This window comes from Xenopus laevis, chromosome 1S (assembly GCF_017654675.1).
Source record: "Xenopus laevis strain J_2021 chromosome 1S, Xenopus_laevis_v10.1, whole genome shotgun sequence".
In the NCBI taxonomy this organism is placed as follows: Eukaryota; Metazoa; Chordata; class Amphibia; order Anura; family Pipidae; genus Xenopus; species Xenopus laevis.
In genome coordinates, this window is record NC_054372.1 from 13059161 (window position 1) to 13203339 (window position 144179).

The 144179-nt window shown below is 41.0% G+C and overlaps 3 protein-coding genes across 7 annotated transcripts in view; 2 read left to right on the forward strand and 1 right to left on the reverse strand.

Annotated features, from left to right (window-relative positions):
• Window positions 1-214: 214 nt before the first annotated feature.
• On the forward strand, window positions 215-17471 carry rnf4.S (ring finger protein 4 S homeolog; the record flags this gene model as incomplete). Its single annotated transcript, NM_001095212.1, is given in 6 exon segments — window positions 215-274; window positions 8913-9005; window positions 11689-11698; window positions 15034-15178; window positions 16679-16730; window positions 17041-17471. Coding segments are annotated over 6 exon segments (459 nt in total), but the record flags the coding sequence as incomplete, so codon positions are not given.
• Window positions 17472-32560: 15089 nt separating this feature from the next.
• Window positions 32561-88939, forward strand: fam193a.S (family with sequence similarity 193 member A S homeolog). 5 transcript variants are annotated; one of them, XM_018243012.2, is made up of 23 exons: window positions 32562-33026; window positions 47134-47199; window positions 49728-49970; window positions 54819-54988; window positions 57324-57491; window positions 61198-61426; window positions 61530-61654; window positions 62986-63133; window positions 64471-64548; window positions 67110-67216; window positions 69577-69819; window positions 69982-70135; window positions 70223-70402; window positions 71080-71328; window positions 75719-75917; window positions 76051-76323; window positions 76474-76756; window positions 77990-78176; window positions 79434-79670; window positions 80271-80420; window positions 85012-85837; window positions 85940-86021; window positions 88083-88939. In XM_018243012.2, exons 1-23 carry the CDS (start codon window positions 32826-32828, stop codon window positions 88174-88176), a joined length of 4692 nt encoding a protein of 1563 aa, XP_018098501.1. In that variant the 5' UTR covers window positions 32562-32825; the 3' UTR covers window positions 88177-88939. The 5 variants fall into 5 exon arrangements, with proteins under 5 accessions (XP_018098502.1, XP_018098503.1, XP_018098501.1 ...); XM_041579375.1 differs by lacking the exon at window positions 32562-33026 and adding an exon at window positions 47461-47666; XM_018243013.2 differs by lacking the exon at window positions 80271-80420 and having other exon boundaries at window positions 32561-33026.
• A 51376-nt stretch (window positions 88940-140315) lies between these two features.
• tnip2.S (TNFAIP3 interacting protein 2 S homeolog) overlaps window positions 140316-144179 on the reverse strand; it is a 10853-nt gene continuing 6989 nt past the window's right edge. The window contains exons 3-6 of the mRNA XM_018243015.2: window positions 143657-143740; window positions 143104-143382; window positions 141849-141965; window positions 140316-140830 (exon numbers count right to left, since the gene is read on the reverse strand). Coding sequence (XP_018098504.1) covers window positions 140549-140830; window positions 141849-141965; window positions 143104-143382; window positions 143657-143740 — 762 coding nt within the window. The 3' untranslated portion in view covers window positions 140316-140548. The remainder of the gene's footprint in view (window positions 140831-141848; window positions 141966-143103; window positions 143383-143656; window positions 143741-144179) is intronic.

The window sequence follows — 144179 nt, forward strand, 5'->3', positions numbered from 1 at the left end:
TTGTATGAAATCAAGTCTGACTTGTACCTGTGTCTCTTTCAGTTGTATTCCATTTATTAAATTACCTTTTTGCTGTTTTGGGTATGGACTATGATCTGAGAGTGTATAGTGCATAAAGCAATAGCATCATCATTTTTCTTTTTTCTTCCTATTTTTTTTAGATTTATGTATTTCCCAAGTCATGGGAAACTTTAAAAGATAACGAGCTGAACTCCATTCTTCCAGCTAATCACTCGTACATACAACTTGGTGTTCAAGAATAGTCATGAGCACGGTAAGTAAAAGGCTTGATCGATCCAGCTCAGGCAGCAGTACTGCTCTGCAAGGTACACTTAAAGGGATGGTTCACCTTCAAATTAACTTTTAGTATGTTATAGAATGGCCAGTTCTAAGCAGCTTTTCAATTGGTCTTCATATTCCAGTCTCTTATTCAAATCAATGCATGGTTATTAGGGTAATTTGGCCTCTAGCAACCATATTGCTAAAATTGCAAACTGGAGAGTTGCCAAATAAAAAGCTAACAAATAATAAAAAATTAAAACCAATTGCAAATTGTCTCAAAATGTCACTCTCTACATCATAGGAAAAGATCATTTAAAAGTGAACAACCCCTTTAATATTACCATAATTACTGTTGGTTGCACTTCACACCCTTATTATGGTTAACCGAGACATAACACATTTTGTTGAGTGGTGAGTCTCACTGGGGGATGACTATAGGCACAGCTACTTGATTTTAAAGTGCCTGCACTCCTGCCACCTGTCAAGCACAATTCTGGTAACTTCCGATTTTGTTGTTGTTTTTATTGTGGGTATCGGCTTTCCTTACATCTTTAATAATTCCACTTTAGGTAAAAGGTATTTTAGCACCTGAAAAGTGTCGCTTAAAAAATAAGGGTTTCTCCAAATGCTGATTTTATAATAAAAAAAAAAAATATATATATATATATATATATATATATATATATATATATATATATATATATATATATATATATATATTTAAACTCTGCTTTTCAAATTTGGTTTTATAGGAACAGTTCAGTGCACAAATAAAAACTGGGTAAATAGATTGTATGTGCAAAATAAAAAATGTATCTAATATAGTTAGCCAAAAATGTAATATATAAAGGCTGGAGTGACTAGATCTGTAACATAATAGCCAAAACACTACTTCCTGCTTTTCAGCTCTCTAACTCTGAGTTAGTCAGTGACTTGAAGGAGGTCCACATGGGACATAACTGTTCAGTGAGTTTGTAATTGATCCTTAGCATTCAGCTCAGATTCAAAAGCAACACTTATGTCCCATGTGGCCTCCCCTCAAGTCACCGACTCGGCTTTCCGCTAGATCTTGGAACATTGTTCCTGTGATTTACTTCCATTCAGCCATAAGAGCATCAGTAAGTTTGGGCGCTGATTTTTGGGAGATCAGACCTGGCTTTGCAGTTGGTGTTCTAGTTTCATCTCACAGGTATTTCATTAGGTTGTGGTCAGAGCTCTGAGTAGGCAAGTCAAGTTCTTGTACTCTCATCTCTGCAAATCCATTATATACAGTATACACCTCACTGTGCTTGGTGCATTATTGTGCTGAAACTGGAAAGAACCTTCCCAAGCTGTTGCCACAATGTAGGAAGCACAGAATATATTGCAGCGTAATGAAATACAAATCACTTATGCAGGTTCCAATTGAGGGAGAATAAAATTCTGTTTAAAGAGATTCTCCCCTACAGCCCCTTCTGACTTGGATGGATTCTGTTCTCAAGCCTTGGTCACTACTACTCTGGCCTTGAGGTCAGAGCCGCCTGTTTGGCTGTAGGAGCAGGTTATAAAATATAGAAATAAACTTTATTTGCTTCAGATTATCTTCTAAAGGTCCTTTAAGGTAGCAACCCAGAAATGGCATTGGTGTTTGAGAAGCTCTTATTTACAGGCGATACTTTACTTTAAAGGCAATTTTTTCAATATTTTCTTTTTTGGGGGAAGCAAGTGATTTTTGGTTTTGTTTTACTTTAGTGACTTTGCATAGAAAAGTAGAAGATCATAATTCTGAATAATAAAACGAGTAGAGGAGAATCGTGCTTATCCAAGGTAACTGAGATGAAAGCATATTTTCTAAACAGCCACCGACCAATGAACATTAAGGGGCAGATTTATCAAGGGTCAAATTTCAAGTTCATAGGAGTTTGTAAAAACTCCCATAAACTCCCATAAACTTGAAATCTGGGAAAAAAAACCTAAGCAATCAAACTCGGGTGAATGGGATTGACCTGCAAACTCCAGATTGATCCCAGGAAGTCCCCCATAGGCTAAAGCAGCAATTCAACAGGTTTAAGGTGGCAAATAGTCGAATTTTAATTCTTAAATTTATATTTTTATATATATATATATATATATATATATATATATATATATATATTTATATATATATATATTTATATATATATAGTATATATATATATATATAGTATATGATAAATTTTGAAATTCTATTTTTTCTAAAAACGAGAATCAAATTTTAACTATTCCCTAGTCGAATTCCACTAAAACAAAAACTCGAAAATTTGAATTTGAATTTCTAATTTGAATATTCGAATTTTCACTTCAACTATTGATAAATCTGTCCATAAGTGATTTTAAAATGAAAAAAAGACACGAGCATATGCAATAAGGTGTATGGAAAAGTTGATACTTTATATTATGTTATGTAGCTGTGTGCATTGCCGCACATGAAAAATGTAAAACTTTCTACCAGGGTTACCTACACACAGGTGCACAGAAGTATTTACACCTGATTTTTATTGTGGTAAATACGCACACACTGTATCCTTATTTGCACACAACTTTTGGAGACTTCATCCACATTGTAAAGTAGCTATCACTTAATTGGGGGGGGTAGCCATGCAGGATGAACTACTTGCCCATGAGTATACATAACTAGTGCAAACTCACTGTTCAAGAAAAGGGGACACAGACCAATATCTATGTGCTAATCTTAGGAAGAATGTGCATTTTCTGGCTGAAAGTCCTGCCTTCAGTTATAACAGGCAGATCCCATTTACACAAATGATAGGATTTAGGCACTTCTTCACCTATTTCTTATAGGACATGGGTCTTAAAGGATAACTAAAGCTTAAGTAAAGAAGTAGGTAGAAATGTTGTACATGATGTTTTGTGCTTCTGTACCAGCCCAAGGCAACCACAGCCCTTTAGCAGTAAAGATCTGTGGTTCCAAAGATGCCCCAGTAGCTCCCCATCTTCTTTTCTGCTGATTCACTGCACATGCTCTGTGCTGCTGTCACTTACTGAGCTTAGGGACCCACTCACAATATACAGTACACATAGAATAGAAATGTCACAATATAAGGCTGATTAGTAATTAATACAGATAATTACTACATGGCAGCAAGAAAACCAGTGCAATTAGCATCAGAATTTAATAATCAGCAAACTTGTAGCATCAGCTTATATTACAGCCAGGGAAGCTCATTTTCTGCTGGATAATTAGTGACGATCCCTAAGCTTAGCTTCTCAACAGCCAATCAGAGCCCACTGAGCATGTGAGTGTCACAGACACTTTCCAAGATGGTGACCCCCTGTGACAAGTTTGAAGTCCTGGATCATTGCTGCTATTGACAAGCTCAAACTTTAGGCTGGTGCAGTAAGCTCAGTATATAAAGTATGGCATTTTAGCCATATTCATTTTTAGGGTTTAGTTCTCCTTTAAGAATGCTCCAGCCTTTGGGCTTGAGCATTCAGGTACTAAAACCACACAAGTTCCTAAATTCTTGTGTGGTTTCTTAATTCCAATACCTCAGCTTCCTGTCGTTGGGGTTTTCCCCCCTCTAAGCAGATTTGTTTAAAAAAAAAAAAAGGTTGGCACCTAAAACCTGCCAACCTTTTTATTTATTTTTTGTCATGGGAAAATAAACCCAGTCAGCAGTAGGCCGAGGTATACAAATGAAGCAGTAACCTGAGAATTTAAGAAATCCTAAATGTTTTTTAGTACCCCCTTAGTATATGTTGCCATGAAATAACACAGATAAGGGGTCACAACATGACTCGTGAGAGGGATTGCTGACAATACTCATGCTCCAGACTTTATAAAAAAGTGGTTTTCCTGATTTGGTTAAAAATTCAATCTCTGTGACTTTTTAAAGGGGTGCTTTATCTTTAAGTTAACTTTTACTATTTCATAGAATGGACTAATCTAAGCAATTTTTCAATTGTTCTTCGTTTTTTTAAAAATAGTTTTTGAAATATTTGTCTCCTCCTGACACTTCAGTTTTTAAATGGGGGTCACTGACCCCATCTAAAAAAACAAATGTGCTATAAGGCTACATATTTATTGTTATTGCTACTTTTTATTATTCCTCTTTCTATTTAGGCCCTCTTCTATTCATATTCCAGTTTTTCATTCAAATCAATGCATGGTTGCTAGGGTCATTTGGAGTTTAGCAACCAGACTGCTGAAACTGGAAAGCTGCTAAATAAAAAGCCAAATAACTCAAAGACCATAAAAAATGAAAACCAATTGCAAATTGTCTCTTGATACCACTCTCTACATCATACTATAAGAAAGGTAAGCTGTCCCTTTAAGTTGTATAAATGCCAGTGTCTAATATTTTTTTAAAAGGTTACACCATAAATGTAATCACCTTGGATTACCTCCATTTATGCTATGTGACCAGTTGTTTGAGGACACCCCCTTCTAATGACTAAAATTGATTTTTTTTAAGTCATACCCATCATTGTTGATACAGGTGCCATTATCATACAGTGAAATCCTTAAATGCGGTTTTTCACCTTTAAATGAACTTTTATCATGATGTAAAGAGTGATATTCTGAGACAATTTGCAATTGGTTGTCATTTAATTTTTTTTTTGTGGTTTTTGAGTATTTAGCTTTTTATTCAGCGGCTCCAGTAGTCGAGTGAGTCAGATAGTGGAATACCAAGCACTGTTATGATCAGATACTACGATGACAAGATTAGGAGGAGGTATGCATGATGATATCATGAGCAGGCAGCAGTATTGATTCTAGCATGGAAGTATGTCTGTGTGAGGACGTCGGGAAGAGAGCCGTAGGTAGAATTGCGATGGGTGGTAGGAGTCGAGGTGTGTGAGGGCATGGTGGAGTTAAGAGTGAAAATGCTAATAATGAGCAAGATGATGAAATAAAAAATATGTGGAACGAGCATGGTTGTTATATTTTCATGATAATATGGGTTTAATGTGACGCTCTGGGAGATTCGCGAAGTGAGTGCCATACGCGATAGATGGGAAGCATATAGTGAAGAGTATGGATTAAGAAGAGTCGAAGGTCCGATTGAGCACTTAGATTAAAAAGTGAGACATATATAGAAAAAATATCGAAGAGCCAATTTGAAAGCTGCTTAGAATTAGCCATTCTTATAACAATGGACTATATAGTCCTGTGACCCGTAAACCCTGCCCTGTTCTAACAATGTCTGGAGTGCTAATCACCTACGTTGTGTGGGTCCTTTAGGGTGCTGTATTAGAGACAGGTCGTGTGTGTGTGTGACGTGGTGCAGTAGCCATGATTTTCTCCATTGCTTTCGAGCAAGTAGCGTGGGTCGATGAGACGAGTGGTTTGCCTCATACGCAGGGAGACTACTCGGGCAGCATAGGCTCTCAAAGAGTGAAAGCAGTGAAAGCGAGCTGAGCGCCTGTGTCTCGTCGAAAATGCACGCTGATAGGAGAAGAGCTCAATGTTGATTCGCTAGGCAGTAGAGGTTGCTGCAGGTCGAGTAGTCGGTGTTGTAGAGGTGAGTGAACGTTGGATGGTGTCTACGCGACGGACTTGCTCAGGTTCGCAGAGGACAATGGAATGGTACAGAGAGGAGCATGCGGTCGATTGAACTGAAGCGTATGTTTTGTTGTCGAGGTGGTTGTTAAATTTAGGTAATGTTATATCGTCCTCGCTAATCCGGCTGAAGCGCCTGTGAAGAGTAGACAGTGTTGCGACGCGCGCTCGACGAGGGCGTAGTACTTGAGATAGCGGTGATTAGGGGAAGTGCTCAGAATGCTAGCTGCACGGGTGTTCTGGTGCGGAAGGTGGGGAGGAGGCTGTGAGTCGTATATGAGGGTGTCAAAGCATGTGCAAAGGACGTAGGGTAGCCATAGCGATGTCGAAGTGGTCCTGGCTTAATTGCTCCGTTACAGATGATGAAGTGTGAAGAATATAACTGGTGTAATCAGGGCTGTGACATCACAGTAGTCACTCTCAGCTTACGTAGCGCTGAGGTAGAATAGGGAGGAGGGGTCTCTATGTAGAAAGTGAAGAGAGTTGGCTGTGGGGGAGGTTGGGTATACCGCAGTAATGTGATGCTAATGTGGCTCAGTGTGCGCTGATCCAGACTGGTGGCGAAACGCCACTAACGAACACAGGAAAGGTGTATTGATAGGTAAGACGTAGATTCTGAACTATGTGCATTCAAGTTATCTGACTCTATGAGTCACGAGACGTGGCGACATGTTTCGTTATCCAGTCGGATGATGACAGGGCGTCTACGGATTAGATTTTCAGGACGAACGGTAGAAACAACTTCGTAGGAGCTCATGAGTCTGCGGTGCTGAGTAGCGTCGATCAGAGATGGAGTAGTCATGATTAGTCAGTTGATTGCTTAGTCAGTAGAATGTTTAGGCGGTAAGTGACGTGGAAGTTGCGAGGGGTACGAAGGAGGTGTGGAGTGTGAGAAGCGACAGCTGAGCGCAGATAGGTGGGGTGAGGCCTTGCGTGCTCGGACATACGCAGGTGTTAGTAGTAGTAGAGAAGACGAGATGTAGCAATGAGCTGAGTGGCGCACGCGACGTCATTAGCTAGTGTGAGTCTCAAAGTTTGTCAATTAGCCCAAATCTGCTATTGACCAAGTCGACAGATAAACTAAGGACGAGTAAGGCAAATCATTGTGGGAATTGGAATCTTGGCAGTCTTGACTAGTGATGAGTGAATGTATTGGCCAGCCATGGATTCGCAGCGAAATTCTGAATTTCACCATGTGCGAATTCTTTTAGCGAAACTGTGGTGAAAATTTGCCGCAGAGAAAGTTGCTCCGAAAAAACGCCCATAAGAAAGCACACACATTGGGGCAGATTCACTAAAGGGTGAAGTGACTTTCGCCAGCGTGAAGTCATTTCTCAACTTCGCAAATTTACTATCAGTCACCCTGGCGAAAATTCGCCAGCGATGATGATAGCCTAGCGCAACTTCACACCCTAACGCTGGCGAAGTTGCACTCTGGCGAAGGGGGAGAAAATACGCAAATTTACTAACATTGGTCTTTTTCTGAACGTGACCTCCTTCGCCAGAGTTTACTTTGCCAGGTTAGAGCAGGCGAAGTGCAATAGAGTAGATTGGAGTTTTAAAAAAAAAAAAAGTTGAAAAAAAGTCCCAAAAAGAAACGCTGGCGTCTTTACCTTTTTAAGGGTGATAGGCTGAAAAAAAATCATAAATTTTTTTTGGGGGTACCCTCCTTCCCCCCTACATTTCCTAACATATGGCACCGAAACTATACAGTGGGCACATGTATAGGGCAAAATAACAACTCTATTTTATTTTATGAAGCTTTCCCAGGCTTGTGTAGTGTAATGTATTTGCTGCTACACATACTTCCATTGTACTTTAACTTAGTGCCATATGCAAATTTGGCATCGCTAGCGTAACTTCGTTATGCTTGACGAATTAACGCTAGCGCAACTTCGCATAGTGAATTTGCGTAGCGCTGGCGAAGTGCGGCGGAGTGTGGCGAAGCTATCGCCTGCGCAGCTTCGGATCTTAGTGAATCTGCCCCATAGACGTTAATGCATTTGGAGAAAAAGTCACCATAAGAAAAAACGCCCATTGACTTTAATGCATTAGGACAAAAAAAGACGCCATAAGAAAAAACGCCCATTGACTTTAATGCATTAGGACAAAAAAAGACGCCATAAGAAAAACGCCCATTGACTTTAATGCATTAGGACAAAAAAAGACGCCATAAGAAAAACGCCCATTGACTTTAATGCATTAGGACAAAAAAAGACGCCATAAGAAAAACGCCCATTGACTTTAATGCATTAGGACAAAAAAAGACGCCATAAGAAAAACGCCCATTGACTTTAATGCATTAGGACAAAAAAAGACGCCATAAGAAAAACGCCCATTGACTTTAATGCATTTGGAGAAAAAAAAAAGTCACCTTAAGAAAAAACGGGTATTGAAATGCATTTGGATAAAAAAGTTGCCATAAGAAAAAACGCCCATTGACTTAAATGCATTTGGAATGCGAAAAATTGCCGCATGTATAAATAGTTGCACGTAAAAACGCCCATTGGCCAACAAGTTTCTCAAAATCTCACCATTTCGCAAATCTTTTTTGCAGTTTCGCAAAATATACCGCAAAACTAAACGGGACAGATTCGCTCATCACTAGTCTTGACCAGCAGTGCAGAGCATAGCAAAGGGCAGACAGATACTGATTTAAGTAGAAAAAAAACATTATCGCTGTTCCTACTCAAACGATTAATATGTGAACTGTGGGTTTCGTTGCTTGTGATATATCTGCAGAATGGTAATTGGCTGTTTGTCTGCTGGTGCATCTATGCTGGAAACAAACCCATTATGCAGAAATATTTTCTAAGTGTGTGCACTAAACTAAAACTGCCTGCTGCGGCTGAATTAACATACTGCGCATAAAAAGCATCAATTTATATTGTTTATACATCCTTCGTATTTTTACGGGCAACGCTGTACTGAGATTTCAGATGATCAGTAGCAGTTTTAGCTGGTTGACCGATTTCTTTATAGCTGTTTGTTGCTATTTCATATATTCCAGCTTGTACAGAAATGGCTGAGAAATATTATTAATATCATGTATTTTTTGCCCAGTTATGACGGTGCTTATGTTTTTGCAGGGGAAGAAGTTGTGGATCTTACATGCGAATCCACGGAACCAGTGGTTGTCGATTTGACGAACAATGACTTGAGCATCAATGACTCTGTTGTTGTAAGTATTGTGTGCGTTGCATTTCATTTGTTTGTGTAATTAAACACTTTAATCTAAAATCGATTAGGGAGCAGGAAAGGTTAAATAGCTGGGGGGTGCCAAATGTTAAAGGGATACTGTCATGGGAAAACATGTCAAAACATATCAGTTAATATTGCTACTCCAGCAGAATTCTGCACTGAAATCCATTTTTCAAAAGAGCAAACAGATTTTTTTTATATTTAATTTTGAAATCTGACATGGGGCTAGACATATTGTCAGTTTCCCAGCTGCCCCCAGTCATGTTACCTGTGCAAGCACTTTAAGATGGAACTACTTTCCGACGGGCTGTTTTTTCTCCTACTCAGTATAACTGATCAGTCTCAGTGGGAACTGATCACTTTCCTGATACCCTGCACTGGTGCTCCTGTTAGCAGAAAACTGAGCCAGTCCATGGTACTTCTGAGCAAGCAACACAGGGAAGCACATTCATCAAAGGTCGAATTTCGAATTCATGTGAGTTTTTTAAAACTCCCGTAAACTCAAAATTCGACCAATCAAAATTTATTAAAAAAATCGAATTTATCCTACTCGGATGAATTGTATGGACCCGTAAACTCAAAAGGAATTTGATTTGAGTTTTAAAATCTTGATTCGAGTTTTTACTCTGAAAAAAACTCGAATGTCAGTAAGGCTGTAAACAACTCAGAATTGATCCCTGGACCTCTCCCATTGACTTAAAGGAGAAGGAAAGCTAGAGAGGCATTTTATTGTCAATATATTAGCTGCAATAGTGCAAGCTAGAATGCTATAATTATTCTGCAGAGTAAAAAGCTCTAGAAGCTCTCTGTTTGTTTAGATAGCAGCTGCCATATTAGCTTGCTGTGACATTCCTTCCTGCCTGAGTCTCTCCCCGCTCACTCATAGCTCTGGGCTCAGATTACAGCAGGGAGGGAGGGGAGAGGAGCAAACTGAGCATGCTCAAGCCCTGCCCTGGAGGTTTAAGCTGAAAACAGGAAGTCTGATACAGAAGCCCATGAGTACACAATAGAAGGAAAGAAATGTGGTGTTTCTTTTGACAGAGGAGTCAGAGCAACACTACTTTGAGGGTTTACTGGTGTATTTATATAGACCTTTCTGATAAAGCTTACTTAATTTTAACCTTTTCTTCTCCATTAATCAGCAATTCGGCAGGGTTTAGGTGGCGAATAGTCGAATTCGAGTTTTTCACCTTTGAGAACTTTTAGTATGATGCAGAGACTGATATTCTGAGACAATTTGCAATTGGTTTTCATTTTTTATTGAAGGTTTTTGAGTTATTTAGCTTTTTATTCAGCAGCTCTTTAATTTGCATTTTAAGCAATCTGGTAACTAGCAATCATGCACTGATTTGAATAAGAGACTGGAATATGAATAGGAGAGAGTCTGAATAGAAGGTTCAGTAGTTATAAGTAACAATTTGTAGCCTTACAGAGCATTTGTTTTTTAGAAGGAGACAGCGACACCCATTTGAAAGTTGCAAAGAGTTAGAAGAAAAAGGCAAATAACTATAATACTATAAAAAAAAATAATGAAAACCAATTGAAAAGTTGCTTAGAATTATCTGTTCTATAACATAATAAAAGTTACCTTAAAGGTGAACCACCCCTTTGAAGGGCCAGAGTATGATCAATCTCGAAAATCAAATTCAAATTTTTTGAAAAACTCTAATTGAATTTGACTAACTCTCTAGTCGAATTTGCAAGTTTTGACCATAAAAAAGCTTGAAAATTTCGAATTTCGAAATCTGCCCCATAGTGATCATTTTCTTCTGCTTCTTGGCCAATGCAAAGGTTCAGAGAAGATAGAAAAAAGATTGTGACATGGTTCTTACTCAGAAGTACCCCAGACCAGTGAAGTTTTCTGATACAGGTGTTGGATCCGTTATCCGGAAACCCAATATCCTGAAAGCTCCGAATTATGGAAAGGCGTCTCCCATAGACTACATTTTATCTAAATAACCCAAATTTTTTTAAAAAATATTTCCTTTTTCTCTGTAATAATAAAACAGTACCTTGTACTTGATCCCAACTAAGATATAATTAATCCTTATTGGAAGCAAAACCAGCCTATTGGGTTTATTTAATGTTTACATGATTTTCTAGTAGACTTAAGGTGTGTAGATCCAAATTATGGAAAGATCCATTAGCCGGAAAACCCATGGGCCTGAGCATTCTGGATAACAAGTCCCATACCTGTACAATTAACATCCGAGATCCAGATCTGTTTCTGGAAATCCATTATTTGAAAGTTCCGAATAATGGGAAGGCCATATCTGATATATTTCATTTCAAGCAAATCGTTCTAATTTTTAAAACCGATTTACCTTTTCTTTTTAATAATAAAACAGTGCCTTGTGCTGTTTTTTTTTTTGTAATTTTGGTGGCAAAGCAATTCTATTGGGTTTATTTGATGTTTAATTGATTTTTAGCAGACTTAAGATATGGTGATCCAAATTACAGAATGATCCTTTATCTGGAAAAAACCCCAGGTCCCGAGCATTCCAAAAACAGATATAATACCTGTACAGTGTATTAACATTTTTTATTGTATTATTGCTCCTTGACAGATCAGATTTGTGTCTGTATTTACCGTAGTATTTTCCTAATAACAACAATGTAATATTAATGGCTTTCTTTTTTTTTTTTTATTTGCACAACCCAAGATTGTTGAAGGTAAGCAGCACTATTTTGTCCAATAACAACTGATTGTTCTGTTAAAGAAGAGGGGAAATGTTTTAAAAAAGAACCTAACTCCCTCTCTTTCTTGACCTCTCAACCTATCCGTGTTCACTCCTCATTTTGTGCTGATAGTATAATGAAGTTATTACAATAGTTTGGGGCTTTTTTTTTTGTTTCAATATGTTTTTATTATTTTTCAGTAACAATTGCAGTATCGTATGTTGTATTCATAAAATGATTTTGGTATTATTTCCATTTATCCATCTCAAGACAGTATATATATATATATATAACAGTATTCTATGCAAATATCAACATCCTCTATTGTCTGTTCCGGTGATGTTACTTAGTTCAGTTCCAACAAATGTATAAGCATGTTAATGGCGAAAAATAGAAAATATAGTAAACAAAAGATTAATACAAAAGAAAAGCAAACAGAAACAACAAAATAATATACTGTGAATAGTAGGGATGCACCGAATCCAGGATTCGGTTCGGCCTTTTTCGGCAGGATTCGGATTTGGCCGAATCCTTCTGCCAGGCCGAACCAAATCCGAATCCTAATTTGCATATGCAAATTAGGGGTGGGGAGGGAAATTGCGTGACTTTTTGTCACAAAACAAGGAAGTAAAAAATGTTTTCCCCTTCCCACCAAATTAGGAATCGGTTCGGTATTCGGCCAAATCTTTTGCGAAGGATTCGGGGGTTCGGCCGAATCCAAAATAGTGGATTCGGTGCATCCCTAGTGAATAGAAAGTGGATTGCCTCACTATTTATTTGCCTCTATTCATTGTCCGATTATAAAAAGCTCTCGGTTTCATTTCCGGGTAGTTAGAGTGTCAGCAAGTGTAAAGGGAGGGTCCCTCTATACCTATATTCTATCCAAGGTTGCCATACCTTTAAAAATGTGGGATATTTGTCTGATGCTGCGCAATTTTTCATTGACGAATATCCAGTCTATTTTGGGTTTAAGCAAATTGTAGTTTATATATATATATATATGGAGATTTCCAGGATCTTGCTAGGACCTGTCTGGCCACCAAAAATGATTAATTCACTTTTTCTGTGCCCCTGTTACATTTTGTGGTGGTGCTCCCATTAATGCTTCATAGGGGTTTTTATGTAAGTTCACATTTAGTACTCCAAATATCAAATGATACACCTGAATCTAATACCTGGACGCTCAGGGCCAGTTCCAACATATGTGAGTCATGTTTCCTGGAGTGTTGCACCCTCTGAAGCAGGCATTATTGAGGTTTGGGTACATAAGTGTTAGTCTATTGGGTGTAAGGTACCAACGAAAGAGAACCTTGTATCCGGATTCAAGCAATATTGTATTATTAGAGCTTCTCCTTAAATGATCCCATAGTTTACTCCACATCCGTCTTGTAGGTAGTCTATGGTAGCAGGTCCCCTGACCATAAGTAAGTCTCTCGCCCTCATAAGGTTGTGATCTTTCCACCACTGGAATAAGGGGCTTTGGAGCCCTGGGATGAATTGAGGATTATAGAAAAATGGCCTTGCTGGGGTGTGGGTAGAGTATAATGAGTAAAGATGCGCGTTGGCATCCCAGACTCTCAACATGTGTTGCAAGGTGCGGCTAACTATTGTTGGTCTATGTTTTACCTTTGTCCAGAGCAAGGAGTCTGCTGTATATGGTGTCGTACATCAGTTTTCTAGGGACAGCCACAAAGGGGCACTTTCTTGGGCGTGCATGATGGGAAGGTGGACTAACTGTGCTGCTATATAGTATTTCCAGAGATTCGGAAACCCTAGGCCACCTTCCGATATGGGTCTTTGTAATGTATTAAGTCGTACCAGGGAAGTTTTGTTATTCCAAATAAACTTTGAGATATATGATTCCAGTTTCTGTAAATCTGTCCTTATAATAGGAATGGGCAATACTCTGAACAAATATAGGATTATTGGTAGGAAGACCATTTTTTGGAGGCTTTTTGTTAATGCAATAATATTTCCCTCTTAGGGGCCCATTTACTTAGCTCGAGTGAAGGAATAGAGGAAAAAAACGTTGAATTTCGTATGGTTTTTATGGCTGCTTCGACCATCGAATGGGCTACTTCGACTTCGAATCAAACGATTCGAACTAAAAATCATTTGACTATTCGACCATTCGATAGTCGAAGTACTGTCTCTTTAAGAAAAAACTTCGACCCCCTAGTTCGCCACCTAAAAGCTACCGAAGTGCATGTTAGCCTATGGGGAAGGTCCCCATAGGCTTCTTAAACATTTTTTTTTTTTTTTTTTTTTTGAACAAAAATCGTTCAATCGATGGATTAAAATCCTTCGAATCGAACGATTTAAAGGATTTAATCGTTCGTTCGAACGATTTTTCGAATAGCGTTAAATCCTTCGACTTCAATATTCGAAGTCGAAGGATTTAACTTCGACAGTTGAATATCGAGGGTTAATTAACCCTCGATATTCGACCTTAAAGGGATACTGTCATGGGAAAAAAAAAAATTTTCAAAATGAAACAGTTAATAGTGCTGCTCCAGCAGAATTCTGCACTGAAATCCGTTTCTCAAAAGAGCAAACAGATTTTTTTATATTCAATTTTGAAATCTGACATGGGGCTAGACATATTGTCAATTTCCCAGCTGCCCCTGGTCATGTGACTTGTACTCTGATAAACTTCAATCACTCTTTACTGCTGTACTGCAAGTTGGAGTGATATCACCCCCCTCATTTTCCCCCCCAGCAGCCAAACAAAAGAACAATGGGAAGGTAACCAGATAGCAGCTCCCTAACACAAGATAACAGCTGCCTGGTAGATCTAAGAACAGCACTCAATAGTAAAAACCCATGTCCCACTGAGACACATTCAGTTACATTGAGAAGGAAAAACAGCAGCCTGCCAGAAAGCATTTCTCTCCTAAAGTGCAGGCACAAGTCACATGACCAGGGGCAGCTGGGATATCGACAAAATGTCTAGCCCCATATCGGATTTCAAAATTGAATATAAAAAAAATCTGTTTGCTTTTTAAAGAAATGGATTTCAGTGCAGAATTCTGCTGGAGCAACACTATTAACTGATTCATTTTGGGGAAAAAAAAATTTCCGATGACAGTATCCCTTTAAGTAAATTTGCCCCTTAGGCTAATATCATACCTGCCGTATTCTCTTAAACCCCACATGTGCTTGTTGTCACTGACTTCAGTTGCATGAACTGGTCACTGCTGCGTAAAATGTGCCTATGTATGCAGTAAGGATTGTACTGAAGTCACTGGCAATAAAAATGGGCATTATTGGGTAGTAGTGGCATTTCTATGTACGTACATGCACTAAATATTTTGTTGTTGTTGTACAAGATACCCCCAGGCAAAGAAGGACCGTATCCAGAACGTCACATCAAACGTCCAGCTGTGTATTAAGTAGCGATGATGAAGGCTCAAGAGACACTGAGCTATTTGCAACAAATAAAGATATTTCCTCACCAGGCTATGGTAGTTCAAGGTAGGTAGCAGTGGGTTTCCCCAAGTAGTACAAACATGCTTTCCAATGTCAACAACAAACATAATAGCAAGTTTTGTATTTTATTTATTTATTTCTGTCTTGTCCATTTGTGTAAGGTTCCTTCATCTCCTGAATGTCTCTAAAGAGATACTATCATGGTTTTTTTCAAAATGCATCAGTTAATAGTGCTGCTCCAGCAGAATTCTGAACTGAAATCCATTTCTCAAAAGAGCAAACATATTTTTTTATATTTAATTTTGAAATCTGACATAGGGCTAGACATATTGCCAGTTTCCCAGCTGCCCCCAGTCATGTGACTTGTGCTCTGATAAACTTCAGTAACTCTTTACTGCTGTACTGCAAGTTGGAGTTATATCACCCCCCCCCAGCGACCTAACAACAGAACAATGGGAAGGTAACCAGATAGCAGCTCCCTAACACAAGATAACAGCTGCCTGGTAGATCTAAGAACAACACTCAATAGTAAAATCCAGGTCCCACTGCAACACATTCAGTTACATTGAGTAGGAGAAACAACAGCCTGCCAGAAAGCAGTTCCATCCTAAAGTGTTGGCTCTTTCTGAAAGGATAAGTTAACCTTAAAAATAAGTGAATGTAAAATTGATGAGGGTGCTATAAGAAGCACTTTTGCAATGTACATTCATTATTTATTCTTTTTAAATTCCTAGTAGTCAAGGAAGTTGTCAGGAGAAAGAAAGAGGCTGCTCTGATGTTCTTCTGCTTGGGAAAGATGTGAGAAAGGTTTCTAATTTTTTCTCCTAAGCAGAAGAACATCAGAGCAGCCTCTTTCTTTCTCCTGTCAACTTTCTTGACTACTTGCTGGTCAGACTGGTTGCAAAATGACCAGCAGGTGGCGCTGTTATAAAATGTTCTCATGTTAACGGTACATGTATCCCTTTAATATCTTGGAATTAAAAAGAATAATTAATGAATGTACATTGCAAAAGTGCTTCGTATAGCACCCTAGTCAATTTTATATTCACTTATTTTTTAGGTTTACTTATCCTTTAAAGCGCATGATCAGACAAAATGACCTGAGATGGAGCCTACACACCAATATTACAACTACAAAAAAAATACACTTGCTGGTTCAGAAATTATATTTTATATTGTAGAGTGAATTATTTGCAGTGTAAACAGTGTCATTTAGAAATAAAAAACGACATCATAAAAATCACGACAGAATCCCTTTAAAATCAGTAGGAAAGAAATGCACATCCCCATCAGAAAAAAATCCAGTGCTGTGTCTCTTTGCTCTTTGTGCTACAAAACAAAACTTCATTCCATATTAACAATTTAAAGGTAATTTCTTTCTTGAATATTCGATATGTTTAAATTTTACTTATAATCTGTCTTTCTGCCATGTTTGTATTGTCTCTCTTTCTCATTATTCCAGGGCAGTTACTAATGTTGATTTTTACTTTTGACTTGCTACATAAAGCAGAGTTGTTGCTTATTTCTATTTTATTCCCTACACAGATCTTCTTCGGGAAAAGTGAGTTGTCCGATTTGCATGGATAGCTATTCAGAGGTAAGCACTATTTTTATTTCCAGGATAAATTGCTCATGCAGTCAGTGTTTCCTGAGGTTTCTCTGCTCAGTTCAATTGCTTATTATGACGGGAAGAATACAGCCAAGCACGGAAGCTTTGGGTTGTGCTTCCTACGTCAGTGCCTTAATTGTCTGTGCAGCTGAACAGAACAGGAGGGAGTACTCCTCTTGCAAATTCATGATATTAGGAGTGTAAAACTGCTAATATCATGAAAAACAAAAGTATACACCACAGAGGGAATATAGTCAATCTGTTCTCTTGTTAATATGTTCTTTTCTTTTCCATACAGATTGTACAGAGTAGGCGCCTGATTGTGTCAACCAAATGTGGCCATATCTTCTGCAGCCAGTGCCTCCGAGACGCTCTTAAAAATGCTCTTTCATGCCCGACTTGCAGGAAAAAACTTAATAACAAACAATATCACCCTATATACGTATGAAATACATGCAGTATTTCTGGAATACTTCGCTACACACTTTTTTTTTTTTACACTTCAATTCCCACGCGCATCACCGGTAATTAAGTGAACCGGCTAATGTTGAACACAATATTGCTGAAAGAAGAAGTGGACTGGTTCCCACCTCCTGGATGTGTTTTTTGGGAGTGGAGAGTTTAAAAAGATTAATTTATATATTTTTTTTTATTATAAAACAAGGGAATAAATGTAACTCGTTTCTACAATATTTAATAACATGGCTAAATAAATGCTAGTTGAATATATTGAGGGCTGTATGCAGCAATTCTATAGTTTCTTTCTGTGCTTTTTCCTCACCAGTCAATGTTTTTTATGGTTTGCTGAAGTCCTAGGTAGGTTCCATGTAAAAGTGCAATAGACTGTACCACTGAGTTTATTTTCTGCAGTTAACGAAGGTGGTACATTTTATGAAGCACTTCAAACTGCTTTTGTGGGTTGCATGTGGCACTCATCCGACTGCAATCCCTCGTTTAAACTCTTTTAAATTATACTATATCTATTCTTTTTTTTTTGCTAAATTGGATTTTATTGAAATAGTATGCATGTGTTCATACAGTTTGTATATCCACTTTTTTAAAGGACAACTGAACTCTAAAAATGAATGTGGCTAAAAATGCCATATTTTATATACTGAACTTATTGCACGAGGCTAAAGTTTCAGCTTGTCAATAGCAGCAATGATCCAGGACTTCAAACTTGTCACAGGGGGTCACCATCTTGGAAAGTGTCTGTGACACTCACATGCTCAGTGGGCTCTGATTGGCTGTTGAGAAGCTAAGCTTAGGGCTCGTCACTAATTATCCAGCAGAAAATGAGCTTCCCTGGCTGTAATATAAGCTGATGCTACAGGTTTGCTGATTATTCAATTCTGATGCTAATTGCTCTGGTTTCTGTGCTGCCATGTAATAATTATCTGTATTAATTACTAATCAGCCTTATATTGTGACATTTCTATTCTATGTGTACTGTATATTGTGAGTGGGTCCCTAAGCTCAGTAAGTGACAGCAGCACAGAGCATGTGCAGTGAATCAGCAGAAAAGAAGATGGGGAGCTACTGGGGCATCTTTGGAGACACAGATCTTTACTGCTAAAGGGCTGGGGTTGCCTTGGGCTGGTACAGAAGCACAAAACATAATGTACAACATTTCTACCTACTTCTTTAGTTAAGCTTTAGTTCTCCTTTAAGTAGCACCTGTGGTGTTTGATTGCCACAACTTGACCCGTAGTAATTTTTCCATTACTGTAATTTAAATGGGTGTGCAAAGCAATAGTTTTGGGTGCCAGGTGATTCATGGTACATTCCTTTCAAGTGAATGGAAAGGAATTGGGGGTAAATAGCCTTCTCTTTTGTAGATGAATAAAAGCTGGTGGCAGGTGGTTTCCGTTCTTCTAGATCATATCTACTTAAGAAATATCTGGCATATTAGACATGCCATTGGCACAATCCTATAGCTTACTGCATTGGTTTCTGCATATTAAAGGAGAAGTAAAGTCATCTTCCACTTGGGGGTGCCAAATGTTAGGCACCCCCACGTGAAAGTATTTATTTACCTGAAACCCCGGTTCAGTGCTCCGGCCCGGGGTTCTTCCAGTGAGCACCACGGAGCGATCCTCTTCCGGCTTCTTCTTTCTTCAAACTTTCCATGGCATGGATTTCTAACCCTGCCCGATCGAAATCTGGCTGACGATCTTTCGGCAGCTTTTATCAGGCCGTGTATGGATTGCACAATTTGCTGCTCTGCGGTGAGGTTGCATTTGTAAACACGCTTAGACATGGGCCTTATATGTACAAATGTATATATTTAATGGCATTTCTAGGAAACTGGGCCAGGGGGATGAAATACACCAGATTTTTCAGATTGTATCAGAATCCCTTTAATTTTATACATTTGATCTACTTTATCTACTGTGAGAAGGATCAGACAGTTCTTTAACAGGGTAAAATCCATTTATTGTTCATATGTACAGAGTCTGTGAGCAAACAGGCATGAAACAAAATAAAACAAAACAAAATCCTTGCCACACTTGGGCTCTAACTACTACACAAGGTGTCTCTCTACTACCAGTCCCCTACTGGGATTCCTAGCCAGAAACCACAATTCACAGCTCCCCAGAGTGACGGTACCTTCACAGAGTCTTTTCCTTTGGAGAGAAACACTCCAAACGAAACTAAAAAAAAGGTTAAATGTAGGGATGCACCGAATCCAGGATTTGGTTCGGGATTCGGCCTTTTTCATCAGGATTCGGTTTCGACCGAATCCTTCTGCCTGGCGGAACCGAATCCGAATTAGCATATGAAAATTAGGGGTGGGAGGGAAATTTCGTGACTTTTTGTCACATAACAAGGAAGTAAAGAATGTTTTCCCCTTCCCATCCCGAATTTGCATATGTAAATTAGGATTTGGTTCGGTATTTGTCTGAATCTTTTGCAAAGGATTCGGGGGTTTGGCCGAATCCAAAATAGTGGATTCGGTGCATCCCTAGTCAAATGTTTTCTCTGTTTAGATGTTAAAACCTAGGGGCACATTTACTTAGCTCGAGTGAAGGATTAGAATGAAAAATACTTCGAATTTTGAAGGTTTTTTTGGCTACTTCGACCATCGAATTGGCTACTTCGACTACGACTTCGATTCGAAATAAAAATCATTCGACCGTTCAATAGTCGAAGTACTGTCTTTTTTAAAAAAAAACTTCGACTACCTACTTCGCCACCTAAAACGTACAGAGCACCAATGTTAGCCTATGGGTACCTTCTCCATAGGCTTTCTAATTTCTGATCGAAGGAAAATCGTTTGAGCGATGCATTAAAATCCTTCGAATCGTTCGAACGAACGAAATGCGGTAAATACTTCGATATTCGAGGTCGAAGGATTTTACTTCGATGGTCGAATATTGAGGGTTAATTAACCCTTGATATTCGACCTATAGTAAATGTGCCCCCTAGTGTCTACTTCATAATATCCCAAAGGCAATGGCACTGATTTCACGTTTATTTATGCCACTGGCAAACTTCTGAACACCACAAATCAGTTCTATTAATCTCTGTGTCAATTGTTTGTTTCCCTGCTGTGCACCCATGGGTCAGGTGATTGTCACTTGAAAATGACAACATATGTTTTTGGGCCACAGTCACCTCACCCACAAGTGCACTGTACAGGTCTAAGCAATTGTCACCGAGGCAACAGAATCCGTTCTGCAAGTTTTTATGAGTAGTGAGGCACAGGCTGGCCCAATACCAGTAGGAGCTTTGGGTTTACAAGCTGAATCCATACATAGATAGTGTTCAGGTGAGGGATACTATTGACCAGCTGCACAGCACATTAACTTATAACTGTGCACTTTAAGGAGAAGGAAACCCAGTCGGCGCAAAACCCTCCCCCCCTCCCCTGTGTTGCCCACCCCCCCTCCTCCCCCCTGGCCTACCTGTCCCTCTGGGCAAATGCCCCTAACTTGTTACTTACCCTTCTGCGCAGGTCCAGTCCACGGAGTTCACAGGCACCATCTTCTTCCACGCGATCTTCCTGCTTTGACCGGCGTTTTGGCGCATGTGCAGTAGATCCGTACTGGCGAAATGCTCCTACTGCGCATGCGCCGGTCAAAGCAGGAAGAAGATCGCGAGAAAGAAGATGGTGTCTGTGAACTCCGTAGACTGGACCTGCGCAGAAGGGTAAGTAACAAGTTAGGGGCATTTGCCCACCGGGACAGGTAGGCCAGGGGGAAGGAGGGAGTGGAAGCAACACAGGGGAGGTGGGAGGGTTTTTGCGCTGACTGGGTTTCCTTGTCCTTTAAAGGGTTGGTTCATCTTTAAGTTAACTTTTAGTATGTTATGGAATGGCCAATTCTAAGGAATTTTCAATTGGTCTTCATTTTTTGTTATAGTTTTTTTAATTATTTGCCTTCTTCTGACTCTTTCCAGCTTTCAAATAGGGGGTCACTGACTCCATTTAAAAACAAATGTTCTGTAAGGTTAAAAATGTACTGTTATTGTCTTGATACTATTTATTACTCCTCTTTCTTTTCAGCCCTCTCCTATTCATATTCCAGTCTCTTATTCAAATCAATTCATGGTTGCTAGGGCCATTTGGACCCTGGCAACCAGATTGCTGAAATTGCAAACTGGAGAGCTGCTGAATTTAACGTCGAATAAAACAAAAACCACGAATAATAACAAATGAAATCCAATTGCAAATTGCCTTAAGAATATCACTGTCTGAATATTCATTAACAGGTAGCTCCAATAGGGGGGCTCCTTTTGCCTAGAAGATGTATTAGAGCTCACTCTATTAAACTCACCAGACATGATGTCTCTCTACATGCAGAATTTGTGCAAAAGGCAGTTATTTTGTTACATTTTGTTTGTACTGGAATCAGTTATTTGAGTGAGCTCTAATACATCTGCTAGGAAAGGGAGCCCCCCTATAAGATATTGGATCTAACTGTCATTGAATATCTGACACCCAACTGCTGCATGAAGAGAGAATGAAGAGAAACAGATGCTGAGAGAGGAATAGTGAAGATACACTTGATTATTTCAGAAATGGTACATAATATTTAATTGATTGTATTTAGAAAGTTTCTTATGTCTAAATTTTCATTTCTGCGATAGTTCCCCTTTAAATGTTTGGACAACAGTGGACTACATGGTCTGTTGCGTATGTGTGATTGTCTTCTGTTTAGTTTTTCTACAAGTCCTTAATTTTAAATGTAACCCTCGTTTTAATAAGAGACTTTGTTTTCTTTGCCTGTAAAATGTTGATCGCAAACCTTGTGATTCTGGGGGGGTTGTCACTGGGCAAATCGGAGACATTTTGATAAATGTGTCTGTGCATCATGAATGTGCTAAAAAATGTGAATTTATATTGCTGGAAAGCCTCCAATATCCCCATCATTTGGATATTGTCCTAAATCGGCACTGGGGCAATTTTGCTCACAGGTCATTTTATACCCCTCCCTCCATGTTATTAGGGATGATAGTTTACAGGTATGGGATCAGTTATCCGGAAACCCATTATTCAGAAAGCTCCAAATTACAGAAAAGCCGTCTCCCGTAGACTCCATTTTATCCAAATAATCCAAATATTTATAAATGATTTCCTTTTTCTGTGTAATAATAAAACAGTAGCTTGTACTTGATCCCAACTAAGATATAATTAATCCTTATTGGAGGCAAAACCAGCCTATTGGGTTTATTTAATGATTATATGATTTTCTAGTAGATTTAAGGTATGAAGATCCAAATTACAGAAATATCTGTCATACGGAAAGCCCCAGGTCCTGAGCATTCTGGATAACGGGTCCCATACCTGTATTATCTTTTCATCATTTCCTTTGCTTTTACTTCAGTGTTTGTGTCTGTGTTTTCTATCAAGTGACAACTTGCCCAGATTTAATTGCCCATGGGCAGACAAACAGATCACCTTGTTACATATGGGTAATACCAGCACTTGTGCCAACTTGTATAATATGGCTTAAATAGAGAGAACTGTATGACACTGGCAATGTAGGAAGAAGACAAATCTTTTTCCATTTGCTGGGGCTAGAGTCCTGCAGGGGGGCGGGTACCCGCGGGTTGCCCGCAAAAACCTGCGGGTTGCGGGTAGAAGTTTGGGGTGCGGGTATAGACGCGGGTTGGCGGCTTTGCAGGTCAGGCCACGGGTCTTCTCAATAGCATTTTTTACTCCTTTTTTCCCCAATAACTCCTACTTCTGATGATGTCACTTCCAGTTTACAATGACAGCACTTCCTGATTCTTGATCGTCTGCGGGTCCGAGTTGCGGATAAGGTACTTGCGGGTCGGGTAGCGGTTCCAAGCGGGTAAGAATGCAGGTTGCAGGTACGGGTCCAGTATAGGTTCCAAAAAAATGGACCGCGCAGGACTCTAGCTTGGGCCATACCTATTCAAAATGTTTCAGTCAACACCTGCAGGTTCCGTATACCATAAAAGGGTGGTTCACCTCTTAAGTTAACCTTTAGGGCTCTTACACATGGGCGGTTTTTACTGCGCTCCCCTGCATTTTGCTTTCTTCCGTTCAGCCACAGGGGAGCGCAGGAGTAGACGCACTCCATTATTGTGAAGCAGGGTCGGACTGGCGCAGTCGGGGCCCACTGGGTTGTGAACCTCGGGGGCCCCGTGCGCATGCGCAAAAACTAGTGCGCATGCGCGAACGTCAGGCCCAACGCGCGCATGTGCGAACGTCAGGCCGAACGTGCACATGTGCGATCGTCAGGCCCAATGCGCGCATGCGCAACAGCGTCAATCAACTTTAATTGCTGTTCGGGGGCCAATCTAGGAGCGGGACTGGGCCGGCGGGGGCCCAAGAGGGCCGGGACCCACCGGGTTTTTTTCCCGGTTTCCCGCCGGACCAGTCCGACACTGTTGTGAAGAGGGCTGTACTCACACAGACGTATGTATCCCAGATCCTGTGCATTCTGCATTACGGGTCTCATATCTGTATTTTCCAGGTACATATGGGTTTAAGTAAAAGAGACATTAAGTTTGCCCAGGAGCAGTAACTCATAGCAACCAACCAGCAGGTAGCTTTTACTGGTCACTTATTTTAAAGCAGGTATTGTATTGGTTGCTATGGGTTACTGCCCCTGTGCAAAATTAATGCCGGTTGCTATGGGTTACTGCCCCGTGCAAAATGAGTGCCTTTTATTACATATGGGGGTTAGTGTTTCAAGAACAAAAACTGTCAACTCCCGGAGGGGCAGAGTAATTGTTGCAGCCAATGAGGCGGCAATGCAGGTGCCAAAATGAGACATGCCTTTATCATATGGACTTTTTACATTTCATGGAATTTCATGCTAATGGGACCAGAATTAGCACTGAAACTTTACACCAATCTGACTAAAAGTATCACTGATGCCATTAAATCAGCTGGGTGAGTCAGATCATGTGCACTGCTTACATGTAATCCTCTCTCTAAACTGATTTTATTTCAACTGTTTCTTACTTTGTAACGGATACTTAGTACAATCATGATCTGCATTTGCTTTACCAGTATTCAAGTGGTATTTTAATAAACATGATTAAAACACTTGTCTGTTTCACTTTGATTCTTAGAATGAATTTTAACATATCCATAAAAAGATCAACGTTACGTTGTAGTTATCAAGGCCTGGTTTGTACATAGGACACCAATAAAGGATAAGTAAACCTTAAAAATAAGGTTTTTATATAGGATAGATTTGAGAAAGGTTTCTAATTTTTTAGCCTCTTTCTTTCTCCTGACAATTTCCTTGACTACTTGATGGTCAGACTGGTGGGAAACTGTGCTGTTCTAACAAAATGCATTCAAATTAAAAGTAAATTTATTCTTTTATATCTTGGCATTTAAAATAAATAAATAATGAATTTACATTTTAAAAGTGCTTAGAATAGCCCCTCATTTTGCCTGGTCATGTGCTTTCAGAAAGAGCCAGCACTTTAGGATGGAACTGCTTTCTAGCAGGCTGTTGTTAACTGAATGTGTCTCAGTGGGACCTGGATTTTACTATTGAGTGTTGTTCTTAGATCTACCAGGCAGCTGTTATCTTGTGTTAGGGAGCTGCTATCTGGTTACCTTCCCATTGTTCTTTTGTTTGGCTGCTGGGTGGGAAAGGGAGGTGGTGATATCACTCCAACTTGCAGAACAGCAGTAAAGAGTGACTAAAGCACAAGTCACATGACTTCATCATCTGGGAAACTAACAATATATCTAGCCCCATGTCAAAATTAAATATAAAAAAATCTGTTTACTCTTTTGAGAAATAGATTTCAGTGCAGAATTTTTCCCATGACAGTATCCCTTTAAACCTGTGTTCAACTGTGGTTGAACAATTTAAAACTGAATACAGGGGAGAGGCAGGAAGAAACACAGTCTATTCATTCAGAGGAGCCTGTACTCACAGGTGGAATGCATCTTGGAGCACCTGTGTGAGTACTGACCCCTTTGGAGGATTAGACTGTTGAACTTCCTACACTTTAAAACTGAACACAGGGGAGCGCAGGCTTAAGTGCTCGTCAGTATGAATGAACCCTAGTGCTTGTCCTCTACTGAAATGGAGTGTGCTGAAGCTTTACTTGTTTTCTTCTTTTTTTTTTAAACGCCTGAGCGTATGGCTACATTACATTCTTGCACATAATGAGTGTGCCGCTAAAAATGCCCAGAGCTCCCTCCCAGTGTGGGGTGTGGGATACCGCTCATTGATGGTATTTAAAAAAAATGGTTGTTTCCCTCTAGTGAGGGAAACTGTTTTTGGGGTGACAAGAGCTCTCCTTCCAAGATAACTTGTAGGGTGGTCCATTGCTTTATAAAAGGGCACCAGGGGGTGAGGTTCTGTTACCTTGGCTGTCACCAGCAATTTTGTGCTTGGGGGTTGCAGATCAACTAATTTTTGTGCAGAGGGGACCTGGATCCCCCCCCCACACACACACACACAGGGCAGCCCAGGCCCCCAAAATGACATCTCTGAAGGGAACTATTGGGCAACTGACATGGTATCAGGTTGATATATTCATGTATTATAGTTGTTGGTACAAAAAAGATTCTGCACTGACAGCGTCATGCCGAGGCCCTTCCTGCTAAGACTGACAGTTGCTTAGGGTGCTGGCCAGCCACATTGACAACAACCCCCCCCAGTGCACACAAACAAGTGAAGTCACAATGTAGTTGGTTGGAGGTAAATGATGAATGGACAAGGGCCTGGACAAGGTTGGTGACAGAAAAGGTACGTGACTAGCCCCCCCCCCCACTGTTTCACCAGTTGCGTAACTAGATGTTATTGGCCCCACAGCAAATTAATTTTAGGGCCCCCCTAAATATCCAGAAGTTTTAGGTTTTACCAATACATATATTGAAATGGCACATTAATTAGGGCCTTGTGGGGCCCCTCTACTTCCTTGGCCCACCTGCAGCCGCAGGGTCTGCTTCCTCTGTAGTTACACCACTGTGTTTCACTCTAGGGGGCAAATTCACTAAGATGCGAAGTTGCGCCAGGCGCAACTTCGCCGCACTTCGCCACACTTCGCCAGGCGTAGTTTCGCCAGGGCTCCGCAAATTCACTAAAATCCGAAGTTGCGCACAGGGGTAGCGTAAGGTTGCGAAGTTGCGCTAGCGTTGATTCGCTATATAAAGCGAAGTTGCGCTAGCGAAGGCTAATTTGCATACGGCGCGAAATTCAAATTTCAATGGAGGAACACGTATCTGCACTACAAATGCCTAGAAAACCTTCAAATCAGCAAATAAATTTTTTTTTTTGCCCTACACATGTGCCCACTGTCTAGGTAAGTTGCCATGAGTCAGGAAATGTAGGGGGGAGGAAGGGGAGCCCCAAAAAATTTTCGATCTTTTTCAGCCTATCAGCCATCATGTAGAAAACACGCCAGCGTTTTTTGGGACTTAGAAAAAAAATTGACTCTATCTACTCTATTGCGCTTCGCCAGGTCTGAGGTGGCGAAGGAAGTCTAGCGTAAAAGGTAGCGTTCAGTACACTGCGCAAGTTAGTGAATTTGCGTAGTTTCGTTGCTAGCGAAGATTCGCCTGGCGTAAGGTTGCGAAGTAACACTAGCGAAACTACGCCAGCGTTCGTTAGTGAATTTGCGCAGTAGCGAAAATGCCAAACGCTAGCAAATTAACGCTAGCGTTCGGCGCTTCGCGCCTTAGTGAATTTGCCCCTAGGCATCTGCCTTTTCTACCTACCTCTAGTGCCATCCCTTGTTAGTCCCAAGAATAAAGGCGAAGGGGGCACCCAAAATCACTTAAAAAACTATGCTGTATTATGGATGCTGTTTTCACATGTAAAGTCATAATGAATTTGGAGTAATTAGCTTTATAACATCCCAGAAATGCAGTTGATATCCTATCTTGCTATTGGGTGTTCTTGTTTAAAAAGGAATCACATGTTGTGTCTCTGCATTTGGAAAACAATGTGCTCCATTAACTTCTGGAACATACACTGTGAGACGCCACTGTAACGCCCCTATGTTACGCAATATGTTGGCGCTATATAAATACATGTTAATAATAATAATAACGCCCCTATGTTGTAGCACATCAAATTACCGTTCTTTCCTTTATAAAGGAGAACTAAAGCTTAACTAAAGAAGTAGCTAGAAATGTTGTACATTATGTTTTGTGCTTCTGTACCAGCCCAAGGCAACCACAGCCCTTTAGCAGTAAAGATCTGTGTCACCAAAGATGCCCCAGTAGCTCCCCATCTTCTTTTCTGCTGATTCACTGCACATACTCTGTGCTGCTGTCACTTACTGAGCTTAGGGACCCACTCACAATATACAGTACACATAGAATAGAAATGTCACAATATAAGGCTGATTAGTAATTAATACAGATAATTACTACATGGCAGCACAGAATCCAGTGCAATTAGTATCAGAATTTAATAATCAGCAAACCTGTAGCATCAGCTTATATTACAGCCAGGGAAGCTCATTTTCTGCTGGATAATTAGTGACGAGCCCTAAGTTTAGCTTCTCAACAGCCAATCAGAGCCCACTGAGCATGTGAGTGTCACAGACACTTTCCAAGATGGTGACCCCCTGTAAAATATGGCATTTTTAGCCATATTAATTTTTAAGGTTTATTTCTCCTTTAATAGTGCAAATGTAAAAGGTCAAGTAACACAAACATTGCTGGGTTTCTGCCTAAATGATGGCATCTTCCATCCATGGCAAGGATTCAGATTCAGTTTGAGGATTTGGATACCTCCCAACTGTCCCAGTTTTTCCCAGGACAGTCCTGATTTTGACAGCTCAGCCCACAGTCCATGATTGTTACTGAAATGTCCAGACTTTCTCTTTGATCTCCTGCACTGAACAGCCAGAAAAATATACAAAGTTTCTAAAACTAAGTTGACTTTTGGCAGAAAGCCCAGAATATGTGGCAGGTACACTTAGATACTTTTGTAACAATTTAAGATAAGCAAAGAAGCAATTGTAACAATTTAAGGTAAGTTGGTTTCTTAGTGAATCTGTGACTTGCAGCTTAAAGGGCAATTCACCTTCATTAGCAAAACTGCAATAACACATAAAAACCACAGAAATCTGTTCAAACTTTCATAACCTGCCACATTTTGTAAAATGGTAATTAGGGGGTGTGGCCATTAAATGGGCGTGGTCAACCATGTTCGCCAAATCTTTTTGTCCCTCTTTCTATTTCCAAAATGTTGGGAGTTATAGATTTGAGATTGAGCCAATGCCTGAATAAAAGAGTGTGGGGCATCCCTGATGTATAATCAAGTAAAGTACGGGACTCACTTTTGCATATTAAATAAACTATATTTCTTTTTTCACCATATTTTTAAAGGGGTGAATCACCTTTATGTTAACTTTTAGCATTTAACTGAATAGTCAATTAAAGCAACTTTTCAGTTGGTCTTCATTTTTTTATTTATAGCTTTTATACTTATTTGCCTTCAGCGTTCAGATGGGGTTACTGAACCCAGCAGCCAAAAAGAAAACATTGCTTTGTGAGGCTACAGCTTTATCGTTCATATTCGTATATCAGTCTCTCATTTAAACCACTCCCTGGTCGCTAAGGTAATTTGGACCCTAGCAACCAGATAGCTGCTGAAATCCCACACTGGAGAGCTGCTGAACAAAATGGGAAATAATAAAAAAAACACAAATAATAAAAAATGAAGACCAACTCCAAATTGCCGCAGAATAGCACTTTCTACATCATACTAAAAGTTAATTCAAAGGCAAAGAACCTCTTTAAATCCTGACTTGCTTTACTCAACAGTATTTATAGATATAGATAGATGCATAAATACTATTAACCCTGATGCCTTCTGTTTATGTATGTCCCATGCTGCACAATTATTACCATCTGCCCCAGTGTTCAGCAGAGTCCTGCCCAATTCCATAGGGGGACGCTATTTCTGTTACACTACAGGTGTAGCAATTAAGGCATCAACTCTAGTAGGGCCATGATTACGCACAAGTCAATTCAAACAAGGATCCCAATGAAGCATTTACAGAAATTGACCCCGTGGGAACCATTATCTTACAGTCTGAGGTCTGAGCCCCCTTTTGGTTTCTTTTGCGCAAGAAGCAGAAATGCAAATACTCTAAGGGCTCTTACATACGGGCATTTGTTTGTGAGTTGTGCTTTCTTCCGTTCAGCCGCAGGGGAGCGCAGGAGTAGAACCACTGAATTATTGTCAATGGGGCTGTACACAGACGCATGTAAGCTCAATACGCAGGTTGGGATGCAGCATGTTGCACTTTACCTGCGTTCGGCGCAGTTTATAGTGGAAGCTCATAGCATGGGGCTGCAGGGACCCCGTGAATGAGGAACAGTAAGTACTAGCCTAGCTTCTGTTATAGTGCAATCTAGGGGTGTAACATAACTTAGAGGAGGGTGGAAAGATCTACCTAAATATGGCAGGCCTGGAACTAAGTATGTTTCATACTCTAGTCTAGGCAAACCCACCAACTGGTGACCCCCCTCCTGTAAAAAAGTAATCCATTTGTTTTTTACTAGAAGCATCTTTTCTTCCAACCTGTCCATCTTCCATTATTCTTTTCATTTATCCTACTGATACTGCACCCTTTCACCTTTCTTAATATACCATTCTTTCCTTCTTCCCATCTTTTTTCATAGGGTATTTTTTCTTTCTCTATCACCACATTTTCTCCTTTTCTACACCCATGTGCCATTCTCTCCTATACATCCCTTGCACTATCCTTACCCCTGCCCACCCACGTGCCATCTCAAGCTTAGGGCGCCTGACTGGCCATCTCACCCCCTCCCCTGTGCATGTGCAAAGGAGTGTGTAAGAATAAAAACTGGGTAAATAGACAGGCTGTGCAAAAAAGTGTTTCTAATATAATTAGTTAGTCAAAAATGTAATGTATAAAGGCTGGAGTGACTGGATGTGTAACATAATAGCCAGAACACTACTTCCTGCTTTTCAGCTCTCTTGGTTTCCACTGATTGGTTACCAGGCAGTAACCAATCACAGACTTGAGGAGGGGCACATGGGTCATAACTGTTGCTTTTGAATCTGAGCTGAATGCTGAGGATCAATTGCAAACTCTCTGAACAGTTATGACCCATGTCCACCCCCTCTAAAATCACTGATTGGTTACTGCCTGGTAACCTAGTTCTGGCCCTGGAAAAGACCCCAATAGGAAGCTATGGGAAATATAGTATTTTGGAGCTTTCTGGATAATGGATCCTATACCTACTTTAAGTACTTTGGGCAGAACTGTGGGTTCTAGGAGAGTTGGATTGTGAGGTCCTGGGCCCACCGGGTTGCCACCTAAAGGGCTAGCAAACCCACTAACCAATCACCTTTCCCCCAGCTGTAACCCCCCTCCACCCCATGGGCCCCCCTACCTTATTTCATCTTGATTCGGCCTCTATCAGGGATGGTGGGGAGATAAGGGTGCGCACACCAGAGCAGGGAGCAGGTGTGGGTCGGTGGGTCCAACTATTGCCACTTTTTCTCGGTATATCACAGGCCCAGGCCAACCCTGGGGAACTGTAGGCACCAGAGTTGCCAGGCTGGCAGTTTTCCAGCCTAATTCCAGGCGGGTTTTGAAAGTACAAACTAGCCAAGGTATGGATTGGGGCCACTTTTTGGTCCTTTGGCTGGTTTGCACTTTGGAAACCAGCCAAAGTTTTTCCTTGCCCCAATGTGCCAAGCTTGTGTCTCCCAATGCAAGTTGGGTAATGTAGTTTTTGTTTAACAATTTGCCAACTGCCAAGTTTAATGTAAGACTACAATACCCAGCATGCAATGGGACTGACATGTGTAGAAGTCGGGAGTTACCAGATTTTGAGCTCTGTACCCCAGTCTCCTGTCACTTTTCTCAATTTCAGACAATTTTGGGCAAAAATTCACTGGTCATCAAAATGTCTAGAGGTTGAGCTGTTTACTGATATTTATTGAAATTGTATATGTATTAGGGCCTTATGGGGCCCCTATACCGCCTGGGCCCCCCTGTGGTTACTAGGGTTGCCACCTGGCCTAGCCAGTAAAATACCAGCCAAGGCTGGGGCCAGTATTACAAATTTACCCGTGATGTAGCAGCCAGTTAATTTGTGATCAGCATTCAAACTGCTCCTGGCCTGCCTCCAATGCACCTCCAGCCCACCACTTTCTCCGGCAGGATCACACTCGGATCCCTTTGTCTTCCGAAGTCGCCCGAAGTTTCCTTGTGAGGCAACTTTGGGCTACTTCGGAAAACTAAGTGCTCCGAGTGCCATCCCGACAGAGATTTACATTCTAGCCGGAGGGAGGGGAGATTAATCGCACCCGAAGAAGAGGAGATTTGTTGCTGAGCGACTAATCTCCCTGAATCTGAGCGTATGTCTGCCCTTAGAATACTTACCGCTTCCACGCTCCATGACTCATGACCAAGCCCATGTGACATCACAACCCTGCCACATGACTCATGACCCCGCCCATGTGACATCGCAACCCTGCCACTGTGACATCACGACCCCGCCCCAGTGACATCACAATCCTCTACCTCGTGGACCCGCCCCCTACCCTGGCCGGTAAACTTTTCTCCAAAAGGTGACAACCCTAGTAGTTACACCCCTAGTGATGGGCCAATCTGTCCCATTTTGCTTCATGGAAAAATTTGCAAAACAGTGAAAAAGGCCAATTTTCACATATAGTCATTTATTTTTGTATTGTAGACTTATTTTCACTGCTCATATTGTGCTATTTTTGGGCTCCTTTTGGTTTTGAAGCCGACTTTGCAAATGAGACCTGGAGCCCCGCTAGACTAGACACACACCTCCACTGTCTTTTCTAATCACTGACTCGTTGCTGGGGTACATTGGACCCTAGCAACCTCATAACTGCTGGACAGACAAAAGACTAAATTAAAAATGAAAGTGAAGACCAATTGCAAGCTGTCTCAACATATCCCAGTCTGCATTATACTAAAAGTCCATGTAAAAATGAAAGTACTTTCCCTGTAAAAGGAGTTTTATTAGGCACTAAGATATCCTACAACAAAACAGGCCCGGCTCTAGTAACCAACCTGGTGAAACAAGTCCTGGATTATTTATTATCTCTAAAGTAACCAGGAGCCGACAGAAATCTACTGTAACAGGACTGGAAATCCGATTAGATCATAGGGCTTTACACTAAGCATTTCCTCTGTGACTACAACTCCCATAATTCCTTTCCCATGACTTTGACTCATTATGCGTCTTGAAACGCTCAGGAGGGACGCATTGCATTTCGGGAGTAGTAGTTTCTGATGCCGGACGCGGAGCACTTTTTTTTTTTTTTTTTTTTACCTTTTGAGGACTCCAATTCTCGCCAGGCCCAGAAGGTGGCAGCAATTCTAAGTTTACGTAGGTTTGCGTAGCGTCGTCTCTGCGTCAGACAGGCTAGCTCCTCTGCCAGTGATCCGCCATATTGGAGTGTGTCAAGGCTCCGCTGGTGCTCGGTTCTCGGTTTTCTGCGCCGCCCGGGAGCGCGGGATTATTTGGTTACGTTAGTCGAGAGCCCACAAGGCGGCGGGAGGCCAAGCAGTGTTCCCTGTGGTACCACGGCCCCTCCAGGTTTCCTGCCTCCCCAAACTCGCTAGCTCGGCTGCGGCAGGTGGCTGCTTCTGTCTCTGGAGATGAGCCCCGCGGACGCGAAGAGAGGGGCCAAGCGGAGGAAGAATAAGCGGGGCGGCAGCGCGGTGTCTGCGGATGTGAAGGCTGCGGCTCTGCGGGGGCAGAACAACGCGACAAGCGGAGGATGCGCAGGAGTTGGGGGCAGCGCAGGCCTGATCCATAGCCCACCCGGGAACTGCACTCCCAGCTCCCCCAGGAACGAGGTAACTGTCAGCCCATTTATATCTCTTGCTTACCTGGGCCTCAGGCCTTTAGCAGGACTTTTATAGCCCCTGTCTAGCGTTTAACTACAACTCCCAGCATCCCCTGACAGCCAGAGCCTGCTGCAATATTAAAGTTAGGGCCCCTTTAAGGGTGGGGCAAGGATCCTGCTCTTCCTACTGAATACATTGGATTTATGTTCATTTATTTTATTATTATATTATATAGGCCTTGTGCTCTCTGCAGCCCTCCCCATTTTGTTCACCTGCAACCCCCCAGTATCTCACCTTTATTGGGCTCCCCCTATGCTGCTCCTGCCCTCCCTGAATTGCAGGGGCCCTTCATTTCTAACTGTGGCCCTTCATTTATATCTGTGGCCCTTTGTTTCTAACTGTGGCCCTTCATTTCTTACGGTGACCCTATGTTTCTAACTGTGACCCTTCGTTTCTGTGGCCCTTTGTTTCTGTGGCCCTAAGTTTCTTACGATGACCCTTCGTTTCCTTGCGGTGGCCCTTCGTTTCCTTGCGGTGGCCCTTCGTTTCTAACTGTGGCCCTATCTATCTATCTATCTATCTATCCTTCCGGTCCGTCAGCTGATGGTGAAGTTCATATCCTGCACCCCCTGTCGGGCAATGCAGTTCTGCAGCAGCTGCAACTTCCTCCTGGTTTGACATATTTGCTTTATTGCTGTGTATTGGGAATGTTTACAGAGAACATCTGGCTACCTCTGTCTTATCAGTCAGGCTTGGGCTTCGTTTTCAGGGCAGTGGGGCCAGTATCAGTGTCAGACATGCAAATGTGTTCGTAGTTGTTGTAGTTGAACAAACAATGACCATGTCCTATATTTAACCAGGATGCAGCATCCCCTTGTCATTATTTCAGCCGTAGAACTGAGAGCTTGTTGCTAACAGGCTGCTATCAGTGGCTCCATCCCTTCTCACGCTTCCAATGTGTGACCTGTTAGAAAGAAATGGATTGAGTTCACATGGGGCTGTAGTTCAGGGAGGTGAACTGATAATCACTCAGCCCGTGCCAACGCTGTAGGCAAGGATTTGCTTCCATTATATGGTTAGGCATGCTGCAAGAAATCCAGCTGCAATGTCATATAGTCAACTTGCAGATGGTCCTAGGAGCTTACACAGTTAGAATGTATACATTGTGTGTTGCACTGATATTCATGGAGTTGTCTTATGTGAATATGGATGTTGTGCCATTCAATATGCTATAATGGTAAGAAATCCAGTTACAGGTATGGGACCTGTTACCCAGAATGCTCGGGACCTGGGGTTTTCTGGGTAATGGATCTTTCTCTAATTTAGATCTTCATACCTTAAGTCTACTAGAAAATCATGTAAACATTAAAGGAGACATTTTGTGTAAAAAAATAAGTGTACCAATGCATTATACTAATTTAGATATAGAAGAATCGTGCTTAAAAAAGTAGTATTTCAGGTTGATTTATTGAATATTTCTGCAAAAACCCTAATAATTCCTCCCTTCTCTTCCACTTCCTGTTCCTGAATTCCCAGGCTGTACAGGGGAGCCGGCGGCTCTCAGCTCACTGCACTGTAGGACAGGAACCAATCAGCATCTAGCAGGACCTGATAGGGAACTGCAGGGCTGTGATTGGCTGTCCCCCTCCTACTGTGCTTCTGGCAGGGAACGTTAGGACACACCCACCCCTCATTTGAAACACAGACAGGGACCAGAGAACATCTACAGGGAGCTCTAATAAAGGGGCTATTTTTAAAGATATTAATTTTTAGCACCATGTAAAAGCAACACCATATATTACTGATAATTAGGGTTTTTTTCATTTATCCTATATGACTGGTTCTGCTTCCAATAAGGATTAATTATATCTTAGTTGGGATCATGTACAAGCTACTGTTTTATTGTTACAGAGAAAAGGGAAATGGTTTTTAAAAATTTGGATAAAATGGACTCTCTGGGAGATGGTAGTGAATTCACGGATCCACACACGCACTATTATCTGCAGTCGGGGATGTGGCCCCTCTTTTTATTGTTATACCACCAGCAAAAGTCTATGGGCGATGACCTTTCCGTGCCAAGCCTACATCTCCCAATGCATGTTGGGTAATGTAGTTTTTGTTTAACAATTTGCCAACAACCAAGTTTAATGTAAGACTACAATACCCAGCATGCAATGGGACTGACTTGTGTAGAAGTCGGGAGTTAGCAGATTTTGGGCTCTGTACCCCAGTCTCCCGTCACTCTTAAGCATTCTTGCATTTTCTGGTGACTTTCCTCAATTTCAGACAATTTTTGGGCACAAATCTGCTGGCCGTCAAGAGGTTGACCTGTTTTAGCAATATTTATTAAAATTGTATATGTATAAGGGCATTATGGGGTCCTATACCTTTCTGGGTCCCCTCTGTAGTTACATCCCTGGTGACAGGCGAATCTGTCCCATTTTGCTTCATGGAAAAATTTGCAAAACAGTAAAAATTTTAAAGTTTATTTTTCAAACTTTTTTTTCACTGCACATATTGTGCTATTTGTGGGCTACTTTTAAAGTGCCTCGTGGCCAGTTTTGGGCTGGTTTTGTAGCTGACTTTGGCTGGTTTTGAAAATTAGACCTGGCAACCCTGGTCTATTTTTACCTGTAATTTCATTAGCTCTTGGGTGGTAGGAATAAGGGATCCCAGGTAAAGTCATTTTAGGGTCTTTTACAGTAGAATGTATGGAATGCACGTCACACTGACATACTACTTATCTGTTATCTACTGTGTATCCTGTGCTTGAATGGCTGCCCCCATGGCTACACAGCAGCTTGTTTATATAAACTATAGTAGTACTTATCTGTTATCTACTGTGTATCCTGTGCTTGAATGGCTGCCCCCATGGCTACACAGCAGCTTGTTTATATAAACTATAGTTGTACTTATCTGTTATCTACTGTGTATCCTGTGCTTGAATGGCTGCCCCCATGGCTACACAACAGCTTGTTTATGTAAACTATAGTAGTACTTATCTGTCATCTACTGTGTATCCTGTGCTTGAATGGCTGCCCCCATGGCTACACAGCAGCTTGTTTATATAAACTATAGTTGTACTTATCTGTTATCTACTGTGTATCCTGTGCTTGAATGGCTGCCCCCATGGCTACACAACAGCTTGTTTATGTAAACTATAGTAGTACTACTTATCTGTTATCTACTGTGTATCCTGTGCTTGAATGGCTGCCCCCATGGCTACACAGCAGCTTGTTTATATAAACTATAGTAGTACTTATCTGTTATCTACTATGTATCCTGTGCTTGAATGGCTGCCCCCCATGGCTACACCGCAGCTTGTTTATATAAACTATAGTAGTACTTATCTGTTATCTACTGTGTATCCTGTGCTTGAATGGCTGCCCCTATGGCTACACAGCAGCTTTTTTATATAAACTATAGTAGTACTTATCTGTTATCTACTGTGTATCCTGTGCTTAAATTGCTGCCCCCATGGCTACACAGCAGCCTGTTTATATAAACTATAGTAGTTCTTATCTGTTATCTACTGTGTATCCTGTGCTTGAATGGCTGCCCCCATGGCTACACAGCAGCTTGTTTATATAAACTATAGTAGTACTTATCTGTTATCTACTATGTATCCTGTGCTTGAATGGCTGCCCCCCATGGCTACACCGCAGCTTGTTTATATAAACTATAGTAGTACTTATCTGTTATCTACTGTGTATCCTGTGCTTGAATGGCTGCCCCCATGGCTACACAGCGGCTTGTTTAGATAAACTATAGTAGTACTTATCTGTTATCTACTGTGTATCCTGTGCTTGAATGGCTGCCCCCATGGCTACACAGCAGCCTGTTTATATAAACTATAGTAGTACTTATCTGTTATCTACTGTGTATCCTGTGCTTGAATGGCTGCCCCCATGGTTACACAGCAGCTTGTTTATATAAACTAAAGTAGTACTTATCTGTTATCTACTGTGTATCCTGTGCTTGAATGGCTGCCCCCATGGTTACACAGCAGCTTGTTTATATAAACTATAGTAGTATTTATCTGTTATCTACTGTGTATCCTGTGCTTGAATGGCTCTCCCCATGGCTACACAGCAGCTTGTTTATTTAAACTTTATTTGTTTTTCTGAAGCAAACACACCAGTTTTACCAGTGCAGGGCACCAGTAGATTATACTGTATTTCCTTTAAACCACTTTTATTTTTTGATGTAACTGTTCCTTTAATATTCTGTAAATGTGTGACTTGTGTTCCCCTTGTATATGCAGTCAAGCCAGTTATGTAATATCCATGTAAATACAGACTGTTGATATCTACTGTTTTGATTGCTCAGCTGTTCGGCTGCTGTCAGAATCTCCAATTAGCCGAACATTTGGGAAACGCAGCTTGTTTACCAGGATTTGAATACTGTTTGATCATTTTTATTAACATTTTTCATCATGGCTCAACTCCAGTGGCAGTTCCTTAGGTTTTGCTCTGTGTTCTATGTAATTAGTATTTGGTTTTGGTCATAGGCACACCCAAAGGGATCTGTATTTAGTACTGGTATGGGATCTTCTATCTGGAATTGTCAGCACTTGGGGGTTTCCATAGTGTAAAGCACCATGCCTTAAAGGAACAGTAACACCAAAAAAATTAAAGTATTTTAAAGTAATAAAAATATAATTTACTGGTAAAACTGATGTTTGCTTCAGAAACACTACTATAGTTCATATAAACAAGCTGCTGTGTAGCAATGGCGGAAATTGAAAAAAGACTATGGCACAGGTCAAATAGTGGATAACAGATAACACAATTATGTTCTACAGAGCTTATCTGCTATCAGCTGTGTAACCTGAGCATTTTCTTGTTTGAATGACTGCCCCCATTGCTACACAGCAACTTGTTTATATAAACTATAGTAGTACTTATCTATTATCTACTGTGTATCCTGTGCTTGAATGGCTGCCCCCATGGCTACACAGCAGCTTGTTTATATAAACTATAGTAGTACTTATCTATTATCTACTGTGTATCCTGTGATTGAATGGCTGCCCCCATGGCTACACAGCAGCTTGTTTATATAAACTATAGTAGTACTTATCTGTTATCTACTGTGTATCCTGTGCTTGAATGGCTGCCCCCATGGCTACACAGCAGCTTGTTTATATAAACTATAGTAGTACTTATCTGTTATCTACTGTGTATCCTGTGCTTGAATGGCTGCCCCCATGGCTACACAGCAGCTTGTTAATATAAACTATAGTAGTACTTATCTGTTATCTACTGTGTATCCTGTGCTTGAATGGCTGCCCCCATGGCTACACAGCAGCTTGTTTATATAAACTATAATAGTACTTATCTGTTATCTACTGTGTATCCTGTGCTTGAATGGCTGCCCCCATGGCTACACAGCAGCTTGTTTATATAAACTATAGTAGTACTTATCTGTTATCTACTGTGTATCCTGTGCTTGAATGGCTGCCCCCATGGCTACACAGCAGCTTGTTAATATAAACTGCCTCCATAGAGTAAAGGATTGGAATACTAATCGGTGCAACAATGTAACGAATGTACCCTTTGTTTTTATTGCAACCTTCTATATTGCTGGTAGCTGGGATCACTTCTGGTTTGGGTATGCCAAGTGTTTCAAAAGCAACAACTCGTTTTACATATTAACATTGATTCAGTTTTAACTTCAGCCACCCCAAAATATTGCTCCTTTTAAAATTGTTGCCTTGGTCAGAATTGACATTGAAGGGGTTGTTCACCTTCCAAACACTTTTTTCACTTGAGTTATTTTCAGATTGTCCTCCAGAAATAGACTTTTTTCAGTTACTTTCCATTTTTTATTTTTTACCTGCGCAGACTAGGTTTCCTTCCCCTTTAATGTAAGACTACAATACCCAGCATGCAATGGGACTGACTTGTGTAGAAGATAGGAGTTACCAGATTTTGGGCTCTGTAACCCAGTCTCCCATCACGCTTAAGCCTTCTCTCGTTTTTCAGTGACTTTCCTCAATTTCAGACAATTTGAGGGCAAAAATCTTCTTGCCACCAAAATGTCTAGAGGTTGAGCTGTTTTAGCAATATTTATTGAAATTGTAAATGTATTAGGGCCTTATGGGGCCCCTATACCTCCTGGGCCCCCCTCTGTATTTACGCCCCTGATGATGGGCAAATCTGTCCCATTTTGGCCCAGTATTTTCTAGGGATGCACCGAATCCATGATTCAGTTCTGGATTTGGCCTTTTTCCCTTGTGCCCGACCGAACAATCTTAAAGGGATCCTGTCATTGGAAAACATGTTTTTTTTTCAAAACGCATCAGTTAATAGTGCTACTCCAGCAGAATTCTGCACTGAAATCCATTTCTCAAAAGAGCAAACAGATTTTTTTATATTCAATTTTGAAATCTGACATGGGGCTAGACATTTTGTCAATTTCCCAACTGCCACCAGTCATGTGACTTGTACCCTAATAAACTTCAGTCACTCTTTACTGCTGTACTGCAAGTTGGAGCGATATCACCCCTCCCTTCCCTTAAGGTGGCCATACACGGATAGATCCGCTCGTTTGGCGATGTCGCCAAACGAGCGGATCTCCCTCCGATATGCCCACCTTGAGGTGGGCAATATCGGGCTGATCCGATCGTGGGCCCTAGGGCCCAACGATCGGATCCTTCACGTTCGCAAACGGGCGGTCGGATCGCGGGACCGCATCAACGAACAGATGCGGCCGCGATCCGACGGGATTTTTAACCCCATCCGATCGAGATCTGGCGGACTTTCGGCCAGATCTCGATCGGGGAAGCCCGTCGGGGGCCCCCATACACGGGCCAATAAGCTGCCGACTCGGTCTGTCGGCAGCTTTTATCGGCCCGTGTATGGCCACCTTTACTCCCCAGCAGCCTAACAACAAAACAATGGGAAGGTAACCAGATGGCAGCTCCCTAAAGCTGGCCATAGACTCAAAGATCCGCTTGTTTGGCGACATCGCCAAACGAGCGGATCTTTCCCCGATATGCCACTAATGGCATGGCTATATCGGGGGGTAATTACGATACGCCAAGGGGCTCTGACGGGTTGGTTGGTTAAAAATCAAACCTTCCTGATCGATATCGTGGCCAGATCCCGTCAGAAGCCCCCATACACAGGCAGATAAGCTGTCAAATTGGTCCAAACGACCGATATTGGCAGCTTTATCTGCCCGTGTATGGCCACCTTAACACAATATAACAGCTGTCTGGTAGATCTAAGAAAAACACTCAATAGTAAAATCCAGGTCCCACTGAGACACATTCAGTTACATGGAGTAGGAGAAACAACAGCCTGCCAGAAAGCAGTTCCATCCTAAAGTGCTGGCTCTTTCTGAAAGCACATGACCAGACAAAATGACCTGAGATGCACCTACACATCAATATTACAACTATATACACTTGCTGGTTCAGGAATGAAATTTTATATTAAGAGTAAATTATTTCAGTGTAATTTAAAAATAAAAACGACATCGTAAAATCATGACAAAATGCCTTTAAGGAAACATTTCAAATGATCCTTCTGTATTGTACAACAATGAATTTAAAGTGGATTGTGTTGTGAAAAGCCTTTGGAAACCATTCTTGCAAGTCATTCTAGTGTCACGGGACACTATAAATAGAACCGGAAGGAAATAGTTAGGGTTGATTGACACGTTATTTGATAGAAGAAGTTAACTGTTTAAGCGAGGAGGAAAAATACTGATATTGTTTGTCTCTGGAGGTGAAGTATGAGGAAGTGTTTGAGCTGTGGAAGGTCAAGGGATGGCTAATTTATATAGTAATTGCTTTGCTCTGTTGTCTGGTAAACTTTAGTGTGAAGAGGTTACTAGCGAGCAGGGTAGTTTAAACCTTTATATTTACATTTAAATTAGGGATGCACCGAATCCAGGATTCGGTTCGGTATTCAGCCTTTTTCAGCATTATTTGGATTCAGCCGAATCCTTCTGCCAGGCCGAACGGAATCCGAACCCTAATTTGCATATGCAAATTTGGGACGGGGAGGGAAATCACGTGACTTTTTGTCAGAAAACAAGGAAATAAAACTTTCCCCTTCCCACCCCTAATTTGCATATGCAAATTAGGGTTCGGTATTCGCCCGAATCTTTCACGAATGATTCTGGGGTTCAGCGGAATCCAAAATAGTGGATTCGGTGCATCCCTAATTTAAATTAACTTTCAGTATGATATAGAGCAGGGGTCCCCAACCTTTGTGAGCAACATTCACATGTAAAAAGAGTTGGGGAACAATGCAAGCATGAAAAATGCTCCTAGTTGTTACAATATAAGTCTCGTTAATGGCGGCCAAACTCCCGTGAGATGGATTGCGCATACACGTATTTACGGCAATGTATGCTGGTGACATAAGTATGGCACGTATTGATGATCAGTATGGCTACATTTTGCTTGTAAATTGTTTTCCGCTTGGCGTTTTTCCGCAAAAGTTTACTAAAATTGTCCTAAGTGGAATTGTGGGCAATGAGAAAAAAACAGAAATGCATGCTGGGAAAAGAAAACTACAGGCTAAAAAAATCCATATTCTCATGCGTTTGTGGTTTCATTGGCATATTTAAAAACTATTGTAGGAAAAAAATCGGTCTATCCTCTAATAGAGATGTTTAAGTGGCCACGTCTCTGCAATTGGTTTGATCCCCGTTGCCTTAAAAAGGGTTGTTTTTTTCAGTATGGTGTAGAGCGTGACATTTTGAGACAATTTGGAATTGATTTTATTTTTTTTATTGGTGGTTTTTGAGTTATTTAGCTTTTTATTCAGCAGCTCTCCAGTTTGCATCTGGTTGCTAGGGTAATGTGGGCCCTAGCAACCGGGCATTCATTTGAATAAGACTGGAATATGAATAGGAGAGGCCTGAATAGAAAGATGAGTAATAAAAATGATCAAGGACAATAAATTTGTAGCTTTACAGAGCATTTGTTTTTTAGATGGGGGGGGGGTCAGTGATCCCTATTTGTAAGCTAGAGTACGTCAAAAGAACAAGGCAAATAATCAAACTATATATAAAAAAAATAAAAATAAAATGAAGGCCAGTTGAGTAGAGGACATACTAATAGTTAAAGGTGAACTACCCCTTTAAAGGATAAGTAAACTTTTTAAATAAGTGAATGTAAAATTGATGAGTACTATTCTAAGCACTTTTACAATGTACATTCATAATTTTTTTAATTCCAATATATTAAAGGATACATGTACTGTTAATGAATCTTGTTACAACAGCGCCACCTGCTGGTCAGTTTCCCACCAGTCTGACCACCAAGTAGTCAAGGAAGTTGTCAGGAGAAAGAAAGAGGCTGCTCTGATGTTCTTCTGCTTAGGGAAGATTTAAGAAATGTTTCTGATTTTTTTTCCTATTCAGAACATGAGAGCAGCCTCTTTCTTTCTCCTGACATCTTCCTTGACTACTTGGTGGTCAGACTGGTGGGAAACTGACCAGCAGGTGGCGCTGCTGTAGCAAAATTCATTCATATTGACAGTACATGTATCCACAAAAAATCCACAATTGTTCCCAAAAAGCAATAAGGCCTCATGCCTGAATGACTACCGACCTGTAGTGTTGACATCATTTGTCAAGAAAGTGTTTGAGAGGCTTCTTAAGCATATCCTCTTCTCCTTCATCCCCAGTTTCATGGATCCACTTCAGTTTGCCTATCGTCCCAACAGAGGGTGCCATTTCCCACGTGCTGCATACCACCCTCAGCCACGTGGATAATAAACAGGGGAACTATGTGCGGATGTTGTTCATTGATTACAGTTCAGCATTAAATACAATACTACCCTGCAGACTTTCCAGAGAGTCAGCAGCTTTTAGTGGCTTCTGTATTGCCACCTTTATAGCCCATAACTCCCTGCATAAGGCAAACACCATGGGGCACATTTATCAAGGGTCAAATTGAAAATTTTAATTTTTAATTTCTAAGTTCCAGTTTATTTTAGTGTTATTCGACTAGGGAATAGTCAAAATTCAATTTGAAATCTATCATGTACTGTCCCTTTAAGAATTCAAATTAGACAATTCGCCTTCTAAAACCTGCTGAATTGGTGTTTTTAACCTATGGGGGACCTCCTACGATCAATTTGGAGTTATTTGGTGGACTTTTGAAAAAAAAAAAAAAATATATATATATTTTTTTTTTTTGGGTGAAAAACCATGAATCGAATTTGATTTGAATTTGCAGCTCGATCCTATTCACCCATTTTTTATTTCTTTTTTTTAATACATTTCGATTGTTTTTTTGTTTTTTTTTAAATTTATGGACATTTTTAGAAACTCCCATAAACTCGAAATTCGACCCTTGATAAATCTGCCCCAATGTGATGTTAACATACCGGTAGTTTATTTCTAAAACCACAACATGAATCATGTCCCATGGGGAATTCATGTTACAGTTACTGGTTTAACCTGAGGTCAGGAGCCACTCACTTTCACATGCTGTTGTTTTTTCCCCTTTAAGTCAACACAAGAGGCTGAGCAATGGTTGACCTCCATGAACTTGTGGCTTTGAACAATGTGTCTTAACAAGCAGATACGTGGCTTGTTATTTAATGTACACCTCTATTTATATTTGGTGTGGGAAGCGATTTCCCGTTGCACCTGTTTCTTCCTCATCAGGGCTGCCCAGACTTTATGTATGTAGAGATCTGCTTTTAGTAAAGTTATTGTATCTACCATCAGAAGAAATAAGAGATCATATATATTTTCCTTCAAGGGGAAGTAAAGGAACGGTTGTAAATTTAGATAATTTAATTTCATTGCTGAATGTCATTTGATCTAGAATTCTTGCCATTAAGCAAAACAAGACCAATGTGTCTGCTAGTTTGGGTATAGATACAGGTATGGGATCCATTATCCAGAATGGTCTGAATTACAGAAAGGCCTTCTACTATGGACTCCATTATCATAAAATAATCCACATTTTTAAAAATGATTTCCTTTTTCTCTGTAATAATAAAACAGTAGCTTGTACTTGATTCTTCCAGGATTTGAATTTGTCCGAAAGCTAACGTTTTAGCCAAACAAAATCTGTTTAGAGCAGATATTCATAGCGGCTTTGTATTTCCTCACGTTTAAACTTTGGGCGACTTCGGAAAACCAAGTGCTCCGAGTGCCATTCCGCCGGCAATTCAGATAGTAGCTGGTGGGAAGGCAGTTCGGAGAGATTAGTCGCCCGAAGAAGAAGCGGTTTGTCGCTGGGCGATTAATCTCCACGTGTCTGCCCTTAAAGGCAGCTGTTAGAATTGATACAATAGTTACTAATATTTTACAGTTACTGCAGAGAAATGTATCAATTGTATTAACTAAATGTAGCAAATTGTAACAGTTCATAGTCTGCTTCTGGATCGCTGAGCTGTCTTAACGCCAGAGACACGAACATTAAACTTTAAACTTAAATTTTGAGAAAACCGTAAAAAATAAAAGATGGAAAGTATTTGGGGAAAAAAAGCATTTGTTTCTGGTGAACACACATCTGAAAACAACTGAATTGAAAAAAACGTTTGGAAGGTGAACAACTTTTTCATTGTTCTAAGAACTGAATATGCAGATTAAGGTATGGATTCCAATCAGCAGTTGGCCAAATCTTTTGTGAAAGTTTCAGTATTTGAACAAGTCCAAAAGATAATTGGGCTCTGTGTATCCCTAAATATTTTACATGAAAAAAATCACGATGGTACAGGTATGGGACCCGTTATGTAGAATGCTTGGGACGTGGGGTTTTCCGGATAACGTATCTTCCAATTTGCAGCTTGATTCTATTCACCCATAATTAATTTTGATTGGTCGTTTTTTTTTATAATAAAATAATCCAAATTTTTAAAAACGATTTCCTTTTTCTCTGTAATAATAAAACAGTAGCTTGTACTTGATCCCAACTAAGATATAATTAATCCTTATTGAAAGCAAAACCAGCCTATTGGGTTTATTTAATATTTACATGATTTTCTAGTAGACTAAAGGTGGCCATATTCTGCCCATGTAGAGTCTTCCCGATCGATATCTGGCCACAATATTTTTCTGCCGCCCGACCATTTGGAGCCCTTTGCTCCTCATTGTGATCCAATCGTTTGGCTCTAGGGCCAATTGTTCGGATTACCCCGTTATACCCCTGCCATTGGTGGGCACATCGGTGAAAGATCCGCTCGTTTGGGGATGTCGTATGGCCAGCTTAAAGGTATAAAGATCCAAATTACGGAAAGATACGTTATCTAAAACCCAGGTCCCGAACATTCTGGATAACAGGTCCCATACCTGTACCAGGAATTGCTACATGTAGTTACCTGCACCTTCATGTTGGGCGTAGATCATCTAGGAGCCTTAATACTTGAGCAGCTCAGTGGCTAATAAATCAGATATAGTGTAGTTAGCCAGTTTATACGAGAATTCTGGGAAAAATCTATGCCATTAACAATTTGAGACAGCTGACCGCTTTGGGACTGAAGTTGGGGGGGGGGGACCCCAAAGCAGTATTTAAGCTTTGATTACATTATTTTAAACGTATGTAAAGAGTGGCTAATTCTAAATCCTTTTTTTTTTTAAATAGTTTTTGTATTATTGCTCTTCTTCTTCTTCTGACTCTTTCCAGCTTTCCAATGGGGGGTCACTGACCCCATCTAAAAAAACAAATGCTCTGTAAGGCTACAAATGTATTGTTATTGCTACTTTTTATTACTCATTTTTCTATTCATACTTCTCCTATTCATATTCCAGTCTCTTATTCAAATCAGTGCATGGTTGCTAGGGTAATTTGGACCCCAGCAACCAGATTGCTGAAATTGCAAACCGGAGAGCTCCTGAATAAAAAGCTAAATAACTCAAAAACCACAAATAATAAAAAAGTAAAACCAATTGCAAATTGTCTCAGAATAGCACTCTATACATCTATACAGACTAAAAGTTAATACAAAGGTAACCAACCCCTTTAACCCTTAGGGGACACAACAAATTTTCCTTTTAAAACAATGTTGCAAAAATGGCCTCAGTGCTTTCTTTTTTGATTGTAGGACAAAATTCTCTATTTAGTTCTCTGTTTTTCGGTTCTCATCAAAAAGACTAAGAACACCTGATCCAAGTCTTAAGGTGGCCATACACTGAGAGATCCGTTCTTTGTCGATGTTGCCAAAGGGTGGATTTCTACCAAATATGCCCACCTTAAGGTGGTCGATATCGGGCTGGTCCGATTGCGGGCCCTAGGGCCCAATGAGCGTATCAGAACGAAGGGTAACGGGCGATCGGATCACGGGACTGCGTCAACGAACAGTTCGGCTGCTAATCCGACTGAATTTTTAGTCCTGTTCGACATCTGCCCGACTGATACCGATCACTTTCTATTCAGCACTTCCTAGATGTCACTTTTCTCCCAACATTCCCCTTTCTCTTAACCATTTAATTGTGTAGCCAGTAGGGATGCACCGAATGCGCAGCCGAACCAAATCCAAATCCTAATTTGCATATGCAAATTAGAGGTGGGGAGGGAAATTGCGTGACTTTTTGTCAGAAAACAGTTAAGTAAAAAATGTTTTCCCCTTCCCACCCCTAATTTGCATATGCAAATTAGGATTCGGTTCGGTACTTTGTCGAATCTTTTTTGAAGGATTCAGGGGTTCGGCCGAATCCAAGAAAGTGGATTCGGTGCATCCCTAGTAGCCAGGGCATGGGGATGGACATCAGGTCCCCCATTCTGGTGCTCAAACAAGATTCTGAGATGATACAAGGCTTGTCTTAATAACAGTGTCCACAATATGACTCCTGCCTGCTTGTTATAATTATGAGTTCCCAGACCAAAGGAAACAAGATTCAAATAATTTATATAGTGTAATTAAAGTTCATTTTGCTTGACTAATGTGATAAAATAAGATTTTGAATATTTTTTTTTGGGTGACTGTTCCCCTTTAAACCCAACAGGATTGTTTGGGCACCAATATGGATTTATGCTGATTAGTTAACGTTGAGTACAAGTTACTTGTTATCACTAAAGAGCAAAAGGAAAGTCATAATATGAGTATAGTTCAGTAGTATAGGCACAGAATAAATCCATAAGTGCTAATGATTATATTATTGGGCTTTTATTCTCATTCTTATGTTATTTTTCCCCTAGATGGCATTGAACGGTACCCCCTTCACAGACGGCCCCCTTGGTACAGAGTTCTCCCAAATGCCCCAGGTAATAACTTTCTCTTTATTTCTCAGTTGTTGCATGAAAAAAACAATTTCAGAAATGTTGCAATTTCATATCTACTTTAACATATGTGCTACTTAGCACTGTATGAAATGCTATTGTTTGTAATGCAGATGTAATGCTATGTATACTTTGTAAATATATTGAAGGAGAAGGAAATGTCTAATCTATGGAGTGCCAAATGTTAGGGCACCTCCAAGTTTGTATAGACTTGCCTTTACTCTGTGCCAATGCTTCTGTTAACAGAAAACTGCAAGCAGCCTGGGGTACGAGCTCCCTTCTTTCTCTGTGCAGATGTGCATTCATAGTAAAGTTAAAATCAGGATTTTCGCACTGCTGTCAGGCCCGGATTTCCTTATTTCCTTATTTGGCGCCCCAAATCCAGGCCTGACTACTGTGAATGCATTGGCCATTGAATTTTGGTGAAAAGGGAAGAGAAGGATCCGTCACTGGTAAGTACCCTGTGCGCTGTGCAGTTTTTCCTTAAAGGGATACTGTGATGGGGAAAAAAACAATTTCAAAATGAATCAGTTAATAGTGCTGCTCCAGCAGAATTCAGCATTGAAAGCCATCTCAAAAGAGCAAACAGATTTTTTTATATTCAATTTTGAAAACTGACATGGGGCTAGACATATTGTCAATTTCCCAGCTGCCCCAAGTCATGTGACTTGTGCTCTGATAAACTTCAATCACTCTTTACTGCTGTACTGCAAGTTGGAGTGATATCACCCCCTCCCTTTTCGCCCCCCAGCAGCCAAACAAAAGAACAGTGGGAAGGTAACCAGATAACAGCTCCCTAACCTGCCTGGTAGATCTAAGAACAACACTCAATAGTAAAAATCCAGGTCTCACTGAGACACATTCAGTTACATTGAGAAGGAAAAACAGCAGCCTGCCAGAAAGCATTTCTCTCCTAAAGTGCAGGCACAAGTCACATGACTGGGGGCAGCTGGGAAATTGACAAAATGTCTAGCCCCATGTCAGATTTCAAAATTGAATATAAAAAAAATCTGTTTGCTCGTTTGAGAAATGGATTTCAGTGCAGAATTCTGCTGGAGTAGCACTATTAACTGATTCATTTTGAAAAAACCATGTTTTCCCATGACTATCCCTTTAACAGGAGCACAGTCCTTGGGTATTAGCTAAGTGATTATACCTTAAGGGGGTGCTTTAACTGGATATTTGTAAAAATAAAAAATATATATTTAGCGAAGCATATATTTAACAATATCCTGTTGATGCTGATTCATTTTGGAGATTATACGTGAATTTTAACTGTGCAACTGGGTGATATTGAGAAGCAGCGTGCCATCCATTATATCTATATATATCTTTTTTTTTTCTTTTTTTATCAGGAAGATCGAAATGTTGGTATTTCTTTTGTCTGTTAAAATCAGTTAGTCTGAGCCTGTTGAGCGTGGTATTTTTTTGTTATTTTGTTCACATTTTACCTGCACCCAGGTATGCTTTGTTTCTGTTTGTGAGTGCTCCTCCATGTTCCGTGTGTGTGTCTATCTATATATATATATCTATATATCTATATATCTATATCTATATCTATATCTATATCTATATCTATATATATATATATAACAAAATCGTAGATGATACCCGCACTCCTTCACATCTAGTTTTTGCCGGGTGCTTGGTCAAGATTAGGTATATAAAATTGTAGAAAGGACCAGCACTCCGTTTTCCAAAAAAATTCAATGGTTTATTCAAAACTCAGTGTCTCCAACGTTTCGACCCTCTTTGGGGCCTTTGTCAAGGATGTATATATATATATATAATGTGTATGTGTAGTCCAACTAGGATCACACACAATTCCATACAACTTAGCATTTATTGGAAGTACTTATTTTAACTTTAAGAATGGCTTGGATGATTTCTTGGACAGACATAATACAAAGACTATTGTGATACTAAACTCTATAGTTAGTATAGGTATGGGTAGATAGAATTTAATTAAAAGTAGAGAGGGGTGTGTGTATGGATGCTGGGTTTTCATTTGGAGGGGTTGAACTTGATGGACTTTGTCTTTTTTCAACCCAATTTAACTATGTAACTATGTAGCTTCAAATTTCACCATCTGTGATATAAAAATATATATATATATATATATATATATATATATATATATATATATATATATATATATATATATATATATAGATATATATATATATAGATATAATGGGTGGCACTCCGCTTCAGAGGAAGAGCAGCCAGGTACCTGGCTGGGGGATATTTATATTTTTAAATACTTTTCAGCCTAATAAAGGGTACTACTTCAACTCTATTTGAATTAGTCCATACCCTAAGTATACCTATTGTGTTTAGTATGTTCTATTATTACTATGATTGGCAGCAAACCTCAACAGCAGGTATATTTGGCCAATAGTTCACAGTCCTAAATAAAGGGAGGGGGAAATGTATTCATTACTGTACATGGCTGATTGATGGATCTCACTTTTTAGAGCGTTCTAACTGTTTTGTCCTCCTTTTCCATTCAGGCTCCGTTTACATTTGGTCTGGGCCAGAGGGCTCCATACACAACGGGGGACCACTGTCTTCTTTGTAGAAGTGAACGCAAGGACACACTCTCAGAGTGTGGCACAAAAAACTCCAACAAACTAGCACTTTCCACCTCCCCAAAATCCACTTCCAAACTGCACCTTCCCCTGTGGGTATGTTCAGACTGCCGACGGACAGTTGAGAATGAAGAAATTCATACGCCACAAGACCAGTCTTTAGCGGTAGGTCTTCAAAGGGGAAGAGCAAATGGGGATTTATCATTCTGTTGTATAACCCCAGAGCTGCAGAAAATAAAAGCGAAGCTTGCTGCCAGACCAGGAAAATGCTTCCTTGCAATAAATCACAGCATAACCTAAAGGCACAGATCACAGCATAGCATTAAAATGCACATCTAGTTTCTTTTCTTGGGTTTAGAGCTGTGCAAGTCGGATTGGGATATAAATAGAAGCAACACTGTGTGGTGAGCAACATTAAACAAAACATAACTGCTTCTAGTCCATAGAAAAGAGATCGGAGTAAGTGCATCTAATAAAGGGATGGTTCACCTTTAAAGATTCTATCATGATTTTAATGGTGCCGTTTTTAATCTCTAAATGACACTGTTTACTCTGCAGATAATTCACTGTACAATATAAAATTTCATTCCTGAACCAGCAAGTGTATTTTTTAGTTGTAATATTGGTGAGTAGGATCATCTCAGGTCATTTTGCCTGGTCATGTGATTTCAGAAAGAGCCAGCACTTTAGGATGGAACTGCTCTCTGGCAGGCTGTTGTTTCTCCTACTCAATGTAACTGAATGTGTCACAGTGGGACCTGGATTTTACTATTGAGTGCTGTTCTTAGATCTACCAGGCAGCTGTTATCTTGTGTTAGGGAGCTGCTATCTGGTTACCTTCCCATTGTTCTGTTGTTAGGCTGCTGGGCGGGGTGATATCACTCCAACTTGCAGTACAGCAGTAAAGAGTGACTGAAGTTTATCAGAGCACAAATCACATGACGGGGCAGCTGGGAAACTGTCTAGCCACATGTCAGATTTCAAAATTGAATATAAAAAAAAAAATCTGTTTTCTCTTTTAAAAAACTGATTTCAGTGCAGAATTCTGCTGGAGTAGCACTATTAACTGGTGCATTTTGAGAAAAAAAAAAAAAATTCCCATGACAGTATCACTTTAAGTTAACTTTTGGTATGTTAACTTTTGGTATATTCGAAGCTACTTTTCAATTGGTCTTCATTATTTAATTTCTGTAGTGTCTATAGTATTTGCCTTTGTCTTCTGACTCTTTCCAACTTTCAAATGGAGGTCACTGACCCCATCTAGAAACAAATGTTCTGTAAGGCTACAAATGTATTGTTATTGCTACTTTTTATTGCTCACCTTTCTATTCAGGCCTCTCCTATTCATACTCCAGTCTCTTATTCAAATCGGTGCATTGTTGCTAGGGGAATTTGGACCCTAGCAACCAGATTGCTGAAACTGCCAGCTGGAGAGCTGCTGTATAAAAAGCGAAATAACTCAAAAACCACAAATAATAAAAAATGAAAACCATTGTCTCAGAATACCACTCTCTATATCATACGAACAGTTAATTTAAAGGTGAACAATCCCTTTAAGCTATTTTGACACATTACATAGATCCTGTTTAGCAATTATTTATATGTACTGAGACATGACATCCCTGCCCCAAACTGATGGACATTGTCTGTATAAAATGTATCTATAAAGTATAAATGCACACAGTGAAACCTCTATTTTGCATCCCCCGATTTTAAGTTTCCCCTTATTTTACATTGTTGTATTGTGGTCCCACCTGTATATTATGCATAATATGTTTCCCTGATTATACATTTTCCCGGATTTTACACCATTTTTTTTGGGGGGGATCCAGGATTCGGTGCGAGATTGGCGAGGATTTGGATTCTGCCTGGCCAAACCGAATCCTAATTTGTATATGCAAATTAGGGGCGGGGCGGAAAATCGCATGACTTTTTGTCACAAAACAAAGAAGTAAAAGAAGTTTTCCCCTTCCCACCCTTAATTTGCATATACAAATTAGGATTCAGATTCTGTTCGCTATTCCGCCGAATCTTTTATGAAGTATTCGGGGGTTTGGTTGAATCCAAAATTCGGTGCATCACTAATTTTTTTTCTGGTCCCCTGAAAAACGTAACATGGGGGTTCTACTGTATACACACTCATATCTATGCAATAGAAAGTGAGTGTATGCACAGATGAAGCCGCAGCCTGCCACACCCACTTCCCCATTGTAATGAACGGAGAGCCAAGTTCATCATCCTTTTCATACGTATCCAGTTCAGATTTATGTGCTTTATTTGTTGGCCACTTTCAGCCACCGTAATGTTCAAATTGAAATCTGCGGCAGCTGCCGGGCAGTTGTGTAATCCCCTCCTTGCAGAACGGCTAAGGCAGGAGACTGTAGTAGGTTGTTCACCTTTAAATTAACCGTTAGTATGATGTAGAGAGTGATATTCTGAGACAATTTGCCATTGTTTTTTATTTTTTTTATCATTTGTGGTTTTTGACTTATTTATAATTATTATTTGAGCTATTGTGGCATTAAGGAAAAACCTTTTTCACTGGTCAAAAAAGCACCCTCAATCCCCAAGGTCCTATTGAGGATAAAACAAAGTCAGAGGAATAAAATGAAAGGTGTATTTTAAGGCCAATGTGCTCAAAAAGTATATAATTTATCTAACATTATTCTCAAAGAAGAATCTCCTCACACCGATTTCCACTATTTTATCGAATTTCATGGTCTTCACGATTTAACAGTTCACAATTGTAGTACCGGCAAACTGCAGATATTTACGATATTGGGGTAAAACACAGAAAATGATGATCCAACTTTATACCTTATTACCGAATTGGAGAAGTATAACTCACTTTAACTCACAGCCTTCCTTGCTATTTCACGATTGGGGCAAGCGCCTATCATAACCTAGTAGTATATATTGGATTATTAAAATTTAAACGAGTGACCATCCACCTGGAGTAACTTGATGATTGTTTTTATGTAATTTTACTGATTATCTATTTTTTTGTGTTCCTGGCTGGCCAGATTTTAAGAATTCTGTTTGATAAATAAATTATATACATTTTGAACACATTGGTCTTAAAATACACCTTTAATTTATTCCTCTGATTTCGAGTTATTTAGCTTTTTATTCAGCTGTTCTCCAGTTTGCAGTTTCAGCCATTTGGTTGCTAGGGTCCAAATTCCCCTAGCAACCATGCATTAATTTGAATAAGAGACTGGGATATGAATAGCAGAGGCCTGAATAGAAAGACGAGTAATAAAAAGTAGCAATTAAAATACATGCTTAGCTTTACAGAGCATTTGTTTTTTAGATGGGGTCAGTGACCCCCCCCCCCCATTTGGAAGCTGGAAGTAAAAGGCAAATAATTTAAAATAAATAAATAAATAATGAAGACCAACTGTAAAGTTCCTAAGAATTAGACATTTTATAACATACTTATATAATGCAGTGTTGCCCTGCACTGGTAAAACTGCTGTTTGCTTCAGAAACACTACTATAGTTTATATAAATAAGCTGCTGTGTAGCCATGGGGGCAGCCATTCAAAGGAGAAAAACCTCAAGTTACACAGCAAATAGCAAATAAGCTCTGTCTGACTAATGGTGTTATCTGTTATCCATTAGTTAACCTGTGCCATATAGGCATTTTTCAATTTCCGCCATTGCTCCACAGCAGCTTGTTTATATGAACTATAGTAGTTTCTGAAGCAAACACATCAGTTTTACCAGTGCATGGCAACAGTACATTATATTTTCATTACTTTAAAACACTTAATTTTTGGTGTTACTGTTCCTTTAAATGTGTAGTGAGGAGTTGCGTAAATACAGATTGTATATACAGACATGCTGCATCCTGGCTAATGTGACTTGCGGAACTGCAGTGTGCTGTATTTAGGTAGAAAAAGGAATGTTCTCTCCATTTCTGATGTAGACATGAATGAGAAGTACGGCCCGGGGGTCAATTGCGTCCTGTTTTCAAATTTACTCCGGCCCTTAGCCTCCGTCATGAAATTATTAATAATGAGGCCCAGTGGTGGGCAGACGCCCTATGCAGGCCTAGCAGTCGCAGCGCTTGTTTAGCGTGTGCGAATTTGCGCTTGTGCGCACATTTGTGATATAGTTCGCATGCGTGAATTGAAGTTCCCGCCCATGCACAGAAGCGCAAAAAGCAAGAAGAAATGCAGAGTTGGGCAGAGAAGGGAACCGGACTTGGGGTAGGTGACAGACGAGGTATGTGCCTGGCGCCCTCCCAGCTTTGCGACCTAGGCACGTGCCTATTCTGCCTACCCCTAGCTCCGGCCCTGATGTGGCCCCCAGCACAGTGTGATCAGGAATCCCATAGCAGTAATATTAAGGCACATTAGTGGAATGATCTGCCAGCTGGTCTATACTGCTGCCTGTGTGCTGAAGGTGTTAGTAATAGACCCACAGTGGCACAGAGTGATGCACCGCTCTCGCACACTTCTTTAGGGCTGAAGGTGCAATAGACGTGCTGACGTGTCAGTACAGTAAATTAAAGACATATGCGAGAGCGGTGCATCACTACGTGTCTATTACTAACACCTTCAGCACAAAGGCAGCAGTATAGACCAACTGGCAGATCATTTCACTAATGTGCCTAAATATTACTGCTACGATTACTCAATTCCTTTAATTTAATGTTAATGGTTCAAAGAATGTCAGGCTGAATGGTCGGCCCCCACACATTTTCACCTCACCAAACCTGGCCCTCGTTGCAAAAAGTTTGGGCACCCCTGGTGTAGGGTGTGTGTGGCCGCTCGTATGGACGTTAAAAAGATAAGAGTCCGTCTCTGTGGATTTCATCAGTCACCCTACTGAATAACTAAAGCTCCCCATAGACGCAAAATTTTTTCCTCAGTTTCGCTGTATAATTCACACATGGCAAAATTCCTAATTTCGCCTCAAATCCATGGCTGATGATTAAATTTGCTCATCTATAGTTATGACTTACTTTTTATCTAATTAAAGACATTTATTTCTATTAATATATAGAGTCAAGATTTCCTTTTGCACATGCCACCTGGAAACAGTGGGTCTAAGCAGGAGACGGTGGGTGGAGGAAGAATGCTCGTCCGAGCGCAGACCATTCCATCCCCAGTTACCCTCAATAATTCCACGTCCCCTGACATAGCGTGTAGCTGTGACGCATGCAATGAACGCCGGTAAGAGATTATTCGTATTGTCAGAAATGTAAGGAATGCTTAGAAATACTTGTAATATTATTACATACACTTTTGCAGTTGAATAGTTTGTGCAGTTTAATAGTATGTGATATATATAGTGAATAAAGTACCCCCTTTTGTAAAATATAGGGATATTATAAGTTACCGAGGAGTTTCATGACCATATAAAAACACGAGGCCGAAGGTTTTTATACAGGTCATGGAACTCTGAGGTAACTTCTAATATCCTCATATTTTACAACTGGGGGTACTTTATTTATTATAATGCACAAATTTCAATGAGTCACGTGACAGAAATGACATCAGAACTCACCGTTTATAACTGATGACATCAGAACTCACTGTTTATAAGGATATAATTTACAGGATATTCATGGCTTTTGTGTATTATATATATATATAGATATATAGATATATAGATATATAAAAAATGTAATTCTTTGGAGTTTTGTTTATCATTGGCTGAGCTTTCTTTTAATATATAACATGCCTTGTGGAAAGTAGTGCTTCAGCAGTGACATAAAGTTTATTGGATTAACAGAAAATCTGCATCATAACAAAATTAGACAGGTGCATAAATTTGGGCACCCAACAGAGATATTACATCAATACTTAGTTGAGCTCCTTTTGCAAATGTAACAGCCTCTAGACGCCTCCTATAGCTTTTGATGTGTGTCTCAATGTGGCTATTTTTGACCATTCGTCCATACAAAATCTCTCCAGTTCAGTTAAATTTGATGGCTGCCGAGCATGGACAGTCTGCTTCAAATCATCCCATAGATTTTCCATGATATTCAAGTCGGGGGACTGTGACGGCCATTCCAGAATATCTTACTTGTCCCTCAGCATAAATGTCTTTGTAGATTTCAAAGTGTGTTTAGGGTCATTGTCTTGTTGGAATATCCAACCCCTGCGTAACCTCAACTTTGTGACTGATGCTTGAACATTATCCTGAAGAATTTGTTGATATTGAGTTGAATTCATCCGACACTCGACTTTAACAAGGGCCCCAGTAGTCCCTGAACTAGTCACACAGCCCCACAGCATGATGGGACCTCCACCAAATGTGACAGTAGGGAGCAGATGTTTTTCTTGGAATGTGGTGTTCTTTTTCCGCCATGCAAATCGCTTTTTGTTATGACCAAATAACTAAATTTTTGTCTCATCAGTCCAAAGCACTTTGTTCCAAAATGACTGTGACTTGTCTAAATGAGCTTTTACATACAACAAGCGACTCTGTTTTTGGCGTGAGTGCAGAAAGGGCTTCTTTCTCATCCCCCTGCCATACACATGTCTTTGTGCAAATTGCGCTGAATTGTAGAAAATGTACAGATACACCATCTGCAGCAAGATGTTCTTGCAGGTCTTCGGATGTGATCTTTGGGCTGTCTGTAACCATTCTCACAATCCTCCTGTATTTTTCTTGGCCTGCCAGACCTGGGTTTTACAGCAACTGTGCCTGTGGCCTTCCATTTCCTGATTACATTCCTTACAGTTAAAACTGACAGTTTAAACCTCTGAGATAGCTTTTTGTAGCCTTCCCCTAAACCATGAAGCTGAACAATCTTTGTTTTCAGATCTTTTGAGAGTTGCTTTGAGGATCCCATGCTGTCACTCTTCAGAGGAGAGTCAAACAGAAGCACAACTTGCAATTGGCCACCTTGAATACCTTTTCTCAGCAGTTACATGCATCAAATAGCAAAATGCCTACATTTTTGCACAGCCAGTTTTTCACATTTGGTTTAATTTCATACAACTGGGGAGGCACATTTATCAAAGGTCAAATTTGAATTTATGTGAGTTTATAAGAACTCCGTCAAACTCTCGAAATTTGACCAATCGAAATGTATTGAAAAAAAAAAATAGAATTTTTAAAACCCTGATGAATAAAATCGACCTGAAAACTCTAATCAAATTAGATTGAAATTTAAAAAAACTTGATTCGATTTTTTTTCCCGAAGGCTTCAAACAACTCCGAATTGATCCCTGGACTTCTCCCATTGACTCAAACAGCAATTCGGCAGGTTTAATTTGGCGAATAGTTGAATTCAAATTCTTAAAAGGCCAGAGTATGATAAATATCGAATTCTAATTTTTTAAAAAAAATTAATTTGACAGTTTTAACTAAGTAAAATTAGAAAATTCGAATTTGAATTTTCAATTCAACCTTGATAAATCTGCCCCATAGTGTCTGACTGTTAACAATACATGTGCAGTATACATACAGGAAGGTTTTACAATGCATTTTATTGGTGTTTGATTTGGTTTTGAAGCTTTCTGCCTTCTAAACTGGTTTAATTTTTGTGCATTGCAGGGAAATTTCAGCAGAGACTGAAAGGGAATCCCAGCAGCTCCAAAATTATTGGTCAGATGTTCGGTACATGATCCGCTGCATATACCGTCAAGCAGGAACCCCTTTGGCAGATGACCAGGACCAATCGCTAGTTCCAGATAAAGATGGGATGAAAGACTTGGTAGATAGGTAATTTGCTTTCAGGTTTCCTTCTTTATAATTCAGTGGGAGCTGATGTATTGAGAGAGGCTTTATGCAGAGATATAGGAATAGACCGTGAGTTTTTTTTTTTTTTTTTAAATGTATTGCTCAACTGATATTAGTTAGGAAGGCCTGTTTAGAATATATTGCTTTCTTTTAGGAACTACATGTATGGGATCCATTATCCAGAAACCTGTTATCCAGAAAGCTCCCATAAACCATTTTATCCAAATTATCCAAATTTTTACAAATGATTTCCTTTTTCTCTATAATAATAAAACAATGGCTTGTACTTGATACAACTAAGATATAATGAATCCTTATTGGAAGCAGAGCCAGCCTATTGGGTTTATTTAATATTTACACAACGAAGATGGTATGAAGATACACATTACAGAAAGATCCGTTATCCAGAAAACCCCTATTCCCGAAGCATAACAGATAACCTGGATAACAGGTCCCATTTCTGTACTACCTTGCTTTACGTAAACCACAAGCTTTTCTCCTCATGGGTCATAAATGCAATTTAACGCTGAGTGCAAAGATTCCTGCAAATTCCAGTCTCTCTGTTTTCCTAATACTTTCACACATTGTAAATATGTAGGTGTGCTGCATTACCCCCTACATTGGGAGTGCACATGTTGCCAAGCAACGGTATAGAACCCAGAAAGGAGTGTTAATAAGACTGTGGGAAGCAAGAGAGCACATAAGAACTTCTATCTATCTATCTATCTATCTATCTATATATATATATATATATATATATATATATATATATATATATATATATATATATATATATATATATATATATATTTTTATATATATATATATATTTATATTGAGAAGAAAGGAATTAACGTAAATTGGCGCTGGACTTCAAGTTCCTATTCAGTGTGGTTGACTCTTTATCCTACCTCATGGAAAGTGAAAAGGTTTAAAGCAGTGCTGTCCAACTTCTGTGGTACCGAGGGCCGGAATTTATATGGCCTACACAGTGGAGGGATGATAATGGAAGCCAGTGTTGACCACCCCCTGTTTTAAACCACACCCACGTTAAACCACACCCATGTTGCCACAAGATCATGTCCACATTAATGGTGGTAACACACCAAAAAACCAAATGGTTGGTGCTCACTGCAGGTATATCACTCAACATGCCTCATCCTTCCCTGTGGATAACACAGCAACCCCCAGCACCTTAGGGGCCCCTAACAATATTTTTCAAACACACCCAGAACAAATATAAGACTTATGTTCCACAGGCAGAGCAGAGCACACATGGGCAGAGTATGCAACACCTAAGGACCATAGAGCAGGCAGAGAATGGCACACACAGGGAGCATAGGGCAGGCAGATTATGGCACACACAGGGATCATAGGGAAGGAAGATTATGGCATACAAAGGGAGCATAGGGCAGGCAGAGTATGACGCACAGGGATCATACTGAAGGCAGAGTATAACACACACAGGCAGCATAGGGCAGGCAGAGTATGGCACACACAGGGGGAGCATAGGCAAGGCAGAATATGGCACACAGGGAGCATAGGGCAGGCAGAACAGAGCAGACAGCAGGGAAACCTATCAGGACCACTAAGATGTGCTACATACAGTGACAGTGCTGGTGCCCCTTCAGCAGTTTGTAGGAGTGTGAACAATGTGGGCAGTTTCAGTCTTTTCCTCGGGTAGAGCTGTTACAAGTGTGAACAATGCTGGTATTTTATATGTGTGAACAATACAGGGGATTACAATCTGAATTCAGGTTTAAACAATGCAGGGGCCAGTTAACCTCCGTAATGATACCTTTTAAATCTTACACAAAGTAGGCAGAGACAGCAGGCATATGGGGGACACACAATGGGGTCTGTGGGCAAGTTGGACAGCCCTGGTTAAAGGAACAGTTCAGTGTAAAAATAAAAACTGGGTAAATAGACAGGCTGTGCAAAATAAATAATGTTTCTAATATAGTTAGTTAGCCAAAAATGTAATGTATAAAGGCTGGAGTGACCGGATGCGTAACATAATAGAACACAACATCCTGCTTTTCAGCTCTTTTAAGGGGGCCTGCATGAGACATAACTATTCAGTGAGTTTGCAATTGATCCTCCGCATTCAGCTCAGATTCAAAAACAGCAGTTATGTCCCATGTGCTCCCCTCAAGTCATTGATTGGTTACTACCTGGTAACCAATCAGTGGAAACCAAGAGAGCTGCAAAGCAGGAAGTAGTGTTCTGGCTATTATGTTACACATCCAGTCACCCCAGCCTTTATACATTACATTTTTGCCAAACGAACTATTTTAGAAACATGTTTTACTTTGCACATAACGCATATACTTGAGTATAAGCCGAGTTTTTCAGCATCCAAAATGTGCTGAAAAAGTCTACCTCGGCTTATACTTGAGTCAGTGGGCAGTAGCTGAGATTGCAGTCACTTTTAATCATTCCTATACCAACAGTTCGCTTGGGGAGAGACTGCAATATCCCACAGCGCCCTCTGTTGGTTATATGAAAGAATAACTGTGCGCCCTCTGTTGGTTATATGAAAGAATAACCGTGACTGCAATATCACACAGCGCCATCTGTTGGTTATATGAAAGAATAACAGTGACTGCAATATCACACAGCATCCTCTGTTGGTTGTATGAAAGAATAACTGTGCGCCCTCTGTTGGTTATATGAAAGAATAAGTGACTGCAATATCACACAGCGCCACCTGTTGGTTATATGAAAGAATAACAGTGCGCCCTCTGTTGGTTATATGAAAGATTAACAGTGACTGCAATATCCCACAGCGCCCTCTGTTGGTTATATGAAAGATTAACAGTGACTGCAATATCACACAGCGCCCTCTGTTGGTTATATGAAAGAATAACAGTGATGGCAATATCATACAGTGCCCTCTGTTGGTTATATGAAAGATTAACAGTGATGGCAATATCAAACAGCACCCTCTGCACATGGTACTGGGACAGTGGGACAATGCACACAGTAATCCATTTGGCGATTCTCTGTCACCATCAACTTTGCAAAGAAGTCCGGTTGATCACTGGGGGGGTCGCTTTGGCGGAATGTGCGCTGCTGGGAGACAGGGCTGTAGTTGTATCTAGGCTTATACTCGAGTCAATAAGTTTTCCCAGTTTTCGTAGGTAAAATTAGGTACCTCGGCTTATACTCGGTCGGCTTATACTCGAGTATATACGGTACTATCTATTTACCTAGTTTTTATTTTTACACTGAACAATTCGTTTAAATCAGTGCTAGCATGTAATGGCCATACCTTTATTTCAATATTAAACACTGTAGAAATGCTTCTTTTCACCCACGCTCACTCAAACACATAGGGCTTCCAAACCGACTGCACATTTATTTCTAAAACTTAGCAAGGAATTGTATCGCACATGGAAAATGCTATCACTCGCTTTATAGGATATATAACATGTTTGCCATCAACCTGCAGGCGTGACTTTATCTGGTTGCAGATGCAGTAAAACCCCCATTTTAAATTTTTCAGGGGACCAGAAAAAAATGGTGTTAAGTCGAGGAAAATGTAAAATCAGGGAAATGTATTATGTATAATATATAGGTGGGACCACAAAACAACAATGTAAAATGAGGGAAAACTTAATATCAGGTGATGTAAAACTGAAGTTCCGCTGTTTGATCTTATCCTGTTATAACTTTCCCTGCCTAGGTTGTGTGAAAGAGACCCATATCAACTGTACCAGCGGCTAGAGCAGCAAGCTCGAGAGTATGTATTGGAAATGAAAGTCCGTTTACTCAAGCATTTGTCCATAGGTTTTAAGGTCAATTCCACTATCCAGGGCCCTCCACAAGCCCATCAGTTTATCTCGCTGCTCCTTGAAGAATACAGCGCTCTTTGTCAAGCAGCATGCACAATCGGCACCTTTCTTGTCACTCTGGTGAGGGTGAAATTCCATTATCCTTGTTCTAAATCTATACTGAGATGAACTTTGAAAAGAGATTTCACATTCTTTCCACACCAATTTGTTTCCTTAAACACAGGAAAATGAACATTTAAAGAAATTCCAAGTGACGTGGGAATTGCACAATAAGCACCTATTTGAAAATCTAGTGTTTTCTGAACCGCTGCTACAAAACAGTTTGCCGGCACTGGTTTCACAGTTAAGGTAATTTGGATTTTGTTTTTATTACTATGCAGTTGCAGGAATATTGGCTGAACTGAAGGACCCCAGCCATTCTATCACACTCTCAAAATGTACCTGTGTCCCCCATGTTGTCATTACATCCTGGCTATTGAAGTCCAAGGGCATGCTCTCTGGAAGCCATGAGCACCTTGCCTTTTGGTGGGTTTGCTCCATCTAACTGTATGTGAAGCAGCCAGAAATGGTGCTCACCAATCTTGCTATACTGCTTAAAGGGCATGTAAAGGCAAAAAAATAAAATCCAATTTTTACTTTCATTAATGAAAAAGAAACCTATCTCCAATATACTTTAATTAAAAAAATTTGTACCATTTTTATAAGAAACCTGACTGTATGCAGTGAAATTCATTTACTGCTGTGGATAGGAATTGTCAGACGGTCCCTAACTGCTGAGCAGGGAAACAATAATACTTATGAACAGCAGGGGGAGCCCCCGCCTTACTTCCCAGCCATGCAGAACTCAAGCAGCTTTGTTTGTTTCCCTGTAGAGCAGTCGGCGACTGAGTAGAGATTTGTATTGGATCTTATTTTTGCCTTTACATTCCCTTTACTGTTTCCAATTCCAGCAGCAGGAACAAAGGTCATGGAGCCAGATTTAAACAGATAAACTGGGATTCTATTTGGAGGATTATTTTGCTGCAGCCACTGGTTCTGCAGAGTTAGAGAAAGTTTGTATTAAACAATACAAAAACTATAAAATCCACATTAGATTACATGACAACACAGGACCCAGTGCAGTCTGTATATTCTGATTATTAATCAGTCTTGTTGTATCGGCTTCTGGCAGATATTATTTGACTTGTGCTGTTTTGATAATTCATGACGATCCCTAAGCAGCCCATACGACACTGAGCATGTGCACAGTCTTAGTCTTGCAAAGATGTTTAACAAAGTTACAAGATGGTGACCCCCTGTGGCCAACTTTGAAAGCTTAAATCATTTGTTTGATTAGGCTTGTGGTGCAGTAAGTTCATGTTTATATTTAGTATACAAAATACAGCATTTCTACCCTTATTCTATTTTAGACTTTACTTCCCCTTTAAAAGTTTGGTTGGGGCGCATCTTGGAAGTTTGATTGAGTAGTTGGGGAGAATGACATCCTTTACTTCTCTTTTAATGGATTCTTCCATCTTCCATCTCCGGAATGTTTGAGTACCTACCCATTGCACATCACATTTTGTGGTTGAGTGGTTGCCAAGTATAATTAGAATTCTGGTCTGTAATAACTTCTCTGTAGTTTTAATCGTTCTATAAAACAGTATAGTCTTGTTCACATTGGTTATCCTTTTCCATAGGCTCGGAACAGCCTCCCATGATTCTTACAGTGAAGATATGTACAGTACCTTGCTTCAAAGGTATCACCAGGTGGAACAGGAAATGAATCAAATTTCCGAAGAATGGCTGGAGTGTCAGAAAAGAATTGATAACTATGTGGATGAGCAGGTAAGAAGATGCAGGAGCCCTCTATTGCAGCAATGCAAATACATAGTGTGTCAATTTATAAAGGGTCCTGAATATAATATAATATTATATCATCAATTATGACATCTCGTTGTATAAGCTGAATGCTGCTGATTTGCTTTTTGACTGTATGACTTCATCTAGGAAGCTGCATTATCTAGGTATATCATACCTTTCATTAGCTGACCGTATTGTAATTATGACACTTTAAGGCCATAATGACCAGCGTGTGAAAGTCTGAAATGGTATGCAGTGAAAAGGCATAGGGAAGGCAGAGTATGACACACACAGGAAACATAGTGCGGGCAGAGTATGACACGCATAGGGAAGGCAGAGTATGACACGCATAGGGAAGGCAGAGTATGGCACGCGCCGGCAAGAGTATGGCACGCGCCGGCAAGAGTATGGCACGCGCCGGCAAGAGTATGGCACGCGCCGGCAAGAGTATGGCACGCGCCGGCAAGAGTAAGGCACGCGCCGGCAAGAGTACGGCACGCGCCGGCAAGAGTACGGCACGCGCCGGCAAGAGTACGGCACACGCCGGCAAGAGTACGGCACACGCCGGCAAGAGTACGGCACACGCCGGCAGCATAGGGAAGGCAGAGCACGGCACACGCCGGCAGCATAGGGAAGGCAGAGCACGGCACACGCCGGCAGCATAGGGAAGGCAGAGCACGGCACACGCCGGCAGCATAGGGAAGGCAGAGTATGGCAGGAGACACCTATCAGGACCACTGTACCAAATACAGTGTCACAATGTTGCTGCCCCTCCAGCAGTTTGTATGAGTGTGAACAATAGAGGTGTTACAAGTGTGAACAATAGAGGTGTTACAAGTGTGAACAATAGAGGTGTTACAAGTGTGAACAATAGAGGTGTTACAAGTGTGAACAATAGAGGTGTTACAAGTGTGAACAATAGAGGTGTTACAAGTGTGAACAATACAGGGGATTACAGGCTGAATTTGAGGTTTAAACAATGCAGGAACTCTGATACCTTTTAAAGCTTACACATGGTAAGCAGACACAGCAGGCAGACTTTCATGTGGGGGGGGGGCATCCCTGATCTAGGAGATAACGTTATATTAAAGAAGGAACATGTCATCCTGCCCTAGATGTGTGCAGAGAATCCATGATATCATTGGGCAGCTCATAGCTGTTGGCTGCATAACTTTTTATCCTGGTGAAGTCAACACCTATCCTGCTGATATCTAACTTTAGTCAAAGGGCCAGCTTTAACCCATGCCATTTTGTTAAGAGGATTGACTCCATTAAAATGTAATGCCATGTTTAACAAAAAACCTCTTTACTTTTGATTTCAGATGGCTTTAAAAACCAAACAAAGGATGCTAAAAGAAGACTGGGAGTTTTTTAAACAAAGACGATTTATAGAAGAACAGGTTAGTTGGCCTTTATTTGTCTGCTTTGTGTTAAAACTTAAAGGAACAGTAACGCCAAATGATTAGTGTTTTAAAGTAATGAAAATATCATGTAGTATTGCCCTGCACTGGTAAAACTGGTTTGTTTGCTTTAGTAACACTACTATAGTTTATATAAACAAGATGCTGTGTAGCAATGGTGGAAATTGAAAAAAAGACTAAATGGCGCAGGTTAAATAGTGGATAACGGATAACACCATTATGTTCTACAGAGCTTATCTGCTGTGTAACCTGAGCCTTTTCTCCTTTGAATGGCTGCCCCCATTGCTACACAATAGTAATGTTTCTGAAGCAAACACACCCATTTTACCAGTGCAGTGCAATGCTAAATTATATTTTTATTACTTTTAATCACTTAATTTTTTGATGTTACTTTTCCTTTAAGCCAATGGTAGGGCCACAGTGTAATGTAGCGTGAAAGTGTCTGGTGACCTACAGACGCGACTGTGATAATGTTCTCTGTTTACTTGCCTATTTTAGATGTCACAATTATAAAGCCAAAATACATATGCCAAGACACAAATAATAGTATATTTATCACCCGGTTTTATTTAAAATAACCCAATTATTAATGCAGAGTTGGAAATAGTTTTGCCATTTAGACCCTTTTTCCTATTAAAAAAAAAAAGTGTAAGGCTATAATATTTTGTACTCACAGAAAATTCTAATTCTCCTTATTTGCTTTAAAGTGGACCCGTCACCCAGACACAAAAATCTGTATAATAAAAGTCCTTTTCAAATTAAACATGAAATCCAATTTCAATTTTTTATTAAAGCATTCATAGCTGTTGTAAACTCATTTAAGAATCTCAGCTGTCAATCAAATATTGTCTGCCCCGCCTCTATGCCTAGGCATAGAGGTGGGGCAGACAAATGCTTTCACTTTCCATTCAGCACTTCCTAGATGTCACTGCTCTCCCCACATTCCCCCGTTCTCTTCACCATTTAATTGTGTAGCCAGGGCCTGGGGATGGACATCAGGTCCCCCATTCTGGTGCACAAACAAGATTCTGAGATGATACAAGACTTGTCTTAATAACAGTGTCCACAAAATGGCTCCTGCCTGCTTGCTATAATTATGAATTCCCAGACTGAAGGAAACAAGATTCAAATAATTTATATAGTGTAATTAAAGTTCATTTTGCTTGACTAATGTGATAAAATAGGATTTTGAATAATTTTTTTGGGTGACCAGCAATACTGCTTGGCTAAGGTAAACATTACAAGTCTAACAAAGGTAACAGGGAATTGCAGAGAATTGCAGCAGCTCCAGCTGTTAAATAACACTAGGTATACTGATAGTCTATATGAATAATGCCATGGACTGTGCGTTTACTGGCAGGCCCCCCAACAGCTTTGGGGTCTCTGTGTCTGTTAAAAACTTGTGTAGGTGTCATCGGCAAGTAATCCATTATTGGATTCTGGACAGAGTCTGCTGCAATTGCAGATGTATGTAATGTAGTCCGTGATTATTCTTAGACCAATTGCAACTGGCTGTTCTATTTTTTTTACTTGCCTTTCTTTCTGAGCTTAGTGACATCCAGCAACCTGTTGGTAGATTAAGTTCTTATTTTTCTGCAACCTTATTTTATTACCATTATGGGACAGTTGCAGGCCCAGCAACTCTCACTATCTTAAAGGACAAGGAGTGGCTAAAATTAAAATGAAGTAAGCTTTATCAGAAAGGTCTATATAAATACACCAGTAAACCATCAAAGTAATGCTGCTCTGACTCCTCTATCAAAAGAAACACCACATTTCTTTCCTTCTATTGTGTACACATAGACTTCTGTATCAGACTTCCTGTTTTCAGCATAAACCTTCAGGGCTAGGGCTTGAGCATGCTCAGTTTGCTTCTTTCTCACCCTTCCCTCCCTGATGTAATCTGAGCCCAGAGCTATGAGTGAGCAGATAGACTCAGGCAGGAAGTGATGTCACACCAAGCTAATATGGCAGCTGCTATCCTAAACAAAGAGCGAGCTTCAAGTGCTGTTTACTCAGGTATAGTAAAGCATTCTGCAGAATAAATATAGTGTTAGAGCTTGCACTATTATTGCTAATGTATTGGCAATAAACTGCTTTGGTAGCACCTTCTCCTTTAAGTTAAAGCCCAAAGGCAATTTTAATTCTGTTCTTTAGTTAGCCATTAAAATATCACCACGTGAACTTATCTGTGCAGCTAATGTATAGCTTTCTATGTATCACATGGTAGCTAACAGAAGGGATGCTTGTAGCTTGGAACTTGGAGGTCATAGCTAGGACTCAGGGCAGTTCTTGTAACTCTAGTGCTTTCATATGTATTATGTGTGTATAGTGGCATGCCTGGCTAGAATGAAGGTGTTTACTTATTTCAGGAAAATCTGCTCCCTGTTCTTGTTTAATTGCCATCATATTGTACCACTGCTCCCAAAATCCAATCAAAATGAGTTCAGTAATACGCAGAGGGTCTGCAGGAAGTCCTGTCCTTGGTGTTAGTTCCATTACTTCCATTATAGTGACTTAGCTGTGCCTTCTCTTTTCAGTTAAATAACAAGAAAACTGGGGAGAATAACTTCACAGACAAAATGAGGCACATGCTGTCAACACGGATGTGCATGTCAGACTGTCCAAATTGCAACTACAGAAGAAGGTGAGTCTGTCCTTTCACATGCAAAGCTTCTTACAACTAGTGTCAGCATATAAACGCTGATTTCTGAGTTTGGGCGCTTTGTCTTTATGATACTGAAGATTTGAGGAGGTGCTTTTACATGATGCTTTTTATCGCTTTGGTTCTGTGGCTGAATGACGTGTATACCAATGTTTTCATATGCTTGAAAATATATTCTGTGGGGAAGTGCAAACGAGAAAACTCCTGGTGCAGAATATCCAGATACATGTGTGCTCCGTAAAAAGTGCAAACACACATCCACTGTGTCAGTATGGTAACCCCACTAATAAAGGTAACCCCACTAATAAAGGCAACAAGAAACCTCTCTGGAGAGAATACTAACTCGATTTAAGAGGTATATAGGCCAAACACAGTTAGTTAAATCTTTACAACCTTGCCTAAAACAAAGATAGGAACGCCATACTGTGAAGTAGAATCCTGCAGCAGGTCAGGTACCCACAGGTTACCCACAAAAAAAAAAATTGGGTACCCTGTGGAATGAGGGTAGGCTTTTCAGGTGTGGTATAGATGCGGGTCTGCAGGTTGGGTTGCGGCTCTCTTCCTGCTGCCGTTCTCTTCCTGCTGCAGTTCTCTTCCTGCTGCAGTTCTCTTCCTGCTGCAGTTCTCTTCCTGCTGCAGTTCTCTTCCTGCTGCAGTTCTCTTCCTGCTGCTTTCCCTATACTCATCCCCCCTCCCGTCTGACTTCCGGCACAGCTCTCTTACATCACACGGCACGCTTCTGTCCATCTCAACTACCGGCCACTTTTGATGATGAATATGGAAGCTCCAGATCCAAGGTAGTTCTGGGGTGCCTGTCCCCTGAATTCAGCATCGGAGCCAGAAAGAAAAGGAAAAAAAAAATTCTAAGATATTTAATATAAAGAAACCTTAAAGTAAGACGTTTTAGTACTGTTCGGTATCTATTGCTACAATGTTTTTGCAACTTTTAATCGACACTGTTTCACAACTTTTAAATGATTGTTACAATGTATTCACAATTTAAATGATATATAGTATCTTTTATGGCTCACTGTATAGTTATAAGGCACAAATTTCACTGTTTTATTTGTAAACACCGAAATGTTTTACTGTGCATTATGGATAATTTGGAGGTGACTGATCATGGCCCCTCCTCTTCTTAACGGTATTTAAACACGTGTTGGTAATGTTAATGAAAGGGTCATAAGGGCCCGAAACGTTGCCTTGAGGCACTTTAAATACTCACTTTTTTCAAGTGCTGCGGTTTTTGTTGATCTGTATTTAATTGCCCTGGCAGGGGGTACAGCGTGCACCTGGGGTTACAAAGCGATTACCTACTCTTGAAGCACACATGAATTGAATCAACTACCGGTCACTTCCGGTTTTCAACAACACCACTTCCGGTTTGATGGTGGTTGAGGGTCGGATTGCGGATAAGGCTGTTTCAGGTCCGGGTCGTGTAGCGGTTCAAAGTGGGTAAATTTGCGGGTTGGGTTGTGGGCTGCGGGTTCGAGTCGCGTCCGGGTCTTAGAAATTGTTTCCGCACAGGACTCTAGTGAAGTATAGCTTTTTAATTGTTGATAAAAGAGCCTCCTACTGGGTATACTCTACACATTTCACATGGTGTGCCACACTTGCTTATATCCTCCTGAGGAAGCGTGAAATGCGTAGAGGAATAAATATTGTGGACTTGGACTAAACATTTGTTGAATGCTGTTTTAATTTGAATTTTGTGAGCATACCCAGTTGGGGGCTCTGTTATCAACAATTAAAAAAGCTATACTTCACGATATCTTTATTTTATCCAAGGTTGTGAAGATTGAACTAACTGTGTTTGGCCTATATACCTTTTAAATCTGGTGAGTAGGTATTCTCTCCAGAGATGTTTCTTGTTACCTTTACTAGTGGGGTTACTATAGTGGATGTGTTTTTGCACTTTTTACTGAGCACATACATATCTGGATATTCTGCACCATTAGTTTTCTTGTTTGCACTTCCCCGCAGAATATATTTCCAAGCCTATGTGTTAGTCCTGCAAGGTGGACACGTTTGGTGGGAGCTGCAATCAAGCACTAACACCTAGAATACAGCACTGAAGGGACTTTTTTGCATTCAATTTTCATATATGCGTATTGTTTTTAGCTACGGGTTGCTCTGACCAAACACAGGAGCTCAAAAGGTCTGAAAGCTTCTGTGGTAGCCTCTGTCAGCCATCTTGTACTATACGGTTTAAAAATTATTTCGGAGCAATGTCCCTTTATTCTACATTGTTTTTAAACTGGAATTAAATCATCTCTGCTGTAAAAGGTTATTTTAGCTCTGACATTTTGAACTTGGAAGTCATTTTCTCTTTCTACTTCTAGGTGTACTTGCGATGACTGCAGTCTGTCACACATCCTTACCTGTGGCATCATGGACACACCGCTCACAGACGATATACACTTAAATCAGTTACCACTACAGGTGGAGTCCACGCCTGACTATCTGTCAGTAATTCACCCTCCAAGTATGTCTTCAGCCAGTTCTGAGTCCGGCTCCAGTTCCCCCATCACCATCCAGCAGCATCCCAGGCTCATCCTTGCAGGCAACGGTTCTGCACCTACATTGTGAGTGATGATTCTATGTGATTCTTATTCGTAGTGCGTTTTATTTTTAAAGGAGAATTTAAGCGGCAGAGCGATCTTGCTTAAATATGTTTGCAGTAATGTGCTTCATTGAAGTTCCTATTCTTACTTTCCATGTTCCTCAACTTTTTCATTTATTTTTAGTGGTAGTGATGATGAAGATGGTGCGCCTTTATCAGCAAAGTTTGCTGATATTTATCCGTTAAATAATTACGACGATGCAGATGTTGTAGCCAACATGAACGGCATACACAGTGAGCTGAATGGCGGGGGGGAGAATATGGCGTTGAAAGATGAGGTAAAACAACCTTTATTGCAAACTATCCAAAAAATGTTCTGTGGAGGTCCCCGTATTCATACCCCCCCCCCCATGTTTTTTTTATAGTCACCTGTAGTCAGCAGCACAAGCAGCAGCTCCTCTGAAGCAGATGATGAGGAGGCTGATGGTGAGAGCTGTGGTGAGCAGCCAGAGGTTCCTGAAGAAGAACATCACATAGGAAAAAGGTCGCCAAGAAAAGAAGGCACAAAAATTGAAAGTCCCCCACCGTCTTACATCAGTCCACAGGTAACCGGGTGCTTTATGACCATTAATCTGTGTACTTGCATTGCTTTTTTTGTAATGTCCTCATACCTTTACATCTGTGCATACAGGCAGGGAAACTGTCTAGTGTAACATTAAAATGAAAATTGAATATAAGCTTCCTCATACTGAAGTAAGAAACTTTCTACTTAAAATTTCTGCATTGTTTCTGAAGTAATCAAGTTTATATTCACTATTCCTCTCTCAGCATCTGTTTCTCCTCATTCTTCATGCAGCAGTTGGGTGTCAGATAAATGATTATATATATATATATAGAGGGGCTCCTTTTGCCTAGAAGATGTATTAGAGATCACTCTATTAAAATCACCAGACATCATGTCTCTCTACATGCAGGATTTGTGCAAAAGGCAGTTATTTTATATCTCTATCTATAAGATATATTGGATCTAACTGTCAATGAATATCTGACACCCAACTGCTGTATGAAGAGAGAATGAAGAGAAACAGATAGTGAACATAAACTTGATTATTTCAGAAATGATACAGAATTTTTAATTGATTGTATTTAGAAAGTTTCTTAATTCAGGATGTTAAAGCTAATATTCAATTTTCATTTTCACGATAGTTCCCCTTCAAAGAAAAAGAACTTAATTACTCCATTGGTGTATATGGTGCAGCCTCAAGTTTATGGTTTGTTCTAGATGGAGCTAGTACCAAATTCATGTGAGTGCCACGTATGCAAGCAGGAGGCTTCTGGGCTGTCCCAATCAGCACTTGTGCCAGGAAGAATTCCAGCTGGCCATCAGTTTATGAATCCAGAGAAACCAGCACATCCAGCACTTCACCTCTACCCTCATATTCATGGACATTTACCCCTACATACAATCCCACACCTTCCCCGTCCCCTTATTCATCCAACACTGTACGCATCTCCATTTGCACACAATAAGGTAAGTCCCTTAATGCACAAACAAACCACTAATCCAGTAAAATCATTACTATAACTATTCCAAAATATGAAATGTTTTGACCTGCTCTCCATCTGGCTAACAGCTTGCTCTACGATTGTTTACTGCCCTTCCATTGCTTCCATTGACCCTACAATCCAAGCACATTATTGTGTTTATTCTCTGCCTGAGAAGATAAGTCATGCAGTTAGTTTCTGGCACTTTGAAGCTTCTGTCACTCTTACCTCATTCCTAAATATAGTCTCTGTTTTCATTGACTCTGCTGGAGCAGCTTTGGTGGATGTGTATAGAACTGTCATCAGCAATGAGAAGCAAGTGGGTGATTTAGCTGCCATTAGCTTAAAGGGGTGGTTCACCTTTAAATTAACTTTTACTATGTTATAGAATGGCCAATTCCAAGCAACTTTTTTTTATTGGTCTTCATTATCTATTTTTTATAGTTTTTGAATTATATGCCTTTTTCTTCTGGTTTCAAATGTGGGTCACTGGCCCCATCTAAAAAACAAATGCTTTGTAAGACTACACCTGTATTGTTAGATTTTTTGCTCCCCTTTTTATTCAGGCCTCTCCTATTCATATTCCAGTCTCTTATTCAAATCAATGTATGGTTGCTAGGGTAATTTTGACCCAAGCAACCAGGTGGCTGTTATTGCAAACTGGAGAGCTGCTGAATAAAAAGCTAAATAACTCAAAAACCATAAATAATAAAAAATGAAAACAGTATGCAAATTGTCTCAGAATATCCCTCTCTACTAACAATAAAGGCGAACAACCCTTTAAGCTATTTTGTCACATTACATAGATCCAGTTTAGCAATTATTTATATGTACTGAGACATCACATCCCTGCCCCAAACTGATGCACAGCCTTCATGGTCAAAAAATATATCTATAACGGACAAATACATACAATGAAACCTCAATTTTACATGCCCTGATTTTACATTGGTTTTTTTTTTATGGCCCCACCTTTGTATTATACATAATACATTTCCCTGATTTTACATTTTCCTGGATTTTACACCATTTTTTTCTGATCCCCTGTATTCACACTCATATCACACTCAGAATTTCACTCTCTGCATCATACTAACTGTTAACTCAAAGGTGAACAACCCTTTAAAGCTGTGGGGCAGTATGTACCCCAGCATTAAATATGACTTCATTTTAATATTCGCTTATATGAGCACAGCGCTGTTTCAGCTGAGTTTGTAGGTTACACCTTGAATGCAGACTGGCAGTTTTTAATTATTCTCTACCTTCTGAACTTATCCGCCCCCCTCTGCCACATAGTCGCATGCTAAGGTTGCAAAAAGACACAAGCCACACCATGCTTCCTTACACATATAGAGTTCATTAAAAGGGGATGTAAAGTCTTCCTATTAAGCAGGGGTATAACTACAGAGGAAGCAGACCCTGCAGCTGCAGGGAGGCCCAAGAGGTATATGGGCCCCATGAGGCCTTAAAGGATAAGTAAACCTTTAAAATAAGTGAATTTAAAACTGATGAGAGTGCTATTCTAAGCACTTTTGCAATTTACATTCATTATTTATTTTCTTTTAATTCCAAGATATTAAAGGGATCCTGTCATCGGAAAACATGTTTTTTTCAAAACACATCAGTTAATAGTGCTGCTCCAGCAGAATTCTGCACTGAAATCCATTTCTCAAAAGAGCAAACAGATTTTTTTTTTTATTCAATTTTGAAATCTGACATGGGGCTAGACATTTTGTCAATTTCCCAGCTGCCCCCAGTCATGTGACTTGTTCCTGTACTTTAGGAGAGAAATGCTTTCTGACAGGCTGCTGTTTTTCCTTCTCAATGTAACTGAATGTGTCTCAGTGGGACATGGGTTTTTACTATTGAATGCTGTTCTTAGATCTACCCGGCAGCTGTTATCTTGTGTTAGGGAGCTGCTATCTGGTTACCTTCCCATTGTTCTTTTGTTTGGCTGCTGGTGGGAAAAAGGGAGGGGGGTGATATCACTCCAACTTGCAGTACAGCAGTAAAGAGCGACTGAAGTTTATCAGAGCACAAGTCACGTGACTTGGGGCAGTTGGGAAATTGACAATATGTCTAGCCCCATGTCAGATTTCAAAATTGAATATAAAAAAATCTGTTTGCTCTTTTGAGAAATGGATTTAAGTGCAGAATTCTGCTGGAGCAGCACTATTAACTGATTCATTTTGAAAAAAAAAAAAAAATGTTTTTCCCATGACAGTATCCCTTTATGGGATGCATGTACTGTTAATATGAATGAATTTTATTACAACAGCACCACCTGCTGGTCTGTTTCTGCCCAGTCTGACCACCAAGTAGTCAAGGAAGTTGTCAGGAAAAAGAAATAAAGAAAGAAGAAACTTCCTTGACTACTTGGTGGTCAGACTGGTGGGAAACTGACCAGCAGGTGACGCTGTTGTTACAAAATTAATTCATATTAACTAATGTATCCCTTAATATATTGGAATAAAAAGAAAATAAATCACGAATGCACATTCAAAAGTGCTTAGAATAGCACTCTCATCAATTTTACATTCACTTATTTTAAAGGTTTACTTATCCTTTAATACATATCCAACTTCAATAAATATTGGTAAAACAGGTCAACCTCTAGACTTTTTGGGGGCCTAAAAAATTTGCTGTAGGGCCCAGTAAAAACTAGTTTCACCATTGCTATTTATATTACAGAAAAAAAAAATCCAACTTGACCGATATCTGCCCGATTTTTAGCCTATCGATCGGGAGGACCCGTCGGAGCCCCCACACACGGGCAGATAAGCTGTCAAATCGGTCTAAAAGACAGATATCGCCAGTTTTAATCTGCCAGTGTATGGCCACCTTTAAAGACAGCCTCATTCAGCCCCACTTCAGTTGTTCTAGAAACTTAGCCAGTCTCTGGCTTTCCCTATCTCTCAGTGCAGCCAGAGACAGTCAGAACAGAGAATAAACAGACAGTAACAAGATTGCTTGCCTCTTACAGCAGAAATGAAGCAAGCAAGCTGCCTGTGGCTAGAGAGGAAAATAGCCTGATTATTTCAACAACCGTAAGAATAAAAAAATAAAGCAGGTATATGGGACGCCTTTACATCCCCTTTAAAGGAGAACTAAAGGCCTAACTAGAAATATAGTACATGATGTTTTGTGCTTCTGTACCAGTCCAAGGCAACCACAGCCCTTTAGCAGTAAAGATCTGTGTCTCCAAAGATACCCCAGTAGCTCCCCATCTTCTTTTCTGCTGATTCACTGCACATGCTCTGTGCTGCTGTCACTTACTGAGCTTAGGGACCTACTCACAATATACAGTACACATAGAATAGAAATGTCACAATATAAGGCTGATTAGTAATTAATACACATAATTACTACATGGCAGCACAGAAACCAGTGCAATTAGCATCAGAATTTAATAATCAGCAAACCTGTAGCATCAGCTTATATTACAGGGGAAGCTCATTTTCTGCTGGATAATTAGTGACGACCCCTAAGCTTAGCTTCTCAACAGCCAATCAGAGCCCACTGAGCATGTGAGTGTCACAGACAGTTTCCAAGATGGTGACCCCCTGTGACAAGTTTGAAGTCCTGGATCATTGCTGCTATTGACAAGCTGAAACTTTAGCCTCGTGCAATAAGTTCACTATATAAATATGGACTTTTTAGCCATATTCATTTTTAGGGTTTAGTTCTCCTTTAAATCCAGAACAGGCAGGCTGCCCACTTCCTGACCAGCTCTGCTAATGAGCTTTTAATTCTGCTTCCTCGGGACGGTTTTGCTCTGTATTGGCATTGTCATTTGATTTACGCAATATACTGAAAGATAATGAGGATATATAGAATAGTGCCCTAATTGATTGATAAGGGGCTTTTACACTCTCCTTTTTGGTTTGTGACCCTAACAATCCGCATATCCGTTGCATGCCAGAGGAGGCAAAATAAGATAGATCGATATTCCAGTACAGGTATGGGACCTGTTATCAGGAGCACTCGGGACCTGGGGCTTTCTAGATAACAGATCTTTCCTTAATTTGGATCTTCATACCTTAAGTCTACTAGAACATCATGTAAACATTAAATAAACCCAATAGTCTGGTTATCCTTCCAATAAGGATTAATTATATCTTAGTTGGATCTAGTACAAGGTACTGTTTTATTAGTTAAAAATTTGGATTATTGGGATAAAATGGAGTCTATGGGAGACGATTTCCGGATAACCGATCCCATACTTGTATCAAAAAAAAAAATGACAACCATTAAAGGTAAACTTCCCTATAAACTGTTATGGGCAGCATAACATTAAATATAGATGAATTTCCTTACATCAAGTTGCCAGATAGTCCACTAAGTGCAAAAAACACAATCATTTTCTTTTATTTCAGGCTTTACCACCTAACACTGTTCCAAACCATACAAGCAAACATCAGGCATTCAATGCATCGCTACAAGACCACATATATCCAAGCTGTTTCGGAAATTCTCCCGAGTGGAACAGATCGAAGTTCATAAGTCTCTGGGGCTCAGAAATGATGAATGAAAAGAACTGGAACCCGGCTACATTTTTACCCGATCCGCTAGCAGGTAAAGACAGCCAGTTTCCATTGGCAACATTTCTATTAGAGAAAGGAATGAGTGTGCCTGACCATCGCCGGCACTGCCTAAAACACACAAATCATTTGCAATTAGTGTTAACCTTTGTTGTTTCTACACCTAGGAGGGGAAATATTAGGCCCAGCACTCCCTGAAATCCGACCTGAAGCACTTCCCGCACCTTCTAGTAATGACACAGCGCCATTACCAGATATTAAGGAGAGAAAAAACTCTGCCAAGAAGAAATGTCTTTATAATTTCCAGGATGCCTTTATAGAATCCGATAAGGTTGTCATGGCAACCTCATCTGCAACCTCGTCCGTTTCTTGCACTGCTACCACTGTTCAGTCCAGCAGCAACCAGTTTAAAGTGTCATCCAAGAGGCCTTCCTCCATAGGTAAGTTGTCAGCATCTGACCTGCTGGAGGCAATGAAAAGTTGGGCATGTCGGGGTTGTTATTCAACACGTTTACACAACTCGTTAGCAAGAGTGATGTATTTAGCAGTCCTAACATCTAGTTTGAATATTTTGTGTGTTTGTGTTTCAGGAGAAGTTTTCCACAATATTAAAGATGACCACCGGCATCCCTCTACACCAGTTGCACCAAGAAACAGTCCCACTAGTTTGGCCACTCTTCCATCCATCTCTCCGGGTACACACTCATCAGCACCCTCTCCCCACATCCAAAGTATTGCTGCACCGTCTTTTCCCAAAACAGCTGCAACTGCTCCTGGTTTTGTGGATCCACATTTAGGGTTTTGCCCGTCCACAGCTGCACCTCCCACATCTACAACAGACGGCAATCTCAGTGCTCCTCCGAGTGTTTGCAGGTAAGTGGAACTTTGCACTTCATTCTTCTGTGTTTACTTATAACTCTTAAGCTTTTATTTCACAGCCTGTTATGGGATACAGAAGTAGGCCAAAAAAAAACTACGCAGTTGTTCTGGATACTGCTTAATACTAAACATTTAAAATAATGGTGAAATTCCCCTTTAAAAAAGTGTCCTCTCTTTGGTATTGTCACTTTTATCGTTTATCTTCTGATCTTACAAAGTTTTACGGGAACAGAAACCCATTATTCAATTCCCCTTGGAGAGATGAATGACATTTCAGTCTCTTTGTGTTCGGCACAATACCATTAAAAAGGAAGTTCAGCTCCTGTTATCCTTTTAATGATTATATTAAAGGAATTGTTTAGTATAAAAACTAGGTAAATAGGCTGTGCAAAATAAAAAATGTTTCTAATATAGTTAGTTAGCCAAAAATGTAATGTATAAAGGCTAGAGTGACTGGATGTGTAACATAATAGCCAGAACACTACTTCCTGCTTTGCATCTCTCTTTGTTTCCACTAATTGGTTACCAGGCAGTAACCAATCAGTGACTTGGGGGGGGCACATGGGCCATAACTGTTGCTCTTGCATCTGAGCTGAATGCTGAGGATCAATTGCAAACTCACTGAATAGATATGTCCCATGTGGTCCCCCTTATAGTCACTGACTAACTCAGAGTTAGAGAGCTGAAAAGCAGGAAGTGTTCTGGCTATTATGCTAGACATCCAGTCACTCTAGGCTTTATACATTACATTTTTGGCTAACTAACTATATTAGAAATATTTTTTTTAATTTTGCACAGCCTATCTATTTGCCAAGTTTTTATTTTTACACTTAGCTGTTCCTTTAAAATATTTATACCATTCCGTAATTTCAGCAGTAATGCAATGGGTGAGTTATTTAATTTAATAATATTTTTATTCTGACGTGCTTTAACCACCAGAATTATCATTATTATATACCAACTGTTACCCTAAATAACTTACACTGAAATTACACTGAAATGTGCGGCAGTTCAAAATAATATGTAATTGGTCTTATATCTGCGATTTATAAAGTGCCATTGTCTGCAACGTAATAAGTTGTTTTCATTTTAGGTTAATTAGGGTCATTTCACTTCTCCTTTATTCATACACTAATTTTCTCCAGTTTTGATTCACTGAGAAGTGTTGGTAGTAACTGAAGGCTTTGAGTGCTTTGGATATATGAGCGGCTTATACTTTTTGCCCAGTGACCCTGACTGTGAAGGACATCGGTGTGAGAACAACGGTGCCTATGACCACCAGCAGTACGATGGAGAAGAGAGTCAGGATGAAGATAGCTGCTCAGAACACAGCTCTAGTACATCTACATCCACCAATCAGAAAGAAGGAAAATACTGTGACTGCTGTTACTGCGAGTTTTTTGGACATGGAGGGGTAAGGATATGGCTTTCTCTATTGAAATTGGTACAGCGTAAAGGGATACTGTTATGATTTTTATGGTGTCATTTTTATTTCTAAATTATGTTGTCTACACTGCAAATAATTCACTCTATCATATAAAATTTTATTCCTGAACCAATAAGTATAAATTTTTTTAGTTGTAATATTGGTGTGTAGGTGCATCTCAGGTCATTTTGCCTGGTCATGTGCTTTCAGAAAGAGTCGGCACTTGATGATGGAACTGCTTACAGGCATGTTATTGTTTTTCCTACTCAATGTAACTGGAGGAGTCGTAGCGGGACTTGGATTTTTACTATTGAGTGCTGTTCTTTTATCTACCAGGGAGCTGTTATCTGGTTAACTACCCATTGTTCTGTTGGGTTGTGAAAAGAAGAGGTTGATATCACTCCCGATATCACTCCAGATCACGCATAAATGCTATTTACTGCAAGTATAAGGAGCCAAATGATATAATAAATGGGAAAGAAGCTTTCTGAAAACACAAATGCCGGTTAAATATCCTCACATAATATAACGATGATAACTTTAACTTCCTCTTATTAACGTGGACCTGTTAACCAGACACACAGATCTGTATAATAAAAGTCCTTTTCAAATTAAACATGAAATCCAATTTCTATTTTTAATTTAAGTGTTCATAGCTGTTGTAAGCTCATTTAAAAATCTCAGCTGTCAATCAAATGTTCATGCCCCTCCGCGGCAGGGCAGGCAATTACTTTCACTTTCCATTCAGCACTTACTAGATTTAACTACACTCCCCACATTCCCCACATTCCCCCTTTTCTATATACCATTTAATTGTGAATCCAGGACATGGGGATGGACATCAGGTCCCCCATTCTGATGCACAAACAAGATTCTGAGATGATACAAGGCTTGTCTTAATAACAGTGTCCACAAAATGGCTCCTGTGTCACTCTGAAAACCGGACTTCGTTTAATCTTTGCGGGTGCAGGGTCCAAAAAATTCATATAGAGGTTTGTTTGCAAGGATCCGCACACCAAAGTTTTCATCAAAATAAGTGTTTTATTTAGTACATAGATCCGACGTTTCGGCCCACATTTGGCCCTTTTTCATGAAAAAGGCCCAAATGTGGGCCAAAACGTCGGATCTATGTGTGTGTGTGTGTGTGTGTGTGTGTATATATATATATATATATATATATATATATATATACACACACGGGTCCCCTTTAATATCTTTTAATATCTTTACTTTATATGCTTTTAGCCTCCATCAGCACCCACAAGTAGGAATTACGCAGAAATGAGGGAAAAACTACGCTTAAGGTTGACAAAGAGGAAAGAGGAGCAGCCCAAGAAATCAGACCCATTGCCGGAAACGGACACCGGGGGCGCCATCGACCATCGAAAAGTAGACGACTTAGTCCATTTTATAAACAGCTCGGAGTCAAAGCCAGTAAGCAGCTCTCGTGCAGCAAAGCGAGCCAGGCACAAACAGAGGAAGGTATGAGTCAATGAATCTCCAAATCCCCCTCTCTCTAGTCTAGGTGCCAGAATGCAAAATAAAATACTATGGGTGTGTTGCATAGAGAGTAATTCTGATACATTAATTATGGCTGGAAGTTGTACAGATAGAGCCATCACATTGCCCCAAATATACTCCAGCACATAATGTATTTTGGATTCCCTATATTCCTCTTGGCAGGGTTTCATAGTGGCTTTATACTCCACTGCAACACACTATTACTTTAGCTTTTATTTAATCTCTAATGTTCAATGCAAAGTCTTACATCTAGGGGCTAACTGTACATAACCTATTTAGTGGGAGAAATGTAGTCCTAAGACATATACATTTGTTATGTCGGCCAGACCTGTTGAGCCTGTGCTCCTGGGACCTGACCTGCCAGAAAGAACTCAAATAACCTTTATGTATTTCATGGAACTAATTACTTCTATGCCAGGTCAGGGCATTTCACATCAGAAATTACAGCATAAATCCACTTAATCATTCTGCATACGTTTATTTCTTTAAACCTATTTAATATATTACAATTATTATTTTGACTCTTTATACTATTATAATTACCCATGTGCTACCCCATAGGAGTATGGGGCGAGCCCAGCAATCAATAAAATTGTTAGCCATGTGCTCGGCTCAGAGAGGAGCACACAGGGAAGCTGCAGCAGCACGGCTGAGGAATGGACAGACAAAGCAGAAGCTGAGACGGACAAAGAACGACTGGGAAAGCAGCAGGTTAGCATCTTGCCCAGCAGTATCTGGGAACATCTTTAGGTGCAAGGTACTAAGCAGCTGACACCTAGACAACACACACAGGCAGATTAGAAGTCAAACATAACCCCCTTTTTGCAAGATAACGGGGTCTCTATTAAAATATCGTTTCAGGGAAGTGCAAAATTTCATAATATTTGAAGCGTTAATATAAAAAAAACCGCAGTGCTAAAAATGGCTATTCACTTTTCATGTCGGCTTGTTTATCCCGGGGTTTGCACACCTTTAACTGTCTAGCTTTACATACTGTAATCTTTTTAGTTCTTGGCACAGAGACTGACAGGTTATCACCACAAGCTCTATAAATAATGCGGTAAGCTTAGTCTGATCCATTGGGAAAAACTGTTCAAGTACCATGAACATTAGGAGAGTATTTCCTGTTTATAGCATCTATTATATATTTTACTTCCCCATAAAAAACTGCTGCATACTTTGTATTCCTGTTACACATTAGTTTGAGCTGCCCTAATGCAACCTTGATTGTCTTTTTTTTTTTTTTTAATATATGTTTGTATGTACAAATGCAGAATTATTCTGTACGCAATATTCATAATAATAATAATCTATAATAATGTGCTAATGAGCACCATAAAGTTGGGCACACATGGTATTAACTTTTCTACCTGCAAATAATATAGATCCTGATGCGGCAGAACTGATTATTAATAAATTCAGATGCAGACGGCACTGTTTTCTGTCCTTCTATGTAATGGGAAACTGAATTCATTACTAATCAGCTTTGAATTATAAACTTTATAGTCTTTTTTTATACACAGTATAGAGCCAGTCCCTAAGCTCAGGTAAGTGACAGCAGCCCAGAGCATGTGCGTAGAATCGGTAAATGATGGGGAGATATTGGGGTCATATTTGGAAGCACGGTACTCATTCCTAAAGAGCCTTGATACCTATCCTTTTGTATTAGTTTACATTGAAAGAAACCGATAAGTGAAAAAATAAAACCAGGCATATAGATAGGCTGTGCAACAGTAAATGCCTTTTTATTATAATTAGCCAAAAATGTAGTCTGTAAAGACTGAACAGATGTCTAATGTTGGATATCTATAGCATATTTGATTTATCACAGCCTATCTATATATCCAGATTTATTTTTCCTCTAAAAAGTCCCTTTTAGGTTGTGATTGGCACAGACATGGGAGACCTTCGCTTTTGTGTGTTGCTGCAGCCTGCTCTTGTGAGTAGCTTAGCATTGAATGGAATATGTAGTGGCTCCTCATGTTTTTTCCAGCATGATTACCATATATACTTGAGTATAAGCCAAGTTTTTCAGCCCCCAAAATATGCTGAAAAACTCTACCTCGGCTTATACTTGGGCCAAGCGCAGAAACGGTCGCCTGCGTCTAAGAATGGTCGCCGGCATCCAAAAACGAGACGCCGGCACCTCCAATGGGAGCAGAAACCCTCAATTTTTTGATTGAAACTTACCAGAAGCTGCTGCATTTCTCACCCTAGGCTTATACTCGAGTCAATAAGCTTTCCCAGTTTTTGGAGGTAAAATTTGGTACCTCGGCTTATACTCGGGACGGCTTATACTCGAGTATATACGGTATTACAGGCTTAATTCGGCTTCCCCAATTTTTAAAATCATTATCAAGCCAACTGTGAGAGTATCCTGCGCACACAATACAAACAGGTACAAAGATTTTTATTTAGCAAGCTGTGCTTATTTTATAGTGATCATTTTCGGCAATTATTAATAAATCACAAAATGCGTTTTTGCTTGTGATTGTCTCAAAAAAATGTGCTTCAGCATAACATGGGGGGAGCTATTTATACCCCATCCCAAACCACTTATGCTGTAGCCATAAGGCCTCACTCTCTTTCCAGCTCATTACTACTGCTCCTCTACTCGTATTCTTGGCAGCAGAGTGCACAGACACAGTGTGAATATTGGTGAGAGGGCTGTTTAGAGTAGCAATGTTATTGGCAGAATTTCATCTGAGCTGTGTTGAATGGGGTGCTGCAATGAGGATTAGAAGTTTCAGGCAGTTACTTATGGGATACACGAAAAAGTGCTTTACGTTTTTTGCAATACACTGGTCTGAAAAGGTTACTTTTGTTTTTGTCTATTTAAAGGGATACTGTCATGGGAAAAAAAAATTTTTTTCAAAATACATCATTTAATAGTGCTGCTCGAGCAGAATTCTGCACTGAAATCTATTTTCCAAAAGAGCAAGCAGATTTTTTTATATTTAATCATGAAATCTGACATTGGGCTAGACATGTCCGTTCCCCAGTCGCCCCAGTCATGTGACTTGTGCTCTGATAAACTTCAGTCACTCTTTACTGCTCTACTGCAAGTTGGAGTGATAACACCCCGCCCTTCCCCCCCCCCCCCAGCAACCTAACAACAGAACAATGGGAAGGTAACCAGATAGCAGCTCTCTAACACAAGATAACAGCTACCTGGTAGATCTAAGAACAGCACTCAATATTAAAATCCAGGTCCCACTGCGACACATTCAGTTACATTGAGTAGGAGAAACAACAGCCTGCCAGAAAGCAGTTCCATCCTAAAGTGCTGGCTCTTTCTGAAAGCACATGACCAGGCAAAATGACCTGAGATGCACCTACACACCAATATTACAACTAAAAAATACACTTGCTGGGTTAGGAATGGTAGAGTGAATTATTTGTAGGGATGCACCGAATCCTTCTGTCCAACCGAACCACATCCTAATTTGCATATGCAAATTAGGGGCAGATAGGGAAATCGCGTGGCTTTTTGTCACAAAACAAGGAAGTAAATAATGTTTTCTCCTTCCCACTCCTAATTTGCCTAGTTTTATGACTTAAAAACAGATCATTGGAAAATTCAATACATATATATTATAATATAATGGAAATTCAAAAGGATTAACACACTTTTATACACAATGTGTGTGTTACATGTTGTATATTGTTCACTCACTATTTTGTGCAGCAGCACACAAAACTTTGAATAGCCAGTGATGTGCAAATCTGTCCTGTTTTGCTTTGCTGAAAATTTTCAAAAACACATTGAAATCAACGGGTGGTTTTCGCAGTGACTTTTTCCAAGCCTTGCAAATGTTTTCTCATATGAGAAAAACATATGCAAATTAGGATTCGGTTCGGTATTCGGCCAAATCTTTCGTGAAGGGTTCGGGCCGAATCCAAAATAGTGGATTCGGTGCATCCCTAATTATTTGCAGTGTAAACGGTGTATATTAGAAATAAAAATCACACCATAAAAATCATGACATAATCCCTTTTAGTCAGCAGATTAGTACTTTCTAGTTACAAATTCAGAGGTTGAGAAGAGAACTTGAGCCATAGCTCATAGCTGGGTATTTATATATCATCTCTAGCCCCTTGCTCACCTTCCATTGAGGACAGAAGCTCTCTAAAGCAAACATACAGGCTTATCACATCACAACCACTGTTTCCTTTTACAAGATATTGCTGCACAGACTCCATCTGTAGCTTGCTGGCAGGTTAGTTAGTGCAGTGTAGCCCAAAAGCCATGTTTGAGAGCCATCCCCTTCTTTATTAAAAGTGTAGTATCTTACTGTTGTATCTTTCCCCTTGTGTTTTCATTTGATTGCCCTTTATGTATTTATAACTACAGGGACGCAAGGGCTGCTGCACATTTATATTTGGGTACGATTTGTGCCTTCATCTGATATTGTTAAAGGGAAACTATCGTGAAAATAAAAATTGAATATAAGCTTCCTCATGCTGAATATAATCAATTAAATATTCTGCATTGTTTCTGAAATAATCAAGTTTATCTTCACTATTCCTCTCTCAGCAGCTGTTTCTCTTCATTCTGTCTTCATGCAGCAGTTGGGTGTCAGATATTCATTGACAGATCCAATATATCTTATAGGGGGGCTTCCTTTCCTAACAGATGAATTAGAGCTCACTCAAATAAGCAGCACAAACAAAATCTAACAAAATAACTGCCTTTTGCACAAATCCTGCATGTAGAGAGACATGATGTCTGGTGATTTAATAGAGTGATCTCTAATACATCTTCTAGGCAAAAAGAGGCTATAAGATATATTGGATTTAACACCAACTCCAGAATGAAGACAGAATGAAGAGAAACAGAAGCTGAGAGAGGAATAGTGAACATAAACTTGATTATTTCAGAAATGGTAGAGAATATTTAATTGATTGTATTTAGAAAGTTTCTTCTTTCAGTATTATGAAGCTTATATTAATTTTTCACCTTCACAATAGTTCCCCATTAACCACACAGGAAGCTCTGCTAAGATATCTGTTAATGATTCATTATAGTGACTTTAATCCAGAGCAGTCTATAAAGAGTGTAAGGATGTACTTGCTCATACCTTCTAGACTTTGGAGTACCCCTAGTTTAGTAAGAAATGACCCAAGCAGCTATAGTTGGTCACTGGAATATCCATTTAATAGAGAGAGCAAAAAGCACAGCTTGAGTGTCATGGCTTCCACTAGAGATACTACAATAATTGCCCCTTATATTATTTTCTCTTTTGATTGTGTGTGCAGGGTCTTTTGTATCTTTATTTATCCTACCTGTCTATCCATACAGCTAGAAGAAAAGGCCCGCCAAGAAGCAGAAGCCAGAGAACAAGAAGAGCTTCAGCTGTTAGAAGAACAGAGGGAGGAAGAGGAGCGACTCCAAAAGGAGCTGCAGCGACATCAGGAGTGTCACTCTCTGAAAAAGAAGAAAAAGGAAAGATCTTGTAAAGACTCTCAGAAGGTAGATCGACTGGCACACAACCCACTCCCTAATAAAGAACCTGTAGTAGTTACCTCAGAACTTGTTCCTAACGGAACTGCGGAACAGCCAGAAATAAAGGAAACATTACCCGTTCCCCTACTCGGGAGTCCAGCTCATAGAACCGAACCAAGTCTGTTATCTGAGGCCCTAAGTAAGCAACCAAATCATACAAATGGCAGAGACTTTACTTCTCACACACACAAAGAAGCAAAGGCCAAGCATCATGAACAGCTTTCCCTGCTCCTTGACTTGGCCCATCACAAGGAATACAGCGTCAAGCAGAAGCCGCCCAAACAGCAAATTCCAAAACTAAGTCCCGAGCAGGTGAAAAAATCAGAGGCCTCCAAGTTCTCGGATGCTCAGGCTAAAGTGCGGAACCACAGCGAAGCCAAAGTGCGAGTAGTAGAAGTTGCACCAGTAGTAGAACAGAAAAAAGAGGAGAAGAAATCAAATGGCAATAACAAAAAGCAGCCCAATCACTTTAAGGATGAAAAGATTCCTGCTGTTGGGGATCCTTCCTTGCACAGTGACCCGCCACAAAATAACAAACTCATAAAAGCAGAATCACCCCAGCCCAAGGGCAAAAGCAAGAAGAATAAAAAGAAAAAGGGTGAGAAAATCAACAACTCCATTGGTAAGAAATCCCTGATTCACATATTCTGATTTGAGCAAAAGAAACATGTAAATCTAAATGGCTGTGCTAATGTTCTACATTCTTTCCTGTTGCATTCTATAGATGATGTTTTCCTCCCTAAAGACATAGACTTGGACAGTGTGGAAATGGATGAAACTGAAAGAGAGGTGGAATATTTCAAAAGGTAAAAAAATGGATTAAACCAATATACGTGCTTTCTATAGCTGAAAGGGCTATTGGGGTTATTTCTGTACCCTGAATAAACTCCATGATTGGTGAACAGATGTCTTTCCAGTGCAATTCCATTTCAAGCAGCATTTTGTCCACTGCCTGTTTATATTGTAACCATTCACTGGTGCAAACAAAGGTTTCTCAATGAATGCAAGTGTCACAATTGTGCTACCTGCATATATCATATTAATCACTTCTCCTGGCATTCAACAGGCAATTCATTATTACTTTTTTCTTAAAGGATAAAACACGAATGGCTAAAAATGCCATATTTTATATACTGAACTTATTGCATGAGGCTAAAGTTTTAGCTTGTCAATAGCAGCAATGATCCAGGACTTCAAACTTGTCACAGGGGGTCACCATCTTGGAAAGTGTCTGTGACACTCACATGCTCAGTGGGCTCTGATTGGCTGTTGAGAAGCTAAGCTTAGGGCTCGTCACTAATTATCCAGCAGAAAATGAGCTTCCCTGGCTGTAATATAAGCTGATGCTACAGGTTTGCTGATTATTAAATTCTGATGCTAATTGCACTGGTTTCTGTGCTGCCATGTAGTAATTATCTGTATTAATTACTAATCAGCCTTATATTGTGACATTTCTATTCTATGTGTACTGTATATTGTGAGTGGCTCCCTAAGCTCAGTAAGTGACAGCAGCACAGAGCATGTGCAGTGAATCAGCAGAAAAGAAGATGGGGAGCTACTGGGGCATCTTTGGAGACACAGATCTTTACTGCTAAAGGGCTGTGGTTGCCTTGGGCTGGTGCAGAAGCACAAAACATCATGTACAACATTTTTAGCTGCTTCTTTAGTTAGGCTTTAGTTCTCCTTTAAAGCAAGCAATGTGCCAGAGAGCATGCCCCTCCAATATATAAATTATTTCCAGACTCTTTGATGTTAAAACTCCTGTTTTGCCTTCTAATACTTTGTTAGCTACCAGTAATGCATGTATATAAAAATGCCAGGCATCCACCCCTCTTAAGCTTTTGGTCTATCTAGGAACAGACAGAGTAACAGAAAAAGTTCCACCCTGATGTTCAATTATAAGGGATGGGGGTTATTAGCCCATAGTCACTAAGCTTTTGTTTTTGGTGCCTCCGTATAGCATTAAACGCTGATGGAGTGGAGGGAGTGCTGCCCCAATTTTTTGGTCAATAGACAATTATCCCACCACTGCTTGGTCTCCAGAGCTGTATCTGTGGTAACAGGGAACACTGAAGAAAGGCAAAGCTGACATTTGAATGTTAAAGGAACAGTTTAGTGTGAAAATAAAAACTGGGTAAATATGCTGTGCAAAATAAAAAATGTTTCTAATAAAGTTAGTTAGCCAAAAATGTAATGTATAAAGGCTGGAGTGACTGGATGTGTAACATAATAGCCAGAACACTACTTCCTGCTTTTCAGCTCTCTAACTCTGAGTTAGTCAGTGACTATAAGGGGGGCCACATGGGACATAACTGTTCTGTGAATTTGCAATTGATCCTCAGCATTCAGCTCAGATTCAAAAGCAACAGTTATGACCCATGTGCCCCCCCTCAAGTCACTGATTAGTTACTGCCTGGTAACCAATCAGTGGAAACCAAGAGAGCTGAAAAGCAGGAAGTAGTGTTCTGGCTATTATGTTACACATCCAGTCACTCCAGCCTTTATACATTACATTTTTGGCTAATAACTACATTAGAAACATTATTTATTTTGCCCAGCCTGTTTACCCAGTTTTTATTTTTACACTGAACAATTCCTTTAAAGGATATGAAATGCATATTAATCCCTTATTCCCTAAATAAGGGATTTCATTCAGCCCTCGCTGTCCATCCTCATTTTTCGCACATACATTTTCCCTTCTTTTTGGCAGCAGCTTGGATTAGATTCTCAGACACTGAAGTCACTTCATTTCATACATACCATAAAAAAGCATGTTTGATGTGAATGTTCAGTTCATTACCCAGTAATTGTATCTTTATTGGACAAGCCCCATGTTATTTATCTGATAGTTTTGCTCTTCTTTGCAGGTTCTGCTTCGACTCCGCCAGACAGACAAAGCAGAGACTGTCCATCAACTGGTCCAACTTTAGTCTCAAGAAAACAACCTACGCTGCACACTGAATTTGCACCATGAAGCGCTCATCCTGCAGGAACCAATCCCACTGATTTACGCCCTGCTGTTCCAAGTGCTTGCCAGGCCTCCAGCCAGTGCTGCCTTCTACCAGTGCCCAATGGATTTGCACTGAACTCCCCAGGCCTGATCATTCTTGCTGACCTGAGAAAAAAATGCCACTTTCTACCTGAATTTGTTAGCTTGTGTGCTTGTAGTCTGTGAGTGAGACTTTGGTTGTAGCAATACGCTCCTCTCCTTATTGCCTTGGCCTCTGACTTAAGACTGGTTCCTTGGATTCGGTGGAGGCAAAAGCTTGTTGCATTATAAACAGTGGCGCCCATCACTTCTGCAGTAAGCTCTATCCTCCTGCTCCCCCCAAAATTACACTGACTACTGGCAAAGGAATGAATTTTATTATCCTCTTCTGCTCCAGAACTTTCCAGACTCATGGAAACAACTCCTAGTGGACGAGCGTTTGTAACGTTCTCACAATCTGCTGTTCAAAAGAAGTGTACAAGTTACGCTGTATGTGTTTGATTTCTCCTCCTCAGACTTGTAGCCGGCTTGTGTAAGAATACCCGCAGAATTAGACCGAAAGAAAAGAAAAAAAGCGTGAAAAAGGAAAAAAAAATCCTCACACTATCGATCTGTTATAGAGTGTATAATTGTATTAACACAGATGCCCAAGTGGCTACTTTTTTAACATATTGTTAAGTAATATTAAAATCATGTCTTTCTTTTTGAAAGATGGAATACATTAGTATGGCAGAAGAACTGGCTCTTGGTCTCTTTTTTTCCCCCCCCCCCCAAGGCTTCTGGTAGAGTCCTGCAGCGGGTCGGGTACCCGCGGGTTCCCTGCAAAAAAAGCCGGCACTGCGGAATGAGAAGAGGATTATCAGGTGCGTGTATAGCTGCAGGTCGGGTTGCGGGTGCCATCTAAATTTCTTATGTAATATTGACTATATTTTACTCCTTTTAAAGTTTTACAAAACATATTTCTGTCCCTGCCCACTTTTGATGACATCACTTCCAGTTTGCAGCGCCACCACTTCCTGTTTGATGGTGGTCTACGGATAAGGCAGTTTGCGGGTCTGGGTCAGGTAGCGGATCAAAGTGGGTAAATATGCGGGGTCGGGTCCTGGTCTTATAAATTGGTTCCGCGCAGGACTCTGGATCTCTGCTTGGTTCCATCATAATGCGGCATCCCTTAGGAGAATCTCTAATTCCTTTGTGGGATGAGTCCTACTTATAGCATATACATATAGCTAAGAGAGTCTTTATAGGCTGTAAGGCAGGGGTCCTCAACCTTTTTTTACCCATGTGCCACATTCAAAAATAAAAGTTGGGGAGCAACACAGGCATGCAAAGATTTCCTGAAGTGCCAAATAAGGTCTGTGTGGCTATTTGGTAGCCCCTATGTGGATTGACAGCTACAGGAGGCTCTGTTTGGCAGTACATCTGTTTTTTATGCAACTAAACCTCCAAGCCTGAAATTCAAAATTAAGCACCTGCTTTGAGGCCACTGGGAGCAACATCCAAAGGGTTGGTGATCAACTGGTTGGGGATCACTGCTTTTGGGTATTGGCAGTTTGCTTTCTTACTACTGTCTTGACACTAGATGGCGGTATAATTGCAGTTGAGTGCAGTCAAATAGGCCATCGCAAGTGACGTGAGAATAGCTCTTGTGTCGGTGAACTAGAAAATCACCCGCTGAACAAGGCTGCCTATGTGTGAATTCTCTTATTGTAGGTTTAACACCCACAGTTTAAAAGCCATTGATCCATGGCACTCTCACAACTGTGCACCCATCTCACTAAAATAATATTGCATAATATTGTAAAGGAATTAAACAGGTAGGCGGCGTGTTCACTTCTATTAATACATTCAAGACCTTTCCTTTAAAAAATACGAACCCCTTTGAGCAGCTTAAATGAGACGTGTCTACTAATGAATATGGGTTGTCTCCCATCTGTATCAGTCCTTTCTGAAATATTTACCTCCCCCCTGCTCTCCTATTAGGGTTGCCACCTTTTCTGGAAAAAAATACCAGCCTTCCTATATATTTATCTTTTTTCCCTATTAATAATATTGGGATTAACCATAATTTTTACCGGCTAGGCCGGTAAAATACCGACCAGGTAGCAACCCTATCTCCTATCCATGAGCAGCTGCTGCTTTAGAAGTGGGGGAATGGAAAGTCTGATGCACATTGTGTGTTTTCATAATGGGAGCACTCCTACGGGTGGAGGTGCCTTTCATTAATTTGTTCACCATCAACTAACAGTCTTAAGCTTACCAACCCACCTGCTGGTAACTTAAAGGAGATGTTCTGTGTGGGTCTGTGAGAAGAACCCAGAGCACCTTGATGGAACCAACACAGGAAGGACATATCCCCTAAACCCAAACTCTACCCTGTCTGAAATTGACACACGTTGCCATGCATACCACCATGCCTCTGGCATTGCATTTCCATTCTGCAATTAGCAACACAACTTTTATACATCTCAAAGGCTCTCTAACAGACACATTTGTCCATAGTCAATAATGCCTGTTACTTATTAATAATATATTATAGATATTATTCTAAGACTGGACCAAGGAGGTCTCAATATTCAACTGTTGTGGACAGAGATCCATCTTCCATGGCATAACCAAGCCGTACTTGGACCACAAGAGCCAAATACTGAGGTCTTGGTGTGCGTATGTAATATACAGTTGTGTTCACAATAATAGCAGTGTATTTAAAAAAAAAAGTGAATAAAGCTCAAAATCCTTAATAGTTTTTATTTCCATACACCCAAATGCATTGGGAACACTGCACATTCTGTTCCAGATCAAAACATGAAAAAAATGTATCAAACTTGTGTTAATTCCTTTACAGAAAGTGAAGAAAAGGGAATATTAGACTGTTCCAAAAAATAGCAGTGTCTGCATTCTTCTTTACAGTCTCAAACATTCACTGTATAAACTGAAAACATGTTTACTTTCCTTTGAATGACTGAACTAATATTGAGTTGTAGAACAGTGTTTCTGAGATCTGCTGCACATCTGTGTTACATGGAGTCCAACTTCCAACAACCTGTTACATTCCACAATTCTTCTGCATTTCTTGCTTTTGCCTCACAAACACCATCTTTGATGTCACCCCACAAGTTTTCTATTAGATTAAGGTTCAGGGATTGGGCAACTCCATAACGTCAATCTTGTTGGTGTGGAACCAAGATGTTGCTCATTTACTGGTGAGTTTGGGCTCGTTGTCTTGTTGAAACCCATTTCAAGGACATTTCCACTTGGGCATAAGGCAACATGAGCTCTTCAAGTATTTTGATGTATTGAAACTGATCCATGATCCCTGGTATGTGATAAATAGGCCCAACACCATAGTATGAGAAACATCTCAATATCATGATACTTGTGCCACCATGTTTCACTCTGTACTGTGACTTGGATTCAGTGTTTGGGGTCGTCTAACAGTCTGCGGCCCCTAGACCCAAAAAGAACAATCTTGTTTTCATCAGTCCACAAAATGTTGCACCATTTCTCTTTAGCCCAGTCAATGTGTTCTTTGGCAAATTGTAAGCTCTTCAGCACATCTTTTTTTTTTTCCAACAATGGGACTTTGCGGGGGCTTCTTGTCGATAGCTGGACCTCACATAGGCTTCTTCTAATTGTAACAGTATCACAAGTAATTTTACTCCTTCTTTCATCTTCCTGGAGCTGATCACTGGCTGAGTCTGAGCTATTTTGCCTATTCTTCTATCCAATTGTTGTTTTCAGTTTTCTTCCACATCTTTCAGGTTTTGGTTGCCATTTAAAGCTTCCATAAATAAGGGCCGTAACTGACACCTGTTTTTTCACAGACTGAATGAGCTCACTAATTGAACTCCACACTGCTATTATTTGGAACAAGTTATCATTATTATTATTATTATTTGGAACAAGCCTCAATGATTCAATGACCCAGAATTGGCAGCATGTCATGTCTGTTGGGTTTCTATTACTCTACTACACCTACTAGTGAATTGTTCTTGCCATGTACAAATATAATTTCTACCAAAAACAGTGATTGATCAGGTTATTGGTGTCGGACTGCTATTTGAGCACAACTGTATAGTGTGTGTGTTTGTATATAGACAATGGACATTATTGGAAGCAGTTGGGGTCAATTAAATGTTACCTGAAGTGATATGAGGATCATGCACTACTTTATACTCTCACTGCAGTTACTACTTTCACTGCCTTTAGAATGTCACTGATAACCTGTGTGTGGGTCTGGGAGGAGCAATTTGGGGGATAATGAAAGGACAGAAGACGGGATATGGACATGGGGCACAGCAGAAGGACAAGAGCAAAAGATTGGCAGATCATAAAGCAATGGGAGAGAAAGCAAGATCATGTAGGCTTGGGAAGTTAAGGAGTATGAAAGTGCTACCCCCGTTTTCACTTTTGGATAAAAATCTGCCTAAAACCTTATACAAGTAATTAGAGAGCCGTGGCGTTCCACTGGGGGGAATTTTTAACGGAGAGCAGGGCAAGGAGACTAGAATAGGAAGGAGCAGGAGAAAATATAAGAGCAAAGGAGCGGGGGAGCAAGATGGTGGTAGCGACTGACACGCCCGAGAGAAGCTGTAATAAAATAGTAATGAAGGAGAAGAGGTGCAAGAGATGAGGATGGTATAGAGAGGGGAAGCAAGACCATATACAATAAGGGACTGTGAGAAAAGAAAAGGGGGAAAGAAACAGATGAGGGTACAAAGGTTACAGATTCTCAGATAAACAATGGAAGGAGAAAGGAGCAGAGTGGGACACACACTGGTAAAGGGAAGAGTATGGTGCAATGAGAGAAGGTGAGTAGTTGTGTATGTATATTGTGTGTCAAGGTGTTGGGCCCTGGTGTCTTGTGTAATGAGAAAACCTCCTTGGTATTTAAGCTTTGGGTACATGTAAACTGTAAAGCCTTAGAAGACCAACTGCATAACAGAATAACTAATTCCTACCATGCAACACATTTGTCCCCCTAAGACAGCCCATATAATTGGTATAATGAAAGTCTGTATTTTATTGGGTGTCAGTGGGCCATGCACTACATCCATTCCCCCCTCCATGCAGCAGTCTCTTATCAAAGTGTATATGTGTATCATTGTTTTATTGGCCGCTCTGTTCTGCTGTGATTGCAGTAGGTGTGATATGGAATTCCCATTGTGCTCTTGGACTTGTTTCTCTGACTCACTGTCTTGACTTTGCTTTACTTTATTCTGCTATGATTCATGATGAACCCATCAAGGGTGGGACGATGAACACACTTCAGGCCACCAAGGTTTCAAGGATATTCAAGTGGAAGTCGAGAATGTTTGCAGCTCATTCAGAAAACTAGTAATGAGTTCTCCAACATGAATGCAGTCTGTGATGAGTGTGCAAGCAAAGCCTACTGAGTTTATCTTTGTATAACTGATGGCCTTTAGTTCCAGTGGAGGTCTATGCATGCTTTCAGTAATGGCTTCCCTGGGTGGATCAGTTAGTGCAGGGATCCCCAACCTTTTTTTTTTTTTTTTACCCGTGAGCCACATTCAAATACAAAAAAGTTGGGGAGCAACGCAAGCACGAAAAAGGTAACTGGCCTTGTCAAATAAGGGCTGTGTTTGGCTATTTGGTAGCCCCTATGTGGACTGGCAGACTACAGGAGGCTCTGTTTGGCAGTACATCTGGTTTTTATACAACCAAAAACCAGGAATTCAAAAATAAGCACCTGCTTTGAGGCCACTGAGAGCAACATCCAAGGGGTTGGTGAGAAACAAGTTGCTCGCGAGATACTGGTTGGGGATCACTGAGTTAGTGTTTAAGAATAGTTTGCTTGCCTACACAATGCTAAGTTTTGCAAGATCTGATTTGGTCAGGTTTCCAAACAACTGGTTGATCACCAAAAATGTAAGGGTCCTTGCTTACTACAGGTAGTGGGACATTGGGTGATGTTGAATATATTGGTGGTGGGCAGCAATGCTTTCTGAGTTACCCCCCTCCACTGACCTAAATGACCCTTTCAGCACAATTGTAATTATATTCCAAACTACTGTGAAGGGGCAATTCTAAGAGTTTTACCATGTGTCCACTGAGCTGGAAGTTGTGTGAGTTGCAATAGATCTCATTTGTCCCATACCCTGTCTGCCAAAAGGTGAAGAAAACCTGAAGTCTCTAGATTAGATTCTAGTTGTGTTTCCTCTCCCAAGAACCTCTTCTGTGTGTTCAACAGGGTCCTCAGTTACTTGCCTAGTGGCTGTCTCATCACTCTAGTGAGGATTGGAGCTCCAGGCATCTCCTCTTGACTGATCTCAACAAGGACTCCTGTTTCACTGAATGGCCTCCAGATGACTCTTGGTGGGGTCTTTTAAAAACTCTGGTGCAACATCTTGTAGTACAAGTTTCTCTCAGGTCTTGTCTCCATGAAATCTGCCTAATTGGATTGTTGCCATGGGGTAGGAAGGGGAGACAAATGAGGACAAGTAGTCTACTGGAGAATTCAAGGCATGTCCCTCGGTGCAGATTCAGCATATCAGAGTTCACGGGCGCCATCTTCTTTTCTTCGGTAATGTTCGGGTTGTCGTGAACTGGAAGATCTCTCCAACTGCCATGCACTGATACGCTGTTCTATTCCCAAAGATTACAGAAGAGAAGAAGATGGCGCCTGTAAACTCCACTGCAGAGGGGTAATTAAAGAGGTTGGGGTATTTATGGGGGGGTAACACCTAGGCTGGGAGGAGCAGGGAGGGGGGTATATGTAGGGTAAGGGGGTCTATGTAGGGTAAGGGGGTCTATGTAGGGTAAGGGGGTCTATGTAGGGTAAGGGGGTAGGCTTTTTTTATAATTGTTTGGTTCTTCTTTAAATGAGTTTTTAGTAGATTTAAGAACTGTTATCTGGAAAACCCCAGGCCCTGAGCATTCTGGATAACAGATCCCATACCTGTATATATACACTCATCTCATATATAGCCTTGCTATAGTTGCCATTCATTTTGCTGACAAGGCCATAGTACTATTGGTTAGTAAATGTTACTACTTGATAAATAAGTGCAGGAGGGAGTTGGTTACCAATCAGGGGCATTCATATGTTCCACAGTTACGTTTATATTTGTCTCTCAGCCCTGGGGGTGAGAGAGTGACCTGCTAAATGGGAGTTTCTGGGGTGAGTAACATCAGTCCTTCAGTGGGCGCCCTGAAAAATCTGCTGTCACCTCCTTAGTCAATAATTAACCAGTGGGTTGTTAATTGCCTTTGAAGCGGGTGAAGATACAGTAGCTGTGGAAGATGTTAATGAGTGTGTGACACAGGACAATCAACTTCTGCACTGGAAACGTCAAAGCTGCTTCTACTGGATCTTAATATAGATTTAATACTCAATAGATGTGAATAACCTTTGGATTATGTCCTAAACTCAGCGTTTACTATTACTGATGCCATTTGACTTACAGAAACTTGCACAATAATGCAACTTATAGTAATAATCATATTAGTGAACTTGGAGTTTCGTGACCTTAAGGGCACAAACATACGCTTAGATTCGGGGAAATTTAGTCGCCCATCGACAAATCTCTTTTTCTGGGTGACCAATCTCCCCAAACTGCCTCCCGCCGGCAAGAATGAAAATCGTTGTCGGGATGGCAATCGGTGTGCTTAGTTTTCCAAAGTCGTCCAAAGTTGCCTCACAAGGAAACTTCAGGGCAGCTTCAGAAAACGACGCACTCCGAGTGCCATCCCGCCGGCAATTTAGTTTGTAGCCGGCGGGAGGCAGTTTGGGGAGATTAGTCACCCAGAAGCGGTGATTTATCGTCGGGCTACCAAATCGCATACATTATTTTGCTCCACCGAGGAACTTTTTTCATGCTTAAGTTGCTCTCGACTCTTTTCACATTTGAATGTGGCTCACGGGTAAAAAGAAAGTTGGGGACCCCCACCTTAGTACTACCCATAGTTCTTTTTGCCTGTAACAGTGCAATAAAAGGGACTTTTTTATATATATATATAGAGATAGATATCAAGCTTTATTCAGTAAACAGATGGTAAACATCTCCACCACCATGTGCTTTGCTGACGCTGGAGCAGCCATTTGTTTTTGTTTTTCTGCTCGCCACAAATGCGCTGTGAGCCAAAACAACAGGATTTAACCAGGAAGCTGTGTCTGCAGCTGACGTCAGCCTGAAGCCACGGCCAAGTGTCTGTATATAGAGCGTGTGTATCGTTACAGCCGGAGGAAACTCCCTATACAAGACTTAGAGCCGTGCGTCAGGAAGCCAGAGAGTTTTGTAATCACATTAGCAACGTCTACTTAATAATAATAATAATAATATACTCTCGTCAGTAGCCGGGACCTAGTTATTAGGTCATATATGTACATGCATTCACCCATAGATGGGAAAGCAGCTCTTGTAAACAATGTGAAGGGTAGGAAAAACAATGCAACTGGATTTTTTTTTAAAAAAAAATTCCCTAAGCACAGGCTGGGACAACTATATACACACCCATGTACTTAAAGGGCATGTAAAGTCTAAAATAGAATAAGGCTAGAAATGCTGTATTTTGTATACTAAATATAAACATGAACTTACTGCACCACAAGCCTAATCAAACAAATAATTTATGCTTTCAAAGTTGGCTACAGGGGATCACCATCTTGTAACTTTGTTATACATCTTTGCAAGACTAAGACTGTGCACATGCTCAGTGTGGTCTGGGCTGCTTAGGGATCGTCATAAACAAAGCTGCTTGAGTTCTGCATGGCTGGGAAGTAAGGCGGGGGCTCCCCCTGCTGTTCATAAGTATGATTGTTTCCCTGCTCAGCAGTTAGGGACCGTCTGACAATTCCTATCCACAGCAGTAAATGAAGGGAGAATTTCACTGCATACAGTCAGGTTTCTTATAAAAACGGTACACATTTTTAAATTAAAGTATATTGGAGATAGGTTTCTTTTTCATTAAAGAAAGTAAAAATGGGATTTTATTTTTTTTTGCCTTTACATGCCCTTTAACCTTAAAATAATCTGCATATGGAAAATGATCCTGTTCTACAGAGTTTTTATTCTTAAATAGGATTTGAGGATTATCTATTTAATCTGCAGTACTGAAGATAACATAATTTCCTGTATATGTGCATGTTTCATGGCATTGCACTGGAACCCAGGGGCCTGACATTATGATTGTGTGATCTATGAAGAGTCAATATTGTATATATTGACAACCTAAGGTGGCCATGGACGCACAGAGCATATTGTACAAAACGAATTTTCGTATGATATTCGGTGACATCCCAAAAGCTTCTTCTTGTTGCCAGAAAACGACTTATTGCTACTGACCCCCGATTCTGCAGAAATATGGGGTGTCTATGCAACGCAACTTGTTATGAATTAAGTCAATCGCAGTTATCCTGGAGGGTTTTGACATTGTAATATCCAGTGCCCTGAACATTTGGAATCAATGGTATAACTATAGAGTGAATAGACAACGTGGCTGAGGGAAGTCCGCTAAGATCCTACGATTCCCCAATGTACCTGAAGGTCCTCCTTTACTCCACCCAGTCTATGACCCCTCTGTGGGGGGATGTGGGCAGCCCATATGGGGGTGCTGTGACTCACAATTATACTGGGGTGCCCCGGGATGCTAAGTTACATCCCTGCTTGAAACATTACATCATGGCTCCTCAAGATAGTATAAGCAATTAAAGACATAAGAGAGTTGTGTCACTGAAGATGAATAATATGAGCAATGCCCTTTTCATTTGCCAAAAAGTTCCATTGCTGCCCTTGTATCTTTTTATGGAATTTGGGCAAAAGCTTGATGACTGGGCAGCACTCAGGAAAGGGTTGATGGGTTTCCCTGGCTTCTAGAAAGGTGTTTCTCTTGCTTCCATAGTCCTCCTTATCCCTTCCAAATGCCCTCCTGTCTAAAACCATAAATTTTAAAAAAACCATTATTTTAAAAAGTCACTGAATCACCTCAAATATAAATTATAGATATATATATATATATATATATTAGGGATGAACCGAATCCACTTTTTTGGATTCGACTGAACCCCCGAATCCTTCACGAAGGATTCGGCCGAATACCGGACCGAATCCGAACCCTAATTTGCATATGCAAATTAGGGGTGGGAAGGGGAAAACATTTTTTACTTCCTTGTTTTCTGACAAAAAGTCACGCAATTTCCCTCCCCGCCCCTAATTTGCATATGCAGAAGGCTGGGCAGAAGGATTCGGCCGAATCCAAATCTTGCTGAAAAAGGCCGAATCCTGGCCGAATCCCGAACCGAATCCTGGATTCGGTGCATCCCTAATATATATATATATATATATATATTAGGGATGCACCGAATCCACTATTTTGGATTCGGCCAAACCTCGGAGTCCTTTGTGAAAGATTCGGCCGAATACCAAACTGTAACCGAAACCTAATTTGCATATGAAAAACATTTTACTTCCTTGTTTTGTGTCCAAAAATCACACAATTTCCCTCCCCACCCCTAATTTGCATATGCAAATTAGGATTCAGATTTGGTTCGGCCAAATCCTGCTGAAAAAGGCTGAATCCTGGCCGAATCCTGAACCGAACTTTGTAACAAAATAACCCCTGTTTTGGGTACATATGCAATAGCATTTATTATACATATATATATACTTTAAAGCCTTTAGAGTGCTCCCACAACCCCCCTGTTTTGATATTATATATATATATATATATATATATATATATATACATATATAAAATATAAAACAATATAAGAATCGAATGGACTGTTTTGGAAATAAAATAAGAGTTACTGGGTTGGCAGTCGGCAGCCCTCGGTGACACTACTGAAGATCACCCTAATGTTAATCAATTCCCACAATATTCAAGCACCTGCCACTTCTGCTTCTAACCCTCCCGACTGATGTTATGAGTCTCAGCTTATACTGTATGGGTTGCACTGTCGTCAGCCGTGGAAACCGTCTTGCAACAGCCACTCACTCCCTATATTGCAACACAGGGTTACTTGTGGGCTTTTAATGGATATCAGCCCAGAGAAGCAATGCCATCCACAGCTTTGCATATATTTAAAAAAGAAAAATGAAAAATGTGTAGTTGCTTTCCCACATTGCATAAGGTAGTACAGTAATTTGTCTCATTCAGTTATAGCAATTTGAATAGCAGTGTGTCTTCTCTTAAATTTAGGGATGCACCAAATCCAGGATTCGGGCTTTTTCAGCAGGATTCAGATTCGGCCCAATCCTTCTGCCCGGCCGAAACTAATCGGAATCCTAATTTGCATATTCAAATCAGGGGCAGGAAGGGAAATCGCGTGACTTTTTGTCACAAAACAAGAAAGTAAAAAATGTTTTCCCCTTCCCACCCGTAATTTGTATATGCAAATTAGGATTCGGATTTGGTTTGGCCAAATCTAAAATATTGGATTTGGTGCATCCCTACTTAAATTATTACTGTATGAGACAAGGAAAGGGTAATACATTGGGGCGGGTAAATACATTAGACACCTCCGTCTACTATATTGCCAACAGTTTTCCCTAAACTCTTTACAATGCGCTTTTCTGCCATCTTCCTATACATTTCCAAAGGCTCCCCTTGTATATGTGCAATCCTAGAAAGGGTGCCGTGAGAAATGCTAAAAAGATGGCGGCTAAGTGAAGCATATTCACAGACAGGAGCACTGGTTTGAGAGTTAAATGGGTTTCTAACATATTAGCACCCCCCAAGTATATTAGCCCTCCCATGTACTTTATAACATCTGCAGCCTAGAGATATTAAGAGCCTTTATTTAAGAGCTGAATTTCCATTTCTATAGAGTGTCAGGGGGAAGGAAAGTATTGTGACTGCTGATGGTGGTAATGGGTGTTGAGTGTCATGGCTAGTGGTGTAAATAGATGTTAATCGGCCCCATGACAAATTAACATTGGTAAGTGAACCTATTTCACCATCATATATTAAAAATGGTCATTAATTAGGGCTTGACCACACTCCTGGGCCCCCCTGTTTTCTTCCTCTGTAGTTATGCCCCAGGCCATGGCTTCTGGGCTGCTTTAAAAAACACGGTGCTCAAAGCCGTGACACAGTATACAACCTCCAGATCCCCGGCAAATAAATGTTCTACCTCCACCCTAAGCCATAATTAGCATTTCTCTCTGCCACGTTCTTGCTTATACCCCCACCCTTGTGCTTAGGCATATACATTGCCCTACTTTGTTAGAAAAGCTCCTTTTGTTGTGCTACAACTGTTCTTTATAGAATAAAAGGCTCCCATGGTAATGGCTGGTTGTTTGTTTATGCAACACCTTAATGCTGCCCCCCACAATAGAAATCTCAGTTCATGGGGGGGTGGTATCCATGGACACAAAGATAAGCTTAAAACAATGAGTTACTGGGAGAGGAAACCAGAGCAAGCGGCAAGCCCCCAAATCACCTTCTGCCTGCAATGAGTAGATACCTCAAAATACAGACCTGTGGTAACAATATCACTGCTGCTCTCTATAGAAAACTCAGCCATATGAGACTTCCTATTTAAATGTCAGACTAAAATTTCCCCTGGTTAACCACCTCAACAGCCATGAGACGTTCTGTGTTTCTTCTGAACAACCTGGACCAGTACAGCAGCAAAACCGGGCTGTTTCCATGTGTATTCAGAGCTATCTAGGTGCTACATGGGGTATATTATTTGTTGGTCCTGCCTCTTCTTATTCAGGGTGTGTATGGGAAAATACATAGTGCTGGGTGGGGTTGGTGAGTAGAAACCCGTAGAGAAGAAAGCTACAAGAGCTTGAGGCTTGCCCATCTCACATTTCCTGCCCCAGAAGTCAAGTCATTATCTGACAGTTAGTGGGAGAGTTGTGAAGTTGAGGGAAGATTTTGAAGGGGTAAGAAAAGTGTATAGTAGTGAGTTTGGGAAACCCAGAGAGAGAAGGGTGGGTGGGAAACAGCTGAAAAGGAGGAGATGTGCAACAGACAAGAGAGCAACATATGACCAAGGAAAGTGAACAAAATTGAAAGATGTGTGAGTTGGGAAGTACCAAACAAATGTGTCTACCAACACGGACAATAGTTATATGGTAGTGGGGAGCTGGGCTTGAAAAGTCCATTGAAAACCTTCTGGGGCAAAGGAAGCCTTCTTTTTAAGCCTGCACCAGTGGTTGGAGCCCTGAGTCTATTACTAAGCCTACCTCTTTTTCATAGAATATATTCCCCATGAAGTATTCAAATCATTGAGCAATGTAGCAAAGTAGTATTCCTCCTACAGAAGGCAACCACACGCTACACATACATTTAGAGCATGCCTGACCACAAAACCCCAAAGGACACATCTTGGGATTGTGGGTAGAGACCCCAGATGAACCCTTGATGCAAGTGTGTCGCTTTATAGCGCTCACAAGGCTTTTGGCCACAACCTAGAAAAGATAACGCTTCTCAGAAACAAATTATCATACCAAAACCAATTCTATGAAAAACCAACTGGTTTTTAGACGGTTCAGTGATTTGGTCATGGTGACAACTAAACAGTATAGTGCACAAGTCAACCTTCCCAATAGCTTCCACTCTATGGAGGAAACTATTACTGAGAGTCAGATCTCATGTAGTCAAATGTTACAGCCAAAGGTGTAACAATAAGGGCATGTGACTATATTGCAAAATATAGGACCTCTCTATGCATTTTGTGCCCAGTAGGGACTCAATCATGGTGACTACATGCCTACTGGGCACAAAATAGAAGTGCCTGTGGGGATGTCTGTATTTTAATTTTTTTTAATAAAAAAAATATTTGTCATTTTATATCTGTGGCCCTGAGGATTTCCAAGAGTGCCAGGAGGACCTTCTTTCCAAGATTGGCGGTTTTCCACTGCTTCTACTTGGTTAGTTATTTACATTGGTTAATTTTGGCACCTTTATTCTTGATTTTAAAAATTGTATAAACCAGGACTATATAACATTGTCAAATTGGATCCTGATTGGTTCATAATTTTAATGTACATTTAAGAAAGATCATTTTCTCCAATGATTGTGGAGACCTTACAAAGATGTGTCTGTAGGACCCTGCAACGTCTAGTTACGCCACTGCTTGTGGCCCAACCACAAGTTGTAGATTGTGAAATAAAAAGGAACTGAGTATATTTTATCCAGTATTAATTCTCAACTCAGTATTTTATTTTGTTGCCTGTTGAAACAGCAATTACCAAGCCTGATGCAGAGATGCAGCTTATAAATTGGAGAAAGTAACTTTTACGGTAAGAGCAGTGATTTCAGGATGGCTAGGTTCAGTGATATCACAATGAAAGAGATGTAAGCTTAACCCCATATGGCTTGAGAATCTTGTTGGGTCAAGAATGTAAATTGTAGGTCACGCTACAATAAGGGCTCTTACACATGGGGGCTCGAGTGAAGGATTCGAATAAAAAAATACTTTGAATTTCGAAGTTTTTTTTGGCTACTTCGACCATCGAATTGGCTACTTCCACCTTCGACTACTACTTCGAATCGAACGATTCGAACTAAAAATCGTTCGACCATTCGATAGTCGAAGTACTGTCTCTTTAAAAAAACTTTGACCACCTACTAACCAATGTTAGCCTATGGGGAAGATCCCCATAGGCTTTCCTAGAAATTTCTGATCGAAGGAAAATCGTTCGATCAATGGATTAAAATCCTTCGAATCGTTTGATTTGAAGGATTTAATCGTTCGATCGAACGAATTGCGCTAAATCCTTCGACTTCGATACTCGAAGTCGAAAGATTTAACTTTGAGGGTTAATTAACCCTCGATATTCGACCAATAGTAAATGTGCCCCATGGTGTTTGTTTCTGGGTTTTTCAAACGCATGTTGAGTGCAAAAAATGCATATATTGCGTTTTAAAGTATTGTTTTTTTTGGCACAGCTAAGCAAGTTTTTGGTCAACCGCAACCCTCTATTCTATTGACAGCTGAATGTGCGTCAAGCACAAGAAAATGCAGCATGCTGCATCTAAACAAGAGCACTGAAATGCAAATGGAGTAAAATACAACTCAGAATGCTTGTGAGTACAGCCAGTGGCGTAACTACTAGGGGTGCAACCTGATGGGGCCCGTCCCAGGAGGTAAAGTAGCCAAAAGAAGTGTTTTTTTTCTGTCTAGATGTGCCATGTTGCCACAGTGGGTTCCAGCAAGTGTGCACATTCGTTTGTGCACTTACATACCCTACGTGACCTCAGCTACATCCAATGGTAGATACAGAAATTGTCGCCTGTGTAAGTTGGTGCTTCAAGGCTGACAGGCTGGATCGTGGATGGATTCCATACTCTGTGCTGCAGATTGACCCCCTCTCCCCCCCCAGAATATTAGTGTAGAAAGAATGCGGGACCTCAGGCCTGGTAAGGATACAGATCACAGTTATTGCTCCTTAATGGGCAAAGTTGACTTTGTGCCATCCTTCTATGAGTTCTGGGTTATTTATACATGGAATTACCACTGTGTCATCCTGCTATGAATTCTGGGGGTATTTATGCATGAAATAGTCACTGTGCATTCCTGCAATGAGTTCTGGGTATATTTATACATGAACTTGCCACTGTGCTAATCTGATTTGAATTCTGCGGTTATTTATACATGAAATTGCCATTGTGTCCTCCTGCTATAAGTTATGGGGGTAGTTATATATGAAATTGCCACTGTGTCCTCCTGCCATGAGTTATGGGGGTAGTTATACATGTAATTGCCATTGTGCCATCCTGCTGTGAATTCCACAAAACCAGACTAGGGGGAGAATGGATGATTTATGCAAGGTTAAAGGGAAGCCTGGGAGTAGGGAAGAGCAAGGAAAGTGGTAGAACAAGGGGGGCAGAAAAAAAAGCAAGGGCCACATTTGTTTTAGGGTGGGCTCATGTCTAGGGCATTAAATGATCTCTTTTGTCTTTATTTTGCTTCTTTGGACATGTGTAATAATAAGTGGCCTCTTCAAGCATTTGCACCAAGATCTCTAATAAAGACGTATATATGATCTATATGTACCCGCCCTATTCAAATTGACCTAAGCGTAAGAGTACTAACGAAGTTTCTTTAGGCAGAAATAAACGTTAGCAAAAGTTTGCTATGAAAAATTAACGCTAGCAAACGTCAACGTTTGGCTACAGAGACGCAACTTTGCATTTTAGTGAATTAGAGTAGTGGTAACGACTAACGAATTAACGTCTGGCGAAGTGCCGCAAAGTGCGGCGGGTCCTTCGCTGGCGAAGTGAATTTGCCCCATAGATGTGGCCCTGTGCCCCATGGTCTGCTTTGTGCCTTTTTTTGGTATTATACATGAAATTAATAATATTTGGTCTGTACACAATAACACCATACGGTGACACCTCAATTTTACACACCCTTATTCGCCACCACCCCACAGCTCTTTCATACTGTGAGTACTGGGTGAGTTGTAAAAATGGTTAGTTGTACATAAAAGTAACTGAGATGTAAATCTGGTTCACCAGTAAAGATGTTTACAGTCTGTTTCCATGATTTTGTTTATCACTGCAGATTATTTCCACAATACTATTACAGAGTTATAAAAATGTCATTTTAGTTGTATAGTACTTTGCCCTAAAAAGTGCACCAGTTTCAGTAATTAAAAAGAACTTTTTTAATTCAGTCCTATGACATTAGGTCAGTAGTTGTTGTTACCCGCCCACAACACGGGGGCAGGCCCGGGTGCAAATTTTTGCACCAGGGCCCCTAGGTGTCTAGTTTCGCCACTGAGTACAGACAGGCTGAATTAAATGGAACCAATTAGTGTGTAACATCCCTTAGACGCCTCAGCTAAAGTCTTCATAATCCCACAACCTTTAATCTTGCCTCCCAAAAAGGAGTGGGCTAATAAATGCCCAACAAGCGCCCAGTCTGGAAACTACAGTGACTTGTTCTGTGGATGACCCCAAGATCTGCTCTGTTCCTATGTCATGATTCATAATTTAGAAGGAGAATTTGAAGGTGAAATTAAAAAGAAATATATTTTCTGTTGTCACTGTCTGGAAGTCGTAATGGGGAACGTATTTAAATGTGTGATGAACTCTGATTGAACCAGATCTCATTTTCTAGATAACTGTTTCTCAACTGAAAGGGGAAGCTTATGCAATTTATTTAATCGTTACATTATTCCTCTTTGCTTGTGCCTAAATGAAACTATAACATGTCGGTTATATTCTGTACATGCTATCAGCAACGTGGCACCAGTAAAATAAATAAATAGATAAATAGATGGAGGCATAGATGACAGGCATTAATATTATTATAGAAGAGCCAACTAGCAAAATTGATATATACCATATATATAAGATATATAGACTTGGGGGCAAATTTACTTACCTCCAAAAATTCGCCAGCAACGGCTTCGCTCACAGCGCAACACTTCGCCAGGCATAGATTCGCCAGGACATCGCTAATTCACTAAAATCCGAAGTTGCTTCCAGGGCGCCGAACGCTGGCGAAGTTGCGCTAGCGATGCCTAACTTGCATACGACGGGAAGTTAAAGTTGAATGGACGTGTATGTTGCAGCAAATACATTACACTTCACAATCCCAGGGAACCTTAATAAAATAAAATAAAGTTGTTATATTGCCCTACACATGAGCCCAGTGTATAGTTTAGGTGCCATATAATATGAAATGTAGGGGGGAAGCGAGTAACCACAAAATAATTTACGCTCTTTTGCAGCCTATCACCTTATAAAAGGAAAAGTCTCCAGCTTTTTTTGGGACTTAGAAAAATTTACAACTAAATTTTGAGGAACTCCTATCTACTCTATTGCACTTGTGTTGTCTGAGGTGGCGAAGTCTGGCGCAAGAGGTAACGTTCAGTAAAATCTGCATCTTAGTGAATTTGCGCAGTTAAGTTCATTCGCCAGAGTGAAAATTCGCCAGGTGTTAGGGAGCGAAGTAAAGCTAGAGTCTATCTCCTTCACTAGCGAAGTTACGCCAGTAAGTACCAAAATGACGTCACACTGGTGAAAATTTACTTTGCCCTTTAGTAAATTTGCTCCATAGACGGTATATTACATAGACAGATATTTGGGGTTGAGGCCCTCAATTGTGTTCCAGCATTTGTTCAGGACCTCTTTAGCACGTGGCACAGTTAAGGGGTAAAGGGACACGTACTACAAAAAAAAAGGTGTTTTACCCTTTTCAGATTATCGGTTGAAAACCACGGAATCTTCAGATTATTGAACGAAACCCAGGGCCGGAACTAGGGGTAGACAGAGTAGGCACGTGCCTAGGGTGCAAAGCTGGGGGGAGCACCAGGCATGAATCTTCTCAGTCACCTACCAATGTCCGGTCCCCTCTCTCCGATTGTATGTTCTATTTCGGCGTGTATTTGCTCTTCCACGTGTCGATTGGCACATGCGCGAGCGGCATTTTGCGAATGCGTGCCAGGAGCTGCAGTTTGCGCATGCTCGCGATTAGCCTTCACCATAACCGCCCAGGTTGCCTAGATCGCCTGGTGCTTTGGATATCTTCCAATTATAAACAGGACACCTGTCATTGACTTCTACATGAACTCTGCAGGTCTGCGTTGGAGTACTTTTTTATTCGGACTTTTGTTAAACTCCGACCAGAAAAAATCAGACTTTAATAAATAACCCCCTAAGAGTCTTGAGTTGGCTTTAACTGGTCAGGAGTCTCCCCGGTGGCATAACAAGGAACAAAAGGGCCATGAGCAAATGTTGTAAATCAGTCTCCCGAGATCACAGATGCCGCTGCTGATTTATGTCACTGGTTGCCCCAAACCTCTAAGCCTCATATCAGTGTCTTAGGCCAGGGGCACACAAAGCTACTGGGGGAGATTAGTCGTCCACAACAAACCGCTTCTTATTCGGGCGACTAATCTCCCTGAACTGCCTCTTCGCTGGCTAGAGTCTAAATTGCCGGCAGGATGGCACCCGGAGCGCTTCGTTTTCCGATGTCGCCCAAAATTGCCTCACAAGGAAACTTCAGGCAACTTTGGAAAATTAAGCGCTCTGAGTGCCGTCCCGCTGGCGATTTAGAATCTAGCCGGCAGGGAGGCAGTTCGATTCGCCCAAATAAGAAGCGGTTTGTTGCTGGGCGACTAATCTCCCGCAGTAGCTTTTGTGTGCGCCTGCCCTTATTCTACACGGGCGTTTTCTGTGCGATCCTACGCGCTAAGGTAAGTGAATGCATTGTCGGATGGTGTCGCAGCGTTGATGTAAGTTGTGTCTACATCCAACAGTTGTGTCGCGTCAGATCAACACTGCGACACCATCCGACAATGCATTCACTTACCTTATTTCTGTCGCATGCAATTTGACGCTTGTGTTTTTGCGCTGCGCATCGGATCACACAGAAAACGCCCGTGTAGTCCTACCCTTATTCCCAGCTCTTCTATCAACTCACAGCCCTAAACCCCTGTATGTGATTGGGACTAATTGCTGCTTCCTACACTTCTCTCACATCACTTATGGAAAAGGAGAATTTTTTGTGCCCATATGTGCGCAAGTGCAGTTGCATCCCTGACACCCTGTGATTAGTGACCGGGGTAACCCCTAACTAGGGGGCCAAAGCTATTATTTGTCCGTCTGTTATGCAGATTTACCAGTTATTGAGAGCTGAATAACCAGCACTAACTTGCCAAGGGAAATTCCACATTCACTCAACTTTTGTAAAACATAACAAAACCCAAACTTGACCGACTGTATAACATGCAGTGGAATTCTTACAGCTGCTATTATTGTCTACATAACAAAAGGCAGGAAAGGAGCCGTCGCCTGGAGTCCCCACATCTGGGCCCAAACGAGATCTTCAGGTTCTGCGCATGTCTTGCCCTGTGTAATCTGCAGCTGCTAAATCCTTAGGTTCTGCATAATAAAAGGATACTGGTCCCATAGGACTGTGCATGCGAGTGTCTGAACTGCTAGCTGGATGGATGGGGTGTTGGGGGGTTCAGTGGGCCGAGAGCAACGCAATATAAAGACAAAATGAAATAATATGCAGATTGACAGTCACACACTCTAAGCTACAAAGATGCTCCATCAGAATAAACACATTGAGTGACATGGGCCTAATGACTGGAATACGTTTTCCTCTTTTCCGTTACCGAATGGTGGATGAACTTATGTCAAAGGGGCAGTTCACCTTTAAGTTAACTTTAAGTATGTCATAGAATGGCTAGTTCTAAGCAACTTTTCAATTGGTCTTCATTTTTTTTTATAGTTTTTCAACTATTTTCCTTCTTCTTCTGACTCTTTCCAGCTTTCAAATGGGGGTCACTGACCCCATCTAAAAAACGAATGCTCTGTAAGGCTACACATTTATAACGATTGCTACTTTTTATTACTCATTGTTCTATTCAGGCCTCTCCTATTCATATTCCAGTCTCTTATATTTATGAGTGCATGGTTGCTAGAGTGATTTGGATCCTAGCAACTGGATTGCCGAAATTGCAGATCGGAGAGCTGCTGAATAACTCCAGAAAAAGACCAGAAATAATAAAAAGCAATTGCAAATTGTCTCAGAATTTCCCTCTCTGCATGATACTGAAAGGTAATTTAAAGGAGAAAATACAAGACTATGCCAGTACATTATACTAGTTTAAATACAGAATGAAAGTGCTCAGAAAAGTAGTGTTTTGGGCTGATTTGTTGAAAGGTTTTGCAAAAACCCTACTCTGCCTATCCAGTCCACTTCCTGTTGCCTCCTTTCCCAGGAACCAATCAGCAGCTAGGCTGACCTGATAGAGAACCGAAGCCTGTCTTTGCTTGTGCTAATGCTGGGCTGTCATTGGCTATCCACCTTCCTCTGTGCTTCTGGCAGTTACTTATAGGACACACAAACCCCTTATTTGAAACACAGACAGGGGCCCTAGAAGATCTATAGGGACCTACAATAAATGGAACATTTTTAAAGCTATAATGTTCACCACTGTCTACCAAATTAGGGCTTTTTCATTTATCCAATATGTCTTCGTTAAAGATGAACAACCCTTTTAAAGCCCTAGGCAGAGCCCTCTCTCCTCCCCTATCTACTCCAGCTCTGCCTCTGTTCTGCCACCAGTCCGACTCTACCCCAGCTTTACCCCTACCCTCCCTCCTTTCTCTGCCAGGGAGTTACCAGTGTGGAATATGTATGTTCTGCGTCTGTGTAAATTACAGGAATGGGATCCATTATCTGGAAACCCATTATCCAGAAATCTGGTAAAGGGAAGGTTATCTCCCGTAGACTTCACGAACGATCCGACGCGCAAAAACGCAAGTGTCAAATCAGATGCGACAGAAATAAGGTAAGTAATGGAAATGTCGGATGAAGTCGCAGCGTTGATCCGACGCAACACGACTGTCAGATGTATACGCTGCATGCTGCATCTGCATCCGACAGTCATGTTGCGTTGGATCAACACTACAACACCATCCAACAATGCATTCACTTACCTTATTTCCGTCGCATCCGTTCGGGATTCAGCCAGGATTTGGCCTTTTTCAGAAGGAAAGATTCGGATTCAGCCGAATCCTTCTGCCCGGCCAAACCGAATCTGAATCCTAATTTGCATATGCAAATTAGGGGTGGGGAGGGAAATCATGTGACTTTTTGTCACAAAACAAGGAAGTAAAAAATGGTTTCCTCTTCCCACCCCTAATTTGCATAGGCAAATTAGGATTCGGTTTGGCATTTGTCCGAATCTTTCACAAAGGATTCGGGGGTTCGGTTGAATCCAAAATAGTGGATTTGGTGCATCTCTAGAAGTTATATGGCGCTTCTGTCTCTTGGAAGAATGTAAAAGTCAACCTTTTCTGCTTCTCCACAATTCAACACCAGCCAGGTTTTGCTATTGTTCCAAATGTCAGGGCCAAGGACAGACAGACAGACAGCACTTTTAATTTAAATCCGATTTGACGCCTGCATTTTTGCGCAGCACTTCGGATCGCTCCAAAGGCCTACCCTAATTCACATTATTATAAATGATTCCCTTTCTCTCTCTACTAATAAAACAGTACCTTGTATGTGATCGTAATATCATAAGATAAAATGAATCCTCTTATTTGGAAAACCCCGAGTCCCAAGTAGATAACAGGCACATACCTGTATTCTTATAAAATTGTGCAGTGCATGTGCTAGGAAAATCTGACTGTAAGCTCCATGGACCAAATCCCCTATTATTATTTCAGTGCTGTAAACTGTAAATACAGAATGATTATAATAATGATCAAAACTTCTAGTGCACAATGGAAATCAACAACTGCTGCACTGCTTTGTGTAGAACAGGGGTCCCCAACCTTTTTTTACCCGTGAGCCACATTCAAATGTAAAAAGAGTTGGAGAGCAACACAAGCATAAAATAGTCCCTTGGGGTGCCAAATAAGAGCTGTGATTGGCTCTTTGGTTGCCCCTATGTGGACTGGCAGCCTATAAGAGGCTCTACTTGGTACTATACTTTGTTTTTATGCAATTAAAACTTGCTTCCATGCCTGGAATTCAAAAATAAGCTTCTGCTTTGAGGACACAGAGAGCAACATCCAAGGGGTTGGAGAGCAACATGTTGCTCGCGAGCTACTGGTTGGGGATCACTGGTGTAGAAGAATCCCCCCGGCCATATCATGATGCCCCTCTCTTTTTTTCCAGGGAGCAGATCTTGTATTCATCACCCCCCCCAGAAAAAAACTAAAAAAACAAAAGAAAATATTGCATAATGAAAGAAAATGTCATTCTAAGCAATTTTCTAACATACATTCATTACACATGTTGAATGGATATATATATATATATGTGTAGTTATTAGGGAGGCACTGAATCCAGGATTCGGTTCGGGATTCGGCCTTTTTCAGAAGGAAAGATTCGGATTCAGCCGAATCCTTCTGCCCGGCCAAACCGAATCTGAATCCTAATTTGCATATGCAAATTAGGGGCGGGGAGGGAAATCATGTGACTTTTTGTCACAAAACAAGGAAGTAAAAAATGGTTTCCTCTTCCCACCCCTAATTTGCATAGGCAAATTAGGATTCGGTTTGGCATTTGTCCGAATGTTTCGCGAAGGATTCTGGGGTTCGGTTGAATCCAAAATAGTGGATTTGGTGCATCTCTAGAAGTTATATGGCTCTTCTGTCTCTTGGAAGAACGTAGAAGTCAACCTTTTCTGCTTCTCCACCATTCAACACCAGCCGGGTTTTGCTACATTGTTCCAAATGTCAGGGCCAAGGACAGACAGACAGACAGCACTTTTAATTGCAGATATATATGCAACAAATGTATTACCTATATGAGAATAAGTAATGAATGTATATTGGAGAGCTGCTGAATGATACTTTCTTAGATTATTCAACATTCTTCCAGTTTATATTCCCTAAGGACTTTGGGTGATCAGGAGAGTTGTAGTTCATCACACTTTAGTTTCCTTTTTTTTTTTAATTTAAAAAATGAAAGCCTCAGGTGAAGTAACTTAGTGGTTCTAAATTAGGAAGTGTCATTACCTGACGTGACATCACCCGACTGGTTTCCTCTGAGCTCTGACACATGGTCGCTGCCTCCAGACACAAGTTTGTCTGTAAAAGCAGAAACGGAAGTGTGTTACTGTACAGGGGCTTTTGGGAGACTTTCTAAGTTGCAAACTTCACACACACACACACTATTTTTCCATCTGCCCCCAGCAAATATTTGTCAGTTGTTCACTGTGCGGAGAGTCCAGGATCACAAGGGCGGCCCATGTCTGCTTCATGGAGACATTCATTAAAGAAAAAACAAGAAACTTCCTTGCAACATTTGTGTGAGTGTATATGTGTGTGTCTGTGTGTGTGAGTGTATATGTGTGTGTCTGTGTGTGTGAGTGTATATGTCTGTGTCTGTGTGTATGAGTGTATGTGTGTGTGAGTGTATATATATGTGTGAGTGTATGTGTGTGTGTCTGTGTGTGTGAGTGTATATGAGTGTGAGTGTATATATATGTGTGAGTGTATATGTGTGAGTGTATATGTGTGTGTCTGTGTGTGTGAGTGTATGTGTGTGTGAGTGTATATATATGTGTGAGTGTATATGTGTGTGTCTGTGTGTGTGAGTGTATATGAGTGTGAGTGTATATATATGTGTGAGTGTATATGTGTGTGTCTATGTGTGTGAGTGTATATGTGTGTGTCTGTGTGTGTGAGTGTATATATATGTTTGAGTGTATATGTGTGTGTCTGTGTGTGTGAGTGTATGTGTGTGTGAGTGTATGTGTGTGTGTCTGTGTGTGTGAGTGTATATGTGTGTGAGTGTATATGAGTGTGAGTGTATATATATGTGTGAGTGTATATGTGTGTGTCTGTGTGTGTGAGTGTATATGAGTGTGAGTGTATATATATGTGTGAGTGTATATGTGTGTGTCTGTGTGTGTGAGTGTATGTGTGTTTGTGAGTGTATATGTGTGTGTCTATGTGTGTGAGTGTATATGTGTGTGTCTGTGTGTGTGAGTGTATGTGTGTGTGAGTGTATGTGTGTGTGTCTGTGTGTGTGAGTGTATATGTGTGTGAGTGTATATATATGTGTGAATGTATATGTGTGTGTCTGTGTGTGTGAGTGTATGTGTGTGTGTCTGTGTGTGTGTGTGAGTGTATATGTGTGTGAGTGTATATATATGTGTGAGTGTATATGTGTGTGTCTGTGTTTGAGTGTATATGTGTGTGTCTATGTGTGTGAATGTATGTGTGTGTCTGTGTGAGTGTATGTGTGTGTCTGTGTGTGTGAGTGTATATGTGTGTGAGTGTATATATGTGTGAGTGTATGTGTGTGTGTCTGTGTGTGTGAGTGTATATGTGTGTGTGTCTATGTGTGTGAGTGTATATGTGTGTGTCTGTGTGTGTGAGTGTATATGAGTGTGAGTGTATATATATGTGTGAGTGTATATGTGTGTGTCTGTGTGTGTGAGTGTATATGTGTGTGAGTGTATATATATGTGTGAGTGTATATGTGTGTGTCTGTGTGTGTGAGTGTATGTGTGTGTGTCTGTGTGTGTGTGTGAGTGTATATGTGTGTGAGTGTATATATATGTGTGAGTGTATGTGTGTGTGTCTGTGTGTGTGAGTGTATATGAGTGTGAGTGTATATATATGTGTGAGTGTATATGTGTGAGTGTATATGTGTGTGTCTGTGTGTGTGAGTGTATGTGTGTGTGAGTGTATATATATGTGTGAGTGTATATGTGTGTGTCTGTGTGTGTGAGTGTATATGAGTGTGAGTGTATATATATGTGTGAGTGTATATGTGTGTGTCTATGTGTGTGAGTGTATATGTGTGTGTCTGTGTGTGTGAGTGTATGTGTGTGTGAGTGTATGTGTGTGTGTCTGTGTGTGTGAGTGTATATGTGTGTGAGTGTATATATATGTGTGAGTGTATATGTGTGTGTCTGTGTGTGTGAGTGTATGTGTGTGTGTCTGTGTGTGTGTGTGAGTGTATATGTGTGTGAGTGTATATATATGTGTGAGTGTATATGTGTGTGTCTGTGTTTGAGTGTATATGTGTGTGTCTATGTGTGTGAATGTATGTGTGTGTCTGTGTGAGTGTATGTGTGTGTCTGTGTGTGTGAGTCTATATGTGTGTGAGTGTATATATGTGTGAGTGTATGTGTGTGTGTCTGTGTGTGTGAGTGTATATGTGTGTGTGTCTATGTGTGTGAGTGTATATGTGTGTGTCTGTGTGTGTGAGTGTATATGAGTGTGAGTGTATATATATGTGTGAGTGTATATGTGTGTGTCTGTGTGTGTGAGTGTATATGAGTGTGAGTGTATATATATGTGTGAGTGTATATGTGTGTGTCTGTGTGTGTGAGTGTATATGTGTGTGAGTGTATATATATGTGTGAGTGTATATGTGTGTGTCTGTGTGTGTGAGTGTATGTGTGTGTGTCTGTGTGTGTGTGTGAGTGTATATGTGTGTGAGTGTATATATATGTGTGAGTGTATATGTGTGTGTCTGTGTTTGAGTGTATATGTGTGTGTCTATGTGTGTGAATGTATGTGTGTGTCTGTGTGAGTGTATGTGTGTGTCTGTGTGTGTGAGTGTATATGTGTGTGAGTGTATATATGTGTGAGTGTATGTGTGTGTGTCTGTGAGTGTATATGTGTGTGTGTCTATGTGTGTGAGTGTATATGTGTGTGTCTGTGTGTGTGAGTGTATATGAGTGTGAGTGTATATATATGTGTGAGTGTATATGTGTGTGTCTGTGTGTGTGAGTGTATATGTGTGTGTCTGTGTGTGTGAGTGTATATGAGTGTGTCTGTGTGTGTGAGTGTGTGTGTGTCTGTGTGTGTGAGTGTGTCTGTGTGCGTGAGTGTATATGTGTGTGTGTGAGTGTGTGAGTGTATATGTGTGTGTGTGTGAGTGTGCTGTGGGTTATACTCAGAAATAAACCACAAACTGTTCTTTCACTAGTGTTAGCTTGTATAGATGGGCTTGTCTCCCAACGCACTTCCTACCTTTCAGCGCACATTCACGCCTTTAATTCACATTCACAGACTGTCATTTAAAAAATAAAAAATGATAAATACTGTACAGGTATGAGACCTGTTATCCAGAATCCTTGAGACCTGGGGTTTTACAGATAACGGGTCTTTGCGTAATTTGGATCTTCATACCTTAAGTCTATTAGAACATCATGTAAACATTAAATAAACCCAATAGACTGGTTTTGCCTCCAATATGGATTATCTATATATATACACACACACACATATAAATATTTGCTTAGATTCATCGTGAAATGTAAAAGGACCCTCAAAGGAACTTTGCCATACAGTCAACATCTTACAGTCATATGAAAAAGTTTGGGAACCCCTCTTAATTCTTTGCAGTTTTGTTTATCATTGGCTGAGCTTTCAAAGTAGCAAATTCCTTTTAATATATAACTTGCCTTATGGAAACAGTAGTGTTTCAGCAGTGACATAAAGTTTATTGGATTAACAGAAAATATACAATCTGCATCATAACAAAATTAGACAGGTGCATAAATTTGGGCACCCAACAGAGATATTACATCAATACTTAGTTGAGCTTCTTTTGCAAATGTAACAACCTCTAGACGCCTCCTATGGCTTTTGATGTGTCTCAATGTGGCTATTTTTGACCATTGGTCCATACAAAATCTCTCCAGTTCAGTTAAATTTGATGGCTGCCGAGCATGGACAGTCTGCTTCATATCATCCCATAGATTTTCCATGATATTCAAGTCGGGGGACTGTGACGGCCATTTCCAGAATATTGTACTTCTCCCTCTGCATAAATGTAGATTTCCAACATAAAAGCAACAGAAGGCTAGAATCAGTCTGTAGAATCAGTCTGTAGAATCAGTCTGTAGTATCAGTCTGTAGTATCAGTCTGTAGAATCAGTCTGTAGTATCAGTCTGTAGTATCAGTCTGTAGTATCAGTCTGTAGTATCAGTCTGTAGTATCAGTCTGTAGTATCAGTCTGTAGAATCAGTCTGTAGAATCAGTCTGTAGAATCAGTCTGTAGTATCACACCTTGGTCAATAGACACTGATATAACCAAGCAGGGAGGTGCCAGGCTATTCACCCTTCACCAAGAGTAAAGGATCACTAGACTAGGGTTTACATGATATGGGTATGATGGCTTAGCAATTTTATCACTGCACATTTTTTACTGAAACCCCTGTTTTTGAAAATGTACAGAATGAATGGCAGGTCAAACATGGAGGGGATGGACACGGATCTTTGGTTACTTGTGTGTTTGAAGCACTAGGACAGTATAGAGAGCATTCGACTTGGCAAAGCCATAGGTAACCAAACCAACCAGAACCTAAAAGGTTGTTATTAAACATATTTTTCTGCATTGCCTGAACACACAAGCTGCACCCACCAGCTTCCATGATGAGAAACCAATTCATTGAGGACATCGGATTCTCCTATTATTATTATTTTATTATTAACATGTATTTATATAGCGCCAACATATTGCGTAGCACTGTAAAGTAAATGTGATTATACAACTAAATCACATGAATTATAGACATAGATCTCTGTGTGTTGGACATTGCAGAAGGTCCCAAGGGCAAATACTGAGCAAACGTCAGTATCGATTTCTTCGAAATTGCTTTTGCCTAAAAATTCTTGCTCAGTCCAGGATTTTTTGCAGAGATGCTCAAAAGCAGCCGGTAAGAAGATGGGTTTCAAATTGCCACCACAAGCACAAGAATGACGTCCTTGGATACACATATACTGGCTTCCCATGCACCGTACATATAGAGATAGAGGTACGTCTTGCTTATTAAAACAGACATTTCTTAGGGCACTGAGAACATTTTGCAGGTAATTGTATTTTCTGCTCTTCTGAGAAGTGCCTGTAACCTCGATGTTGAACTAACCAGTGCGCCCCGGCAACTTCCTTTCACTTTCATCAGGTGAAGAACTGAAACTGCGCTTGGACTCAGCTTTTAAAGAATATTTCCCATAAATAAGTAGTTACAGGTATTGGGTGGAGGGGCCTTAAATGGTGACTCACAGAGGCGCTCTCTCTAGATATTTAAATAAAGAAAAGTCTGGAGAAAGAAAAGCTAAAACGTACATAACTGAATATGTGAGTATAGAATATTTATTCGGAATTTATTAGGAAAAAAAGGCAATGTTGGACCTTTTCTTTTGAAACTGCTCCACAAGTGAGAGGATCGATCATTGATCTTGGAGAGGCTTCAATCCATAACGGTTAGTTTGAGAGATATGACTTCTCCTAAAGGACAAGGAAAGATGGTGAGAGGTGCCAATAGGATACGTACCCCCCACCCAGTCAACCCAATTACTTGATTTTTTTCCCATCTCATGTTATTAAAGTGTCCTTGGTTTAGCCTCGCATGAAAGTAAGGTTTTCTATTTCTATAAGCCCTAGGGACACTTGGGGGCCGATTCACTAACTTCGAGTGTTTTTTGGGCTACTTCAACCATCGATTGGGCTACTACGACCTTCGACTACGACTTCGAATCGAAGGATTCAAACTAAAAATCGTTCGACTATTCGACCGTTCGATAGTCGAAGTACTGTCTCTTTAAGAAAAAACTTCGACCCCCTAGTTCGCCATCTAAAAGCTACCGAAGTCAATGTTAGCCTATGGGGAAGGTCCCCATAGGCTTTCCTAAGTTTTTTTTGATCGAAGGATATTCCTTCAATCGTTGGATTAAAATCCTTCGAATCGTTCGATTCGAAGGATTTTATCGTTCGATCGAAGGAATAATCCTTCGATCATTCGATCGCACTATTTGCGCTAAAATCCTTCGACTTCGATATTCGAAGTCGAAGGATTTTAATTCCCAGTCGAATATCGAGGGTTAATTAACCCTCGATATTCGACCCTTTGTGAATCGGCCCCTTAGGGAAGGTAAGTAAAATGGAGGCACCTTATTATTTATACTTTGATTAGCTCTGAATTGTTCCCACCATCCCCTATATATTTTCCTATTCTGTCTTTTTACTTGCAGGAATAATATCCAGCATGTGATACAGGAGAGCCAACAAGTTAATTAAGGGCTTTAGGCCTAAAATAGAATATGGCTAAAACTGGTTTATTTTACAATACCCAATTTACTGTACCAGCCCAGAGGTTCAGCTGCCCTATAACAGTAATGATCCAGGCCTTCAAATTGTCCATGGCAATTCAACCATATTAAATCTTGCCAGACCATCTTATAGGTGTCAGTGGCACTGCCAGGACCGCCACCAGAAATCGAAGGGCCCCATACGACAAAATTTCCTGGGCCCCCTGGGCGGCGCACAATGCAAGCCCCGCCTACAGGTCTGCCCTCCCCACCCCACAGCTCCGCCCCCCACCACATATTAAAAAAACAAAATAAAATGATATTGGTGGTCAGGCCCCCCATAAAAAAACATTTGTGGCCAGGGCCCCCCCATTAAAAAATATTGGTGACTAGGACCTCGCATGAGAAATACAAGAGTCCTCTGCACTCAACCCATTATCAATATATTTAAGACAGTCTTAAATATATTGATAATGGGTTGAGTGCAGAGGACTCTTGTAGTTGACTATATGTATTTTGTGGTCACAGCCTCATTGCACCCCCGCCTAATGGTTTTAAAAATTAGTAGTGAGCACAACTTTCCCTTGTTTGTTATAGCCCCACATGAGAAAAAAAATTGGTGGCCAAAATTGGTCACCCCCCCCACATTATAAGAAAATTGGTGGCCAGGGCCCCTTAAACGTCCATACCTTCCCGAAGTCAGCAGCTCTCAGAAAGATGGGGGGCCCGGTTAATCAAGTCAGTGTGGCGTGACCGGGCCCCCCTTACCCTTGGGGCCCCCTACAACTCTCCCCCCCTGTCCCCCCCTGATGGCTGCCCTGGGCACTGCACATGCTCAATGTACTCTGGTCTGCTGTAGAGAACCTTTGTTTAAGATTAGTTGTTAACATGCAAAAATATAAGTTACATGCAGAATGGTTTCTACTCTACCTGAATGAATTATTAAAGGAGAACTAAAGCCTAACTAAAGAAGTAGGTAGAAATGTTGTACATTATGTTTTGTACTTCTGTATCAGCCCAAGGCAACCACAGCCCTTTAGCAGTAAAGATCCGTGTCTCCAAAGATGCCCCAGTAGCTCCCCATCTTCTTTTCTGCTGATTCACTGCACATGCTCTGTGCTGCTGTCACTTACTGAGCTTAGGGACCCACTCACAATATACAGTACACATAGAATAGAAATGTCACAATATAAGGCTGATTAGTAATTAATACACATAATTACTACATGGCAGCACAGAAACCAGTGCAATTAGCATCAGAATTTAATAATCAGCAAACCTGTAGCATCAGCTTATATTACAGCCAGGGAAGCTCATTTTCTGCTGGATAATTAGTGACGAGCCCTAAGCTTAGCTTCTCAACAGCCAATCAGAGCCCACTGAGCATGTGAGTGTCACAGACACTTTCCAAGATGGTGACCCCCTGTGACAAGTTTGAAGTCCTGGATCATTGCTGCTATTGACAGGCTGAAACTTTAGGCTGTAATAAATTTAGCATTTTTAGCTATTCATGTTCAGGGTTTAGTTTTCCTTTAAACGGCCCTTTATCCTGAATTGTATATTGTATAGATACTATAGAGTGTGAGTTGGTTCCTAAGCTGATTGATTATAGAGCATCAAAGTGGTATCAAAGGTTGTCAAGAAGATAACAAAGTTCTCTATCCCACAGCACCGTGTTTGTGAAACCCCAGAGTTGAAATGAAGCGCCGTGCAGCCATCAGTGCTGTCAGTAGAACCGTAACCACATCCTGCCCATACAGTTCTGAGATCTGGGGCGTAGTGTAAGTGCAACCAACCACCTTCTGCGCACAACAGGCACCGCCAATACTGGATCAACAAACACTTCTGTTGCACAAAACAAGGAAGTGTGAGCTGATGGTGCAAGTTGTTGTCGAGTGTTTATGTGCATTCTGGGCCTTGGTGCATGAGAAAACCACACTTAGATGAATATAAGCCAGTCCTTGCATGTGCCATATGTAGAATGCTGGTAATTGCCATAAATATGGCGGGACAATTCTGAGTGCTTTATTGCCTGGAAAAGGTCCTGAGTTGCCCCGTGTGGCATTGCCCTAATAGATTAGAATAGTCTTAGGTCTCTTGCTGACACTAGAGAAAGTTGAAATGGAGATCACAGGATGATTGTTTAATAACATGTATCTTTATTTATCCACATAAAAGACACACAGCCTGACGCCATTCCGGCTTTACGCCCTTAATCATAGGCTCCTTGTGTAAAATGTATAATGAAGCAATAGAATTCTTAATGAATCAGATGCAATTTGGGTGTAGGAATTTGACGTAGTTGGCAGCTTAAATATATTGCAATAGATGGACAAACAATCCCTGTTTTATTTAAAGGGTAAGGCATCTTTTAGTAGCAGTATGCACAAAATGTCTCAATGTCTATATTGATAATGGGTTGAGTGCAGAGGACTCTGGTATTTGTCATAGGCTCCTTGCTTGCAGTACATCACTGAAAACATCCCTTGGATTTTTAAGGATATCGAAGGACTGTGGATATCTGCATCCCCTTCCAAGTGTCCCGTTTTTCGCGGGACAGTTCCGATTTTGACAGTTTAACCCGCAGTCCCAGATTGTTACTGACTTTCTCTTTTATCTCCTGCACTGAACAGCCATAAACAGAAACAAAAGGGGTAAATTTATCAAAGAGTGAAGTTAATAGTGAAGTTCCGCCACTAGAGTGAAATTCCGCAGCTCTCAATTCATTTGTATGGGATTTTGAAAGGCATATTTATCAATGGGTGAAGTGAAAGTTCACCCTTTGATAAATACGCCTATAAAAATCCCATAGAAATGAATGGAGAGTGGCGGAATTTCACTCTAGTGGCGGAACTTCACTATTAACTTCACTCTTTGATAAATATACCCCAAAGTTTCTAAAACTTAATTGGCTTTTGGCAGAGAGCCCAGAATATGAACAGGTGCACTTGTAACAATTTCAGAGAAGCAAAGAAACAATTGTAACAATTTAAGATAAGCAAAGAAACAATTGTAACAATTTAAAATAAGCAGGTCTCTTGGGGAAACCGTGACTTGCAGTTTAAAGGGCAATTCACTTTTCTTTAGCAAAACTGTAATAACACATAAAAACCACAGAAATGTGTTCAAACTTTCAGAACCTGCCAAATTTTGTAAAATGAACATGGTTATTAGTGGTCACAAAAGTGGGTGTGGTCAAAAAATGTTTGCCGCGACCCACGCATTTTGCAAAAATATTTGCCCCTCTATCTATTTCCAAAATGCTGGGAGATATGAATGAACCTTGGTGTTCAGAGTTCTACTTTGCTGACCTCAGCTGGGACTACCTTTCCTCTGCTTCCCTCTTATAAATGTTTTTACTGGAGGCCTTTCTGCTCGTTCTTCCTGGATCGTATTCAATTACCTTTACCTTTCATGTCATTAACTGTCACATTACTGTATCATTCCAAGCAGCGCCGGGGCATTCTGTATGTACATAGGGTGGAACAGCTCATGCCTTCTGCTTTGTTTTGGACGGAAATTATCATGCCACATTTAAACTGCTGGTTTACCTTTATACTCACTTTTAGTATGTTATAGAATGGCTAAATCGAAGCATCTTTTCCATCGGTCTTATTTTTTTTTAAATCGTTTTTGAAGAATTTGCCTTTTTCTTTTGACACTTTCCAGCTTTCAAATGGGTGTCACTGATCCCATCTAAAAATGCATACAAATGTATTGTTATTATTGCTACTTTTAATTACTCATCTTTCTATTCAGGCCTCTCCTATTCATATTCCAGTCTCTTATTCAAATCAGTGCATGGTTGCTAGGGGAATTTGGACCCTAGCAACCAGATTGCAAAAAATTGCAAACTGGAAAGCTGTTGAAAAAAAGGAAATAACTCAAAACCCACACATAATAAAAAATGAAAACCAGTTACAAATTGTCTCAGAATATCACTCTCTAAATCATACTAAAAGTTAATTTAAAGGAACAGTAACACCAAAAAAATTAAACAGTTTTAAAGGAATGGCAGTTTATTATACTGTTGAGTTGCACTGGTAAAGCTGGTGTGTTTACTTCCGAAACACAACTATAGTTTATATAAACAAGCTGCTGTGTAGCCATGGGGGCAGCCATTCAAGCACAGGATACACAGTAGATAACAGATAAGTACTACTATAGTTTACATAAACAAGCTGCTGTGTAGCCATGGGGGCAGCCATTCAAGCACAGGATACACAGTAGATAACAGATAAGTACTACTATAGTTTATATAAACAAGCTGCTGTGTAGCCATGAGGGCAGCCATTCAAGCACAGGATACACAGTAGATAACAGATAAGTACTACTATAGTTTATATAAACAAGCTGCTGTGTAGCCATGGGGGCAGCCATTCAAGCACAAGATACACAGTAGATAACAGATAAGTACTACTATAGTTTATAGAAACAAGCTGCTGTGTAGCCATGGGGGCAGCCATTCAAGGACAGGATACACAGTAGATATCAGATAAGTACTACTATAGTTTATATAAACAAGCTGCTGTGTAGACATGGGGGCAGCCATTCAAGCACAGGCTACACAGTAGATAACAGATAAGTACTACTATAGTTCATATAAACAAGCTGCTGTGTAGCCATCCTTCCTACAGATCCAGATTATACCAGGTCCATTTGCATTACTGTGCGTAACAACACTACTATATATATTAAAACACAGTTGCCCAACATTCATCAATATAGAAAACACCTTCCTGCTGCTATACCCTCTCACACAGTAAGTTATGATACAAAAATAGTTCTGCAGGTTTCCTTATAGGTGTCACTGAGTCACATCCAGTAAAGGTATTTGTTTTATGGTTATATTTACCCCCTGGCTTGTAGTGAAATACAACAATTGCCTCTGAAGTGAATAGATGGACTCTGTACCTGGCAGTGACTTTAGTGTTGAATTTAGAACAAGGAAGAGATTTTGTGTTGCTGTATAATGGGGTATTCCCACTACTGCCCAATGATATTGACTCATTCCAGACATACTGGAGACCACAAGTCTACAAACGTGTTCCTCTTATTACAATTCATAAACGCCTGTAGAATTTGGTTCCTCCTATGAAATTCCAGCAGACTTGGTAGAGAATTGTATTTAAAGGAGAATTCAACCCTAACTATTAAAAAAACTCTACATAGACCCCCTCCCTCTTCCCCCCAGCCCAAGTGCAAATGCGCTTAACTCTTTACTTACCTCTCGGTGCAGATTCAGGCATGGAGTTCAAGGGCACCATCTTCAGCAGTTTCAATAATCTTCGGAATGAGACCAACGCCTCTGCAATTCGGGAGTTTCGGCGCATGTGCAGTTGTTGCGGAACAGACAATTTCTCCAACTGCGCATGCGATTACAGAAGAAAAGAAGATGGCGCCCGTGTACTCCGCTGGACAGAATCTGCACGGAGGGGTAAGTAAAGACTTAGGGACATTTGCCCGGGGTAACACTTAGGCTGGGGGGAGGAGGGAGGGGGTCTATGTAGGGTAGGGGAGCAGGGGTTTTCTAACTTTTGGGTTTGTGTCTCCTTTAAGATAATTGCCTTTATCTGGTGCAGTCAGGTTACAAGTTCTTACAAGATCTATTGACATGGGCCACTTTGGGAACCCTGGAGCTACCACTAGGCCTTCAAGATGATTGCTCCAGATAGGTCTGCACTGGGATTCAATATAGGCCCTGGCATTCCAACCCCCCACCAGCCCAATAAATAGTGACTGTCTATGGAATCTTACATCGGCATTTGCCAGAACCCACAAATTGCCAGTCCAGGTCTGGCTCCAGGGTTCCCCAACATCAGTAGGTGCACTTGCTCACAGTTCTAAACAGTGGGCCGGTTCATTGCAGCAGGGCCAAGTGCAATTTTGAGAAAGTTTTTGGACGCAAGTATCAATGACTGCTTCCATTTTTGCACACCCTCAACTGCACTTGCAGGTCGTTAATAAGCCCCATCTTACACACTCACCAACTGCATGTGATTTTATGAGTGCTAAAATATAGCATTGGGGGGGAAGCAATTTGAAAAGTTCTGTGCAGTGGTGTAACTAGGGAGCAACGGGCTCACTCTTACGTCGGGTCTCCTAGCAGGGTCTGCAGTGAGTCCGGCAGGTGTCGAGGTGAGTCTGGCAGGTCCTTCTATGGAGTCAATCACAGGTGCAGTTCCTTTTCAGAATGAATAATTTGAATCAAACTTGCAGGGCATTTCTGATGGCCTTGTTGCTGCAGCCCTAAGCTCCTAACTAAGGGACACATTCAAAGTACATTAAATGTTTGAGGGTGCCATTTGATCCATGTATTTAAAGACAGCCATTCCCAGGAGAACTGGACCATAGGATTGGAAGGTTGTGAGGGATTATTCAGGGAGCAGCTATTGGCTTCACCAAGAAGCAACCCCAAGTTGAGATATCCAAGTGCAACTGTGAATAGATTCAGATAAAGGTTTTCACTACTAATCTGCTTAAACCACAAGTGAAGTGACCCTGGAACTAAGTCCTGCTGAAATGTAGACAACTGATTACAGTATATGTCATGGAAAATGCCCACCATTGTCCAAATAACAGAAAAGCACATTCTTGAGGGTAGGTTATTATCCATTATCTGCCTGGACAGAGCCATCACTGGGTATTTTTGCGCCCAAGGCTAAAGGGTGTTGCCTACATAGTAAGTCCTGGGTATTTATGTACATTCTTCCCTCTGATGGGCCCTATTCATGCTGTAGCTTTCTGGCCTTCCAGCTCAGCTGCTCGTGGGGCAGATTTGGAATAAAAACTCCACTCGGTATAGAGTTGAACCATTCTATATTTTATGACTGTGGGGAAGAAGCTGTACATTCTTCATTGAAAACTACATTTTCAGTATTGGTCTAAACGGTGACGTGAATAATTAGTCATCGATTTCGGGCTGTAAATGAGACAAAAACGCATTCATTTGAATATATGGCATTTTTACAAACTGCCTAAGCTTAGGGAGACAACTCAATTGAGTTCACATGGGACTAAGACTGTGTGTGTAGTTTTTACATAGATCAGCTTCTTAGTCACCTTAACCACAACTGATTTACAGAATCTTTCCCAGAACACTTCACATTCTATCTCTCAGTGTAAAGCACTTTTGCCATGTACCACTGTGCATGCCACGCCGGTCCCACATATTCCGCAGACCTACATACAGGCCTTGTGATTTGCTTTAGCTGCAGAAAGACATCAATACTCTGATAAAATGGGGTGCCAGTATATTCTAGTGTAGGAGGTGATAGACCAGAGCATGGTTTCTTGCAGCATGTAACTCTGGCACCCAAATGTTACTCCATATTGCCGTGATACACTAGTATCAAACTGTCTCCAGAGGGAGATTGTCATACTCATAGTAATATATTGGTTCCTATAGAAAAATAGTTGTAGGGTGCAAGAGCATCTTCTGACAGCTGCATGCTTGAGTTGCCAATGCCACTGGCAGTATATTAAACAGATGTAGAAGCAAAAATGAATGGTCCCTCTGCCAGGGAGTAAGTGGGCAGAGTCTACAGCCAAGTTGTAACGCATTAATACACAGTGTTGGACTGGGATACCAGGGGCCCACCAGAAAATCTTAGACCGTGAGTCCACTTTCCAAACTATTATTCCTCCTCTCCTCCCTCAACCTCTTTATTCTCTTAGTCTTTTATATCTACTTACTATATTCTTCAATCATTAAGCATTTTTCCCCCATAAAGAAATAGGGAATGACCATGAAATAGGCCAAACAGCTAGAAGCAAAATGGCCCACCGACACCTGGACCCACCGGCAGTTTTCCTGGTATCCCGGTGGGCCGGTCTGACACTTGAGAAGGAAATCGGTGCAACGTCGGCTCAGACTAGTCAAATAGGTTCTGCAAATAACCTTGCAAATTCCACAGAATCATAGAATTAGAAAGGTAAGTCCTACAGGCCTGTCTAGCCTGCCCGGTTACTTATCTGTGCAACTCAAGTCACCGCTTGTTCTGGCATTTCTACTCCTCTGTAAGGTATTCCCCCGCAGAAGCTTAATGAGCACTTTGATATCTTTACAAGTTTCCATGAAATCATCTCAATGTCTCTTTTTATCTAAACTAGGAAAAGAAAAATACCCTGTGTAAGATTTCTTAAATAGACAGTACTTGATAACATCAAAGAAATACCTTGCAGCGTTCACAGAAAATCCATTCCATGTGTATTCTTAAAGGGCATGTAAAGGCAAAAAAATAAAATCCCATTTTTACTTTCTTTAATGAAAAAGAAACCTATCTCCAATATACTTCAATTAAAAAATGTGTACCGTTTTTATAAGAAACCTGACTGTATGCAGTGAAATTCTCCCTTCATTTACTGCTGTGGATAGGAATTGTCAGATGTTCCCTAACTGATGAGCAGGGAAACAATCATACTTATGTACAGCAGGGGGAGCCCCCGCCTTACTTCCCAGCCATGCAGAACTCAAGCAGCTTTGTTTATGACGATCCCTAAGCAGCCCAGACCACACTGAGCATGTGCACAGTCTTAGTCTTGCAAATATGTATAACAAAGTTACAAGATGGTGACCCCCTGTGGCCAACTTTGAAAGCATAAATGAATTGTTTGATTAGGCTTGTGGTGCAGTAAGTTCATGTTTATATTTAGTATACAAAATACAGCATTTCTAGCCTTATTCTATTTTAGACTTTACATGCCCTTTAAGAGAGAATGCTCAGCATAATCTGTTTATCATAAGCCGCAATGATGTCATCAATTTAGTTATTGATTGTATTAGCAAGATTGGAGCTTTGATGTGTTATTAAACCTTCCCGGGAGAGGTGGCAAAACAGCATTGTATGTGGCAGACAATAGATGTCCCACCCCGCCTCTATTCAAACTTGGTTTCTCAGTTTTTACACATATGGCTTCTTTAAAACGTCTTTCGAACCAGTCGCTCTCCCTGTCTAGAATCTGGACTTGGCAATTGTTCAAACGCGTGTCTTTTTTCTTTTAGATACACAGCTGAGTCTTGAGCAGAAGAGTTGACACTTCGGTGGTGCAACATACGCTGGTGTAACTGTTGTTTGGTTTCCCCCACATACAAATCACAACACTCCTCACTGCACTGCATATACAATGTTACACTTCTTGTGCTTTGGGGTTGGGTCTTTTGGGTGAACTAGTTGCTGCCTCAGTGTGTTTCTGGGTTTAAAGCAGATAGTGATGTGGTGTTTATTAAAAATACGACACCCCAGCTACATTTATAGGAGTATGTATTGACTAAGTTCTGTTTTCCACCTTCACCAGTAGTCTTGGTGGGGGATCTTGTCTGCTCTGTGATGTAGAATTTGTGATCTCAATTCTCCTCTTACCAAGGGAAGGGTTTTGGAGCTAATTGGTACAGTTCCACCTGAGGTTAGCTTCTCACCATCTGTCAGATGGGCCCCTGACCAAGGTACCTGCCGACAGGGCCACCATCAGAGGGCACAGGGGGTACAGTCGTACCAGGCCCAGGCCTAAAGGAGGGCCCAGCTGTGCTGCACAATCCAAATAAGAGCCCCCCTTAACAATGTGCAAGCTAAACCAGAAGTCACGTGTCACGGCCGGCACCCAACACCAGAACAAGTGCTCGAATCCTGGTTCTGAGCTAAGCTTCACCAGTGGTGTGACCACCTTTGAGCTTCGGGAGGAGCCCTCAGCCTAATCGGGTGCCACCTGGTCTTACGAGAGGTTCAAGCAAGTGTTCTGGCAGGCAATGGGGCACGGCTGGTAGCTAGAGTCTTTGGGACCGAGGATCACGGTAACAGACAAGGATAAGGCAGAAGGATCGTCAGACAGGCTGGGTCGTGGCAGGCAGAAAGCAAGGGTCGTCAGGCAGGCAAGGGTCAAAACCGGGTATCAAGCAGGAAGGGTACAAGCAGAAGAGTAGTCGGATATCAGGCACAGGTCAGGATACAGAATTCAGGATGGTCAAGGTACAGGCTGGGTCAAACACGGATAATCAGATTCAAACAGGCAAAATAGCACAAGGCTTCAGAACAGAGCACCAGAAACAAGTTCTATCACGGGCAGTTTGCTGGGAGTGGAAGTGGCCTATTTATACCCTGTTTGGACGCCAAGGTTTTCGCGCCAAAATCGACGCACACGCGTCAGGATCGACGCGCGCGCGTCCGCGTCAAAATAAAGGAAACGAGACGCGGGCGCGCGCGTCCTAAGGAGGCAAGATGGTGGAACCACGAGGCGGGCGTCCCCGCGGCCGGCGTGGCGGGCGTCCCCGCGGCCGACTTACAGCACCCCCAATCCCAGGTAAAACAGATTTCCTTACATTACCCCCCTCTCTAGGGGGGACACCGGACCCCCAGGCTTCCCAGGAAACTTTAAATGGAACTGCTTCCTAAGACGATCAGCCTTGATGTCATCAACTGAGACCCAGGAGTTCTCCTCAGGACCGAATCCTTTCCACCTAGTGAGGTACTGGAGTTTGTTACGTACCATTCGGGAATCAAGGAACTCCTGGATCTCAAATTCAGGCTGACCGTCAACTTGCACTGGAGGGGGAACAGAAGTAAGGCGAGTATTAGCGGCAGGTTTAAGTAAAGAAACATGAAAAGAATCAGAAATCTTGAAATTAACAGGCAATTTAAGGCGAACAGACGAAGGGTTGATAACAGTAGTGATGGGGTAAGGACCAATGAAACGGGGACCCAGCTTAAGGGAAGGAACCTTTAGCTTGATGTTTTTGGTAGAGAGCCACACCAAGTCTCCCACTTTATACTGGGGTGCTTCTCTACGTCTTTTATCAGCAGCCCTTTTCTGAGCAGAAGTAGCAGTAGACAAGGAATCATGTACCTGGGACCAAATCAAGGAAAATTGTTCGACAGAGGAATTAGCGGAAGGGACAGAAGAACCAGAATTAGAGAAGGAAAAGGCTTTTGGGTGTAACCCATTAACAACAAAAAATGGAGACTCCCCAGTGGAGGAGTGGGTAGCGTTATTGTAGGCAAATTCTGCCCAGGGTAACAGTTCTGCCCAGGAAGATTGATTTTCGGACACAAAACATCTTAAAAATTGCTCTAAAGACTGGTTCACTCTTTCGGTTTGCCCATTGGTTTGTGGGTGATAGGCGGTTGAAAAAGAAAGATCGATCCCCACTAACGAGCAAAATGCGCGCCAGAACTTAGAGATAAATTGAACACCTCTGTCTGAAACAATATTACTGGGAAACCCATGCAACTTAAATATATGTTGAATAAAAAGTTCGGACAAAGTTTTGGCAGATGGGAGGTGGGGAAGAGCAATAAAATGACCCATCTTACTGAATCTATCCACCACCACCCAAATTACTGTTTTCCCCTGGGACACAGGCAACTCCACAATAAAATCCATAGAAAGATGGGTCCATGGTCTTTCAGGAATAGGGAGGGGAATCAGTAACCCTTGGGACAAATTTCTAGAAGACTTGGAGCGTTGGCAGACAGGACAAGAATCCACAAAAGATTTAACATCTTGTTTACAGGTCGGCCACCAAGCACTTCGAGTAAGTAATGAAATAGTTTTACTTACACCAGGATGTCCTGCCATCTTGGAATCATGAACCTCTCTTAGAACCTGTTCTCTAAGATCTTCAGGAACAAAAAATCTCCCAACAGGAGTGTTAGAGGGAGCGTCTGTCTGAACAGGGGATAACAAAGAAGAGAGGTCAGATTCCAAAGTAGCCACAATGACTTCACCCGGAATAATTGTACTACAGTCATCAGTTTCAGAATATATTGAGTCAAAGCTTCTGGAAAGAGCATCTGCCTTGACGTTCTTTGTACCAGGCCTAAACGTCAAGGTAAAGTTAAACCTAGAAAAGAACAAAGCCCACCTTGCCTGTCTGGGATTTAGACGCTTTGCTGACTCAATATACAACAGATTTTTATGGTCAGTGTAGACCGTAACCTGGTGTTTAGCCCCTTCTAATAGATGCCGCCATTCTTCAAAGGCCCACTTGACAGCTAATAGTTCTCTATTCCCTATGTCATAATTTGCCTCTGCAGGAAGAAATTTTCTAGAGAAAAATGCACAGGGATGTAACCTATTAGTAGTCGGGTGCCTTTGAGAGAGAATTGCCCCTGCTCCCACCTCAGAAGCATCTACCTCAACTATAAAAGGTAGTGTTGTATCGGGATGGCGGAGGATTGGGGCAGAACTAAACTCCCTTTTGAGGAACTCGAAAGCTTGGATAGCTTCCGGAGGCCACATACTGGGGTCAGCACCTTTTTTAGTAAGATTTGTGATAGGAGCCACAATAAGAGAAAAATTTTTAATGAATTGCCTATAATAGTTGGCAAAACCTAGGAACCTTTGGGTTGCACGTAAAGAATATGGTTGGGTCCACTCCAGGACAGCTCTTACTTTGTCTGGATCCATTTCGAGACCCTTGGAAGAAATATTAAATCCCAAGAACTGTACGGAAGCAACCTCAAAAATACATTTTTCCAATTTTGCATACAGGTTATTAGCTCTAAGCCTACGCAATACCTCACAAACATGAAGACGATGATCAGACAGATTGGCAGAGAAGATGAGGATGTCATCTAGGTAGACCACTACGTATATCCCCAGCAGGTCCCGAAAGATGTCATTGACAAACTCCTGAAACACTGCTGGGGCGTTACATAGACCAAACGGCATAACAAGGTACTCGTAGTGGCCATCCCTAGTATTAAAAGCCGTTTTCCACTCATCCCCCTCCCTGATCCGAATGAGGTTATAGGCACCCCTCAAGTCAAGCTTGGAGAAGATCTTAGCATCCTTGACCTGGTCAAATAGTTCGGAGATTAATGGTAAGGGGTAGCGATTTTTTACAGTGATTTTGTTAAGCCCCCTGTAATCAATACAGGGGCGTAAACCACCGTCTTTCTTACCCACAAAAAAGAACCCTGCCCCCGCAGGGGAACAGGAGGGCCTAATGAAGCCCCTGTCAAGATTTTCTTGTATATACTCTTTCATTGCCTGGGCTTCGGGCAATGAAAGAGGGTAGGTTCTACCACGTGGAGGAATTGACCCAGGAACTAAATCAATAGGACAGTCATACTGCCGATGCGGAGGTAAGGTCTCAGCTGCTTTTTTGGAGAAAACATCAGAAAAAACAGAATATGCTGTGGGTAACCCCTCAAAAGAAGTAGTGGCTACTACAGAGGGAAAACAAACCCCACTACATCCTGTACCCCATTGAGTCACCCCCTTAGAAACCCAGTCTATCAGAGGGTTATGCCTCTGGAGCCATGGTAAACCAAGAATAAGAGGAGAGGAAGCTCCCTCAATGAGGTATAGAGCTATCTCCTCACAGTGTAGATCATTTGCACACATGGAAAGATTTGTGGTCTTTTGGGAAACCACCCCTGATCCCAAGGGTCTTTTATCGACAGCCAGAATTCTCAAAGGAGGATTGAGGGCAACCAAAGGAATTTTATTTTTAGCAGCGAATGCTGCGTCCAAGAAATTACCCTCCGCCCCAGAATCAATGAAGGCTGACAATTTAACAGTGCCCGTAGGCCAGGTTAATTTAACAGATAATAGGACCTTGGAGGCAGATTGGGGAGAGGAAACGCCTGCACCCAAATGGAGCTCCCCTTCTCCATTTAGGCTAGAGCGTTTCCCGGCCTCTTGGAACATTGATTGAGGAAGTGACCCTTCTCCCCACAATACAAACACAACCCAAGAGACCGCCTCCGTGCCTTTTCCTCAGGAGAGAGGTGAAAGATGCCCAGCTGCATAGGCTCCTCCTGAGGTTGAGACACAGAGGGGTTTGACAACTTAGCACTAAAATTATGCTTATACAAAGAAGAAGTACCCTGTTCCTCCCGATTTTCCCTCTGTCTCCTATCTACCTGGATAACCAGAGACATAAGGTCATCCAGACTGGTAGATAGGGGGTAATTGACCAGGCTGTCTTTGACAGATTTGGCTAGACCGATGCGAAACTGGCTCCTTAGAGCTGCATCGTTCCAGCCAGTCTCCACCGCCCACCTACGAAACTCTGTGCAGTAAATTTCCACCTCCCGTTTACCCTGGCGTAGTTTGCGAATAGCGGAATCGGCCGAAGAGGCGCGATCCGGGTCATCGTAAAGAATGGCCATAGAGCGGAAGAAAATATCTAAAGAGAAACGGGCAGGGTCGGTGGCTGGCAATCTAAGTGCCCAGACTTGGGGGTCACCCACTAATAGGGTCATTACGAACCTGACCTTTTCCTCGTCAGAGGGAAATGAGTGGGGGAAAAAGCTGAGGTACAGCTTACAGGCTTCTTGAAAAACAAAAAACTGGGTTCTGTCCCCACCAAACTTGGCCGGAAATGCAATCTTGGGTTCCTGAGGTCTGAATACAGCACCCCTATCAGGCAGGGAACCCACTGAAGGAGTAGGAACAGAACTGGCTGGCTGCTGCGAGGGTTCCAGCTGGCGTGTTAGGTTATGAAACCCCTGGAGTAGATAGTTCTGCTTTTGCTCCTGCTCCTCCATGCGTTCCAGCAGCGTAGTTAGCAACAGCTCGGAAGAAGATGGAAGTGGAGCAGCGGCAGCAGCTTCGGTGTGATCGTCGTCCTCCATGGCCCGTGATAATGTCACGGCCGGCACCCAACACCAGAACAAGTGCTCGAATCCTGGTTCTGAGCTAAGCTTCACCAGTGGTGTGACCACCTTTGAGCTTCGGGAGGAGCCCTCAGCCTAATCGGGTGCCACCTGGTCTTACGAGAGGTTCAAGCAAGTGTTCTGGCAGGCAATGGGGCACGGCTGGTAGCTAGAGTCTTTGGGACCGAGGATCACGGTAACAGACAAGGATAAGGCAGAAGGATCGTCAGACAGGCTGGGTCGTGGCAGGCAGAAAGCAAGGGTCGTCAGGCAGGCAAGGGTCAAAACCGGGTATCAAGCAGGAAGGGTACAAGCAGAAGAGTAGTCGGATATCAGGCACAGGTCAGGATACAGAATTCAGGATGGTCAAGGTACAGGCTGGGTCAAACACGGATAATCAGATTCAAACAGGCAAAATAGCACAAGGCTTCAGAACAGAGCACCAGAAACAAGTTCTATCACGGGCAGTTTGCTGGGAGTGGAAGTGGCCTATTTATACCCTGTTTGGACGCCAAGGTTTTCGCGCCAAAATCGACGCACACGCGTCAGGATCGACGCGCGCGCGTCCGCGTCAAAATAAAGGAAACGAGACGCGGGCGCGCGCGTCCTAAGGAGGCAAGATGGTGGAACCACGAGGCGGGCGTCCCCGCGGCCGGCGTGGCGGGCGTCCCCGCGGCCGACTTACAGCACCCCCAATCCCAGGTAAAACAGATTTCCTTACATCACGAATCCTGAAGCTCCAAAGTCCAGAAGCACAAAAGACCTGAGTTGGGAGGACCTGAAGCACCGAAGGCCAAAAGCTCAGAAGACCTGAAGCCGCAAACGGGTCAAAGTCGCAAAAAGCCCAGAAAAACGAAAGGAGCTGAAGTTAAAGCCCTGAAGCCGTGAAAAGACCCAAAGCCACAAAAGGAGATGAATCTGTATCCACCAGATACCTCCTTTGATTTTTCAAATTGCTGCAGGCAGGGTTTTTATTTTAATTTCTAAACACTGATTGGCTGATACATTTATCTAATAGCGTAGGCACAAAGTTCCTCATTTTAGGTTTTGGTTGAAGACCAAATCATCAGCAAAAGAGGCAGTTAACACTGAACTAAAGTCAGAGCCTGATGTAGAGAAGGGGAATATGATTATGAATGTGCCCCCATTGCTGCGCTGTCTATAATAAAAAGAAGAATTTCTGTCCAAAAAGCTGGCCCTGATGGAGTGTTGTCTGAGGCCGTGCCTTATGGCAGAAACGTGTAGTTAATGGCGAAAAATTCTCTATCTCTCAGAAGAAAGTCCAGTTGACTTTGACTCCCCACCAGTATATCACTGTCTGGATGAATGAAACCCCACAGACACAACACAGCAAAGATCTCCATATATGCCATCTGCTAAACCTTTTTTGGCCCAGGGACCGGTGTAAAGGATTTTTTTTTTTTGAAAGGACCAGGTGGGTCAGGAGGGGGTTAAAGGGGTTGTGGAGGGGTCGGGGCAATTGCGCGTCTAATTCAGTGCGCCGGCGTTAATTGCGGGCTAGGCTCAGCGGCCCAGTTTAGGACTGTCCATGGCCGGGTTCTCGCCTGTGGCACATTGGTTGGGGACCCCTGTGCTAAACAAAACAAATACACTCTGAGGGTGTCCTCCATAATATGTAGAAACTTTACCGTTTTTTTTTAACTTTCCTTCATTTATATCAATAGAAAATGGGTAATTGTGGGAAAAAGGCACCTAGCAATAAATACGTGCCAGAGAGGTGTGCGTTGTAGCAAAACTCATTCTTGAGTAACACTATGGAGCAATAGGCAAGCCTTTTCCTCACATCTCTTTTAAGTAAACCTGGGAATTCAGATCAATCATGAATCAACGAGATGTTCATTCATAATGAATCACAGCATTCTATAAACCTTAGTTAGCCCTGGGGAAAATCTGGGAGCTGTAGTGAAGCAAATCTGAAGGGCAGCAGCATGCCAGTTTCTCTATATACTAATTAGTTATTGTAGGAAAACAACAAATGTGTCTTGTTTGGAGAGTGAAACATGGCCAAAGCCATGGCTGAGAGATTCTGAGAAGAAGGCCATACATGGGTCAATATGAGCTGCTTACTAGTCCCCTACAGATTTGGATAAAATGGAGTCTATGGGAGACGTAATTGTAATTTGGAACTTTCTGGATAACAGTTTTCCGCATAACGGAGCCCATACCTGTATTAATGTTTGCTAGGCCTTCGTTTTGGCCCATGTATGAGGACTTCCCAATGGCACATTGATGCAACCGTCTCCTGATAGTTCTGATAAGGTCTCCAGCACAGTACATGGTTGGCCAAATCAGGCAAAAAGAGATGATCTCGCCAGCTCTGAAGTTATTGCTTGGTAAAACCACAGACCCTTTCTACTATTTTTAAATGTTAATCTGACCACCAGGGGTGGAATTTATTCTATTTCATTACTAGATAAACTAATATTGCAGCCCCCACTTCCAACAGCTCAACTTGCAAAGTGCCAGGGGGTCTAGAATTTTTACCCTTAACTGGGTGTGAGGCATTTGTGTCTTTCTGAATATGTCCAATATTGCCCTAATAAATGCAAATACTCTTTCTTTTCCCTGGTAGTGATGAATGGGTAGGGAGAAACCTCAACCTGCACCCAACCCTAACCTGCAATATGTTGCCCTTGTAGAACCTGCGCTTGACCTGTACCCTTGTATTCTCATTCTCTATGCTACTGCTGACGAGCCTATGGTTCCAAGACAGGAAATCTTCTGGAGCAGTGGAGGAGTTGCTTCCCCAACCTTAAAGGTGGCCATAGACGTTTCAATTACCAACTTCCATGGAAAAGATGGTTCCAAGAAAGAACGTTCGTTTCAATACACACGTGTAGAGCTGAATCGTAAGATATACAGGTAGAAACAATAGAATTCTACATGTAACTGGCAATTCACATCAGGGTGATGTTTCGGTGCCTTCAAAGGCACCTGATCAATATTTTCCAGCCTGATCAACAAGCCGACCAATATCCAAGTCTTCTGTTCATATCGGCCGGCTCATTTCTCACCATACACACAACAAATATTGTACGAAAATTTGTTTAGTTATCTGCGTGACTATTGCCTCCTTAACCCACAATGGTTGGTCATATTTCATCCTAAACCTGCCCAAGTTATGGTCAACCCATGGGTCTGACATTCAGTGCAGACTGGCATGGAGCATGTGCAGAAATCAGCCAGCTAATTAGTTTGTTTTGCATTAAAGGAAGGAGCTCATTTGCCCTACATAAATATCCCTTCAGGTGAAGTCAAGACTGGATTTCCCAGGTTTGCTACTTCTATTCCTTGTGATATGCAAATACACTCAAGCTTTCCTTTCCCTGTTCTGTAGACCTGACAGCTGGGCTGAAGCGGAGCTGGCTGAGAGTTATAGTCATGCAGCAGTCAGTAGCTCCATTATTTGCCTGGCCTACAAAAGCTCACAGTGTACTCTTTTCTTTACATTTTTTAATTCGTTGGGAATTTTTTGTGTACATTTCCCTGTAACAATAATTTGAGGACTTGATCAGTCACACAAACTACATCACCGGATTTCGACATGCATTATCACAGCTGAGGCTTTTGGTTCCCATTTTAACCCATCCCATCATTAATTGGCATAACCTATTTTCTTGTAACTGAGGTGCAATGTGCAGGTCACAGGTTTTGTAGCCATTGTCAGACTCTTGCAAAATATCATGCACTTGGAAGTATGTGGATTCAACGAATCAGGAATTGGGCTCAGGCACAAGCAGACTGGGCTGGTGGGATACTGGGAAAAAACCCGGTGGGCTCTGGACCGGTTGAGCCCTGCTGACCAACACCCACTACAGCCTGAGACTCTGCACTTCCCCCTGAACCCCCTCCCCCCACTGGCCCTGATCACATTCATGACAAGAGAACACCACCTGGTCGGTATTTTACAGGTCTGGCCGGTAAAAACGATGGTTGATCCCAATGTTATTAATAGGGAAAAAAGATAAATATATAGGAAGGCCGGTATTTTTTTCCAGAAAAGGTGGCAACCCTAGATGGGGTGTCAGAGTGGGGTTGCGTCTGGGGGCCCAGACAGTAGTTGTGGCTGGGGCAGCCCCCGAGGGTCCTACATTCTTACACTTTTGCCGGATTCTGATTGGTCAAATCATATGTGTTCAGTTGAACTCAATCCAAACCCTTAAAGGACAAGGAAACCTTGATTCACTGGGAGTGCCAATGTTATTCACCCCCTTCCCTCATGAATGGAATGGATAAGTATTTTCCCTAGGCTGCGTTTTATTTAGGAAAAAATGGTCCTTTAAAAAAATATAGCACCGTGCCGCCATCTTACTTAGCTTTTCTGCACTCCCCTCTACAGTCTTAGGGGCAGATTTACTAAAGGGCTTGGCACCCATCGCACCACTTCGCCAGGCGCAAATGCGCTACAAATACGCTAATTCACAAAATGCGAAGTTTCATCCCGGGCGTCGAACGCTGGCGACTTTCCGTTACTTCGGCAGTGCGAGCATTTCTTGGCGAAGATGCGCTAGCGTTCATTTGTGTCATCGAACCTTCGCTAGTGATGTTGCGCCCAATTTGCAAAGGGCGGGAAATTTAAAGTTGTATGGACGTCTTTATTATAAATGTTTATTACACATGTCCTGAGAACCTTAATAAAGACAAGAGAGTTAATATAATGCCCTACATGAGCCCACTGTAAAATTAATGTTCCTTATCTAATAAAATGTCTGGAGAAAAACGGTTTAAGTTAGGACTTTTGCAGCCAATCCCGCTTAAAAGTCGCCAGTGTTTTTTGAACTTTGCTGCATTTGCGGCACACAGGATATGATGTAAGTGACAGAGGAAGTTCTCGCTGCTTTATAGCACTTCCCCTGGTCTGAGGTGGCGAAGGCAACTCTGGCGGAAGAGGTAACGTTAAAATCCGCATTTTAGTGAATTTGCAGAGTAACGTCCAAAGCGAAGTCACTTGTCGATAGAGTGTGAACGAACGCTAGCGACGGTCTCGTTCGCTAGCGAATTGGCGACGTCCCTGCGGATAAAGCTGGCCATAGACATGCAGATTTTATTCTCATGTATGCGGAATGTTTGTTGCTATCTACCGACCTACAACTAGCCATTCGCTTTAAATAAAGCAGTAAAAATAACAAATCTGATGATGTCCTGGCCATTAACTCACAGACAGCAATAGTACATATGTTATGTCTGACAATGAGTAGTGACAGTCACCCACTGATATAATCAGGCAATATATGCAGAGAAATTATCGTAAAAAGGGCATGTAAAGGCAAAAAAATAAAATCCCGTTTTTACTTTCTTTAATGAAAAGGAAACCTATCTCCAATATACTTTAATTAAAAAATGTGTACTGTTTTTATAAGAAACCTGACTGCATGCAGTGAAATTCTCCCTTCATTTACTGCTGTGGATAGGAATTGTCAGACGGTCCCTAACTGCTCTGCAGGGAAACAATCATACTTATGAACAGCAGGGGGAGCCCCCGCCTTACTTCCCAGCCATGCAGAACTTAAGCTGCTTTGTTTATGACGATCCCTAAGCAGCCCAGACCACACTGAGCATGTGCACAGTCTTAGTCTTGCAAAGATGTATAACAAAGTTACAAGATGGTGACCCCCTGTAGCCAACTTTGAAAGCATAAATTATTTGTTTGATTAGGCTTGTGGTGCAGTAAGTTCATGTTTATATTTAGTATACAAAATACAGCATTTCTAGCCTTATTCTAGTTTACACTTTAGATGCCTTTTAAGCAACAGAAACCTTCTAACCTGTTCAATCAACTAACCAACTGAGCTCCATCGTACGAAAAATGTCCGAAAATCACCTGAACCATTGTTTCCTATGACTTTTTCTTTGTGTCTATATCCAGCTTTAGAGCATTGATGAACCCTGCTTTGCATTCAAGAGATCTCAAACACAAACGTTATAGTTATTTTAGAGTTTTTATTACAAAAATAAGATTTCGGGGGTGAATCAAATTGAATAACATTAAATAAATAGAGAAAAATATATATTTTATACATATTTATAACTTAAATATAAACAGGACATAACAACTCAGTGCAAAAGTCATCCGTATGAAAAACATTAGATTATTTCTGAAATGAACATTTCCCCGATGGCCTGAGCAGATCTGTCAGTAAAATACAGAGATCGGATTATCAGTTCCAAAAAGAGCGTCGTCATTTGCCATCGCACAACATCCTGATCAACATTTCAGAAAACACAATGGAAAACCCAAAATGCCTGAGGCCTTGAAATTCTTCAGATTTTTTTTTAAACAGGAACGGGATTTTCCTCCAATCTTCTTCAATGTGGAAGATAAAGAAGCAGGGCTGACCGGCACTCAAACGGATCCACAAGACCAGAGATATTCAGTTAAAAGATAAATTTGGGCCCATGACTAAGCACCCTGAAGGGTGTGAAACGCGTAGGGTTGCCACCTTTTATAAAAAAATTTACCGGCTGCTGGGGGGCGGGCCTCAAATGGGCGGGCGTGACGTCAAAAGGGGCGGGGCCACGCGACGGAGACCCGCAGACGCTAGAAGAGGCAAAAAAAAGGTAAATTGCAGGGAATTGGGGGCAGGCCGAGGGCTCCTTTTGATCGTATTACAAATTTACCGGAAGCTACATTGCCGGTAAATTTGTAATACCGGCCCCGGCCTTGGCAGGTATTTTACCGGCTAGGCCGGGATAATACCGGCTGGGTGGCAACCCTAGAAACGCGTAGGGTGGATGGAGATGAAGCTATAATTTTTACATTTTTCTACCAATAAATGTATCTTTTAACTGAATATCTCTGGTCTTGTGGATCCGTTTGAGTGCCGCTCAGCCCTGCGGCTTTATCTTCTGCTGTACCGCTCCCCGAAGTTGGGGGTCTGGTGCAACCGGACCACTTTCACTGTTTGGCGACTAACCTTACAACTAATTCTGGAGCACCTTGTTGTCCTCTAACCATTTGAATATTTCAATGTAAACATTGTACATTATTGCACCAGGGCAGCACTTATACACAAGTTTTATTTGAAACCAGTCCTATTATACAGAATGTTCAGGACCTGGGGCTTTCCGGATAAGGGATCTTTCTGTAATTTGGATCTTGATCCCTTAGGGCTGGGACACACTGGGCGATTTGGGAAGATTTAGTCGCCTGGCAACTAATCGCCGCGACTTTACACGACCAATCTTCCCCGAATGCCTCCCCTCGCTCTGCGCCTGGCTAAAATGAAAAATCGCCTGCGCTAATCACACGCGGCGATTCGTTTTCCGAAGTCGCCCGAAGTTTCCTCGTGAGGCAACTTCGGGCGACTTTGGAAAACGATTCGCCGTGTGTGATTAGCGCCGGCGACTTTTCATTTTATCCAGGCGCAGAGTGAGGGAGGCATTCGGGGAGAAAAGTCGCTGCGATTAGTCGCCAGTGTGTCCCAGCCCTTAAGTCTGCTACAAAATCAAGTGAACACAAAATAAACCAGGGAGTCTGGTTCTGCTTCCAATAAGGATTAATTATATCTCAGTTGGGATCAAGTACAAGATACTGTGTAATTTATTATTATTACTACAGAGAAAAGGAAATAATTTCAAAAAATTTGCATATTAGGATTCAGTATTCGGCCGAATCTTTTGCGAAGGATTCGGGGGGTTCTGGCCGAATCCAAAATAGTGGATTCGGTGCATCCCTAGATGCCTTTATAAACTTTGTGTAGTTTAATGTAAACTGCAATAGAAATTGTTGAAGGAAAACAAAAAAAAACAAAGATTTCTAGATTCGACGTGATCATTTGAAAATTCCTTTTCAAAATAAATCTATAAATAAAATATTCAGATTGATTTCTTTCTCATCCTCGGAGCACAGATTGTAAAGGAAATCTAGTTGTGACACATGCAATTCGCGTATGGTTTTTATTTGGACGTGATGCAGTTATCGTGGATGATTGTGCGCCAAGAAGGCCGTTTTGTGTTCATTGTGAAATGGAAAATGGATTCCAGTTTTTTCACGCTTTTTCCAACATTTGCCTCATTCCTTTACACCTCTCCAGAGAGCTCTTTCCACCCATTCCTGCACCACGTGCCTAGATTATCCTTGTCCTCTTGTAGGTTTAGATCCTTTATTCAAGTATTGATGTAGTAATTGATTCCTTTCTTACAGTATTTCAGTGACCCAGCTAAGGATGTAGCAGCATTTTGGCACAGATTTGACAAGGTTCACACAGGACCATCGAAGCCCGTGCCTCGTAGTGGTTAAGTAAACAGCGACCAACTGAAAAGCTGCGTTCACTGGCAGCAATCGGAGATGTGTTCAAGAAAATTGACACCAAGTTTGTCCTTGAAAATCCTAAAACAGCGAGGGCACTGGAGCTCGTCCTGAGCTCGTCTGTCAGAGGTAGAGTTCCTCTGTGCTTCTGCTGCTTCTGCTGCTGCTGCTGCTACTTGTCTCCTGCCCTCTGTGTGCTCAGGGCTACTGCCCCTCGGGGCTTCTGTCGTGTTCTTCTTCACAAAGGTTTTGTTTTTGTTGCCGATAAAAATGTGGAAATTCCCAGCCGCATCTCGATCATCCTAACAAAGAAAAGAATGCAAGTTATTCACAGTGTCTTCCAGCTTTGCACTTCCCCAATGCACACACAACTTCATCCTACCTCTCTCCTCATATATATATAGTATGGAAGACCCCCGCTAGATAACTAACAATGCATCTCTATAGCTCTACCGTGCAGGCAATAACTAAAACTATAGTACAGTATAAAGTATAGTTTAAAGGGATACTGGGAAAACATGTTTTTTTTCAAAATGAATCAGTTAATAGTGCTGCTCCAGCAGAATTCTGCACTGAAATCCATTTCTCAAAAGAGCAGAACAGATTTTTTTTATATTCAATTTTGAAATCTGACATGGGGCTAGACATATTGTCAGTTTCCCAGCTGCCTCCAGTCATGTGACATGTGCTCTGATAAACATTAGTCACTCTTTACTGCTGTACTGCAAGTTGGAGTGATATCACCCCCCCCCCTTTCCCCCACCAGCAGCCAAACAACAGAATAATGGGAAGGTAACCAGATAGCAGCTCCCTAACACAAGATAACAGCTGCCTGGTAGATCTAAGAACAGCACTCAATAGTAAAATCCAGTTCCCACTGAGACACATTCAGTTACATTGAGTAGGAGAAACAACAGCCTGCCAGAAAGCAGTTCCATCCTAAAGTGTTGGCTCTTTCTGAAATCACATGACCAGGCCTGAGATGCACCTAAACACCAATATTACAACTACTGGTTCACAGCCTATGTGTAAATCAGTTTTTTGGGAAGTCACATATAAAGGCCAAAGCCACATATTCACGCAGCCATTGACTTTAATGGCAACTGCATGTCACTGGGCACATAGGCCAGAGGCAAAACCATGGAATTAGTCTAAGGCTGGCGTTCCAATCGCATAGCAGTGTCAAACAGAAAATTCCCACTTTGTGAATTGTTTCCTTTCATTTATTTATTATATTACATATTATAATATATATATATTTATTATTATTTATTTATTTCATTTATATAGATCATTTGGCTTCAGGCAGAATATTCTTACCATCCTTCGTGTTTGGCGTTGAAGGGAGGAGATCTGTTCCAGGAGCTCTTGTATCCTACTCTGCGCTCTCTCTCGGTCTGACCTCTCAGATATGAAATCGTCTTTGTAAACTAGCAACTGCACAAGAAAAAAAAAAAAACACACCATTAACATAAGCATGGATGCAACCATAGGCTATAAGTACCTGCAATATTCCATACTAATGTCTTCATACTCTTAAAATAATTAAAGGGATACAGTCATTGGAAAACATGTTTTTTTCCCAAACTCATCAGTTAATAGTGCTGCTCCAGCAGAATTCTGCACAAATATTTTTTTACATTTAATTTTGAAAACTGATATGGGGCTAGGCATATTGTCAGTTTCCCAGCTGCCCCCAGTCATGTGACTTGTGCTCTGATAAACTTCAGTCACTCTTTACTCCTGTACTGCAAGTTGGAGTGATATCCCCCCTCCCAGCAGCCTAACAACAAAACAATGGGAAGGTAACCAGATAGCAGCTCCCTTAAGCTGGCCATAGACGCAACGATCAGATTCGTACGATTTTCAGACCGTGTGTGGAGAGTCCCGACATTTTTCATTGATCTGAATGGTCAGTGGCGGGTCGGGAGATAGCAAAGTCCGATCATATGTTGATTCGTATGATCGGACCTTTGCGTCTATGGCCAGCTTAAGGCAGCGGCAGACGAGGAGATTAGTTGTCCAGCAACAAATCCCCCCTACTTCAGGCGACTAATCTCCCAAATGCTTTCCCGCCGGTGGGATGGCATGTGAATCGATTCGGATTTTCAAAGTCGCTCAAAATTTCCTCGTGAGGCAACTTCGGGAATGTATGTCATCCCGCAGCGATTCATATTCTTGTTGGCGGGAAGGCATTTGGGGAGATTAGTCGCCCAAAGTAGGGGAGATTTGTCTTTGGGTGACTAAACTTCCTGTCTGTCACTACCCTTACACAATATAACAGCTGCCTGGTAGTATAAGAACAGCACTCAATAGTAAAATCCAGGTCCCGCTGCGACACATTCAGTTACATTGAGTAGGAGAAACAACAGCCTGTCAGAAAGCAGTTCTATCCTAAAGTGCTGGCTCTTTCTGAAATCACATGACCAGGCAAAATGACCTGAGATGCACCTACACACCAATATCACAACTAAAAAAAATACACTTTTTGGTTCAGGAATGAAATTTTATATTGTAGAGTGAATTATTTGCAGTGTAAACAGTAAAGAAGAAAATAAACTTGCAACCCACGTACCTGCTGCTCAAGCACTTGTATGCGCTCTGAATCCGCAATTCTTGCACCAATCATTTCTTCGTTCTCCAGTTTAAGTTTGGTGCACTCTTTCATCCTCTCCTCCAATAGTTTGTTCATCCGGATGATCTCTTTCTGCATGAGTTCCGCATGGGTGTGAGCACTATGGGACGACCTTAGGTCGATACGAGCCTTAAGCTCCTTCAGCTGAAGGTGAAGCCCCTTTACATACTCCTCTCTGCTGGTGTCATACTTCTGCCACTTTGCATTTAAATCTTCCACCTGGATGGGGCAAATGAAAACATTCCGCCGTTAGCATTTCTAGATATTTATAATTCTATATTTCAAAGACTTCTGGGAAACTGGGATCACGTCACCCAGATCCGCTCTAGCATACACCCGACTCCGAGCAACAAGGCCTTTATCCCTTTAAGCATTTAATTCTGGGGGAAATACACAGATCTGTGTCGAAAGATCCCGAAGCGATGCCCAAGAGCATATTACAGTAAAGATAAAAGAGGAACCTTATGACAGAAATACATTTGCATTGACTTACATGAACAACTTTCTGTTTTAATAAACGGTTCTCTTCCTGAAGTTTACCGAGAGATGACTCATTGCTGCCGTCTAGATTCAGGATCTGCAAATGAAAAAGAAATGAGAAGAACTCGTTAGATAAACTAAAGACAAACGAATCAAATAAACAGCATTAAAAGGGACATTATAACCAAATACAGATGATAGACGATTCCTACTAAGATGGCACTTTCTGTAATACAATATCTTTTCTGTTCCAACCTCTGGTGGTTTGGTTTATTACCACGGTTCCTGCATAAGAAGCCAAGCCAACATTGTGAGGTTTAATTGGAAACCACAGACTTACAGGTGCTTTATCATTTGTGAGAACATGTGCACCAAAGCCCCAAACCAGCCTGCACTTCAATACCACATTCTAAGCCATATTCAAATCAACGAGAAAACCTTTTTTTTTAGGGGGAAAAAAACCACGTTTCTCCTAATTAAGTTCCAGTTTTTCCCCCATAAATTTAAATAGAGTTTTCATCTAATTAACAGTGAAA

Bases quoted from the DNA above. Each gene is read 5' to 3' on its own strand.
- fam193a.S (XM_018243012.2), top strand. From the start codon at position 32,826: ATGAGCCCCGCGGACGCGAAGAGAGGGGCCAAGCGGAGGAAGAATAAG. The intron at 75,918-76,050 runs GTAAAGACAGCC...TTCTACACCTAG, and splicing joins TTTACCCGATCCGCTAGCAG to GAGGGGAAATATTAGGCCCA. The intron at 86,022-88,082 runs GTAAAAAAATGG...TCTTCTTTGCAG, and splicing joins GAGGTGGAATATTTCAAAAG to GTTCTGCTTCGACTCCGCCA.